Here is a 121,896-nt window from a genome sequence, read left to right on the forward strand (position 1 = left end):
ACTCCGTCAAAATTTACAAAAACTAGAAGACAGTCGAAGTTACAGGGAAAGACTTTTAAAACCAATAGGAGGAAATATTTTTTTCACTCAGAGAATAGTTAAGCTCTGGAACGCGTTGCCAGAGGTTGTGGTAAGAGCAGTTAACACAGCTGGTTTTAAGAAAGGTTTGGACAATTTCCTGGAGGAAAAGTCCATAGTCTGTTATTGAGACAGACATAGGGGAAGCCACTGCATGCCCTGGATCGGTAACATGGAATGTTGCTTTTGAGTTTTTTTGTGAAGTACTAGTAACCTGGACTGGCCACCATGAGGATAGGCTACTGGACTAGATGGACCATTGGTCTGACCCAGTAAGGCTATTCTTATGTTCTTGTGTCTATTCCTTTTATTTTTCTCAACAGACTCCTCCAGGTTTCAGCAACCTGCAACACTAAGCACTTTGAAGGTTAGTACTAATCACTTAAACCTTGCTCACTCTTGAATTGGCAGCCAATACATTTTGCCAGGGCAGGATGACAGTGTCTCTCCTCCCAGTGCTCATGATAAACATACTATATCTAGGATTGTCAGGGATAAGTGGAAAAAAAAGCCAGTAAGCAAGCAAACTACTTATAAAGAAATGGGAAAAAAGGACTTTCAAAAGCTATATATATCAATGTTAATAGTATGGGAAATAAAAGCTGACTTGGCTTTATGGCAGGCATGGAAAGGTGGTACACAGAGACTCATAACTAGGATATGGTCATATCAGCAAGGACATGCTAGGAAGAGGAGTAGCATTATGGTGTATATATATATAAAAATAATATGAAAGCAACAGGTAAAGTTGAGGAAGGAAAGAATGGAACATCTGTTTACATTGGTGTGATACATCAACCTCCCTGGCAGGTAGAAAAGAGATTAAAGATATTCACAATATTGCTAAGAAGGAGAAGATGCTATTGATTTTTACTGATATCAATTTGAAGTGAAGAAGGCGATAGGTGACAAGAAGAAATCTTTCCGAAAATGGAAAAAGGACCAAACCGAGGAAAACCGGAAGGAACATAAAACATACCAGAAAAACTGTCACCGAGTGATTAGGAAAGCAAAAAGAGAATACGAAGAGAGGCTGCCTGGGGAAGCAAAAAACTTCAAAACGTTCTTCAGATACGTTAAAGGGAGGCAACCGGCGAGGGAGGAAGTAGGACCGTTGGATGATGGAGACAGAAAGGGAGTGGTAAAGGAGGAAAAAGAGGTAGCTGACAGGTTGAACAAATTCTTCTCGTCGGTCTTCACAAGCGAGGACACATCCTATATACCAGAACCCGAAGAGACCATAAGTGGAGATCGAGAAGAAGAAAAACTGGCGCAAATAGAGATAAGCCATGAGGATGTCCTCCAGCAGATAGATAGACTGAAAAGCGACAAATCGCCGGGCCCAGATGGAATCCACCCAAGGGTTCTAAAAGAGCTAAGAAACGAAATAGCGGAAACACTCCGACAAATTTTTGACCTATCCTTGAAAACGGGGCAGATCCCAGAGGACTGGAAAATAGCTAACGTCACACCTATTTTTAAAAAGGGATCAAGTGGTGACCCCGGGAACTACAGGCCGGTGAGCTTGACTTCAGTTCCGGGCAAGATGATGGAAGCACTGATAAAGGACAGCATCTGTGAGCACATGGAAACAAACGGACAACTGAAAGAGAGCCAACATGGCTTCTGCAGGGGAAGGTCGTGCCAAACAAACTTACTGCACTTCTTTGAAGGTATAAACAGCGAGTTGGACAAAGGGGAACCCATAGACATCATTTACCTCGACTTCCAGAAAGCCTTTGACAAGGTGCCCCATGAGCGACTGCTTAGGAAGCTGCAAAACCACGGGGTGGAAGGGGATATATACAGATGGATTAAACACTGGTTGGCAGGCAGAAAACAAAGGGTTGGGGTGAAGGGACAATACACAGGCTGGCGGAGTGTCACGAGCGGTGTTCCACAGGGGTCTGTGCTCGGACCGCTGCTGTTCAATGTGTTTATAAACGACCTGGAAACGGGGACGAAGTGTGAGGTTATAAAATTTGCAGATGACACCAAACTCTGCAGCAGGGTTAGGACCGCGGAGGAATGCGAAGACCTACAAAGGGACCTAAACAAACTGGAAGAGTGGGCAAACAAATGGCAAATGCGATTTAATACAGAGAAATGCAAGGTCATGCATATAGGGAAAAAGAACCCGATGTTCAGCTACAAATTGGGGGGATCGGTGCTAGGGGAAAGCAACCTTGAAAAGGACTTGGGTGTGCTAGTGGATACAACAATGAAATCAACGGCACAATGTGCAGCAGCCTCAAAGAAAGCAAATAGAATGTTGGGTATTATTAAGAAGGGTATCACAACCAGGACGAAGGAAGTCATCATGCCGCTGTATCGAGCGATGGTGCGCCCGCACCTGGAGTACTGTGTCCAGTATTGGTCGCCGTACCTCAAGAAGGACATGGCGATGCTTGAGAGGGTCCAGAGAAGAGCGACGAAAATGATAAAAGGCATGGAAAACCTTTCATATGCAGACAGGTTAGAAAGGCTGGGGCTCTTCTCCCTGGAAAAGCGGAGACTCAGAGGAGACATGATAGTGACTTTCAAGATCATGAGAGGTATCGAGAAGGTAGACAGAAATAGATTCTTCAGACTAATGGGGCCCACAAGTACAAGGGGGCACTCGGAGAAGCTGAAAGGGGACAGGTTTAGAACCAATGCTAGGAAGTTCTTTTTCACTCAGAGGGTAGTGGACACATGGAACACACTGCCGGAGGCTGTGATAGGACAGAGTACACTCCAGGGTTTTAAAGAAGGATTAGATAAATTCCTGAAAGATAGGGGGATTGAGGGATACAGATAGAGGTAGAGATGGGATATAGAGAGAGTTTAGATAGAGACCAAGGGGATTTAAGGGTTCAGACAATGATCACCGTACAGGTCATGGGCCTGATGGGCCACCGCAGGTGCGGACTGCTGGGCGCGATGGACCTCTGGTCTGACTCAGCAGAGGCAACTTCTTATGTTCTTATGTTCTAGCTACAGGGTTTTTAAAAGTATGGAGATTCTCTGTAGGGAGAGCTAGTCTGGTAAATGGTAAGTGAACCCACATAAGAGAGAATGCTACTTGATCTAATGCTTACAAAAGGAGAGACTGTCTGTTTCAAACATTATATTGGATGGTTATCTGGCATCCATTGATGACCAGATGGTATGGTTTAGTATTAGACCATAGGTGGAGATGATTCATTCATAAGATAGGATCTCAGACTTCAGGAAAACTAACTTTGTCAAGAAAAGGGGAATACATCAAGGAGCCATTAGCTGCATGGAAATAGCTAGATGAAGCCAAAAAACAGTGAACAAAACTGAAAGGAGATATTTTAAGGGCAATATACCTTTTTTGTTAGGACAATAGATCAAAGCAATAAAATCATATGACCGATAGATTACAAAGAATTATATGTTGATACAAGATCCTCGATATGTGTCGCATTAAGATAAAAACTTGTATTGAAAATTCTTGCACTGTAACTATGAGTAATTTAACCTATAAACTGTATATTATGGATATTGGTATTAGATCCCTAGTATGTGTTGAGTTAGGATAAAAACGTGTACCTGAAAAAACTTGTAATGTAACTATGGTAAATTGTAACCTGTTAACTGTATATTGTGTATGTTGACCTGTAACCCATTCTGGGCTCTTTGGAGAGGATGGGATAGAAAATGAAATAAATAAATAAGGGGATGGGACTTGATATACCACTTTTTCTGTGTGGGTTACACAATCAAAGTAGTTTACATATTTTAGACAGGTGCTTATTTTGTACCTGGGGAAATGAAGTGTTAAGTGATTTGCCCAGAGTCATAAGGAGCTGCAGTAGGAATTGAACTCGCAACCTCAGGGTGCTGAGACAGCTGCTCGCTAGGCCACACCTGATTTTCAAAAGTAGTAAAAGCAAGGGAAAAAAGGTTAGCTTTCATAAACTAAAAGAGATTGCAGAAAGACAAAGAACAATATCTGGAAAACTGAAAGAAGTTAGGAGAGTAGTCAAATATACAAATAGAAGATAAAATATCCAATATAGTAAACTAGGGGAGGGACAAGACTTTTTTATTTTTTTTTTAGATATGTTAGCCACAGGAAGAAGTACAGTGTGGCATTGAAGGGGAGGAATATGCAAAAGTTAATAAGGATAAAGAGAAATTGCTTATATATTTTGTTCCATCTTCATAGATGAATGGCTGGCAGTAGGACCACAAAAAAAAAAAAAAAATAGAAATAGAAATGGAAGTGAATAATTTTCAGATGACTCTGTTGACACAGCTGTGGGCAATTTTCAGATGACTCTGTTGACAAAGCTGTGAGGCAATTTTCAGATGACTCTGTTGACAAAGCTGTAAGGCAGGATGGGGTATATCTCAGGGTACTGAAGGAGTTATGAATGATTCTGGAAGCCTAAAAATGGGTAGATGTGATTTCTCTTCCAAATAGTGGAAGTAGGGAGGATCATAGGAACCAAATTTTGAAACTGATTGGGTGGTGCTCAACTCAACGCATTTCCCTTCACCCAGAAAAGAAATAAAAAGGGAAAAACAAAATACATCTGGTAGTGAATTGTAGTGATTAACAGCCTGTATTTAAACTGTGAACCGAAATAAAAAAAAAAATACAAAAATGTTTTTTTGTCATATCTTCCACAGAACTCAGTTGTGTCTTGAATGAAGTTGATGTAAAATGTTGTGGTGTGGTGGGAAATATTTACAACACTACCTTGTGAAGATTAATTGTGAATTGGACAAAATATATCAAAAAGTTTTATGGTGTATCTTTCAGAAAAATATAAAGTCAAAAAGTAATGTTTCAATTAACCAGATGTTCGAAGTGTGCTCCTTGCACAATGGACTCAACAACGCTCTGCTTCAGCTCAGCCAAAACAGAGATGAGGCTCTGTTTAAGATCTTCAACATCAGATACCACTGTTTGGTAGACACATTCCTGTATGAGCCCCCACACTCAATAGTCAACTGGGTTTAGGTCTGGTGAATTTGAAGGCCAGATGTCTGGACCAAAGAAGTTGGGGGTTTCTTGGTGTAGTAGTTCTACGGTGTCCTTTATCCAATGTGCTAGGGCATTTCCCTTTTAGAAGATAAAATAGTCCCTCAACATTCTACAGATCACTGGCAACAGCTTCTGCATCAAAAGGACATCCTGCTAGTATGAGCCATTGATCTTAATGTGACAAAAATAGGAGAAATCACCTTCTCACACCAGAGAAACCACAAAAAACAGTGAAGGTGACCTCTGGGTGCTACAGTGCTTTAATCACTCAAAAAGAGACTCAACACGTTTTTTGATTTTGTCTTATAAGAGTTAAGCTTGATGAGACAATAGTGTGCGTCATCTCTCGTTGTGACACATAATTTTAGTATTTCCTAGAGCCACATCATATTAAGGACAAGATAAGAGAGGGTGATTATTAAGTTTTAAACTTCTGTTCAGACTCCTGATGCAGGTCGCTCTGGCCAAAACACAGTCTTTTGTGGTTTCTCCATTGATTTTAAGCCCAGAATTGATGAAGAGATCTGTGAATCCGAGTTTCGAGATTGCGACAAAGACCATGACTGACTGGCTGAAGGTTGGGCGGGTCCATAGTAGGCATTTGGCATTAACCTCACACTTCAGTGTTGTTGAAGGCACATATAGGCAATCATTCTATGTGTTAATCGGTAGAGCTACTGTAAATATCTTTTCATCTGTAAACCAGATAAAGCTGACGCTGTGCTTCGGGTACTTGGTCAAAAGCTGCTTGCACCATTTCAAGCATGTGTCTTTGTTGTGTAAAGTTAACTCTTGGGCACGATACTTTTTAAGACACTTGAATTTCAGATCATCATGAATTATTCTAACCACAGTTGTCTGGCTTATTCCTGCTTCTCTTGATATTTGGCGAGTTGTTCGATGTGTTTGTGGCACTTCCTCCTGGGTCTGTACAAGATATCAATGTCAATGTGCTTGTGTGTGAATCGAGCGTGGTCTTGTGCCTGGCTTATGATCCACAATGCCTATTGCTCGGATTTTGCAAAGCAGCACATCAAGGTCATTTTTGTTTCAACCCTTCTGTGGGAACTCTTCAATAATCATCAACTGCTGTAACTTTTTAGCAGTACCAAGTTCTTTATCAGAATTTGCTCTTCTGCAGTGAAAATAATTTTCTTATCCTTCCAACAATATGTCTAAGACCAATCTCCTTAAAAGAATTATGATTTAATAATGGAGAATTTCCTCCCTCTGGACTTCAATCAATATTTTTCTTTTTTCAATAATTCTCCATTATTAAATCATCATTTTTTTGAAGGAGATTGGTCTTCTGCAGTGAAAACTATTTTCATATCAACAATTAATTTTCACAAGGTAGTGGTATGGTGTGGTGGGAAATATTTACAACATTTTACATCAACTTCATTCAGGACACGACCGAGTTCTGTGAAAGACATGACAGAAAACATTTTGATGTATTTTTATTCAGTTCACAGTGTAAATATCAAGAGCAGGGGCAGGGAATGTGGACAAATCAAAAACTAGGGTCCAGACATTCCCTCCTTCCCCTCCCAGCATCAAACTCTTTCGCTCCTTCCCACCTTCCATTGAAGCCATTTATAGCACTTTTCTCCAACCAATCTTTTTTCCTTCAGCCCTTCTGCATCATACTCATCACTTTTTTACATCACATGATGCCTCACTTCAGTTTTTAAGCGCTGGACACCCATATGTACACTCCTATTTACTTTGAACTTCGCGTTCAACTCACAGCATTTCTGACATTTCACTTTTAGCGTTTCATAACGTACCCTTGATACTTCTGAGGCTCCTTGCTTAATCCTTACTTTAGGATTAGATCAGTTATTGTGTCCCCTGAAGAAGGCAGTTGCATCTGCTGAAATGAGGATCCTTGTTGGGACTTTTTATCAATAAAATCACATTGGCTGTGCTAAGACATAGAAACATGATGGCAGATAAAGGCCAAATGGCCCATCCAATCTGCCTTGCCTTTCCTTGTTTTGTATCCATACTCTATTCCCCCAATTTTTTCATTTTTCCTAATTTCATTTTTTCCCCTCCATCTTCCTCCTCTACTTTTTAACTTTTATATTCCTGCATAGGTAAAATTTGGTGCTTTATATTTGGGGGCAGAGAATTTAATTGTTCTTGGCCTGCTTTACTCCATAAATCTTTATTTAACATGTTCTACTTTCAGTAGATCTGGATGCAATAGGGTTCATGGGGACATACATCTACTGTGCTTGCATTCTTTCTCCCTATGGTCTGAACCCAAACAAGATAAGACATCATGCTTGGATGCTGAAGCTTGCAATATTTTTCTCACAGGTTGGGCAGGACCATAAACCTGACTTGTCTGTGCCATATTTCTATGGATCTCATATGGCAAAGAAACTCATAGTAAAATCATTTTCAGGTATATTAGAAGCAGAAAGCCATTAGATCATTAATGAATAAAAGGGTCCCGAGGGAAGACATAGCCATAGCAGAGAGACTAAATTAATTCTTTGCTTCAGTTTTTGCTCAGAATGGTATTTTATGGTGATGATATGGAAGAACTGAAACAAATGTTAGTGAATCTGGAAGATGTAAAAAGCCAAATTGACAGACTAAAGAACAGTAAATCATCTGAACTAGATGGTATAAAAGTCACAGTTATTGAAAGACCTCCAAAATAAAACTGAAGATCTATTATTAGTAATCTATTATTGGAATCATCCACAATACCTGAAGAGCAGAAAATGGCCAATGAAATGCCAGTTTTTGAAGAGGGTTCTGGGGTAATCCTGGAAACGCTGTACCAGTAAGCCTAACATCAATGTCAGGCAAAATGGTAGAACCTATTATAAAGAACAAAATGAAAGAACACATATACAAACATGCTTTAATGGAACAGCATCAATATGGATTTAGCTAAGAGAAGTCTTGCCTTACCAGTTTGCTTCATTTTTTTAAGGCATTGATAAAGGTGAGACAGTTGATGTAGTGTATCAAGATTTTCAGAAAACTTTTGGCAATGAGGCCCCTGAGGAAATTAAAAAGCCATGAGATAGGAGGTAATGTTCTGTTGTGGATTGGAAGCTTGTTATAAGATAGAAAAAGAGAAGAGTTAAAGGACAATTCTCTCAAAGGATGAGGTTAAAAATGGAGTGCCACAGGGATCTATACTGGGGCTAGTAGGTTTTGAGTTTTTTTGTAACATATTTATAAATGATCTGGGAATGTTGAGTGAGGTGATCAAATTTGGAGATGGCACATTTACTTAAGGTTTTTAAATCACGTGCAGACTGAGAAATTGCAGGAGGACCTTACCAGACTGGAAATCTGGGCATCCAAATGGCAGGCAAATGAAATTTAATGTGGACTGGTACAAAGTGATGCACAGTGGAAAGAATAACCAAAATAATAGCTATATGATGCTAGGTTCCACATTAGGAATCACTACCCATTGTAGACAATACTTTGAAATCTTCTGTTCAGTATGTGATGGCAGCCAAAATAGCAAACAGAATGTTAAGAATAATTAAGAAAGGACTAGAGAATAAACAAAGAATGTTATAATGTATCTTTATTGCTTCATGGTGCACAATTCTGGTCACATCTCCTGTAGCAGAATTTGAAAAGTACAAAGAAGGGTGACCAAAAAGATTAAGCAAACCAAATGACTCTAATAAGAGGAAAGGCCATAGAGGTTAGGGATCTTCCACTTGGAGAAGAGATAACTGAGGAGTGATATGATAGAGGTCTACAGAATCCTGAGTTGAGTTGAATGGGTAAACATGAATTGATTGTTTACTCTTTCAAAAAGTACAAAGACTAGGGGTACATTCCTTGAAATTACATAGTAATACTTTTAAAACAATTTTTTTCACTCACTCACTCAATATGGTAAAAGCAGGTAGATCTGTAGAAAGCCCTGGAGGAAGGCATCATGGAATCTTGCTACTTTAGGCCAAAGTAAGAAGCAGGAAACTGGGCTATATGGCCCTTTGTTCCGACACAATATGACAATCCTTACATATTTTTAATTAAAAGGAAATTATTGGAAATCTGAATAAAATTTACATGTAAACAACAAAAACCAAATATTGTAAGAGCTGAGGCAGTGATTCTCCTACGGCAAATGCGCCAAAGCCCATAGGAATTGAATGGGCTTCGGCGCATTTGCCATGGCACAATCGCTACTGCAGCTTTTTAAAAGGGGCCCTAAAAAAGTAAACTCCTCCATGTAACACAGTAATAAAAAAACAAGACCGAGATGACTGTTGGGCACCAGAAGCACCACACATGCTACAAACTTACTGCTAGTTCTGAACTCTGGGACAGCTGTTCTGCTCTGGCAATCACTTGTGTTCCCAATTCGATCCTGTTTGTCGATGATTGAAAACTATCCTTTTTAGGTACAGAGAGTATAGGTTCCTTTTATTAAGCCGTGTTAGGGCTTTAACGCGCGGAATAGCATGCGCTAAATTGCCCCACGCACTAGACCTTAACGCCAGCATTGAGCTGGCATTAGTTCTAGCCGCGTAGTGCGTGTTTGATTTGTTCCTTTACATCTTGTTTTTTTCACTTAAGACCCCTGAGGCAGGCATCTAATCCATGCTGGACTTCTTTGAATGAAGAATGGTTCTGATGCTGGTTCTGTGTTTAAATGTTTGTATATGTTTTAATTATATGTGATTGTTTAAAGGAATAACCATGGATGATTTCTGGACAAAGTGGGGCTCATAATCAAAACTTAAATATGTCCAAAATCGGCACCCAAGTGCCGATAATCAAAACGGCTTTTTGGACATATCCAGGGATATTTTAGGCCTCTGAATGCCGCTGTGCACCCTGAGCTAAAAGGGGTGTATCTGGAGGAGTGGTTAGGACAGGATGTGGGTCGACCTAGACTTAGTTGTCCTGCAGGGATAATCGAAGGTTTGACGAGACTGCCTAGGCAAAACTTATACGTTGTGAGTTAGACCAGTGTTTTTCAACCTTTTTACACCTATGGACCGGCAGAAATAAAATAATTTTTCTGTGGACCGGCATCGGTCCGTGGACTGGCAGTTGAAGAACACTAGGCTAAGTCATGGGCCAGACCCCGCCCATCTCTACCCAATCTTAACCCCAGACCCCACCCCCATAATAGTACTAATTGCACCTTGCACGTCTCGTGCCTCATCTGGAAGCCTTCCCTCTGACGTTGCAATGCAGGACGCCTGTAGGAGCCACTGCTCGTGGCTTTGTGCACTGAATCAGTTAGGAAGAGGGAGCTGGCTCGAAGATAATGCCGCATCGATCGCACCGTGGACCGGCGGTTGAAGAACACTGTTTTGGGCCTGATGCACATGCTGGCCCTGTGGACCAGCAGGAAATTTCTGTGGACCGGCACTGGTCCATGGACCAGTGGTTGAAGAACACTGAGTTAGATAATATAAAGACAAGTATAAGTGCCAAAAGGTATCGAAAGTGACCAGGTAACCACTGCAGAGACAAAATAAAGACACACACACAGTCCCCCATGACCCCCTCACCCCCCCACCAAATTCAGAATACAAACATGCATACCTGCCTCTGGAACATCAGCACCTGGCATAGAAAAACCTAGTAGAGCTGCACAGAGGTAGCTTAAGTAGTCTTGGGGGGTGAGCTAGTAAACCATAGAGAGGACCCAGGCCCATAAGCCACTCTAACCACTACATTCATGGTGGAAAATGAAGCCACCAAAACTCCCCCAAACCCTGACATAAGGGCTATTGGCGTTGTAGAAGGTGGGTATAGTGGGTTTTGGGGTGCTCATCATAACCTATAAGGGAGTTCTGAGGAGATGTTTATGTGGCACCCTTTTTGTGAAGTTCACAGCAGTGCCCTGTAAGATGCTCCACTGCACTGTTGCCTTGTCTGGGTGGTCAGTCCATCACAATGCCGGCCCCTCCCACATCAAAAAGGACTTGTTCTGGACGTTTGGGACTTGGGATGAATTTTTGGTTGAAAATGTGGTATAAAGATAGATGTAGTAGCAGTCTGGATGATCAAACACCTGGATAAGCCCTAGGTTCCAGGATTCACTGGCAATTCTTCAAACTGGCCCACCACCACCACCATGCAGCTGAACACCTGCCGACACTCCATCCTTCCCTCTCGCCGACCAACGGACAAGGCCAAGCAGCCTGTTTAGAGTGCTGCTGGCCCGATGCTGCATTGGTTGAAGGTAGGGCTCGTTCGCGGTTGGCGGGGAGGGAAGGATGGAAGGTCAGCAGAGGTTCGGCTGTGCGGTGGGGGCAGCGGGGGTGTGCTCAAGGGTTCTGCTACACAAGGGATGTGAGGAAGCTGGGCAAGGCTGCATGAGGGATGGGAGGAAGGAAGGAAAGAAGCTGGGCAAACTTCTGCTGCACAGGGGGGTGGAGGGAGGGAGGGGAGGAAAGATGCTGCACATGTGGGGGAGAGAAAGGAAAGAGGAAGAATTGGGGTAAAGGAGAGGAAGGGAAAGATAATCATGTGCATACCCCGAAAATAAGACCTAGTGCCTTTTTTGGGCCCCAAATGAATATAAGACACTGTCTTATTTTCGGGGAAACACAGTAGATGTGCCAATGATGTGACTTGAAGAGAGCATAGCAACACTGGTAGAAGATAAGCTGTGTATATTTTTATCATAATTTATGTCACACGAAAACTTATTCAAATTCATAAATAATGAACTGTTGTGATGCAAAAGCATGTAAATTGGCTCATTCTAAATTGATGAAGTTTTTGAAAAACTGTATAGAGAAACATCTTCATCTGACACTTTCGCAAAAAATGAATTACACTTCAAGAGACAGATTTGTCTTTTTTTCAGCCATCCTGGAGCAAAGTGTTTTAGGAAAGTTTACACCTTGCTCATTTGCTTCGGTAGCAAACTTTAACACAAAGAGGCTGCTAACCTATGAAAAATCCAGTGGGTTTGTATATTAGCCTTCCAGCAAAATGGTCTTGGTGACCACAGAAAGCTGCATAAAAAATAGTAAAAAGAATAATATGCATCACAAAACTAATAACCCATCAACATAAAAAAAAATCATTAAATTTTATAAGAATTCTCATGAGAAAATCCAAGTGGTTCTTTAATATAAATTATCCAAGTTTATTATGGTGATTATTTTAGCAGCTCTATGAGTATTCTTGTTTTGAACATCTGAAAACCAATATTTAGATATCCATATTGCATGGATGTTCAAATCCCAATTTTATAAAGCCAGAATACAGACATCTAAAGCTACAGTAATTCCATATGACAAGGGGGTGTGGCCTGGACATGTTCTGAATGGGGCCAGGGAGTGGCCAAAATATGGACATCCAATTTCACTCTCAAAAGGAGAAAGCATGTCTATGTCTAAAAAGATTTATTTATTTGTAACATAGTAGATGACGGCAGATAAAGACCCGAATGGTCTTTATCTGCCCCACCTGATTCAATTTAAATTTTTTTTATTTTTTCTTCTTAGCTATTTCTAGGCAAGAATCCAAAGCTCTACCCAGTACTCTGCTTGGGTTCCAACTGCCAAAATCTCCATCAAAACCTGCTCCAGTCCATCTACACACTCCCAGCCATTGAAGTTCTCTCTAGTCCATCCTCCCTCAAACAGCCATATACAGACACAGACCATGCAAGTCTGCCCAGTACTGGCCTTAGTTCAATATTTAATATTATTTTCTGATTCTAGATCCTGTGTGTTCATCCCATGTTTCTTTGAACTCAGTCACCGTTTTCCTCTTCACCACCTCTCTCGCATTCCAGGATCCACCACTCTCTCTGTAAAGTAAAATTTCCTAACATTGCTCTTGAATCTACTACCCCTCAACCTCAAATTATGTCCTCTGGTTTTACCATTTTCCTTTCTTTGGAAAACATTTTGTTCTACGTTAATACCCTTCAAGTATTTGAAGTCTGAATCATATCTCCCCTGTCCCTCCTTTCCTCTACGATATACATATTCAGGTATTCCAGTCTCTCCTCATATGTCTTCTGGCGCAAGCCTCCTATCATTTTCATCACCCTCCACTGGATCACTTCAAGTCTTCTTATGTCCTTTGCCAGATACGGTCTCCAAAATGGAACACAATACTCCAAGTGGGGCCTTACCAATGACCTGTACAGGGGCATCAACACCTTCTTTCTTCTACTGGCTACTTTATACAGCCCAGCATCCTTCTGGCAGCAGCCACTTCCTTGTCACACTGTTTTTTAAACCTTAGATCTTCGGACACTATCACCCCAAGGTCCCTCTCCCTGTCCGTGCATATCAGCTTCTCACCTCCCAGCATATACGGTTTCTTCCGATTATTAATCCCCAAATGCATTTCTTTGCATTGAATTTTAGTTGCCAGGCATTAGACCATTCCTCTAACTTTTGCAGATACTTTTTCATATTTTCCACTCCCTCTTCGGTGTCTACTCTGTTACAAATCTTGGTATCATCTGCAAAAAGGCACACTTTTCCTTCTAACCCTTCAGCAATGCCACTCACAAACATATTGAACAGGATTGGCCCCAGCACCGAACCCTGAGGGACTCCACTACTCACCTTTCCTTCCTCTGAGCGACTTCCATTAACCACCACCCTCTGGCATCTGTCCGACAGCCAGTTTCTAACCCAGTTCACCACTTTGGGTCCTAACTTCAGCCCTTCAAGTTTGTTCAACAGCCTCCTATGAGGAACTGTATCAAAGGCTTTGCTGAAATCCAAGTAAATTACATCTAGCATATGTCCTCGATCCAGCTGTCCGGTCACCCCATCAAAAAATTCAATCAGGTTCGTTTGGCACAATTTACCTTTAGTAAAACCATGTTGCCTCGGATCCTGTAACCCATTAGATTCTAGGAAGTTCACTATTCTTTCTTTCAGCAACACTTCCATTATTTTTCCATTATTATTATTTTTCCATTATTATATATTTGGATTTATTAACTGTCTTTTCATGACGAGATTCACCCACAGTTTACAAAGCATTTTAATAGTAGTCAGGTACTGTTAAGTATTTTCTCTATCTGTCCTTGCAGGCTCACAATCTAACTGGTATCTGGTGTTTGGCATGTCCAGATTTGAGCAGCTGTGTGTCATGTCTCCTCCCTCACCCTCATTCAAATGTGAAATTGGCAAGGGATACCAGGCTATATGACCGTGTCATGAACTATAGGCATCCTGAATAGACTTCCATGCCCATCTGAGAAATAGCCTAATGGTTAGTGCGGTTGACTGAGAACCATGGGACCCAGGTTTGAATCCCCTCCAGAGACAGAAAAATACTACAATGCCTGAATGCATGACACCTGTAAACCTGAAAGCTATTGAAGTGGTGTATATTCAGGTACAGTATGTATTTTCCGTCCCTGGAGGGCTCACAATAATAATAATAATAAAAAAAATCACAAATAACTGAAGTGGGATTCAAACCTCAGTCCCCTGGTTTTTAATCCACTGCTCCCCCTGCTCTGCATGGATGTCTAAGTGGCCATTTAATAATTGTCAGTTGTTTGATCAAATTTTTGTTTTCTTCAATTTAAGTTGACATTCCAATGCTGCCACAAAGATGTCCTTGTACCTTAGTTTCCCATTCATTATTTGGATGTTTCAGTTTGTAAAATGGATGTTCCCTCTGGATATCTCCAGCACGTTGACATAATACTCCTATGTACATAGAAAATGAAGGTTCATTGACTATTGTTGGTGGCACAACCTTAGAGTAAGCTAGAATGTTACTGGATTCTCAGTTTCCTTGATCATTGTCTGTTTTGCCCTCGTTTTAATAATTATCATTGGTAAGATGGACAGAGTAGCTTCTGCATTTCATAAAGGAGAACTTTAATACTTGGAAAAAAGATAAATGAAACTATTCTTACATGTCTAGACAGATTCACACAGTGGTTCTTCCATAGGGCTATTATTGCCAATCACAAATGATAGGTTTTGGAAGATTTTCTGCTGGATTTATTCAGGGGAAGTTGCATCATAGTAGACAAATTATAAGAACATGTTGAGGCAGAATGCCACACCCTCTGTGGGAGTGAGGCATCCTGCCAATTAACTATTATCTAGTGAATCCGCCCAAGTAAAGAGGAGGAATGCCTAAAATGCATCAGCAATGGTGAAGGAAAATTTTCTAAAATCTCCCCAAGGAAGATGAAAATGCAAAAACAAGCAATGATTAAGCTTTTCATTGTACCGCAGAACCAGGAATCAAAGAATTCCTTTATATACTTAGCAAAATATATTAAGAGTCCTTGGCCAAGAAAATCTGAAATGTTCCTACATAGCAAGAATAGCACACTCCATTCATCAAAGCCTACATACTGGTATGAAAATAAATTTAATGTATGCAAATTAGTAGTGAATATTTGTTACAGGAATCCTGAAAACAATAAACCAGTCTGTGATTCTAATTGATCATCCATAGTAATAAATCCTGAACACAACAGGGTAACAAAGCAAGGCAAGCAGGGCAACTGTCCAAGGCACAACCTAAGAGCGAGCACAGACTGAGAGCCTGATTCTGTATAGGACACCCGGTTTCAGCAGCCGCCTAAGCGGCTTTTGAGAATCGCACATGGGCATCCTATACAGAATCACATCTAATGGGCAGAATCACATCTAATGCCCTAATGGGCAGACGCCTGACCCCACCTAACCATTCCAATTCTCTAACCAGCATCCATATCACAGGCGCCATTTAGAAAATCGCATTTCCACTGAGCTGAGGGAATCTCCTTGCCATGATCAGCTGTGCGGCAGCGAACCCCCGAACGTCGCAAGTTGGCCAGCAGGAGGGATGCCCACTCCCTCCCACCACCACCCTTGAACCCCTTCACACTGTCTGCGGCAGGAAGGATGCCCATTCCCTCCTGTTGGAACCCTCCCAACATCCCTGGTGGGGATGCACCAGGGAGGGGCCTAAGGCTCTGATTGGGCCAGGCATCTAAGGCCCCTCCTATAGGAGGGGATTTTGGCACCTGAGCCATTCAGAGTCTTAGGCCTCCTTCCCAATGCATTCTGGGATGCACTGGGAGTGGCCTAAGACTCCAAGTGGCCAGATCCCTAAGGCCACTAAGGCTAATCGCAGCAGGGAGATTTCCTTGCCATGATTAGTTTAGCAGCCGCGTCTAAATGCTGACCTATATTTCAGGCGCCTAACGTGGCCCTAGGGAGACAGCTAGGGTCGCTAAAGCTTGCCTAAGGCCACTTCCGGGCGAAACCACACCCAGCTTTGGGCGAGCTTAAGCATCTCTAGGCGCTTCCCTGCACCCGTGGCAGATGCCTACAATGTATTTTTGTTGTATTTTTAAGAAAACGTGCATCCCGATTGGCTGATTAGACAGTGGTGGGACACTTTTTATAGAATTTGGTCCTGAGTATCCTATATAATAAAATTCTAGAGCGTGCATGCGCTCTTGAAAAATCATGATCCCTGGCGCCGTGTTTTCTGATCCGTGGCCGCGTTCCATTTTAGAACGCGGCCAGGGATCACTCTGGCCACTCCCCTCCTCACTCACCAATCCGAAGCAAGCTCCTCACCAACTGGAAGCAAGCACCTCACCTCCCGCCCTCACTCACCGCTGCTGCTGCCGCTGATCCTTCTCTTCTGGGCAGCTGCGATCGTGGCCGGCTTTGGCGGGCCTCGTGGGCCGCTTTCCAGCCTCGGTGGCATGTTCCCTCTGATGCACGGGATCGCGTCGGGAGGGAGCGTGCTTCCGGGTTGGGGAGCGGCCTGTGAGGTTCGCTGGGGCCGGCCACCACGACCGCGGCCTGGAGCAGGCCAGAAGACGCCGGGATGCAGGGAGGGTAAGCAGGGGAATCAATACAGGGGGCCAGAGGGAGAGGGAAAGGTGGCTGCTTTGGGGGAGGGGTGCGCTGAGGGGAGACAGAAGGGGCCATGGAGAGACAGGGAGAGGGAAAGGGGGCTGCTATTGGGGAGGGGTGTGCTGGGGGGAGACAGAAGGGGCCATGGAGAGATAGGGAGAGGGAAAAGGGGGTTGCTTTGGGGGGGAGGTGTGCTGGGGACAGACAGGTTTGCTCTGGGTGGAACACAGAAGGGACTATGGAGAGGGAAAGGGGGCTACTTTGGGGGAGGGGTGTGCTGGGGACAGACAGTTTTGCACTGGGGGAAGACAGAAGGGGCCATGGAGAGACAATTAGGGAGAAGGAAAGGGGGCTGCTTTTGAGGGTAGAGGTGTGCTTAGGGCAAACAGCTTTGCTCTGGGGGGGGGGAAGACAGAAGAGGGCCATGGAGAGACAGTTTGGGAGAGGGAAAGGGGGCTGCTTTGGGGGGAAGGGTGTGCTGGAGGCAGACAGCTTTGCTCGGGGGAGGGGGAGACAGAAGGACACAGACAGCGGCCAAGGAGAGAGAGATAAAGAAACACAGACAGACAGACACACATATATTCTAGCACCCGTTAATGTAACAGGCTTAACGACTAGTCCATTATATAACTGATAATTTTAACATCAGTAGCAGTAGCAATGTTATTAGAATTTATATTCAAATATTATTTTTACAATGGCTTATAAGGCATACAATCCTTATAACAGAAAACATGGTGGTGCCAAAAGAAAAGAAAGCAATCATAATATCAAACAGGCAATCCCCCTCTTCCAAGCCCCCTGCCCCCTAAAAGAGAAAGAATCCAACAGAAAACAAACAGTAATTCTTCATAATATGGAAAAAGCAAGCCTAGAAATTCCTAGTCAGACTCCATTATATGACCCTTTAAATCTTCTCCACAGAAGTCATAAATAACCTTGCTGCTCCTTTCACAGGAGACAACTTTCTACTCAGGAAATCATTCAAATATGTGGGTTCAGAAAAATTATAACATTCATTTTTTTGCAAGATGTTTCAGAAAAAAATCACCCCCAACTTGAGACAAAACTTCTAAACAGAGACGTAGGAAGAGTTTTCTCTTCCTCTGTATCTCCATACAAAAGTCTAGAAAACACCACACATTGCCCAAAATACTCAACTGATTGATTATGGAAAAACAAATGCGTAATCAATTTTTATGTTTTGAATACCAAGAAAACCAGTAGGTAGTCCATTGAGACTCTAGTGATGATGAATCAACCAAACTAACACATCCAACATATCCATCCCATTCCGTTCATGCACATCAACTCACTCATTATTAAGTCTTTTTCTTCCTGGATCATGGAATGTTGCTACTCTTTGGGTTTTAGCCAGGTACTAGTGACCTGGATTGGCCACCATGAGAACGGGCTACTGGGCTTGATAGACCTTTGGTCTGATCCAGTAAGGCTATTATGTTCTTATATGGCATATATTATAAAGTTATAATGTCTATTTTGAGATTTTCAAAATCTTCATTAAATATTTCTTTAAAAGATCCTTGGGGCCAATAGCTGCAAATAAGTTGATAACTCCAAAAGCAGTGGCATACAGTCAGGGTCTTTGGTGAATACCCAGCCCTACAGCTATGCTTTTTTTGTTTGTTTACTTTTTGCTTAATGCAACTTGATTGGTTGAACAGTCAATCAAACTGCATCAGCAAAAAGTAAACAACAAAAAAACCCCCAAACATTGCTTGGTGGGGATTGTCCCAGCCCCTTGAAGGCACTGATGGCACTACTCTGAATCTGATTGGCTGACTAGGCAGCTTCCCCTGCTGTCTGCTCAACCAATTAAATTACATGAAGCAAAAGTGGCCCACCCTCAGGGGATTCAAGGAGAAACTCTGAATCCTCTGAAAGCTTTGACTGCACTGTTCTGACTGGAGCAGAGAGGGTTGAGTTCAACTTTCCTCCCATCAATCAAACCTTAGATTACTCCTGAGTCTATCACCTCTTTTTTTTTTTATGAACTTTAAATTACAAATGAACAGACCCCCCACTGGCTCTCCAAGATATATGCCTTGCTGGTATCGGTGGCAAGGCTTACAGCTGAGGTACCTCTACAGTAAAAATTTTGGGGAGGTGGGGGAAATGGGGGAAGGGACTCGACCCGAGTGTGGTACCACCCCCTCCCCCCCCCCCAAGGTCAGACGGACATGGTGTAGTTGGTACTGAAGAGACTGAAAGAGGCTGGAGATGGCAAGCTTGCTGGCAATGCTCGGCTTTAATTGCTAGTACTGCCAAAAGGTTATAAAAGATTGGTTAGAAATAGGGAAGGGATTATAGTGGACTGCAGTGGCTGGCAGTGGTATGGTGGAGTGCCCTGGGTGCCAACTTGTTGGGTTGCTAGCATCTCTCCATCCCCCCATGCCATGCTCATGCCCTCCCTTCCCCTTGTTCCTCTTTAAATCATCGCCAGTGTGAGCAACTTCTCCGGCCTCCTGCTCACGCCAGCCTGGCTCCCCTCTGAAATCACTTCCTGGTCGCAAGCAGGCTATTATGCCTTGATTTTGTCCAATTCAATTTCATATGTGTATGAGTTTAACATATATGTATTTAGCTATTATTACTGCCACTGGCATAGCAAGGGTGGGTGGCGCCCCCTCGTCCTCTTCCATTACCTTCCCCACGTGAGCAGCATCTCCAACTTGCTGCCTAGCCTCAGCTCTCTCTGGCATCACTTTCTAGTCATGGGACCCGGAAGTAACGTCAGAGGAGAGCATCAAGGCTGGTGCAAGCAACAGGTTGGGGCTGCGAAGAGCTAGAGGTACAGTGTTGGGGGGGGGGGGGGAAGAGTGAAGTCGCACACGCAGCAGGGGAGGAGTGAAAAGGAGCGGGAAGAGGAGAAGTGCTGGCGCTCCCATCAAGATGGCGCCTTGGACTGTTTGCCTTCCGTCCCCCGTACTATGCCACTGGTTGCAGCTATGTTGTTTTTTTTTTAGTAACAAACTAATGCATTCTGTACTCAAGATTTTGAAAAAAAAAAACAGACTCTATTTCAAATCACTTTACTTTAAGTCACTTCATTTGAATTATGCTTCTGAACTTTAATTATGCTTTTGCATAATCCAATAAGCTCATTATGACATCTTGTTAGCTATTGTATGTTATCATTGTCCTCATGCAGTCTTCTCTAGTTTAGTGTACAGCTGTTGGACTTGGTTTAAATTGATCTTGTCCCCATTTGGGGTGCTGGATTGTTACATCAGTCATTCCAGTATAACAGGATAATGCCACCTGCTGCCACCCGCAACCTGCCGCTGCCACCGCCCGCCTTAGTCTACTATATTCCCTCATTCCCTCTAACTAACCTTTTATAGCCTGCCAGCAGTGCTAGCAATTAAAGTACAGTATTTCCGGCAGGCTTGCCAGCTCCAGCCTCTTGCAGGATCTTCAGTCCCTGCTACACCTGAACAGGAAATTACATCAGCTGTTCCAGCATAGCAGGGATTGAAGAGATCATGAGAGGCTGTGAAGCCTACTTTAATCGCTAGTATTGTTGGCAGGCTATAAAAGATTAGAGGGAGGGAGAGAAAGAAAGAGAGCAACCAACCCAATACATTGTTGTTGTTAGGTGTAATTGACTTATGCTTGAGTCCTAGTGACTTATGAATTGCAGATCTAAAAATAAATCAGTTTTGTACTAGTCCAGAAAGGTCCTCCAGTGTCATCCCCATGGTTGTTTTCAATGTGTCCAGCCATCTGATTGCAGGTTTCCCTCTTTGCCTGGGTCCTTCAATCTTCCCAAACATGATGTCCTTCTCCAATGATCTCTTTCTTCTGATAGTGTGACCAAAATAAGTTTATTAAGTTTCAAGTTTATTAAAAATTTGTTTGACCGCTTAATCCAACTTCTAAGCGGTTAACATATTAAAATTACATAAAAACAAATTAAACATATTAAAAAAGGGAAGACAAATAAGAGTTATAACTTCATCATTTGGGCTTTGAGTGACATAGCCAGTTTGATCTCTTCCAGAATTGATTTGTTAATTCTTCTGGCGGTCCACGGCACACCTAAAATCCTTCTCCAGCACCAAAGCTCAAATGAGTCAATCTTCTTTCTGTCTTATTTCCTTAGTGTCCAGCTTTCGCATCTGTAGCTGACCACCTTGCTTTTGAATACCTGACATCATCAGAGACATGGCAGCAGAAGGCCCCAAAGCAGCATGTGTAGTGCTGCAGACGCTGCTGGAGTTGGCAGGTTTGGAGTCGGGACTGCGGGAAGGGAAGGGGGGGGGGGTAAGGGACTACGTGATACGGTCAGATGTCAGGAAGGGAGGGTCAGAGCGTGAAGAACTTACTTGATGAGTGAGTGGGGAGCCGGCAAAGCAGCTGGAAACTTTTTGTCAGCGCTTCTCTTCCTGGGCCGCTATTTAGTTCAGCTGCCAGAGCTGTTTGGATCCGCGATTCACTTTGGGTTCTGCTGCCGCGAGTGTGGGGTTGTTTTAAGCGTGTATATGCACTCTTGCCTGCCACGGACATACGGATCAGGGAACACGCGGTAAGAGTGCGCATGCATGCTTAGCGTTTTATTATATTAGATAAAAAACATTTTAAATTAAATACAAATCATTCTTTCACACATCATTCATAGCACATATCATTTATTTCATTCATATTTAATACAAGAAAGCTTTTCTTTTACACCCCACATTGGGATACGAAATCAAATATGCTCCTCCTAACCAGCTCAAGCACATCTGTTATCAATTAGGCCATGAGGCTCAAGGCGGGAAAACTGCACAAAGATACAGAGAGAACACAGAGAGACAGAAAACAAGATGGAGTCATTAATCCCTCTAGAAGTATGTTACGCATTACCTGATTCCCTCTATGGTCTGGCCTAATAGCAGAATACATAAAGAGAATATTATTATACTTTTTCTTAATAGTAATCTGTAGTGTGTTTTTCTGGCCTTGGCTACATCCATATTCAGATTTTCATGCACCCACTTTTCCATACACTTCTATAGGGCATGGCCTTAACTAACACATGTACTTCTAACTAGTTTTACCCAGAACCATGCAAAAAGCAGGTGTTGCATGTAGAAAAAACTCCACAAAATACTGCACCATGTCCTGCACACTATCCATTCCATTAACACATTATAGCTCCCCCTACAGCCCACGAGTGCCACCTCACATCCGGATCCCCCAAATCATGAGCAGGCAGATCAACAGGCAGAGGCAAGAACATGTACGAAGGCACCATGCCACCCAAAAACGCCCGGGGAAGGAAAGGAAACTGCTCAGAAGAACATGCTTTTTGTTTTTTAAACTCTGAGTTACAAAACCTCATGATTTTAGAAAAGGTATCCGGCTCCTGGAGCAGTCACCCTTAGATGACTTAAATACGCAAGTCTTAGGTTGCAGAGTCAACAGCCATGCTGACCATAGAACCCGCCGTGCCGAGCACCGAAAGTAAAGGAGGCTGCCCCACCAGGCTGGCTGAGCATCTGATCACCTGCTTCTGTGGGGGAAAGCTAAACCAGTCACTACAGCTGCGCCACGTGGCGCAAGAACTATCTAAAAGTGCTAAATTTGTGTAATCCTGGCATGAATTCACATGAGGAAACCCTAAGGACTCCATCCCAGCAGTTTTCCAGGCAAAATTAGATGTTTTGAAGAAGCAGGGAGAAGAAAAAAAGATAGCTAAAAATCCAAGATAGCTGCTGACACCAAATTCACACCAAAAGCGCAATATATCTCACACTTCCCAAAGTCTAAAAACAGTGATTTTAGGATTTTTCAGGAAGGGGGAACACAAGGGAACATGCAGAAACTCAGAAAACCCCACTTTTTAAACTTTCCCTGACATCTCTCACAAGCTGTCAGCTCCTTGTACTCACTGTGACTTGAGACACTGGACTCCACCTGCTCACAGCTCTTTCTCTGTAGCTGTACAAGAATTCACTGCTACTGCTGGGAATGCTCTCCCAAAGCTGATCTTCGGGCTGTCGGTCAGCCTCCACTGTCTGACTATGCCTTCACCCCAGCAGACCACCAGATACGCAACAGATGGGCGTAAGTGCGAAAATATAGCCAGCATACTGTGGAACACCGCTGAGCCCCCTAAGCATGCCTAACAGTATGCGCTTGACCCCTGTTTAACAGGTGAGACTACTTCAGGGACAGCCCTGAGCTCCAAGGAAAGACTATACAGACTAGCTAACAGGTACCCAAAAGGTATTGGCCTGTCAGCTACAGACCAAAGTCTGTGAATTCTCAAGCAGGCAGAGCTCCAAATTTGCTTCAAATGTAAAAATATCCAAAGGGGATGAAACTACATCGAGTTTAAAACAATAAACTCGGGAGAGCAGAACACACACAACTGCAGACATGCTTGTAGAAGGAAAGACTGTAGAGGGCACTAGACCAATTAGTGAAGTACTACAGAAGATGAGTGAAAAATCCTGAGTGGATTCCTTCTGCAGAGCATGTGAGTATGGGGAAATAACCCTATTGTCTAGAATGTCTCAACTATTGCACTGGAAATGACAGTTTCTTCGCCATTTTCTCTGGGGGCCAACAGCATTATAATGTTGTAACAAGGTCAGTTGCTTCCTCAGTATCTACCGCTTCCACTCAATTGATGAAAGAACACCTAAAGGAAAGAAACAAGGTTCCTCAACATGAACAATTCTCAAGTCACAAGGCAAATAGCTTTTTACTAGAAAGCTTTTCTCAGGCTTTGGTTGCACACAAATCTATCTAAGAAGACTCCTAGCCAGTTAGGTTTTCAGACTATATGCTGGAAATAAATTGACATGCCTTAGATAATGCAAATTGCTCTCATTGTTATTCACTGCAAATATCCTGAAAATCCAACTGACTGGTGAGAGAGGGGGAGTATTGGGAACTATTGACATATATCACTATACTGTATACTCTTAATACAATAACTGATCAAGCTGAAATGATTCTCCGTAAGTACAACTATGCAATCATCATAGATTTTCAAGGATTTTTTTGGATGGGGGAGACGGTTTTACCCACAGATACAAACAGAACAAATCCCATTAGAGAAAAATGACTATAGGCCCCTTTTATCAAGCTGCGGTAGAACATTTTAGCGTAGGCTGATGAGGTAAATGTTCTGACGCTCATTCAATACCTATGAGCGTCAGAGCATTTACCTTGCTTGACCACGCTACCATGGCTTGATAAAAGGGGGCCTATATGAAATTCCATGGGAAAAAATAGCTGTTTATATTTACTCAAAATTAGAATTACATTCATGCTTTCTTTCATCACTTCTACCATCCTTCCCAAAGAAACAATTATACAGATTACTGTTTTAGAGATTCATCTACTGATCAGTGGCACCCTTGGCTGCTGTGCTTCCTAGGGCAGCAGATTATAGATCTGGATCTTTAAATGACTTATATGTTACTCTGAAAAATAAGTGGGTATTTGGATGTCACATTCCTATATGCTGCCTCAGCTAACAAACTCAGCAGAAACAAGGTCTGGGAGCAAATAAGAAACCCATTTACCGTATTTTTCATTCCATTAGACGCACATTTCCCCACCCCCCCCCAAAAAAAAAAAAAAGTGGGTGGAAATTAGGGTGCATCTTATGAAGCAAATACCCAAAGCGCCCCCCCCCTTTTACATTTTAATGCTGCTGCTGCTGCTGCTGCCGCCCTCCCTCCATGAGAGCAGTGCCTGGTTCCCGCCGCTTCCTCTGAGAACTGCTGGTTGATGCAGCTGCCTCCTCTTCTGTTCACTCGCGGCATAGCGGTGCACCAGGCTGCCTGCCTGGTCCCGCACCGCTTCCCGTGAGAACTGAGTTATTGGGGTGGGCAGACTTGATGGGCCGTGGCCTTTATCTGCCGTCTGTTTCTATGTCTGGTGCTTAAGATGGACAGCTTAGGAGGTACAATGGGTCCAGGTGCACAGATAATGTCAGAGGCATACTGGAAATTACATTTGACTCCAGTCTAGCACACCATCACCTACCTGGTCAGTGAAACTAACCATTGTTTCAGACAGTTTACAAAGGATGGGGATGCTTAACTTCAATAGATTCTATATTTAGAATAAGATTCCAAGCTATAAAAGGCTCCTCTCTGCAACACCCCCCTCTCTTGCTCTATCTCTGGAACCTGAAGCTTGGAACATCACCCCCCACCCCCCTTTTTCTCTCTACTTCTCTGTCCTCACAGCACCTATTCTCTCTTTCACAAAAGCACAGAAGCAGTCTCTGTAATTGTAAAACTTATATCTCTCATTAATTGTAATGCTTAATTGTAACTGTTTTGAATCTTGCTTTCTCTGCACAATATATCTATTCTTTATGCAAACACTGTTAGTGGTCTTTGTGAGTGATTTTACTTCCTGGTGAATCTTCTGTGAGGAACTGAGCCTGGGACCGCGGATTGTAAGGCCGCTTCAACCATAAGTAGAATTCAATTTTTTTTTTTTCTTGTATGCACTGTGCAATAGGATTATTGGCTGCAGAAGACAAGGTGAGAGATGGTATTTTCCACTCAAAAGGCCTTGTGCAGTTTTGATTGATAGACAGAGTGAGATAGAAATCGAAAGACCTTCTGGAACCTTTAAATTGTTTTAGATTGGATGACACATTTGTGAAAAGTTTCAGTAATATTTTGGGTTTTATATTTGGTGAGATTTTACTATCGAAAGTCTTTGTAGTTTTACCTGTTTGCATTTTATGATTTGCTATTATAGGCTTGCTAGAATGTGTTGCATGTAAGAACACTGAAGAAAAGCATGGTCTGAAGTTAAAACAGTCACTCCATTAAGACACGTCACATCTGTACTAATAACTTTTACTTTTTTTTTTTCTTTTGTGCTTTTAATTCTATTTCTTGTCAGTCTTTGCCCTGGTGAAAGGCCCAGTGCACACTGGACTGGAACTGGCAGCTGACACCTCTGCTCTTCTATATTTTATCCTGCTAAACTTCTGCCTGTAAATTTCAGGTAGTAACCAGCATGGGAAGGTGTGGGCATAAGTGTATTCTTTATGTCGGTGACTCTTGCCTAACATGCTTTACCTCATTTTTTTCTACCTATTAACTAAAGTCTCTCCCTTCATAAGTGGGAGCATTTCAATCTCAAAGGCTACACACAGACAGGGACATTTAGAAGGCCATATAAATATATGAGCAAGGCCCATGAACCAAGGCAGACTTCTGCAGCCTCAAACATGAACCCTTTTGATTTTCAAGAACTCACAGATATTGTACAGAAATATTTTGACAAGAACACACATGGTACAATATTCGGAAACAAATGGTTAATCATTCTCAGGAGTTTAGAAAGAAAACAAATAAACGAAAGTGCCTTTTCATTCAAGGCCTATTTAGGGGAATTATTAGTATCAGACAAGAAAATACAGTGGTGCCTCACACAACGAACTTAATCCGTTCCAGGAGCAAGTTTGTTATGTGAAACGTTCGTTGTGTGAAACGCGTTTTCCCATAAGAATACATGTAAAAGAAAATAATTCGTTCTGCAGCCCTACATTTCCCTCCCTCCACCTCACCTTATATGCAGAGTTTGCCAGCTTTCTTTTTCACCCAGCCGCACGCTTTCAAAAAGCTGTGCACGCGCAGCTGCTGAAGTTGATCAATGTTCTCTTCTCCTGCAACTTCCGGTTTCCGGTTGCGTCAGAGGAGAAGATTGAACAACAGAGCATGCGCGCATGTGCTGCTCTTTGAAAGTGTGTGGCTGGCCGAAAAAGAAAGCCGGAAAACTCGGCATCTAAGGTAAGGTGGAGGGAGATGATGGAACACTGCATTCAGACAGGAGGGTGCTGCTGTTCCCGGCTTCGGCGAGAGTAGTTCCGCCCCCCCCCCGGGCCCCTCGGGCGACTTCGTTGTGTGAAACGAAGTTCGTTATAGGGAGCAAGACAAAAAGTTCGTTATGCGCAGCGTTCGCTGTGCGAGGCGTCCGTTATGCGAGGCACCACTGTACTGACTTGAACACTCAGTGCCATCAGTTGTCCAAAGACTTATATGAGGCACAAATTAATATATCCATGCTAAGAACCCAAATTGTTCAAGCTACAAATTCCTTTTTAGCTGTAAATGAACAATTAGAAGAGGCTAAGGCAGAATTAAAGTATTTAAAATCAAAATGTGCCTCACAGGGACAGGTTAATGCTGTCTCCTCACAGATTTTGCCTTCAGCACCAGTGCCACCTTCACCTTATAATCCCTGTAGTCAGTTTATACAGAAACAGAACACAGTTTTTGTAGGCCAGCAAAAAGGTAAACTAGCTACAGACGTAGAACAGGAGAAAGAACAGACAAATGAAAGTGAGGAAAATTCATTACCATGCCAGAGCAATACCCATAGTGCCCCTTACAACTGACACAGCACCAGTAACAGCAGTGCTGCAGGGACATATGAAAGACAGTGATATTGAAAGAATAGTGGAGAAAGTGAGCCCTATGCCTTTTAACATAATTGAATGGTGCATAGGTTACTGACATACTGGTCCACTGGGGTCTAGGGAAATACAAAAGGAACAATGCAGATTTTGATAAGCTTATGCACCTAGCCCTGGGTCCACATTATTATAAATTTGGATCTCTTGTTCACCCATACCAGTTTGTAAAGATGGGCACCGAACAACTATTTCGCTGCACCTCCTTGCAAGTACTTAGAACTCTTTCACCCCTGCCATCCAATACACTAGAGCAGTTTGCCTATACGGTGTGGGTAATAAACGCTGTACTTAAAGAGTATGAACACTGGCCCAGTTCAGCAGATTATGGTCAGAGAGAGCATAAAGAATTTCTATTAGAATTATTATCCCCGAGATTACTAAACACCTTCTGTTATTTTCGGAGGACCCTACAGCTACCTCTTTTGACACTTTACTACTCAGGATTGGGTCTGTATGGAAGACCCAGCGAGCACAAATTATCTGTCTCAGAAGCTAGGAGGTGGCATGCTGAAGGATCGCCCCAATACAAAGAAACCACACACACAGGAAACAGAGGGCATGGTAGAGGTACTTACAGAAATTCCTCCACTTATATTCTTTTCCATGAGCTCAGAGCAGAGACAGAAAAATTAGAAAAAGAGAAAATTAAATGGGAACAGGATAGACATACAATGCAGTTAGAATTGGACAGAGTAAAAAGTGATTTAACAGCCAGGAAAAACTGTGTTAGTGCATAGACATGTCCTGACTCTCTGTGTCTGAATACCAAGGTGACTCAAACCTTCACATCCATGCCGGACTCCTATCACTTACCTGTGGACTCACTTTTGGAGACGCAGGATATGGGAAAGAAGTCAGACTCAGAATTCAGCTTGAGGTATGTGACACCTTTGATATTGGACACTTGCGGCCGCCCCAATGTTAATTCTACCATAGAAGGTCAGGATAAATTAACTTTGATTGATATAGGGGCCAGAATCAATTTTAAAGAGAGCGCCTCCTACTGGAGATCAGAAAAATGTGGAAATTTGTGAAATTCAGGGTATAAATGACACAGCTTCAAAGTGTGTGTCTATCCCACGAAAAGAACAAATTAAAGACATTGTAGAAACTACTGCCAGCACGAATGAGAATACAGGCAAAGAAATAGTTGAGGTAGCTGGTCTTGCATTGGGTACAAGAATTCCAAATGCTTCTAAAACTTTAATTCATGAGGTTATTCCTGTGCAGTTAGCCACGAAGTGTTGCCTGCCAGTGCAGCAACAGGATCATAGTGCAACTCACTCAGAGGCTGCAGATGTTTCAGTTTGGGGGATTGTGGGAAAAGGTACACAGAAATTTTGTTTGAGGCCAAAGATCCTCAACCACAAACACAGCACCCAGTACTTCCTCCAGCAACAGAACTGGTGCCTAAGATGAGGGGTCTGAGTGGACCTATCTCTTCAGCATATGGCTCTCCAGCTTGGTCAGATGCTTTACCAGAGGGCTCCAGTAGTCTCACTATAGACTCTCAGGCCCTAAGATTTCAAAGCCTGTAGCACCAGTGGCAGCCTCTTACTCTGACATTACTGTGAATTTTAACCCTAAATGTGTATTTTTCTCTGTCCTAGACATGATTAATGATTTTTGGAATTTGCCCCTTGCCTCTGAATGCCAGGACACAACAGTGCAGACAAAAGAAGACAAATCTAGCTTGCACCTGACTTCTACACCGCAGTGCCCACTCCTCAAAGTGCAGTGGGACCCAGGTGGCAGACATATGGTCCAGGTCGGCCTGAATGGAACATGGAGGAAGTTTGCTCTAAGTGACCTTGAGGATGCTGCTAATTTAAAATGGGGTTGTTGTTTTTTCCTTTTCCTTAGCAGCAGTTCGAATATATACATAGCCATCCCACACCAGTTTTGGTACAGAGATATTTCTAATGTATTACAAGGATCTTCTTTATCACTGCAGAGATAAAGATGCTCCCAAGTCATTAGCTTTATGCCTTTTCTGAATATGAAATGGTTATGATATGCATTATTTGTACATATACCTTACTCGTGTGTTCATCTTTGTTTTGTTTTCTACAACAATGTGTTTATTTGCAGAGTTAAGTTCAGCCCTGAACACTTGACAGATGGAAGAATAGTTTCAAGCCTATAACTTTGTGTTTACTGTTTTGTCTGTGCCATGTGGTCTGTGTTTTGTCTATTTGTTTTAGTTTAGGGGGTACCCCAGGAAAATATAACATTGGCCATTTCTAGAGCTCTTTTCCTACTTTTTAATAGCCCAATTGTATAATGTTCTTTTTACTTATAGCTTTCATATTCTAAATGTAGCTTAGTTAGGGGTTATATATATATATATATATATATATATTTTAAAAGGTTTTATACTGTGTTTATTCTAGGGTGCTCACTAGATTTAGTACAAATTTCTGACATAATTTTTTAAAATACAATCAGTACAGAATTATGGTCTCTCTGAAGTGCCATAATAGTTATATACAGTACACAAAAACATATCTTTTTGGAATGTCCGATTAAGAACCTTAAGTACCTGAATATTGTCTCTCTTTTGCCATACCTATACTAAGTAAATGCATTAATATTATCACGTTGCCACATTCAGTACAGGCAACCTGGTCTCTCTCTTTCTACATTCAGTATAGGCAACATGGTTTCTCTCTCTTTTTCTATCTCTTATTTGGATCACACTGGAGTACAGCTGCTGAATGATATCTGGACTCCTTTCAAGCCAGTGTATCCCTCCCTGTATACCCAGACATCGTTTCATCCCAAGGGTGAACTTTACCAGTTTAAAGAGACTGACAGATCCTGTGCAGACATAATTTCATCCCAAGTATCAGTTTAAAGAGACTGTCAGCTCCTACTGGACTAATTCTTCTTCCTGCACCCTGACTGCAAAGACTTCTCTACCTTCTCACACATGCTGTACAAAATGTTTCCTGTTCGTTGGATCCACGGATTCATGACAGCCACCTTCCTAAGAACGCTTTGCTGTACGGTTCAACCTATTTACTGAACAATACAACCTACTCCACACCTCTGGTAACTAATGATTCTATGGACATTCCAGACTTAATTTCATATGCTGTGCATCCACTACCTCTTGGAATGGGGAACGAGACATTTCAAAAGCTGCTGAATTTTATAGAACTCCATGACTACATTGAACAACTTAAGAAAACCTCCAAAGAAGTAAATCATACCGTCACTTTTGAAAATGGACAGATTGCACAAACTATTGAAAATTTGCTACGAGATGCTCATGTTTCAGTTTGGGAACTTTTCTTTGGGTATTCGCCCACTGCAAACCACGTACTGTGACATTTCCATCCTTAGAAATGATCCTATCAGGGTTAAACCAGTTCTCCGAGGCAGGAAACCAGTTAAAGATAATCCCCTTGGAGGCTGCTGAGGACAGGGCTGCTTATCCTGAGGAGCATGAACCTAACCCTGAGCTGGAACCCATGCTAGAGCCAGAGCCTGTGAGGAGAGTAAGTTCCCTTAGAAAGTTCAATCAGTTCCCCAACAGCAATATTCCCAGTGAACTGAGAGGGAGCCAAAGAGCACTCAAACCTGTGCTCCAGCCACGTAAGCTAAGGAGTGGCTTGAACACCTTAAAAAAAGCTCTCAAAGACTGTAAAGCAGGCAACACAAGAAGACCTGGCAGATAGGGCTCTTCTGGCCAGGCAAAGGCAAGGCACAAGCTAGGAGCCCATGGAATGGGAAGGCTCTGCATCCCAGGAGATTACAGAGCTGGAGGCTCCAGAAGAATGTATGGACATAGCTGAGTTTGGAGTGCCTGAAGCTGAATCAGTGGAACCGATGGACATGAGTTTGACAGTTTCTTGCTAGTAACTTATTTTGCTCTTTTTGGATTTTTGTTGGGGACAATTTACTAAAGGAAGTAGCTTCCAAGGAACTGTTGGTTTTTGAGAAGTTTTTTTTCCTTTGCACAGCAGTGGGGGCTGGGCAGATATGGTGCTTGAGCTGTGTAAAGCCTTAATTAAGTTGCTGCACACCAGCTGGGAAGCTGGTGTGGTTTTCTTTTTGTGTTTCTGTTTGCTGCATCAAGAGATAGTGACTTACAGAATTAGGGGAGGGTTCCCAGAAGACCTAGGGTTGGGATTTTTGTGGGTTGCTTGTAAAAGCCAGTAGTAAAAGGTGGACACAGCAATTCTGTTCCCAGTCTCCAGAGACTGGAGAGTTGCTCCAACCTAAAGAGGCAAAGTTTACAAACCGCATTGCTCTGAAGTTTCATTTTGTGATTCATTATACAGGAGCCTGGTGAAGAGCAGGACTGAGTTAGTTGAAGCCCAGGTCTCTAAGAAGAGGAGTAAAAGTATTTTTCTTTTTCTTTGTTTGGAGCTGTATGAAGCTGCCCAGGACATTATTAGGAACTTGAGGTTACTTTCCTGGGAGAAGTACTTGAATGTGTTTTGGGAAGACAAACTGGCTATTATGAACTGTGTGTTTGTTGAGTGAAAGCCAGTATAATTATTTTTTTGGGGAGGTTTATTATTAAACTTATGGCAATGGTCTGAGAGCTTTTTGGTTTATTATTATTGCACCAGAGAACTATACTACTGTTTAGGGTCTCCCCCTTTGGGAGCCGCACCAGGGTCATGCTGCCACCAATCGGCGGTCCCCCGCAGTTTCCTCGTGGGCCCGGCTGGTGACAGTATTTAGTGTTTTAATTCATCCTATCGTTATCTTAATTATTGTACAAATCTTGCTATGTATTGTTATGATTTTCCTTTGCTGTAACATGAAACACATGTACATTTCTTTACAATGCATATAAACACAAATTTCCTCTTAGCTTTTAAGAAAGTTATACATGAATTTCCAGTATCTTCTCTGACACTTGCTAATTTGGTTAATTTGGCATGGCCTATTGCATTGCATACCAGGGTCAGACATAATATATGATCTCATATCTCATGCTACTCATGGCATCCTTAATACCTTTATGCCTGAACCTCCTGAGAAAGCTTCCTGCATCCCTTATGCACAGTTCATTCGCTCAACAACGGGTAAGATATAGCATAATGGGTTTCCCTGCCCAGATGACTGTACAACCTAAGACAGAGGTTTGAACTCATAATGGGAACTGTTTATCTTCATAGCTTGGAGATTCTGCAGGACAAAGGGAGAGACATTTGCGAAAGGCAGAGGCTGTTTAAAAATAAAAATAAAAAAGTATGGGAGATGTCAGCCTAGCATTGCTAGCAATCAGCATTTTTGGTTGCCCTAACCAATGTCAGCAAAGGCCTATGGGAGATCATATCATTCATGTCTGATCTTAGGGAATGTCATTGCAGACAGCCTTAATTAAATCAATGCTTTAAAGGTAACAAACGAACTTGCAGCTAAGAGGTGCGAAAAGGTGATAAGAAGATGTGTTAATGTCTGGTGCTTAAGATGGACAGCTTAGGAGGTACAATGGATCCAGTTGCACAGATATTGTCAGAGGCATACTGGAAATTACATTTGACTCTCTTTTCTTCTCCAGTCTAGTACACCTCAATCACCTTCCTGGTCAATGAAACTAACCATTATTTCATACCATTTACAAAGGATGGTGATGCTTAACTTCAATAGATTCTATATTTAGAATAAGATTCCAAGCATTAAAAGGTTCCTCTGCAACACCTCCTCTCTTGCTCTATCTCTGGAACCTGAAACTTGGAATATCACCCCCCACCCCACTTTTTCTCTCTACATCTCACAGCACCTATTCTCTCTCATTCACAAGAGCACAGAAGCAGTCTTATAATTGTAAAACTTATATCTCTCAGTAACTGTAATGCTTAATTGTAACTTTTATATATCTTGTTTTCTCTGCACAATATATCTATTCTTTATGCAAACACTGTTAGTGGTCTTTGAGTGATTTTACTTCCTGGTGAATCTTCTGTGAGGAATTGAACCCGAGACCGTGGATGGTAAGGCCGCTTCAACCTTACATTTTGGGGGAGTCCAACCTTACAGTAACTCCTTTCTTCATTCACATAGCTAGAGCTAAATAAGTAGACAAGCTTTGTGTGAATAACTTGAGCCACTTACACTATCACATACATTACAGCAGTAAATGGCTGCATGCTCAAAGTTTGGGTTTGTATTTCAATGCCTTTAATTTTTTGTGGGCATTATTCCAAACCTCTATGATCTACCGGATAATTGACCAGCATCCACCAATCATTCTTTGTCAAATAATTTGTTCAGTATATGGCAAAAATGTGCTTTGCAGATTACAACTGGGACCAGCACAAATACTGCATGATTTTTCTGTACAAGATAACATATCCTTTTCTTTATGTGATCTATAAAGCTCACATACCTCTTCCCTACAACATCTCTGACTAATTTGTATATGGCCTCATAAAAGATATCACAACCTGACAACCTGAAAGAAATCCAGTCTCCAGTAAAATCAATATCCATGAAAGGCTTCATATTCAGCAAGTCTCTTATGACTCCCTTGGACATATAAATGAGAGGAACATGTCTATTTGATTCTCGATAATGATTGGTTCTGGGTGTAACAAATGTGGCAAGTAATGAGCCAGGGACATCTCCCAGGCATCTACAAACTGAACACCGACACCTGAAAACATCTTCCTCATGATTACATCCAGTTGCACTGAAAACCAGTCACTGTTGTAGAGGCTGATCTCTGGCCCTAATTCCTGCACATTGGCTGTCCTTATGACAACAAGGGTACTGGGGCTCCGTTCTAGCAGGCGAAGAACAGCCTTGCGAATGTTTCTCAGTCTCCGCATATATACCTCTAAGGGAAATGTGCTGAAGTGTGACCAAATGGTCAGGGCCACCACAGTGTTCCTTCCTCCCGCGATGCCATCCAGCTCATTAGCAATGTAACGCAGTTGGCTGATGGACACTGTTGAGAAGCGAATTGGAGGGCCATGGCAACGGAACTTTACCATGATGTTATGTTCTGTGTCCACTGATATGAAAGGGCCCACATTCTTAGGGCTGCCAAGGTTAAATTCCTTGAGATCTGGAAATACACAAAAAAAAGAAATAGGTTTTCTGTTCTTTCTTATGAGCAAGATAAAACAGAAATATGAAACAGTATATTTCTACTTTGTTTCTCCAAAACAATCCAGACATTCTTGGCAAGGTTGATCTAAGCTGGACAGATTAAGCTCCAATATCCTACCTATGATTCAAACCTACCCTACTTTCCTATAAATTATTGTAGTTTTTCCCTTCTTCCCCAACTGTCATGTTTAGAAGTAGCACACTACTCTCTCCCTCTCTTTAATATAGACTGTGAGCTGTTTAGATGTTTTTACAATAAGCAGGATAACAAATTCTAAATAAATCTGAAAACTTAAGTTTATTCTCCACCAGCAGCTGGAAATGGAGAACTATTGGTTTGATGACTCCACCTTGTATAGGGTCCTATGCAGCCCACTTGCCAGACAATATTTCTCAGACCCCAGTAGACTGGAGGTGTACAGTATGGATCTGGCCTGAGGAGCTTAATTTTAGGGTGTCATGTTAGCGGTTGACCTTTGGGGCTGGAATTAAGAAACAAACAAAATCAGCTAGACTTGGCTAAGACCAGTCTACAAAGCCAAGGAGTTGGGGGTGAGCCAGCTGAACAAAAAAGAGATTAGGTTCTTAACTTGCTAATATATTTTCTAGTAGATACAGTAGGTGTGTCATTCTGGATGGTAGGGTATTCTCCCCATGCTTGGGGGCTATGCAGAAGGAATCCACTCCAGTTTTTCAACACCTCCTCCTTCACTAGAAGGTTCTGCTGCCCCTTTCAGTTTGTACCAAACCAGGCAATAGTCCTGCTGTGATCTTAGACTCAGAAGAATCTCTGAAAATTGAGTATTGTTATCAATTCTTCACTTACATTTAAGGACCAACTGAACTCGCTTATTAAAAAGTATTTTTTCAGCCTCTGTGCTCTGGGAAGAGTGAGAGCATTCTTTCACCAACAACACTTTTCTGTGTTGGTTCAATCAATCATTTTGTCAAGGTTGGATTACTGCAATTCAGTGTATTTGGGTCTTTCAAAGGTCAGTCTGCAGAGACTTCAATTAATACAGAACACTACAGCTAAACTTATTTTCGGTAAGAGTAAATTCGATCACGTAACCCCTCTGCTCAAGGAATTACATTGGCTTCCAGTGTATCTCAGAATTCAATTTAAGTGCATTTGTATTGCATTTAAGATTCTATTTGGCATTTTTACTACTTTGATTCCTTTAGACTAGAATGTTCATAGATCTCAACTTGCCAGAAGTTCTTAAAAATTAAAACTTACATTTCCCCCTCTCAGTGGTAAAAACAAAACCTTTAAGAGATTTAGTCATTCTTTTGCTTTTAAATTAATCGAATTCTGGAATGCTTTACTGCTTACATTAAGAAGTTTCCAGAACTCGCTCATCCAATCACACAGAAATCCACCACCCTGATGGCCAAAGACAAAGTATGCAGTCTGGGGATGATTCTTGATGGTGACCACATCTCCCAAGTAGTATCTGCCTAGTTCTACTACCTCCGACAGCTACAAAAAATCAGATGATACTTCTCGGAACCAGACTTCTCTCAATTACCCTATTACTTCATCCTCTCCTGTATGGACTAGAGGTCTGCACGGGAACGGGGATCGCGGGAATCCCCCCTCTGGCCCACGGGACTCCCCTCTAGCCAACGGGACTCCCACGGGGATGGAAGGCTTTGGAAGCAGGGTTCGTCCATATAATATAATGGACACATCAGCCTTAGTAAAAGAGGGGGTTTATAAGTTAATTACCTGAACAGAAAACAAAAAAAGGGTTCCACCAAAGAGATTCCACAAGGAAAACAGCAGCGCAAACACAAAAGAAACTGTGGAATTGATGGTCCTGTCAGAAGTAATTACTGCTTTTTATGGGGACAGGTAGGGATGGAGGTAATTCCTTGCGGGGATGGGTGAGGACGGAAAGGATCCTGACGGGGACGGGTGGGGACAGAGAGGATCCTGGCGGGGATGGATGGGATTTCTGTCCCCGTGCAACTCTCTAGTATGGACTACTGCCAACATGCTCCTAAATGGACTTACTGCAAAAAACTTCCTTCAACTGCAATGAGTACAAAATGCCACCATCTGACTACTGAAGAATCTCCACATAAGAGGCTCAATCACCCCACTGGCTGCCGATCGACAAACGATGTATATTCAAAGGCTTAGTAATCACCTACAAACTCTTCTTCCATGACATGGTACTAGCTTATCAAGCCTATAAACTTCCATTCTATGCCCCAAATCAACCGCTTTGCTCACAAGAAGAAAAACGACTACATGCGCCCTCAGGATGCGCCATCCGCCTTGAGAGTGCCTGAAAAAGATCTTACTCGCACTCCCTACTGCGCCTCTGGAACAAACTACCTACCAGCAAAAGATCATTAGAAGGCCTACTAAACTTCAGGAAAGCTATAAAAACATATCTTCCCCATGATCTTGTGCCCCAAATGCTCCACTACCTTGAGTCTCACAAGCTGATGAGCTCTGTCCTATGTCTGACTATACCACATTCTATCATACAATGTTCTACCACACTACATCAGACTGTTCATCACTGTCCTCCTATGCCATACTATTTGCCAGTGTTTTTTAACCTGCGGTACGCGTACCCTAGGGGGCATGCGGGTTGCCTGTTGGGGGTATGCAGGCTAACCGCCAATTCCTCCCTGCCACACCCCATCTATTTTTCTATAGTTGTTTCTGAGGTGACATTACATATTTTAAAATCATCTGCCTTGATCTCTTTGAAACCCCCCCAAATATAAATGATAATTAACATTTTCTCTGCGTGGTGTGCTTAGTGTTTTTATAATTTTGTGGTTACCATTATGTATTAATAAGATTATATTGTGTGTATATGAAAAATGGATGGGGGTGGGGTCAGGGGTGGAGTTTGGGCAGGTCAGGGGCAGGTCTGGGGCAGAGTTTGGATGGTGCTGGGGCTTGTGCAGGGTACTCGGTTGGTATTTGTTAGGCTTAGCGGGTACTTTGCTTGAAAAGGTTGAGAAGCACTGATCTAGAATACATAAGGCTTTTCACCTTGCTATATTTTGTTACAGGGAATGAGTAGCATCTCCTTACAGAAGCATCAATGAGAACACAATACTGTATTTCAATCCTTAAAACAGAACATTACTACTTGAATATAACAAGCTTTCAATATATGATTGCTGTGATGCTTCCAAGCCTTGTAATTCTTGAGATACATGACAAGGCTAATGTAGCAAGCTGGGAACCTGGAGACTTTAATTTGATTCCCTTCTCAAATGCTTAATCTGCGACCCTGAGAAAGTCGCATTATCTCCATGTGAATCATATAAAGTTGAGGATGGTTTGATTCAGGGATGTTAAAGCCATATAGAGCCATGAACACTGACAGCACCATTTAAACAATACAATTATTTCATTCAAGAATCACATTAACTGCAGTTATTTGCTGTTAAGAAAAATAATCTTCTCCCCTGTACATATCCAACAGAAGATTAAGTTCTTACCTTGATAACCTTCTTTCTGGTAGATATGTCTAGCAGTCCTGACTACAGGTAATATCACCCAAATCATGAGTTGTGTTGCAGAAAGATGAAATTTACATTCTTCAATACCTCCTCCTTCTCCAGTGGGTATAGTGTCCCCTTCAGTTTGTACCAAAGCAATCAATCACTACTACAACACAAGAAATAGAAAGGAGGGGTACGGGGAACATCCCCGATAATACATTTCTGTCCTGCTGTATAAGACAAAATTAAACCAAGTTAATCAACTCATAAGATAAACTAAGGTGGAATGCACAACCCAGCAGTCAAAGTTCAACCAGCACCAATACTTATGTGAGAGACTTGCCTTTTTTTTTTTTATATTCGTATTTTACTCTTCATATCAGACTTGCAGGAGAAGATCTCCAGCTCTGAACATACACTCTGTCTGAGGCAGTAAAGCAGGCGAATTCTGACAGGGCAGGACTTCGACAAATCTACCAGAAATAAGATTGAAATAAGAACCTAATCTTTCATTCTGATGCAATATGTCTAGGAGTACTGACTATAGGTAACTTACTTAAACAGACTCCTGAGTGTAGGGTGAGAGAGATGAGTCTGCCCTATCCACTCTGTAAATCTTTGTAAATGTATGGAGAGTTGACATAACTGCCCTACAAATCTCCTCAGGTGGATTAGCCTGAGACTCCGCCTATGAAGAAGCCACACTTCAAGTGGAGTGTGCTCTCAAGGAAAATAGGCGGCTGTTTCCCACATCGAGGAGATCGCCATACAAATCCATCTGGAAATTATCTAGAGCCTAGCAGCATTGGTGAGGCAAAAAGATGATTTGAGAGATGAAATGTATTTGTCACTGCAAGATAACAGAGAACTCTCTGCACATCTAGCAATTCCAACACTGTACCTCTCTTCTTAGAACCTGTAGAATGGAACACAGGTAACCTGACCTTCTGATTGATACGCACTACAGCTGAGGCGCACCAGGTTTGCATGACATGGCAGACATGGCCAATCCAGTGCCACCAGGATTCCAAACTCTGGATGGTTCGCTATCCACCGTATAATCCAGCCTATCATGGACCACGAAGGAAACACATACAGCAGCCCTTGTTCAGGCCACGGTTGAACTAAGGCATTGAAGCCGGTTCTTCCCGGCTCAAACCTGTGGCTGAAGAACCGATCCACTTTCTTATTTTCTGTCAGGAGGTCAAGCACCGTCCAACCCCATCAATGCACTATGCAGTTGAATGCTTTGTGGGACAGAGACCACTCCCCTGAGTCCAAGGTGCACATTGTCTACTCCTGCTAAATGACCTGCCGAGAATGCCTGCAGATGGGATTCTGCCAAATGAAACAACAATTTGGCTTCTGGGTGAAGTTGAGTACCTTGGTGCCTCCCTGTCGATTGACATAAGCCCCTGCTCTGGTATTATCTAAGAAAACCCTGATTGCTTTGCCTTCCAAGGATTTTTTCAGCGTTTGCAGGGTGAGCTGAACGGCTCGCAGCTCCAGTCAGTTTATGGACCACTTCCTTGGAAACGGTGTCCATTGACCCTCAACTGGGTGACCAAGGCAATACCCCCCCCCCCCAGAATCACCAAGATGAAATGTGCAGTGGCATGCTTTTCTCTGACAACTCTGGTTGAAACTACCAACGCAAGCTCTGACACATTTCCTCCGTCCAGGCTAGTGGTTTCTAGAGTGAATCCATCTGTGGGAACCATTGGGACAACAGAGTGTCCTAGAGAGGACGCGTATCAGCCTTTGCCCAAGGGATTAGTTCAATGGATGCTGTCATGGATCCTAGTAAGTGGAGATAGTACCACCGTAGGAATTGCCATCTTCAGGATGTCTGAAATCTGCTTTGTAAACTTCTGTTTGCATGGCTCGGGAAGAAAGACACGACTCTCAGCTGTGTTGAAACAAATTCCCAAATACTCCAGGGTTCTGGGTTAGCTCCAGGTGACTCTTTCAGAAGTTGACAATCCAGCCCAGATCACGCAACAGCTGGACCACCTGGAACACTGCTCGCTCTCTCTCTCTCTCTCTCTCTTTCCATCATGGATGAGACTGATCAACCAGTCCTTCAAGTTAGGATGTACCTGAATTCCCTCCTTTCTGAGGTGAGCATCCACCACTATAAACATCTTAGGGATTAGGACTTGTATACCACCTTCTTGTAGTTTTATAACCACATTCAAAGCGGTTTACATACAGGTACTTCAAGCATTTTTCCCTATCTGTCCTGGTGGACTCACTCTATCTAATGTACCTAGGGCAGTGGAGGATTGTTAAGGTCATTGCCAGACTGAAGGGAAGTGCAGAGAACTGAAAATGTCTCTCTAGCACATAAAACCTTAAGAACTTTCTGTGCTCCAGAAATATGGGAATATGGAAATAAGCCTCTGTCAAATCTAGGAGGCCAGGAATTCCCCTGGTGCAACCGCCTCAATGACTGAAATCTTCATGTGGAACTGTGGCACTTTTATTGCTGCACTGACTGACTTCAGATCCAGGATTGGTCTCCAATCTCCGTCTTTCTTGGGAAAAATGAAGTATATTGAGTATCTTCCCAAGCCCGATTCTGAGAGAGATACGGGCTCGATGGCTCAAATGTCTAAGAGCCTTTGTACTGTTGCTCAGCTTCTGATCACCTTCTCCAACCAAAGAGTCTACAAAAGTAATCCGCTAGGGGGTAGCTGAATTTGAGTTTGTATCCGAGTCGTATTATCTTCCAGCAGCCCGAGCTGATCCATGCCCATGCCTCCCAATAGGCCGTTAACCTCCTTCTTATCTGTGGAGGCACAGATACTGACCTGGCATCATTGAGACTTTTTGGAGGCTGCAGGGGTGCACAGTCCACAGAACTATGCCTTGAGTTTCCATACTTCTGCCAAGAATCATGATATGTTCTCTGGGTAGCAGTTCCTCCAGAGTACTGGTGAAAGTGCCTTGAGCCACCAAAATTACCTCAACTAGACCCTCTAGGAGCAGAAGGTCTGCTGTCTGGAAGGTTGACAGTCTGCCACACTGCCCATGAGATCATCCAATCCTTTACCGAAGAGCATCTGTCCCTTAAAGGGGAGCCTAGAGTAGCTTTCAAAGACAGATCTTCTGCCCACTGCCTGATCCAAACCATTCTGTAGGTGGAGACAGAGTAAGCAGACACCTTGCTCAAGACATTACATTAGTGATTTCTATTCCGCTAATACCTTGCGGTTCAAGGCGGATTACAAAAGAAGTTATCTGGCCATTTCCAGAGGAATTGAAGAGTAGGGCGATTTGCTACAGAGAATTAGGATTAGTCTTGCGCTGTTAGTTTGTCTTCAAGGATGTCTTGAATAGGATGGTTTTTATTTCTTTTCTAAACGATTTGTAGTCTGTAGTCATTATCAGTAAATTGGAGAGTTGGTAGTCTAGTTTTGCTGCTTGAGTTGCTAGCAGGCCGTCGTACAGTTTTTTTTGTTTGATGTTTTTTCGTTTTCATCTCAGATATTATTAAATAATATCCCCCTTCAACATGTAGATAAAACAAAAATATTGGGAGTAACCTTGGACCAAGAACTAAATTATCATAATCAAATCAGTACAGTTGTCAAAAACTGTTTCAATAAACTGTGACTTATTAGATCAATTGCAAAAGTTCTCAAACCAGAAGCACTTAATATTCTCATCCACTCTCTGATCATTTCTAGGCTAGATTATTGTAACTCTTTATACTGTGGAATAACTCATAAAGAAATAAGAAGATTACAAATAATACAAAATACAGCCATTAAAATTATAACAAACTCAAAGAAATATGACCATGTTACTCCGCTTTTACAAGATGCACACTGGTTACCAATTATACATAGAATTACATTTAAAATTGCATTACTAACATTTAAAATCCAACAAGTACACACGCCATTATTTCTAGATAGACTATTAATCCCTTATTCTTCGTTAAGGACGCTAAGATCAACACAACAAAATTTACTAACTATCCCTTCATTAAAAATAATTGGGACAAGAAGAACAACTATATTTTCAGTGCAAGCACCTCAACTGTGGAATAATCTACCTATTTATTTACGTAACGAAACATCACTAGACAAATTTAAACATGGTTTGAAAAGCATTCTTTATAGAGATGCATTCAATACATAAATAGATAATGATAATAAACACAATATTTATCCTTTAGGAAACAAATATGCAGAACATCAAAGGAATCAAATATATAGAACATCAACATAGAAATTATAAGAGTTCTTTTAATCTTACATTTCTTTCTTTTCTATCAGAACATCTTTTTTTTTTTTCTTTCTCTCTTTCTTTCCTTCATTACTTTTCTCACCTACCCTACCCTTATGTATAAACCTTAATTGTTAAAAAAATTTTTTATTTTTTTTTTTAAATTGTAATTCCATTTTTTCTTTACCCACTTGTTTCAGTTTGTATTAATAATACATAATGATTAGTTTGTTTAATTTTGTCTTATTTGTATTTGTCACCCTAGTTTTTTTTATTGTACATTTCAATTATGTAATACGCATTGAAATATTTGATATTGCGTAAAATCAAAATTTAATAAACTTGAAACTTGATGTCTCTGATTGGGGAATGAGTGAATGGTTTGTGCATTCTCCTGTGTCTGGTTGAGGTAGTTTGGATTAGGCGGTTACTTAGGTAGGCTGGGCTGTCTCCGTTTATGGTTTTAAATAGTAGGCAGTAGAATTTGAATTGTACTCTTGCTTATATTGGGAGCCAGTGTGAATCTAGGTAAGCCACTGTGATGTGGTCGTGTTTCCTCAGTGAATAGATAAGTCTTAGTGCTGTGTTTTGAACAGTTTGTAGTTGTTTTATCATGGTTGTGGGGCAGGGGAGATAGAATATGTTGCAGAAGTCTAGAAGACCCAGGAATAGGGACTGGACCAAGAGCTGGAATTGTGTTCCGTTGAAGAATTTTCGAACTTGCCTTAAGTTTCTCATGACTGTAAATTATTTTTGTATTGTTTTGTTGATTTGTGGTTGCATGGTACAGCATCTGTCTATTGTCATTCCTAGAAGTTTTAAAGTGGGTTGTATAGGGTATGTGATTGAGTTTATTAGTAGTTGGGGTTTTATTATTTTCGAGGAGAATGAATTTTGTCTTGTCTGGGTTCAGTTTCAGTTTGTGATTATTCATCCATGTTGCAACTGTTTCAAATGTCCTGTGTAGTGTGTCTGTCATGGAGGATGTTGGTTGGTCAAAAGGAAGGAGAATGATGTTGTCATCTGCATAGCTATAGGAGGTTAAGCCTAATTTGTCCAGGCAGGTGCCGAGGGATACAATGTAGAGATTGAAGAGTTGGGGATAGTGGAGATCCTTGGGGTACGCCGCAGGGGTTGGACCATGGTTCTGATTTTTCTTTGTTCAACTTGACTCTGTAGGTTCTGGATTGTAAGAAGCCTTGAAACCATGCGTGAACCTTGTCTGTGATTCCTATTGTTTCTAGTATTTGTAGTAGGATGTTGTGGTCCACCAGGTCAAATGCCGCGGTGAGACCCAGCTGTATAATCAGCATTTTTCTGCCTATGTTGAGGTGTTGTCTAGCTGTGTCCAGAAGGGAACCTAGTAGTGTCTCTGTGCTGTAGTTGGTTCTGAAACCCAATTGTGTAGGATGGAGTATGTTGTGGTCTTCTAGGTGAGGAGTTTGGCTACCAGGCCTTCCATTAGTTTGACATAGAGTGACATTCCATAGTTTGACATTGAGGCTATGGGTCTGTAGTTGGATGGTTGGTCTGTTGCTCCTTTAGGGTCTTTTAGGATTGGGGTAACAACGATTTTGCTGAGGTCTTGCGGGAAAAGGCCATCTGTGAGCATGGTTTGTATCCATTGTAAGAGGAGAGCGCGGAATTTGGTAATGGAGGATTTTAATAGGTATGGAGGGCAGTGGTTGAGATCGCAGCTTGAATGGCTGTATTTTTTGTAGAGTTTGTTAAGGTCAGACCATTGTATTGTGGGGAAGTGGGACCCGGTTCTGTCTGCCGCTGCTGAATCTTTTTCTGTGGGGGGCATTGTGATCTCTTCTGTAGAGGGTAGTCCTGGCAGTTGTGATTTTGTTTTTAAGTATTCGGCTAAAAGTGTAGCTGAAGGGGGAGGGTTCCATTATTGGCCAGATAGGGCTTGGTGTCTGTGAGTTCTTTTAGTATTAGGAATAATTTTTTGTGTCTTGGGTTTCCTTTGCCTATTAGGTTGGAGTAGTGTGTTTTTTTCTTTTAGTTTCAGTTTGTATTGTTGGTTTAGTTTTTTTCCATGCTGTTTTCGTGGGTTCTTGGTTATTCTTTCTCCATTTTCTTTCTAGTTGCCTGCATTGTCTTGAGTAGGAGTAATTCGCTATCGAACCATTTGTCTGATCATCTGCTAATTCTGATTTTTGTTTGTATTGGGGCTAGCTCGTCTAGGGTAGCTGTGCTTAGGTTGCACCATTGTGAGACGAAGTCCTTGGGGTTGCATTCTTGGATTGCTGCATTTGTTTTAGTCCAGAATTTGGAGGGGTCGATGTATTTACGAGAGTTGTAGGTTGATCTTTGGGGTTTTGGTTTGGTATTGTCTTTGGCCCAGTTGAGGTTGAAGGAGTATGTGTAGTGGTCTGACCAGAGGGATCTAGACCACTTTCCATTTGATGTTTGAATCTCTGGCAGTAAGGGCTGTTGGGTCATGAAGGCTGCTATGTCTAGTTGGTGACCTTTTTCATGTATGATTTGTGGATCTAAAATCTTGTATGTTAGGGCTTTGAGGAATGACAGTAGGTTTTCTACTTGTTTGGAGGATTGGTCTTCAAGATGGAGGTTTAGGTCTCCTAGGATTAGGTTGTAAGTTGCTCTTAGTGAATTTTGGTATATAAAATCTTCAAATTCAGGTCTTACTGTGTTCCAATTCCCTGGTGTTATGTAGCAGAGCATGCAAGTATGGATTCTTTTAGTGCGGTGCATGAGAGTTGGCAGGCTAGTAGATCCATGTAAGGGGTGGAAGTTTTGGCTAGTATATTCAGATTTAGGGAGTTTCTGACTATGATGGCTAGACCTCCTCCCCTTTTTTTTTTCTGCAGACCATTGTTATTTTGTATCCATTGGGGCAGACTTCTGTTATCCTGGGATCTGAGTCTAATGTAAGCCAGGTTTCTGTGAGGAAGAGGCAGTCCAGATTCTCGTTTTCTATCTAGTCTTGGTATATAAAATCTTCAAATTCAGGTCTGTCTTAGGGCCTAGAGCTCTGATGTTTATGTAGGCACATGTAAGTGTTGTGTATTCTGTTTGTGCACTGTTTATTGTTTTTGGATAGATGAGTGGTCTTTGGTGAGGATGTGGTTTGGTCATGGAGGGATTTGTTGGTCTTCTTCCCCATGTTGGTGTGATGGTGTGCTATGCATAGGTCTGGTAATTTATGTGCCTGTCCATTGTGGTTCTCCTGGTTGAGTTGTGAATTCTGTTAGTAGTTGTAATAATTGGAATTTACAATTTACAATTATTTAATGAGCGATCTAGACTCTATAAAATAAAAATAAACCAAGCAAAAATGAAATACTATTCTGATAAAATATTTAAAGCCAAAAATTCATCAGCACTTTATACAATACTAAACACAATAACAATCTGAAACTACAAAGAAAAACCTGATGCAATTGGTAATACTCTCACCGCTCAAGAACTTGCGGATCATTTCATTGAGAAAATTAATAACATCAGGAAAACTTTCATAGTAAACCAACAAGTAACAAATGATCACGAACAAACCAATTCAGAATCATTAATTTCAAGGTGTTCTAGATTTAAACTACCTAGTTTAAAAGAAATTGAGTCCATTTTTAAATCTATCAATATTAAGGGCTCTAAAGCTGATCTAATCCCACCTTTCATTCTAAAGCATTACTTTCATATTTTTGGACCGTTCATTCATACCTTAATTACTGAGAGTCTGAGTCAAAACACGGTACCAATGTCATGGAAAAAAATCAATCATTCGTCCTATCATCAAAGATAAAAATGTTAGTTCTAAATACCCATCTAATTATAGACCAATAGCCAATATTCCTTTTCTGGCAAAACTAACGGAAAAGATAGTTTTCAATCAAATTTCAGATTTTGTGGAAAAAACTAATGTTCTTCATCCCAACCAAACTGGTTTTAGACATCACCATAGTACTAAACTTTCATTGATTGGTATGACCACCTCTATTCAATACTTTTTAGATCACCACCAATCGACTTTGTTAATCTCACTTGATCTCTCTGTGGCTTTCGATACGATCGATCATCAACTTCTTCTTGAAAGACTTCAATCCATTGGTGTCACAGACCAAGTTCTTTCATGGTTTATATCTTATTTAACAGACCGCACTTCCACCGTTTTCTTTAAAGACTCAACATCTAAATCGTCATCAACTACTTATGGGGTTCCTCAAGGGTCTATTCTTTCTCCGTTATTATTTAATATTTTTCTCGCTCCACTAATTACCTTATGTCAATCCGTGGGTTTTCAAGTTTTTGCATATGCAGATGATATCCAGCTCCTGCATCCAATGGATACCAACAAAATATCTGATATCCAAGAGATCAGTGAGAAACTTGACCTAGTTCATCATTGGCTGAATACAAACAAACTGGTACTTAACATCAAAAAAACTAATGTGATGCTCTTCCCATGGAAAGAAAATTTTACTCTCATTGCTCCCATTACTATAAAAAATGTCCCCTTACAAATAGTTAATAATATAAAAATCTTATGGGTGACATTTGACACCAAATTGAATTTTCATGATCATTTCAGTAATATTGTTAAACCACCTTTTATAGATTACGCAGGATTCGATCTATTTCAAAATTTTTATGTCCAAAATCATTAAATATTCTTATTCACTCTTTAGTGATTTCTAAGTTAGACTATTGTAATGCTCTCTTTAAGGGAATATCACTAAACGAACTTAAACGCCTTCAAATTATTCAAAATGTTTCCATTAAACTCATCACTAAATCTAGAAAATTTGATCATGTTACACCTCTTTTAAAAAATGCACATTGGCTTCCAGTTATCCATCGGATAACATAAACTTTGTTTGCTCACCTTTAAGTCTCTTTTCAATAAGACTCCAGCATTTATATATAAACTATTAATACCATATCATCCAAGCAGAACTTTAAGATCCAATGAACAAAATTTATTGACCATTCCTTCACTTAAGATTATCAATACTAGACGGCAGTTTATCTTTTCGGTAACTGCTCCACAGACTTGGAACGTCCTTCCAATCTATTTACGAAAGGAGCAGGATTTAGGAAAATTTAAAAGTAATCTAAAAACATTTCTTTTTAAAGATGCTTTTGATATTTAATTTAACAATTCTAAGGCCAGTGATTTTATCATATTATATTATGCTTTTATTTGTTTTCCTATTGTATTTTTCCTTTGTTTTGCTATTCTTTACTGAATTGTATTTCAAACCCCTATTTTACCTTGTGTTTTGTGAATGATGTATTAGTCTTTAACCCAATGTTATTATTTAAAGTTTGTATTGTATTGTCTTTCATTGAATGTATTTTAAATTGTTCATCGCTTAGAATTTGATTAAGCGATTAATCAAGAGAAATATTAAATTTGAAACTTGAGATGTTGTTTGCTGTTGCTTTCCAGTTGGTTAAGAGTAAGATGATCACTAGGATAGTTTGCGTTTGTTTTTGTGTTGTAGGCTTCATTGTGCACGATAGGAGGTAGGAGTTGTAGAACGTGCGGTTGTAGGTGGTTCTTTTTTAAGAGAAGAAAAGGGAACGTTGCAGGGCTGTTGGGGGTGGAGTTGGTCTCCCATACCCGACCAACTCCTTCCCTTGCGGTTGCTGAGGTCCGGTCGGGCTGGGGCAGCTCCCGATTCAAACAGAGCTGCCCTGAAGAGGTGAAACTTTTTTAGAAAGAGAGCACCGCAAGGGCCATTGGGGGTGGAGTTGGCCTCCCACACCCGACCAACTCCTTCCCTTCCAGCTGCTGAGGTCCGGTCGGGTTGGGGCAGCTCCCGAGTCAAGCAGAGCTGCCCTGAAGTGAAGAAATTTTTAGGTAGGGAGAGGCGCCGCAAGGTCCATTGGGGGTGGTGTTGGCCCTCCAACACCCGACCAACTCCTACCCTTTCGGCTGCTGAGGTCCGGTCGGGTTGGGGCAGCTCTCGAGTCAAACGGAGCTGCCCTGAACAGGTGAAAGTTTTTTTTAGAAAGAGAGCACCACAAGGGTCATCATATAGGGCATCCACTACATAATCATAGGAGGTCAAATTCAAAAATCACTCTTAAGAAATCTGGCGACGTCTGGAACAAGAGAACCCAGTGACTTGGACTTGAAGCGAAGTAACGGTGACACCATTGTCAAGGCCCATGTGAAGAATGGCCAATAATACTAAAACCGAGAATGACTCCACACGTTCTTGTGCACACCAATGCTGGGAAGTCCTCCATGCCTTAGAATAGGCAGAGACTGTAGTTTCCTTCTTAGACTTGAGAAGGGTGGCAACAGCTGAATATCCTTTGCGATCTAACGCTTCACGTTCAATAGCCATACCGTAAGAGCATAGTCATCCGGATCTGCCATGCATACCGGACCCTGAGAAAGCAGGTCTGGATGCACCTGCAAATTCAGGCCATGGCCTGAGAGAAGACGCAGCCGATCTGCAGGCCACAGCCTGCAAGTCCAATCTGGAGCCACCAGAATGACTCTTCCTTGATGAGCCACAATTCGTCAAATGACTTGGCCTATCATGAGTCAGGAAGGAAAGACATACAACAGGTCTTGTGGCCACAGCTTGACTACAACGTATAGACTTTCGCTTCCGGGCTCAAACCTTTAACTGAAGAAACAAACTGCCTTCTTGTTTCTTGCCATCACCCTGTACAATGGTCTGAAATACTGTTGGAGACAGCATCCACTCGCCCGGAGCCAAGGTCTATTGGTTGAGAAAATCTGCTTGAACATTGCCCACTCCTACAACATGTGCCGCTGAAAGCGCATGAAGATGACACTTTGCCCAGTGGAGAAGTAGGCAGGCTTACAGACCTAGAGATGCACTTGAAGCTTTCCAGGAGAATGTCATATGCCACCGCTGTGGCCTTGTTGGAGAAGACTCTGACTGCTTGTCCTTCTGCAACCTTGTCCTTGCTACAACCACAGCAGAGCCAAACCCTTGGCCCATAGTTCCAGCCGGTTTTTCAACTATTTCCTCTGCGAGGGCGTCCAAAACCCTTGAATTGGACGGCAGCTGCAATGGGCTCCCCAGCCCTGGAGACCGGCATCTGTCTTCTACAGAGGCAGGCTCTTGGAGAAAGACTGAGGAAGAAGCCACCACTACATACTGGCTCGAGTCTCCAGCATCCAAGGTAGACCTGTCTGTAACGCGTCCATCTGTGGAGATCAGCATGAGAGCAATGCATGTTGGAGAGGATGCATGTGAGCTCTTGCCCAAGGCACCACAACTATTGTTGCAACCATGGATCCCAGAACTTGAAGATAGCCTGTCGATGGAGCAGACCTATGCAGTAGACAAGGAATCTGGAGCATAATTTTTGTATGTGTGCCTTTGAAGATAGACTTGGCCAACAGCTGTGTTGAACAAGGCTCCCAGGTACTCCAGGGATGGATGTGACATCAAATTGCTCTTTTGGTAAATTACCATCCAACCCAGATCCTCCAGGACACAGATCACCTGATCCACTATATATTGCCCCAGAGAATGAGGAGCTATAAAAAGCTAGTCAACCAGATAGGGATGCACTCGCAGACTCCTCTAGTAGAAGTGAGCCGCTACCACAACCATCACTTAGGTGAAGGCCAAATGGCAGAGCTGAGAATTGATGATTTTACAGAACATGAAATCTGAGAAACTTCCTGTGCCCTGGGAAATAGGAATATGCACGTAGGCCTCTGTCAGATCCAGAGAGGCTAGGGACTTTCCCAGAGCCGCCGCTGCTTACAGGGCAAACCGTCTCCATGCGAAAGCTCAGAATTTTGAGTTCTGCATTTACGTGAGTAAGGTCCAGGATGGGTCTCCAATCGTCGGCGTGTGTCTTTGGCATGAAAAAAGATATGGCATGTCTGCCTGAACCCGCGTGTTTTGATAGCACCAGCTCAATGGCCCGAATATCAAGCAACTTTCTCACAGTGGCCAGAACCCGGGCTGCCTTCTCCAGGTACCCTACTAGAAAGTCCACAAATCAATTCACCAGAGGTCAGGCAAATTCCTGCTTGTATCTGGATCAAATGATGTCCAGAATCTACCGGTTAGACAAAATCTGAACCCAGGCCTGCAGAGAGCCTGTCCTTGATATGTAAAGGGAGATCTCCCGGCTTGGCACCATTGTGACTTCTTGGTAGAAAGAGGAGCTTGGGAAGCGAAGACTGGTTACGTCTGGATCCCAAAACCTTTGCCTGTATCTATGGTATAATCTCTGCAACTTGGAACTGGAATACAGGCGAGAGGCACCTGGAGCCACGAAAATTAGAGCACCCTGAGTATCTAAAGATTCTGGGTTTACTATCAGGCAGGGTCTGGGGGTGATGGTCCACCACAGAGTTCATGAGATCAGCCAGGTCTTTAGCAAATAATAATTGCCCCAGAAAAGATAGTCTGGCAAGAGCAGCTTTAGAGTTGGAATCACCAACCTATTATTTTCTGATCCAGAACATTCTATGAGCAGAAATGGAATAAGCTGAAGCTTTACCCAGGACACGAAGAATGTCATACAGGGCGCCAACCACAAAGTCCAAAAACCAGAAATTCAGACCTCCCCTGATTCACTTGCCAAACTGCATCAGCCTTATTCACGGTGACCTGTGCTGAACATGTGCTGCAACCTGCCTCAGCTCTCTTAAAGCAGCTGAAAATGAGATAAATCACTGCCTCAAACTGGGAATGCCTCTCCAACATTGATTTTCGAGCTGCCAGACAGACATGGAGCCTGACCGCACCTCCACCCCCCCCCCTGTAAACCAACAGGTGCGCTTACAGAAAGCAGGAGGCAAAAAAATGTAGCCACAGCCTGCGAGACACTGCTGAGCCTCCTAAGGGTGCCTAACAGCCTGCTCTCAAACCCCTGCTAAGCAGTAGGTGAAGAATAAATGCAGGAACGGCCCTGAGCTCCAAAAATATTTGTGCAGGCTGGCTAACACGTACCATCAGGGATTGGCCTGTCAGCTGCAGACTAGAGTCTGCTTCTTCTCTTTGCAGGAAGAGCTGAAACCAAGGTGAAAGCTCCAAAGAAAGGTTTAAAAAAAAAACCCCCACTGAATAAAATAAGAAAAAGAGAAAGCAGAACAGACACACTCCTTCTGGCTTGTGTGCAGAAGGGAAAAACTGCATGGAAAGTAGGAGGGACACAGAAAAAATGCAGAGTGGATTCCTTCTGTAGATGGTTTGCGGTTATAGGGAGATAGCCTGCTTGTCTAGAATGATTCACCTATTGCAATGGAATTTGCATTATTACTCTGGACAGTAAAATATTCTTAAGGTTATCTTGTGATTATAAGGCAACAGAGTTGCTACGATTTCAAATTTTACACAGTTGAAAACATTTGGCTTGAAAAACAATAGAAGTGTGAAAGACAGAGGAGTTCTGGAATTTGTATAAATTAAAATTAAGAAAAAATAGTCTTAAGTACTGTGTCTTTTCATGGCAGTCAAGATACTAAAGGGGAAGATTCTGCTAAGGAAAAAGAAGGCGGCAGAGTGGCGATGCAGAGAAGAAACTAGAATCTTTAATCTTGCTCTCTCTCTTCCCACTCTTGCACCAAATTCTTCAAAAGGAATTCCCTAGTCTGAGTCACTAGCAATCTGAAATATGTTATGTGGCCCTTCATGTACAAAGTTTGGGACCCCAGCTAGCAGATACTTAAGGACCACCTGACAGCCACTGCTCTAATCAGAGTGCAAACAGTAACATAAGAACCTGGAACAAATGTGGTCAGATACTCAAACCACTGCCGTATGGTGGAATCCCCAAAGAGATAAAGTATTTTGCCCTGCAAACACATTGTAACATCCAAGGAGCTGTTGAACCGATAGATACTGTGTCCCCGTGGCTGCCACCGATCTTCATAGTAATAACCTGAGGGAATGGATTCTGGACGCCACAGTTTTGTCTGATTAGCCACATCTGAAAAGAGATAAAAAACATACATCTTTCTTCAAAGAAACGGTCTGATGCATTGTCACAGTGCTAGCTACTGCATACTTCTCATTGATATTTATAGTGCTTGGCACTTTCCAAAGATGGGATATGTGTGGTCCCAACAGAAACTCTGCCACATCTTCTCTTTAAATTATCCAAAGAGTCTGGTAATTGTGTGATTATCCATTTGCTTCTTTTAGCCTCGTGTCAGTCCAATACATAAAAAAATTCATGAAAACACCATTCAATGGAACTGAATCCCCAATTTTTAAAAAAAGAAAAGAAAACTTTTAAGTTAATTATTGGAAAGCCAATAAAGAACCAAAGAAGCACTTTGCATAATTAAAAATCTGTATATGCAATGAAGTCATATGCTTAGGAGTTACACTGTTGGTAAATAAAACATTTAGAAACAATAAACTGAGTTGTATCAAAAATGGCCACAGAAAACCGTCAGCATACTGTTACTAGTTAAAAATCAATCTTTCTCCAAATAATTTTGGCAATTTGTTTTGTTCAGAGTTCTAGCAGCTATAGAAATTAGATTCTCTTCAAGTTATGATACCTTTAAATTGATCAACAGGTTGGTGTAGATGAGCTTCTGAAACCACACACAGTGAATGTCATGTTGAAAGTCTTCACATACCTTTTCACATTCTTCTGTATAAAAGATCTAAACATATAGTGCTCCCCCGATATTCGTAGGGGTTCCGTTCCAGGAACCCCCGCGAATCTTGAAAAACCACAAATACGTTTTTTCGTGGGGGAGACTGGAGAGGGCAGCTGGAGAGGCAGGAGAGAGCAGCCGGAGCGCCGGCTAATGAAGGAAATCACTGGCTGTATGCTCTGATTGCCTCTTCCTGCACTAAAGTCAGGCCTTATCAATCAGGAGCTGCGTGTGCCTCTCGGGGCGGGCAAATAGGGAGGCATGGCAGGGGGTGCCCACTCCTATACAGGTGGACATACTCCAACTGTGGCTTCGATGGTACGGTAATGCCAGGGCCCCTTTATTCACATTATTCCAGTCTATTGGTTTTACCGCTTTTGCATGATATTCAGATCACCCATCCAATTAACACATCCAATCCCAATGACATTACTCTCGTTAATAATAATAATTTATTTCTTGTATACCGCCAAACCAGTAAAAAGTTCTAGGCGGTTCACAGCAAGATAAGGCTGAACATGCAGCTGATTTACAATACAAGAAAAGCTATTTCTAGAAGATACATAATGCCTATAGATTAAAAGAATTAACATTAGAACACTTAAGTTACAAATTTATCAAATAGTTGCGTTTTTAATAATTTTCTAAAATTATAGTAAGATGGAACTTCTAGCATAATTTTACCAAACCAGGTATTCAATTTAGCTACCTGAAAAGTGAGAGTTCTCTCTAAAAATATCTTAAAATGACATAATTTGACAGGAGGGTATGTAAATAACTGGACTTTACATGTAGGTTTGTTTGAGTAATTTAAGGAGAAATGGGAAACAAGGTAACCTGGAGACATACCGAAAACTGATTTGAAGCAGATACATGAAAATTTGGATAAAACTCTATCGGTAACCAATGTAATTTTTGGTAATAGGGAGTAACATGTTCCCATTTTTTCAAACCAAAAATCAATTGAACAGCAGTGTTTTGAATCACTTTTAGTTTTTTGAAAATTTTCTTATAGGCACCCAAGTAAATTATATTGCAATAGTCAAGGATACTCAATATTGATGACTGAACCAACAGATGAAAGGAAACTATATCAAAATATTTCTTAATTGTTCGTAGTTTCCACAGAGTTGAGAAACATTTCCTGAATAACAAATCTGTATGCTGTTCTAAAGTAAGATGTCGATCTATCTAAAGTCACTCATCTCCAAAACCAATTGACTTCTCTTTCCACGGAAAGAAAATATTTACCTTACTTCTCCCATTACCATCAATGGCACACCGATTACTTCAGTTATTTCAGTCAAAATCCTTGGTGTAATAATAGATAGTAAATTGTCCTATCGTCTTCATATTAGCGCAGTAATTAAGAACAGTTTCTTCAAGCTCAAAATGATCATATCATTAGCAAGCATTCTTGACCCTCAGTCTCTCAATATCCTAATTCACTCCCTTATTATAACCAAGCTTGATTACTGTAATTCATTGTACAAAGGGATCTGTCATAAAGACATCCGACATCTACAATTAATACAAAACACAGCCATAAAAATTATCACGAATAAGAAAAAATTTGATCACGTTACCCTATTGTTAAAGAGTGTCCATTGGTTACCCATTCCACATCTAATAACATATAAAATAGCTCTATTTTTCTTCAAAACCCAAAATAGCAATGAACCTGCCTTCATTCACAAGCTCCTCATCCCCCATGATCTTTTGAGAACCTTAAGATAATAATAATAATAATAATTTATTTATATACCGCCCTTCTGCAAAGTTCTAGGTGGTTCACATACATTAATAATTTTATACAAACAATGAATAAAAATACAGTACTCTAAATCACTGTTCTTCAACCGCCGTACCGGTCCGCAGAAAATTTCTGCCGGTCCACGCAGGGCCGGCAAGATTAAGATGACCATAGATCCGTCTTCAGACCTCCTGTCCCGTTGTCCCTACACACAGCTTCGGGACAGCGGGACAGGCGATCATTTCCTGTCCCTCCCTCCTTCCTTTCCCCGGGTCCCCTTCTCTTACCGCCCTGCCGCTGCTGCTAAAGCTGACAGGAAGTCTTCTTTCCGACGTCAATCGCTGCCTGGCTGGCCCAGAACATCCTCTACGACGTTAGCAGCAGCAGCAGGGCGGTAAGAGCAGGGAAAAGGAAGGAGGGAGGCTTTTTTTTTTACGCGACAAGGAGGTAGGCTGGCTTTGGCCAGGGAGGGAGGGAGAGAGGTAGACAGGCAGGCAGGCTGGCTTTGGGGGTGGGACAAAGTGTGGAAGGCAGTGAGAGGGACATAGGAAGGAGGCACTGGGGGCACTAAAGAGATATGAAGGAGGCACTGGGGGCACTAAAGGCAGGAAGGGGCACTAAGGACATGGGAAGTAGGCCCTGGGGGCACTAAAGACAGGAAGGGACACTAAAGACATGGGAAGGAGGCATTGGGGGCACTAAAAATATGGGAAGGAGGCACTGGGGACAATAAAGACAGGAAGGGGCACTAAAGACATGGGAAAGAGGCACTAAAGACATGGGAAGGAAGCACTGGGGGCACTAAGGACATGGGAAGGAGGCACTGGGGGCACTAAGGACATGGGAAGGAGGCACCGGGGGCACTAATGACATGGGAAGGAGGCACCGGGGGCACTAAAGACAAGGGAAGGAGGCACCGGGGGCACTAAGGACATAGGAAGGAAAGAGGGAGGGAATAGAAAGGGACAATTCTTGGGCCTGAGTGCAGAAAGAAAGAAATGAAAGAAAGGATACACAGACAGAAGGAAACGCAGAGACTTATGAAATCACCAGACAGCAAAGGTAGGAAAAATGATTTTATTTTCAATTTAGTGATCAAAACGTTGTCAGTTTGAGAATTTATATCTGCTGTCTATATTTTGCACTATATTTGTCTATTTTTCTATAGTTACTGAGGTGACCGAGCTCGCGGAGATGGGGCAGAAACAGGGTTTTTAAATTTTAGTCCTAGTAGTTTGCTGGTCCACAAAATAATTCTTTTATTTCTGCCGGTCCACAGGTGTAAAAAGGTTGAAAAACACTGCTCTAAATTGTACTAAAATTATACAATAAAGATACTAAAATTATACCATAAAAATTCTAAAATTATGCAGTAAAAGAAGAATAAGATACAATTTGCTAAAATACAATGAAAGTCCTCAAGAACCTTCTGGCTATAAGATCAATATACTGTTTGCCTATCATTCTGGAACATCAGTTTACAAATTTATCGAATAGATCCATTTTTAGTAATTTCCTAAAGGACATATAAGAGTAGGCCTGGGAGATAGTAGTGCTTAGCCATTGGTCCATTTTACCTGCCTGAAAACCGAGCATTTTATAAAAAAATCTCTTGTATCGACAAGGTTTGATGGTTGGAATAACAAATAAATATTGCCCTCGAGTAATTCCGTTAGGTTTATAACATTCAAAGTATAGAGACAAGTAAGCAGGTGCCATGCCAAACAACACTTTGAAACAAGTACAACCAAATTTAAATAATATTCTTGCCTCAAAGGCAAACAATCCAACTGTCTATAAGATGGAGTTATGTGGTCATACTTTTTTAACCCGAAAATTAGATGGACTGAAGTGTTCTGTATGAGTCTCAATCTCTTTTGCAGCTTTTTATGAGATCCCAGATATATTATCCTATATAATAAAACCCTACCCGCGCATGCACACTCCTACCTGCGTGCTTCCATGATCTGTAGGTCTGTGGCGACAGGAGTGCGCATGCGCGAGTCCCCAGCCTTCTTCCCAGTACCTACCTTGGCCACCAGCAGCGGCGGCTCCTCTCACGAGCCCCCAGCGCTGCTTTCAGCTCCTGCTACACGGGGCCCATGCCGAGCCATCCGACAGTACCAGCAGCCTCATGCAGGGCACGTTAGACGGCGCGGGGACCCAGTGAGAGCAGGCCAGCATCAGCAGACCAGATCTTCACTACCCAAAGCCCTACGCCCGCTGCTATGCCCCTAAACTCCCATGCAGCATTGGAATCGCTTTTAAAATCTACAGGCGCGAGCAGCGAATTGCCGCACACGCCCCAATGCCAAGCGCCTTTTTAAAATCTTCAAACGCGAGCAGCGGCTTACTGCACGCACCCCGACCTCCAGACGCCGAGCGGCGGCTTGCTGCACGCGCCCTGACCTCCAAACCCCCCTGCCGCCATCTATTTTTCCCCCTCCTCCCTCTCGCCTGCTCACAGCGTTTAACTGAAAAGCGCTGCGCTGTGCTGCCACTGGCCTCACTATCTTCTCTCCACTGCGGCCCGCCCTCTCACAACTTCCTGTTTCCGCTAGGGTTGGCCGCAGTGTAAAGAAGACACCGAGGCCAGCAACAGCGCGATGCAGCGCTTTTCTTTAAGGCAAGTAGATTCCTTGCGTATGCACAAGGAAAGGAATGCTGATGGACGGGGGAGGGAAAAGAAATGGAACAGGGGGAGCAGGCAAGGGGTGGGTGCACAGGGAAGGGGGGGAATGCTGCTGTTACAAAAGGAAAGGGGGGAATGCTGCTGCTGTACAGGGAAGTGTGGGGGAATGCTGCTGCACAGGGAAGGGGGGAATGCTGTTGCTGCTACACAGAGAAGGAAGGGAATGCTGCTGTTGCTGCACAGGGAAGTCAGGGAGGGGGGAAAGGGGGCCAGGGATCAATCTTGGTTTGCTTTGGGGGGGAGACAAAAGGGGGCCAGGCAGGCAGCGCACGAGAATGAAAGACAGCAGGCAGGGAGAGAGACAGAAAGAAAGAAACAAACACAGACAGACAAAGGGGGCGAGGGAGAGAGACAGACAAAAAGAAACAAACACAGAAAGACAAAGGGGGCCAGGGAGAGAGACAGACAAAAAGAAAGACAGACAGTGGGAGGGAGAGAGACAAAGAAAGGAAGAGACAGGGGCAGAGAAAGACATAGAAAGAAAGAAAGACAGATAGACATATTCTAACACCCATTAATGTAACGGGCTTAATGACTAGTATTACAATAATCCAGTATGGACAGAACGGATGATTGTACCAGCAATCTAAATGATGCATTATCAAAAAATTTTCTTATCGTCCGAAGTTTCCACAAGATTATGTAACTTTTTTTTACTAGAGAATTTGTTTGATCTTCCAGTGTTAAACAGTGGTCCAATATAATGCCTAACATTTTTATTTAAGCAGATATTTAAAAAGTTTGGCCATTCAGATGTAATTTGTTTTCTTTTATATTGTCTGAAGGACTAGCCAGAAAAAAATTTGATTTTTCCGGATTCAATTTGAGTTTTATCCTCTTTGTCCATTGTTCAATATGCGTTAGTACTGAGGAAATTTGGTTTATTACCTCCCCTTTGTGGGATTATTATAGTAATATCATCTGCATAGATGAAAAATTTGACTCCCAAACTTTGCAGCAATCTTCCCAATGGGGCTAGATAGATATTAAATAGAATAGGTAATAGCGGAGAGCCCTGGGGTACTCCGCAAGAGTTACTCCAGGAAAAAGAATAACTTTATTCACTAAACACTTGATAGCGTCTTGTTCTTAGGAAGCCCTCAAACCAGTTCCAAACTTTCCCTGAGATGCCTATTGAATCTAAACAGTCCAATAATATCTTGATCTTCTCATGTGCCGTGCATTCTCCAGGCAGTTGGCGACGGCTACCTCCAGTGTCTGTAACAAGAGGTACAACGTTCAGATTTCAGCAGGTATCCGGGCCAATCTATGTATGTGGGTGTGTTTTCTCTGGGACTTTGATGGTATGCTGCCGTTGCAAGCACTGGATGCGTCCAAGTTTGAGTTGGAATTTATTTTCAGATGCTACTGGGGGTACGGGCTTCGGGTTGTATTACCAAGGCAAATGGTGTGTGGCATGGTGGCCAGAGATGTGGAGACAGCAGGGTATCACGAGAAATATTACATTGTTGGAGCTGTTTCCACTTGTGGATACATGTGAACTATGGCCCGAGTGGTTGCGTGATAAATAGATTGATTTTTGGTGTGACAACCTGTGGGTAGTCGAGATGGAGAATTGTCAGGTGGCCAAGTCCTTATCAATAAATGCGCTGATGCAGGAGTTGGCGTTGCGCTGCCTGGGATTTAATTTGTTTATTTGGGGTACGGAATAATATTGCTGATGCCTTGTCCCATTTTCAATTTCCACAGTTTCATCAGCTGGAGCTGGGGGCATGAGCAGAAAGTTCTCTGATGCCAGAGCATTTATGGCACCTGGTCCTGTAGGGATCTGGGAGATGCTTCGAATGTCACGTGGCTGCCACGTGGGTGCACTATTGCGCTTGCTTTAGGAACATTGCGGCCTTCCTCAATGGGAAGGGTTGGAAGCCTGGATTGGTCTCGGAGTCCTTGTTAGCGGATTAGGTGTTAAAGAGTCGTATCGTGTAGGGGAAGCAGTAACAGGTCACCTGAACGGATTTGCCTTCTTCAGCAAGGTGCTAGGTTGGGATTGCCCGTCTTCTGGTTTCTTGGTGTGGAGAATGTTTGTGGTGATGGGGAACTTGTGCCGAAGAGGCCAGACTCCTGATTGCTGATCATTCATGAGTTTCTTGTCCGCTTGACGCTACATTGCATCAGGTGGTATGATTGGTGTTTGAGGGGCAGTTATTTCAGGCCACTTTTTCTTTGGCACTTTTTGGTACATCCAGCCAACAAAGCAGGGGTCTGAGGGCTACTTATTCAACACATAAGGTTGAATGAGTGCTCCATGTAATTTTAGCATGATCTAAAATAGCCCAGAGTGGGAAAGGGCACTGCCTCCTGTCCAGTGGCTCTGATGCGGGCCTTTCTGGGGGTCTGTTTGGAAGGAAGTCCTGTCCTGCTGATTCATGAGGACTGTTCCTCCCGACTAGATATCAGCTGATGGCAGTTCTGTAGAAGGCCCTCAAACAGTGTGGAGAAGAGCCATCCTGTTTCGGTACGCACTCATTTAGGACTGGTGCGGTGATGAGTTCAAATGGTGCGGGCATGCCCATAGAGGGCATCGGACAAATGGGGTGCTGGTCGTCTGGAGCCTACAAGGGTTATATGAGGCCGGGTGGAACGGGGCCTGTTCCAGGGGCAGGCCCTCAAGATTAGATGATCAGTGGTAGCAGGGATGAGAGGGGCAGGGGGGGTGTGGGTATTGTATAGCGGATCTGGGGACAATCAGGCCTGTCCAGCTCCCGCTAGACACACACTAGCGAGTTTATAGCTAAGACTGGGGAAAATGCTGACTGTTCCAAGATTACTTCATAAGCATAGCCTCTATGGGAGGCTAACAAGGAAAAAAAGTGCCACCAATAAAGAATGGAGGAGGTAGCCTTAAGGTTAGAGCTGCTGCCTCAGCACCCTGAGGTTGATCCCAAACTGCTCCTTGTGACTCTGGGCAAGTCATTTAATCCCTCCATTGCCCCAGGTACCTTTCAGGACAGATAAAGAGAGTGCCTGATTACTATTCAATGAATCGTAAACTGGTCTCTTCATGAAAAAGTAATTAATAAATGTAAGTAATTAAAGCCACATAGGTCCATATTCTATAAACGGTGCCAATAGAAGCCCTACTGGTGCTTAACTTAAGCTGAAAATGCTGTTTAAAAAAAGAAAAACACACATTTAAAAGGAAAAATATAGGCACCTACTGCAGCCTGCAGTACCTACAGAGGTACTTTACAATGTCTAATGCCATTGTAGGCATGGCTAACGCCAGAACTGGCATTAGGCATCAAAGCGCCTCCATAGGCACGATTGACGTAAAAGCTAGGCATCGGAAATATAGGCCTTGAAAACTCTTTTCCAATGCCGCAATTCTCACTGGCAGCGTTTTACAAACCTGCGGCTTGCCTCCTCAAGAAAGGTTTTCTCGTGCCTAAGCTCCTGAAGAAGGGTGTTTTACCTGAAACTGGACCAGTTGAGCTACTAACTTGGCGGTTTTGCCTCGTTTGGAAATAGCAAAATCATTTTGAGAGTTTGAGAATGTCAGATATGAACCGGACTGGCAGTCACTGCAGATAAGTTACCAATTTCCGCTGGTTTTGAGTCCTAACTTTGAAACATTGACAGCACTGCATTCTTATTAGCTTGTTTATTTCTTATTTATATATTCATTATTGCACTTGCATTTTAATATTCACTATAAGTTGTGCTCCGGTGGGGCCTGTGATGGTACACAGCGCGGCTTGAGAAAGAGCCCTGCTTTTAAATGGTAAGCCAGGAGCACTGGTAATCAGTGCACCATAGCTTTTACTATAGCATTGAGGCCTCACCTTTATATATTTATAGTTATACTGCCCTTATTTAGGGTTGTGGCTTGTTTGCATGCAGTGCTGCCTACCTTTCTTAGTTTATATCTGGGGATTTTAGTTTTTCCACTGTTTTAATATTCCCCCTTTGAGTTTTTTGATATTATGTGCAATTCTATAAATGGCGCCTTTGCGTGATTTGACACATGATCGGTGGACTTTTTTTTTTTCCCAAATACATTTTATTGAACAAAAGCAAAATCATACATAGGCGAAAAGCCAACAGTAAATGCAACTACAAAGACCCAAAAAATAATCCCAACCCCTCCCCTATTCATGTCACCAAGTGAGCAAAGAATCAGAAAAGGGTAAATAAAATGCACGCAAGCAGAAAATACAAGAAGCAGCCCCTTAGGGAGAGGAAAAACCTCTACAGGTCCCATACAGAAGCCAGATCTGACGGAAAGTGGCACAATTATCCTGCTGAAGAGTAGTCAACTGGGACATCAAATAAATATGATCTACCTTTAAGAGGAGGTTGTTTCTAGAAGGTAAAACACTCTTTTTCCAAAAGGATGCCAAGCACAGTCTAGCTGCAGTGGCCACCAAAGAAACAAAAGAAAGCTGTTCCTTCACAAGTCCCACAGCAGGCTTATTAAGCAAAAAGACATCCATAAGCAATGGTACATCACATCGCAATATAGGGAATAATAGGGTTTAAACCATTTTCCAAAATACAACTGCTTTTGGATATTCCCACCATACATGTTGAAAAGTACCCTCTGCCCCACAAGCTCTCCAACATTTACCATCCCCACAGGAGAACAGCCTATACAACTTCACCGGGGTATAGATATATCATCTTATAACCCTGTTCAATCAAAGGAGTAGCCAAAGAAATATGAAGTAAGGCTGGGTACAATTGCTCCCAATGACTATAATCAATCGGGAACCCCAAACAGATGGCCATTGACAATGGTGCCATTTACAGAATCTGGCCCATAGTATTTGCTAAGCAATAAGGAATTCTATGGATACAGGAGAAATTATTGTGGTCTGATTTTAGTCTCAATGCTAAGTGGTACAGTGTAAACCAAAACATATCACCCTGCTAATACCATCTCTACATTAAAGCATTATATTGCAGGATGTTTTGCAAGTAGCATGGTCAGGGAGTCTTGTGATGATCAAGGGAAAGATGAATAGGGCAAAGTACAGACCAGGGGTCCCCAAAGTCCCTCCTTGAGGACCGAATCCAGTCGGGTTTTTTAGGATTTCCCCAATGAATATGCATTGAAAGCAGTGCATGCACATAGATCTCATGCATATTCATTGGGGAAATCCTGAAAACCCGACTGGATTCAGCCCTCAAGGAGGGACTTTGGGGACCCCTGGTACAGATAGATCCTAGAGAAAAATATGCTCCAGTCTGTCACAGACTAGAACTGAGGAAAGATTCACCTTCTAAAAGAATAGTAAGCAAAAGCAACAATGAGGTGTTTAAGCAAGAAGAACATAAACGGTCTTGTGTGGCCTAATTCAAAGCCAAATTTGAATACAACAGATAATCTGTGGTAAGACTGAAGACTTCAGTTCATGGACAATCTTCAACCAACCTAAAACAGCACAAACTCTTTTACAAGAAGGATAAATCCTGCCCCATATTTCTGTACAAAAGGTACAAAATTGATAGACACCATGAATGACTCATAAGAACATAAGAATAGCTTCACTGGGTCAGACCAATGGTCCATCAAGACCAGTAGCCCGTTCCCATTGTGGCCAATCAAAGTCACCAGTTCCTGGCCAAAACCCAAGATTTAGCAATATTCCATGCTATCGATACAGGGCAAGCAGTGGCCTTCCCCATGTCTTTCTCAATAACAGACTATGGACTTTTCCTCCAGCTCCTCCAGGAACTTGTCCAAACCTTTCTTAAAACCAGTTACGCTATTCGCTCTTACCACATCCTCTGGCAATGCATCCCAGAGCTTAACTATCCTCTGAGTGAAAAAAAATTTCTTCCAATTGGTTTTAAAAGTATTTCCCTGTAACTTCATCGAATGTCCCCTAGTCGATCCACTTGTACCCGTTCTACTCCATTCAGGATTTTGTAGACTTCAATCATATCTCCCCTCAAAGATCTCTTTTCCAAGCTGAAGAGCCCTAACTGTTTTAGTCTTTCCTCATATAGCAGTAAAAGGGGCATCAAGTACTGAATAAAGAGATCTGAAGATTTATACAATCAAAACTGTTTTCTAATTCTTAAATTTGCTTTTTGAATATTCTGTAATTGCTCTTTTATGTCAAAAATATGTCTAGAGTATGCTTAGCTGATCAGTGAAACATACTCCTACATTAATGCATGCTCAGCTAAATTTTTTAGAGCAGAATGTGATTATGTAAAACAGTGTAGAGAGGTATTTTTTATAAGGCACTTTAGGTCCCCTCTACAAACCATGTAGTCTTTCTTTAAATATCACAACATTCATATTTATATATCTTTTAGTCTCACCAGAATTCTCTGTCACCCTTCTCTGCATCCATTCCAGCAGCAAGCAAGAAATAAAATCTTATTTTCTAACAGAAAAGGAAATACTGGAAAGGACTTAAGCAGAAAAGCCCTGCATATAAGACAATCTTAGTTCAACTGAAGTTGCAAGTATTTGGAAAACTGTCCAGCAGAGCTTATATGCATGTCTCCTCCCTTCAGCAGAACCCAATTGCAAAGAAGTTGTATCTGAAGAAATATTTTTTTTTAATAATTACTAACTAGGCAGAGACAACTTCTTACCTGTCATGTTGAGGCTCTTTACTTTCACAAATTCAGGGCCACTGGACGATATTGGAATTTTGATGTTTATGTCACTTGAACAAACAAACAAAAAAACAACACATGACCCTTTAAATGGTTCAAATAGATCATCTACTATGAGATACGTTGAGCTCTTCTGCCTACACAGTAGGCATTGGACTCTTCCTAATTTAAGTCTAGTATGCAAAATAATTAGTGTAGTAATCGTGCAATAAACTCTTATGCCCAGAAAGAACAGTTACTTACCATAACAGGTTTTATCCTGGGACAGCAAGCAGATATTCTCACATGTGGGTGACATCATCCATGGAGCCCCGGAACGGACATCTTTAAAAGTGTTTCGCCACTTTAAGCTTTTAGAAACTTCACGATTGCCCGCACTGCACCTGCAAGAGTGCCTTCCCGCTTGATGTAGGCTCGCGGTTCCTCAGTTCCATAAGCAAGCTAAAAAGCCAACCAGGGGAGGAGGGTGGGTTGTGAGAATATCTGCCTGCTGTCCCTGGATAACACCTGTTAAGGTAAGTAACTGTGCTTTCTGGGCATAAGAGTTTATTGCTTTATCTTAGGACAAGCAGGTAGCATATTCTCACATGTGGGACTCACTAGCTTACTACAATGGGATGGAGGGAGAGTTGGCCATTAAGAAAATAAATTCTGCAATATTGCTTGGCTGAAGTGACCATCTCATCTGGAATAAGATTCCAGACAGTAGTGAAATGTGAATGTATGAACTGAGGACTAAGTAGCAGCTTTACAGATCTCATCAATAGAATTGGAATGTAAGAAAGCAACAGAAGCTGCCATAGCTCGGACTTTGTGTGCTTACACGACCCCCGAGTTGCAGCCCAGCCTCAGCATAGCACAAGGAAATACAGGCTGCCAACCATGTGGAAATACAGTAGTTCACTTGTTACAGGCCATCCCAACCTGTTAGGATTAAAGGCGATGAACAGTTGAGGAGATGTTCTATGTGGCTTAGTTTGCTGCAAGTAATAAGCCAAGGATCATTTACTGCCCAAGGTATGAAGAGCCGTTACTCCAGGGTAAGAATGAGGCTTGGGAAAGAACACTGGAAGTACAATTGATCGATTCAAATGAAATTCCGTAACTACTTTTGGATGGGTGTGAAGCACTACTTTATCATGGTGGAACACTGTAAGAGGCGGGTCTGCCTCTAGTGCTTGATGCTCACTCACTCGATGAGTACAAGTTTTGGAGATGAGAAATACCACTTCCAAGGTAAGATATTTAAGGTGAGCCGAAGACACTGGTTCAAAAGGAGGCTTCATGAGTCTAGAGAGAATAACATTAAGATCCCAAACCACTGGAGGCAGTTTGAGAGGTAGTTTGATACTGAAAAGTCCTTTCATGAATCTGGAAACAAGAGGATGAGCAGTCAGAAGTTTACCATTGACTGGTCTATGAAAAGCATTGATAGTACTAAGATGAACTCTAACTGAAGTGGTTTTAAGACCTGAGTTGAATAAATGAAAAAGATAATAAAACACTGAAGATATAGAGAAGGATGAAGCATCACGATGATGAAGAGTACACCACGCAAAAAAACATGTCCACTTCTGTTGGTAGCACTGCTGTGTAGAAGGTTTTCTGGATGCATTAAAATAAGCTGGACAGGATTGGAAAGATTGGTGTCAGCTGAAGTCATCCCGAGAGGTACTACGCTGTCAGGTGCAAGGACTGGAGATTGGGGTGTAAAAGAAATCCTTGACTCTGTGTGAGAAGAGATGGAAAGATCTACAAAAGTATTGGTTCCTTGATATTGAGCTGAAGTAAAAGGGAAAACCATGGTTGTCTGGGGCTATGAGGATCGTGGTGGCCGAATCACGTTTGAGCTTGACCAGTGTCTTGAGAATGAGAGGAAATGGTGGAAACACATAAAGGAATTTGTGCGTCCAATTCAGTAGAAAAGCATCTGCTTTTAGACGTTGCGGAGAGTATTGTCTGGAGAAGAACTGAGGCAGCTTGTGATTGTGGGGGATGCAAACAGATCTATCTGAGGAGTCCCCAAAGAGAGAATATCTGATGCAAGACTGTGGGAGTTGAGCGTCCACTCGTGTGGCTGGAGAAATCTGCTGAGTTTGTCAACAAGATAATTTTTCTCCCCTTGAATATGGACTGCTTTGAGCAATACTGTATTTTTCACTCCATAACACGCATTTTTCCCCAAAAAAGTGGGTGTGTCTTAGAGCAAATACCACCCCCCCAGTACCTGCTTTTAATCATGACAGCCCCCCCCCCCGTACATATTTTTAATCCTGGCACTTCCCTCACTGGACAGCTGCAGCAGCGAGAGGCAGAATGGCGAACAAGGCAGGCGCAAGCTTTTCGCACGCCTTTCTGGTCCCACGCCGCTGCCTGAATGGCTGCCTTCGTTCTCTTTCCTATACTCATTGTAGTTCCTCCCTTTACTTTCCTCTCATTCTCAGTAAGTCGGTATTTCTCCCAATAATTGTTTGTCCCCCTACTTTGATTGTACATTGCTTTGAAATTCTGAAAAAGCAATTTTATCAAATTTTAAATAAACTTGGAAACTTGGAGATTGATGTCCATATCCACAAACCTCAACTATGCTAGGCATCTCATTGCCCCTGACATAGCAGATGTTCTAGATGACAACTCAAAGGCATCATATGCAGTTCTTGCCAAATACTTCTTGGTTTGAGAAAAAGTGCGAAAGATATTATGAAATTCCTGAAGATGTGCGCAGGAATATATTTGTCAAAAGAAGGCAGCTTTCATACTAAATGTTTCAAATAACAGGACATGTAGAAATTGTAATTAAGGACCCTATTCGCCAACATAGAATTTTGATAAAGGCGACGTCCAAATATGTCCATAGTCTGGTCTTCTCACCCTGGTGGCACTGAGGCATAGACCTTTGAAACAAATGACTTTTTCAAGGTTGATTCCACAACTGACTGGTGTTGAAGTTGTGGTTTATCAAATCCTGGAGAAGAAATGATTCTATAAATAGAATCCAGCTTTCTTGGAGCTAATGTGATCGTTAAGGGTATTTCCCAATTCTTATGAAGAGTCTCTTTAAAAATACCATGCAATCTGAGGAGCTCTTTAGGAGGCTTATCACAATCCAAGGCTTCTAAGTATTCAGCACTGAAAACAGGGTCAGCCTCTAGTTTGACAGGCAGGTCTTTACCTAGCTGCCTCATGTATTTAGTAAAAGACAGTGTTTCTGTAGGAGATCTTGTCTTTGGAGGAGTTTTCTGAGAAGGTTCTAAATGGGCATCATAAGCCTTAGTTGCAGAAGCAGAAAGATCACCCTGATTCAGACTGTAAATCAGAGTCATAAAGAAAGTTTGGAGAAGCTTTGTGTTGAGAGGATTGATGCTTTTGATGACTTCAGTACCACTCTGAGGAAGATGATGATGAGGTTGGCAACATTGGGGAGTGGATGATGCAATTGCAGTAAACCTTGTTTCACTTTCACTTAAGAATGGCCACTGCTGAGTCAGACCAGTGGTCCATCATGCCCAGCAGTCCGCTCACGCGGCGGCCCTCTGGTCTAAGACCAGCACCCTAACTGAGACTAGCCCTACTAGCGCACGTTCTTGTTCAACAGAAACTTGTCTAACTTTGTCTTGAATCCTTGGAGGGTGTTCTCCCCTATAACAGCCTCTGGAAGGGCGTTCCAGCTTTCTACCACTCTCTGGGTGATGAAGAACTTCCTTACGTTTGTACGGAATCTATCCCCTTTCAACTTTAGAGAGTGCCCTTTTGTTCTCCCTACTTTGGAGCAGCAGGACGTGTGCTTAGGAGCTCTGTAGTCTACATAGTATGGCTGTGACAAATGTGGGAAATGGAGGCTGCAGGTGTCTTGGGTACTGTGTCTGTTGACAATCAGAGGTCGTGCATTAAGATTGAAACTCTACGTGGCAAAAACCTGACAGAAATCCACAGTGCATTACGTGAAGTTTGTGGTGAGTTAACAATGGACCGTAGTACAGTTTCTAGGTAGGCAACTCATTTTTGGAGTGGTCGTGTGAACATAGATGATGATGCAAGACCAGGAAGGCCGGAATCAACAACCAATGAACGATGTGTGAAACTCGTGGCTGATGCTCTTGAACAAGATCATTGTGCGACATGCGAGGAACTTTCTGAAACCACAGGGATTCCACCGACATCAGTATACCAAATTCTGATAAATGTTTTAAAAAAGAGAAAAATTTCTGCACGATGGGTCCCCCACTTCTTGACTGCTGAACAGCAGCAGAGATGACTAGACAATGCAACTGTGCTGAAACAAAGATTCAACGTTGAAGGTCAGGCATTCTAAATCGCATTGTTGCTATTGATGAAATGTGGATCAGAGACTTTGAGCAGGAGCTGAAATCACAGTCCAATGAGTGGAGAGCTCCATCTTCCCTATGACCAAAAAAATTTTGACGAGCTCGATCAAAAGTCAAACAAATGACGAATTTTGCTTATGATCATGAAGGCATCATCATCACAGACAAAGTTCCACTTGGAAGAAGTGTCACAGCAATATATTATCGTGATTTTTTTGCAAAAAATGCACAAAACCTGACTTCAGTTGCTCTTGGCTGGGCTACTCATTCTTCACGACAACGTTCGTCCGCACATAGGGAATGTAGTCATTGAAAAACTACGCAAATACGCCTGGGAGGTGTTACTTCATGCTCCCTACAGTCCAGACATAAATCCACCAGACTTCAACCTTTCTCCAAAGTTGAAACAACCTATGCGTGGACATTGTTTTGCATCTCTGGAAGAGCTTTTTTCCACCGTTACCCGAGCCATTTGGTGTTTTGGATGCACTAATGAAGCTTCCCGGACGTTGGGACTCGGTCATTGCAAAGCACAGAGACTATATTGAAAGATTGTAAAGAAATACTCGAAAAAAAAACCCAAACATGTAAATTTTAAAAAATAGTGTGCATTATTTATGAAATGGCCCTCGTATGTGCTAAACGTGATGAAGATCAATGCTTCCTTGACTTTGAACGTCAAATAGAACAAGAACGCCAATGCCTCAAAGTAGTGGATTGATGCCCCGATGGAGAATTTGACCATTGTCAAGGAGTAGAACATCGAGTCGCGATCGATGATGACTCAAAGATCCATGTTGATGTTTTGGAGAAGAGGTGACTGCGGTACCATGGGGCCTCATGGCAGTATATTCAGACTGGGTTAGTAACGAGGGGGGTCGATGGTGCATGGAGTTTGTAAATATCATCAATCTCCCTGTGGAAGAACTTATCGAACTTCTCCCAGAAAGAAAGCACCAGTACCTCTGGCTTATCTGCCAGTACCATCGGTGCAGCAGCTTGCCTCAGAGAGAGTGACCTTGATGAGGATGCACACCTCGAAGGAGAGATGAGCCTCAAGAGTGGATATTGCTGCTTGGTCTGCATCAAGGGACTCGATGCTGTTGCGACCTGCGACGCTGTGTCTGTGTATGGCCGTTTGGTGGAGGATGGGCAGGGGAGGGCTTCAATGGCTGGGAGGGTGTAGATGGGCTGGAGTAAGTCTTAACAGAGATTTCGGCAGTTGGAACCCAAGCATAGTACCGGGTAAAGCTTTGGATTCTCGCCCAGAAATAGCTAAGAAGAAAAAAAAATAAATAAAATTTAAAAAAAAAAATTTAAATTGAATCAGGTTGGGCAGACTGGATGGACCATTCGGGTCTTTATCTGCCGTCATCTACTATGTTACTATGTTACTATGCTGTCTGGGAAGCTGGTAGCTTCTTAGCTGTATTCCCTGATGGTGCAAAATCTCCCAATACTGATGTCGATGTAGGAGTCTTAGATGACAATGGTTGCGAGGTCTTTTCGATGTCCATGGCTGCACCAAACAATTTCTCCTGCTGAAGCAGACGGCTTTTGATACAGCACTTCTGTAAGGTGGCACACCGGGCGCACGACTCAACCCTGTGTTCAGGCCTGAGACACTATAGGCACCAACTATGAGGGTCGGTGAGGAAAATAAGCCTATGACACATACAGCACTTTTTAAAACCCATTAATGGTTTTGATATGGATGGGAAAATGGCTTAAGCAAAATTAAACTCAATTTTGCCAGAAAAAACAAGCCATGAAGGCTGAAAAAAGAATTAAACTTTCTTTTTTTACCAAAAAAAGATGAAAAAATTAAATTCTATAAAAGAATAGAGAAAATAACAGAAAAAAATATGCAACATGGGAAGGCAAGGCAAAGTGAACAGAATTCAGGTCAAAAATGACTACTTTGCTCTGCAGAAAACAAAGAACTGAGGAACCGCGAGCCTACGTCGGGCAGGAAGACACTCGCTCTAGCACGGTGCGGGCAGTCATGAAATTTCTAAAAACTTAAAAGTGGCGATACACCTTTAAAGCTATCTGTATCAGGGCTCCGTGGGTGGTGTCACCACATGTAATAAAATGCTGACTGCTTGTGCTGATATAACAGCACTTATGAACATAAGCTCCTAAGTAATTGCAACCCAGAAACCAATGATGTAATTTTAAAGTTAAATGAATACATTTCTTCTGAATTTAACTGATGCTTGCTTTGTTATGTATTTTAAATGAAATACACGTTACCAACTGGTATATGCCACTAGGTCCCTTAGGAACTGGCTAGTGGCATAAGGAAGGAAAAATTATGTTCTTACCTGTTAATTTTCTTTCCCTTAGACGCAGCAGATGAATCCAGAGACCAATGGGATAGCCCACATCTACCAGCAGGCGGAGATAGAGAAACTGATTAACAGGTGGTCCTATTGGCTGGCACTCCTCCTCTTTATCCAGTATAGCTCCTTGCCCAAGCATCCGTAACCATCAATAGGCATAGCATGTAAAAAACTTATTTCCCATAATAAATCTCAAAATGCAATAATACAGAAAACAACCCGCCAAAATAACAAACTGCGAAAGTTGCAAAAGAGAAAACCGAGAGACAATAACCAGAAAGGGTGGGGCTCTGGATTCATCTGCTGTGTCTAAGGGAAAGAAAATTAACAGGTAAGAACATAATTTTTCCTTCCCTAGCAACAGCAGCAGATGAATCCAGAGACCAATGGGATGTAGCAAAACAATCCTCAATCTGGGTGGGAAGCAAACGCCGCCTCCGCAACAACCGAAGCACAAACGTCCCTACCGCATGCGCCCCCACATCCAAGCAGAAATGTGGAGAGAAAGCACTCTTGGAAGACCAAGTAGCCGCGAGAAAAATCTCCTCCAAGGAAAAAACCTCTGGCCCGAGCCCAAGAAGTAGCCATCGCTCCGGCGGAATGGTCATGAAGTTCTTTCACCAACCGCTTCCCTGCCAGCAAGTAAGCATAAAGAATGTCCTCCCGGACCCATCGAGCGATGGAGGCTTCGGACGCTGCCATACATTTGAGGCGTCCCTTGAAGAATACAAAAAAAGGAGATATAGCCAACTAAAAGTCATTAGAAACCGAGCTCGCGGAGAACGCTATGTACGTACTAAAAAAATACAGTGAATAAAAGCACTGCTCCCAAGTTCACCTCCCAGGAAGAAGGAAGGAAAAATGAGCGCAGAAAAGAAAGGATGACACCCCCACAGAAGGAAATAGTGGTACCATCCGAACTGATACCCCATATTTCGGAAATCAGAAATAGGAATCCCCGCTGAACAAGGCCTGCAACATAGAAAACTGCAGAGCTGAAACCATGGCCACAAAAAACAACATGAGCAACGGCACAGCCCTTCAGAGTCCCAAAAGACAAGGATGAAATGAAGCCTTCGGAAAACTGAGAAGAAGTACGTGAAGAGGTGCATGAATATACCGCACTCTGTGTAGGAACTGAACCACATGAAGCTGAGAAGTAAGCGAAGAACAATATACCGAGCCCTTGTAACAAGCCAAGAACTGCACTAGAAGCCAAAGGGAATTGAACGCTAAGCCCTCGGCAATACACTCGTGCCCAAAAAGGAACTCTGGAGTGGTTCAAACGCTAAGAAGCACCCAAGAAAGGAAAAACCTCCAAAAGGAAGCAGAAGCCACAGGAGAAGACGTCCGTAGCACCTGGATAAAAGAAGAAACAACCTGCTTCTCATAACCTTTACACGTCAGCCAAGACCTTTCCAAAAAAAGCTAGGTCGTAATACTAAAGTAGTACAAATATCCATGGAGATCGGACCCTAGGCGAGCAACGCCGGAGATACCAGGAAACTTCTTAGTCCGGCTGTTGAAAGACTCATCAAATCCGCATAGTAAGGATGGCGCCGCCAATCCAGAGATTCTACAAATACAGTGCCCGGAAAGTGAGCTCGAGATGGCAAATCCAAGCTGTCATCAGCCAGCGGAAAACACTGAAAAAGAGAAGGCAGAGGCGAAAAAGGAGCCACACAGCAACCCCCTCTAACTCCCACTCCCCAGGCCCGCCGAAGAAGCTAGGAAGCTTAGAATTGAGACGAGGCCATGAGGTCTAGTTCCAGGAGATCTCACGTCCATAAAAAGAGCTAGAACGCCCAAGCCACAAATCTCAACATCCAGGATGCAGAAGATTACCCAATTACTAACATGCACACTTTCCCGAGCGCACACAGCGCCGTACACTGTAACATACAAGAAATGTGCCATGCTTAGATTCCGCGAAGATAAAGTCTATCCAAACTCACATCCTGATCCAGAAAAGGATCTGCCAACAGAAGATGAAGATGAGAGTACACCCATTGAAGCAGAACAACTTCACCTGCCAACCAAGTACAACACCTACTGCCCAAGCTGTAGAGAAATACCCCCATCCTAATACTGACCAAAAGGACCCTCAGCGGCATTCCAGAAGAATGATCTGAAGCTCCAGAAAGGTAGCCTGACCCTGTTCAAGAGCAGAAGAATGAACAAGTACTGAGTCGCCTCTGAAGACCAGACTCCTGGAGCTGAGGAAGGAAGCCATCGAGCCCCCCAACCCGACAGCCCGGAATGGTCAGTGGTCATGAGCTAGTCCAGCAAAGATCGAGGCATGCCTCAAAAAGAGAAATCTCGCTGAGCCATCAAATCACACAGAGTGATGCAGGAGGAGCATACCAAATAATTGGAGCCCTGAGATACTGGGAACCACCGGAACCAAAGTGACAGCTGTAGCATCAGAAGGGGATAGCAAGCCGAAGTTCCCAGTGGAGTCAGAAATATGGATCCTAGAACCTGTACAGAATCTCATACTCTTGGACATGGTAAGCGAAGAAGAATGCCAATCTGAGACCGAGACCCCACGCCCAAGTCTCCGGAAAGAAACACATGTCTCTCCTCTATGAATAAAAACATCATCCCGATATACCTATAAATAGTACAGGAGAAAAGAGCGCTGCAAATTCGAAGATGCACGTGTAAGGAACTGAGGAAAAGAAACCACCCTTTTCATGTCAGTCAAATGGCCCGACTGGAAGTCGTCCGAATCAAGCAGGCAGTCAAGAAGAAATTAGATGAATTGCCTGGCAGCGCCAAAATGGTACCACCGCTACACCATCTAAAACGCTTGTGAATCCTTGGGTAGGCGAAATGGCATGTGCCAAAACTGAAAGCGCTGCTCCAAGAGAGGCAGGCAAACCTAGTGCCGATTCTGAGTCCATAGAGAAAATGTAAATACACTCCCAGGTTGCCAGCAGAAATGTTTAACGCTGAGAACTAATGCAGCAGAATGGGATCCAGCCTGTCCAATGCCACCATGCATTAAGTGGTTCCCTAAGAACCGTCCTGAGGACCAGTAACACTTCCAAGAGAAACACAAAACAGAGAGACTCCATGAACAAACTGGAAACCTGAGGAGGATGCAAAGGTGCAAGCATCCTGAAAAATGTGCACAACCCCCTGACCTGACAGTATAGCGACAACTCCCTCATGAGAAAGCCTGACGAAGCCTTAGAAGAAGTCAAGATACCCTCAGAATGAAGCGCAAGAGGACAGTAAACGGCAGGATGAGCACTGCAGGAACTGGAAGAAGAAAGAAATTCTCCTAGGAAAAAAATCAAGGTTCGTAATGTAACCCATGAAAACAGTACTAACTCCATGCAACGTAAGCGAAAGACGTATGGCCTATAAAGGGAATACGTACTAGATGCAATCAAGATGCTGTACCTACCGCCCTTAGGAAAACAACAGCAACTTAACAGGCATCAGACAAAAGCGTTGTGACCTGCCCATATGACAGCTCCCTGTCCATGAGAAAGCTGAAAGAGCTGACAGTGTGTGTGCAGTTCAATGTGGCCCAGGGAAGGCAAACGATGGGACACCCCGGCCGTAGACCCTGGAACGCTATACAGAAAAAGATAGTCACGCCCGATGGAAATCGGAAATAGCCAATATGCCCCTAAAACCACTTCAAAGGGCAGGAAGCAGTTCAATAGCGCTACCAGACACAGTCAGCGCAGCATCAATGGCACCAATAGTAAGGAAACCGCCAAACTTACATAGTGTCACCCATTGGAGACCTCGAGAGAGATGAAGAGATCCCCAAAAGAAAAAAAACAAACAAACTGGGAACTCTCCTGCGACTGACCCAAGTAGTATCTTGAGACACGGCTTCTACCAACCCAGTACGGAGGGAAGCCGAAACTGGGTGGTGAAGTATAGAGCCAAACCGCATTCTAATGGGTCTGCAGAGATTCCCACAGGAGATAACGCCAGCGCGGCAAATCAATCAACTCAGGAGACCTCCACACACTAGGCCCCAATATCTCATGAAAGCAGGAGAAAACTGCAAGCAACTTCCGCCGCATCTGACCTCGAAGGCAGAGAAGCCACGGCAGAGCCCATATAAGCCAGCTACCAGAGAAACCACTGAACGCTGTGGCGCCCTCCCCCTAGTGCAGGAGCGCTAGTCTTTTGCTCACTGAAAGACCGTGGCTCTCAGCCAGAGAATCAAACACAGCCGCGGCAAGCGGGAAACTCAAGCCACGCTGTGACGCGCTCAGCCGAGCAAGAGAACAAGCCTTTGCCTGTTTCGCCGGCCCCATGCAACTGTGAGGGAAAAACAGGGAGACCGTGGAAGGCGCAGAGAGAAAGAAGCCACTGAAACAGACCACAAGAACGCCGCAGCGCGTCTGCCAGCGTCGGAGCACCATTGCGATCCACCAGCCCACGGAAAGGCACGGGCTCCACAAACAGTGTTCACCCTGAAACACCCCAACCACAGCCGCGGCACATGCCGAGCGAAGGGCAGCCTCAGCGAAACAGGCTGCAAATGCGAGGAAACCCCCCGCCCCCACAGGAAAATACCATGCGTCTCCCGCGCGCGGAAGTCAGCGGCTCCTCCAACCGAGCCCAAACTATAACGCGGAGGCTCACTCCACTCAAACATATGCAAAAAAAAAAAAAGAAAATTAGCCTCCACAAGCTGCAAAATATGTACCGTTCACCAAAGCTTAGCGGATGAGAAATAAATTAAACATCAGGCGAACCATGCGACCGCACAGCCACCGTGTCCCCCGAAGCACCAAACACAACACCAACAACCAGAAAATATAACTTGCAATTGCAAGGCAAAAAAGGCATACTCACAACCCAGCTTACAGGGCTGTCAGACGCCGGCAGGAACAGGTTGAGCACCACTGAGAGTACCCAATCATGGAAAGCAAATGCAGTCTCTCTTTTTTTTTGTCAGGGAAAGAAGAAAAATAGAGACCCAGATAGACCCTCTATCATAGGAGGGAGGGTGAGGCAGGACCTGGGGGGGCCCAGGTGTAACCTCTAAAGCCGGCACCGTTCAGCCGGACACCCCTGTCTCACTGAAGAGAAAAATCTCAACAGGAGAAATAGAATTAATTGTAAGCTCACTGAAGAGAAAATCTCAACAGGAGAGATAGAATCGTAAGCTCACTGAAGAGAAAATCTCAACAGGAGAAAATGAGTTTCCAGCCACAGCCAGAATCCAGGAGCTAGTTGAATAGTGACTTTCCCCTGCTGGGAGATAGAGCATACTGGATAAACAGGAGGAGTGCCAGCCAATAGGACCACCTGTTAATCAGTTTTTCTATTTCCGCCTGCTGGTAGATGTGGGCTATCCCATTGGTCTCTGGATTCATCTGCTGCTGTTGCTACGGAAAGATTAGGTTCTTACCTTGCTAATTTTCTTTCTTGTAAAACAGGACTGGTAGTCTTAACCATCGGGTTAAACCCCCATTAGCTGTTTGTTTGTTTTCCGGTCACTCTGAAATGAGTTCCACCCACTCAGTTGGTACCAAAGCTTCCAAGTCCTAGAGTACAAACATAACAGAGGGGTGCAGGGAAATTCCCCAAAACTATATAAGTCTGTTCTGCTCTAAATGCAGCCAAATCCAAAAGAAAAGAGCAGAGTGTGCCTGGTCTTCAAAAACCATCTTTATTAGCAACCAATAATTTTATTTATTTATTTAATTTGATTTCTAGCACGTCCTCCTCGAAGCTCAGAATGGGTTACATAAGGACATTCACAGCGCAGCCATTTTACAAAAGCGAAGGTCATGACTGGTCATAGGGTAGTGGGTACACAGGGGGGAAAATGTTGAAATTTCACAGAGACTAAGTGGCTCAAAGGAGGGATACAGAAGGGGGGCAGTCTGTCGGAGTCTGTTTAGCTGAAAAGAAGGGTCTTCACTGCTCTTTGGAATGTCATCAGTGAGTTCTGAGATCTTATCTGATCAGGCAACTGGTTCCAGAGTTGAGGGATGAAATGACTGTATGAGCATTTCCGGGCAGTTTCCATCTGGAGGTATTTTCCCTGAGGGATGCATATAGAACAATCTTGTCAATCATAAAAGCATGTGGCGAGTTGTGGACGCGACAAGGACCGTGTTTCGGCTAAAGTGCCTGCATCAGGTGTCCATGAAAATTTCCCCTACCAAACCCCCTTGCATTCTGGGGTCTGCTATCTTGCAATCCACCACACTAGCCATTAAATCATCCAGACCCTTGCAAAATAGCAACTGTCCTTGAAAGGGGAGTTTGCTCAGGGTCCCTTTGGAGGTCAAGTCTCCAAAGCATTCTGTGGGTAGATATGGCATAAGCTGAGACCTTGTTTAAGACCCTGAAAAGGTCATGCAGAGCATCCATAACATAATCACCCTCCCCCCGCCCCCCCAAGAGAAAACTGGGGGTTAGCATTGCTGTTCAGATCCAGAGCCTGGCATAACCAAGTGGCAGGCCTGGGCAGTATAAGACAATGTCACTGCCGCTTACAGATCCAGCACAGCAGAATTAAATTGTCTTTTGAAGACAAAATCTATCCTGCGGTCCTGTGCATCCTTGTGGACTCTACCCCCTTAACTAGGGAGTGAAGTGTGCCTCTTAAAGTGGATTCGCTGGTGGCACAGGTTAAGTGTAGCAAACCGCTGCTGAAACTCTGAATCTATGAGGAAGAGCTTAGCCATGAACTTAGCTACCCTTAAGGGTTCCTCAGGAATATTCCAGTAATCTGTTAACATCTTAGTAATCTCAGGATGCAAGGAAAAACAGGCAACCTGTTCTTTGGTGCTGCTCATGGGTGAGCACTGAGCCATGGAGGCTTTAGACATCCCCAACTTATCTCCTGGAGTGCCTCTGCAATCAACCTTGCAGGCTGGAGGGTTTGAATAACCTTCACATCCTCAGATTCTCTCCAAGATCTAGGGCTGCCAACTGATTGTAGACAGACCCTGCAGCTGAAATACTGAATCTCCCAGAGCTGAGGACCCTGAATAAGAAATTAAAGGCATGGACTGATCCTTCATCCTTGGAGTCCACCAGAGCTTGGGTCCCTGTGAAATCTGTATGGCTTCTTGGGGTGGACCCTGCACCTTTTGCTAAGAATCCTGGCACTACTTCCACCAAGGTCCTCGCGGGATTAGGTCAGCTTTTGAAACCTAAAAAGGCTTCATACATCATGCGTATAAATTCGGGAGCAAACTACTGCCCAGGTTGCTCAGAAGGACTTAGCAGAGTCGCCTGCGTTGGCTTCTGGTGTTTGTCCACCGGCACGTAGCTGTGCTTTGCCAGGGAAAACAAGTTCGCTTTCTCCAGCTCCTGCCGGAATTTCTGGTCCAGAAAATGCTCCAACTGAGCACCTAAGCCACCAGAGGTAGCTCCTGCCCCCCTCTCATGTGCAGCACTTGGAACAATAACCCCACTTCAGATAGGCATCCATTGCAAATCTGACATGAATCTTAAATATCTCAACCTGAGGCATCCATCTGTACTGTTTTCTGTTGATAATGAGGCAGATGACGTTTTTTTAAAATAATAAATCAGGAAATTGGCCACCGCAATAACGATTCTGGCACCTAAAATGGTCCCTGGAGAAAACAAATGCATGGAAGGGGTTTGGGGGATGGAGGTCCTGATTCCTAACCTCAGAAACCTTTAAAAACAACTTTTAAGGACCCTCCCCCCCCCAAAAAAAAAAAAAAATATATATATATCTATATCTATATCTATATATATATATCTATCTCCCCATAGGCTGCTATAGGCTTACTGTGCCATGCTGCTGTGCTGGAGCTGCATAAGGAAACCTCAGATCAGAGCTGAGAGATTTCTGTCTCAGATAAACCTGGAGTTTAACAGATGGCTTGCTTATTTGGACTGCTGTCCAGACCCCAACATGGGACTGGACCTCAAACCCCCACCAGAAATGCGCAACGTCATGAGAGGAGAAATGCAGTTGGCTCCAATCCTGGATAAACCAGCAAGGAACCTGCTCAGTCTACGCTCAAACCCACTGAGGACAGAACCTGGGGTAAGATTGCTCCCAAGGGTATGGACCCTGAGCTCAGAGAACTACTGATGAAGACTGGCCACACAGGAATCATGCAAGGAATCATGCGACTGTGGGCTACAGATCTCAGCCCTGAGAGTCTGTATCTTCTCACAGCCAGAGATAACCCAGGGTGATCGGGATCCTCTGCAGTACCAAAAGCCTCCAACCGGATAAGACCCCCAAAATAATAAAGATTAAACTCGAGCAGAACAGACAGGCTCTCTATTCCTCGCTTGTAGAGAGTAAGACTGAGTGGGTAGATAGAGTGATAGGAAGTGGAGCATAAAAATGGTGGACTCTTTACAACCCTCACAACTAATGGGGGTTTAACCTAATAGTCAAGACTACCAGTCATGTTGCTCAAGAATGTACCCTACTCTTGGTTACTGAACCAAGTAATACAAATATAAAATCCTGAAAAACTGAAATGCAATTACTACCAAATGAATCTAAGAAACATACTTAACACCTAAGTCAGGGTGGGAAACCTTGGTACTCAAGGGTTGCAACCCAGTCAGGTTTTTGTGATCTCCCCAGTGAATATGCATGAGATCTATTTGCATATAATGGAGGCAGTGCATGCAAATAGATCCCATGCATATACATTGGGAACATCCACAGGCCAATATTCAGAATGTAGCACCACTATTAGAGGCAATTACTGCTAGCGCTAGGCTGCACACATATTGAAAGGACATGAGCGCAGAGAACAGCATGAGTGCTGAAGATTAGCGCAAACTGCATGTAAATGTAGTCATATAAGCTATTTAACTATTCCCTTCCAATGCTCAGGAAAAGTGCTGTCAAAAACTGTGCCCTACAGCAGAAAACCTAATGCCAGCTTGGAGCTGGCATTAGGCATATGTCTAACCTTTGTTCAGTGTACTGGGATCTGCACTGCTCCCTGATCTCCATGGATCCTCCACCTCCTGTAATCCCCTCCACACCAGCTCACTCCCCCCCCCCCAACCCCACCATCTGGTCATGAACACAAGGGCTTTGCTAATCGTGCAGCTCTTGTGTGCATGAGTCAGGCAGGTTTCAAAAAATAACTTCCCAATGTTTAACACTAATAGCGTGCATTTGATTTGCAAGCTGAACATTAAGAAGTCATTTTTAGCACTGTTCCTGTGGTATTCTGCGCTGTACAGAACAGTGCAGGAGTTCTGAGCATCGGCTTGCAAGTTTGGCTGCCCTTGCTATAACAGAAATGAAAGTGGAGAAAAAAAGGATTTTTTTTAATTATTATTGTTTAGCAGCTAGTAGAATCATTATTGGAGGTTTTGCTAATTTTACCAATATTTCAATTGTAAAATTATAGCACCAGAGTTTTGGTTTTTTCGACATACCGTGACATATCCCACTTTCTGCTTTGTGGCATTGTGCGGTGGTTCCAGCTACACCATGCAGGCCTAACATGTCAAGAGACCTTTCCAGCTGACAATCACAATGTTTAAGTCCATACAATGCCCCTGTTTGGCACTTTCAGAAATCTAGTAAAAACTCTAATAATGATTCCATTATATAGCAATCAAGTTATGCCCAAAATATATATTTATTTTAAACAAATGGTATATAAAAATACACATGTACATAAAATACATGCCTATGAATGCATTACCACATAAGGGGTATGTGTGTGTGTGCGTGAAGTGGGGAGGGAGTATATGCAGTGAACAAAATCTAAGAAGCCTGCAGAAGGAATCAACGGGGCAGGAGGGATGAATGAAATGATGCTGAAGGAGAACACATTCAGAAATAACAGAAAAGGGAGCAACCTTTCCAGCTTTTCCTTTTCCGTTAGAAAATAAGAATGGTGTATGCATGGAACGATCTCCCAATAGAAGTGGTGAGGGCACAAACTATATTACTAGGTCTCACAACATCCATAAATTACTATCTTGATCACCACAAATCCGTTCTACTTGTCTCATTAGATCTGGCTTCAGCATTCGATACCATTGATCATTATCTTTTACTACAACGTCTTTCCTCTATAGGTATATCTGATCAAGCCCTAGAATGGTTTCAATCCTATTTTTCCAATCGAGCCGTAACAGTTCAATTTAATAACACAAAATCAAAACCTTATTATTCAAACTTTGGTATCCCTCAAGGTTCTATCTTATCCCCATTATTATTTAATATTTATTTATCTCCGCTTCTGACTCTTTGCCAATCAATCGGGTTCACAGTCTACGCTTACGCCAACGATCTCCAACTGCTACACCCAATCGAATCAACAATTCATTCGGAAATTCAGGAAATCAATAACAAACTAAGTAAAGTTCACGATTGGCTAAATTCCAATAAACTTTCACTAAGCATCTCAAAAACTAATACTCTTCTGTTCCCCGGTAAAGAGGGAGCTAAATTAATCTCCCCAATTATCATCGACAACATACCACTCATAACAACTTCAACTATAAAAATCTTAGGGGTCCTTATAGATAACAAGCTTACTTTCCGACCGCAAATAAGTGCTCTGGTTAAAAACTGTTTTTACAAACTAAGAATGATTCGATCATTGACCCCTTTTCTTGATACTAGTTCTCTCAACATTTTGATTCATTCACTCATAATTTCAAAAATAGATTATTGTAATTCGCTTTTAAAAGGTATATATCACAAAGATTTGAAACGTCTGCAACTAATTCAAAACACGGCAATCAAGATAATCTCCAGAGCAACAAAGTATGACCACGTTACTCCTCTGTTAAAAGATGCCCACTGGTTACCTATCTCACATAGGATAACTTACAAAATTGCCCTTTTGACATTTAAAACTATGCAGACTAATTCCCCAGCTTTTATTGATCGAATATTGATTCCCTATGATCCACCAAGATCTTTAAGATCCATAACCCAATCCAATCTAAATATCCCCTCCTTAAAAATAATTGGTACACGCCGAACCTCTATCTTCTCTGTAACTGCTCCTACGATTTGGAATGCTCTTCCGCTTTATCTAAAAACAGAAAATAATTTAAAAACGTTTAAAAGTAGCTTAAAATGTTTCCTTTTTAAAGATGCTTTTAATTGAAGTTGTTATTTCTTAATTTTTTTTTTCTTCTTCTCTTTCTTTTCTCTTTTCTTTCCTTCTTTTTTCTCCATTAAGTCCTGCCCTTTTGTTCTTTCCCTTAATGTCTCTCTCATTTACTATAATTATTGTATTTCCTCCCTCTTTCCTTCATGTATCTTTTGTTAGTGCGTCCTTATTTAACCTAGTACGTGTTGTAGTTCGTCTAACAGTTTTGTATTTTCATTTTTTTAAAAGTTTGTTTTAATGGTAATTCTGTTTGTTGCAATGTTATTTTATCTAGTGTTTTGTACAACGCTTTGCAGAATCGATAAAGCGTTTAATCAAGAAACTAATTAAACAATAAACAATAAACAATAAACAAATTCAAGCAAACATGGAATAAGCAAATGATTGTTAATGGTGTACCTTTGGAAAAAAAGGTTCTCCCCTCTCCTGAGAAGTCCTTTCTGGTATCTACCTTTGGCATGGTTGACACGATTGATGCAGGAGAGTTTTTTGGGCCTGTAGCAGAACCATGGCTCTCCAGTGTGTAGGTCAGTATAGTTGCACACAGGATTCTTCCCCTTCAGGCACAAATTGCACACTGTAGTTTCCGAGGTGCTACCAGATCGGAATAAGCTTTTGAAATAGACTCGGTCAGGCTTATGCTCACGTAACCTCTGAAGGACAGCTACACCTTCGCTGGGATGAACCAAGGTCACGGACACAATGATTTTCCCTGGCCACAATAAGGTGAAATAGGCTGTATAAAAGCCATTTTGGTGGTCCTCAACTCTTCCAACTGCTCCAGCTTTCTGAGGAGGAGAGTGGATCTTCACCTGTACATAATCCCCACCATACTGCTTTGGCCTATTTTGAAAATCATACATGCGGATCAAGACCTCCAATGGGTCTCCCACTTGGAAATGAAAGTTAGAGTTCAGAATCACAAAATGGCTGTGGAGAGGATCAGTGCTTTGTAAAAATGGAACATTTCTAGCTGGAGGCAGTGTCCATTCTGTAGCAGCAAGCAAGTATTTTTCTTCAGCTTGTTCTGCAGGTGAAAGATGCTGGTGTTGATAGCCACAATAGGAATTTTTGCTAGCTTTAGTCACCTGGCTTAGGAATTGTTTCTCTTCTATCTTACTGGCTCTGGCAGATATGTTGTCATTTAACTGGTAAGAAAAAAATAAGAATTTTTAAACAAATCAAAACCATACAACAGAACATTAATGTGAATGGTCATTCACAGCAACCTTTTAAGGGGCTTTTTTTGTTTTGTTTTTTTAATTCCTCATATGTTGATTTGCCAAATAAAACACAAGAAGCAGCTGCCCATCAAAACAAAACAAATACCATATTAACTCGAATATAAAAAAATGGAGGAAAAAAGGTTGACTCGAATAAAAAGGGAGGGAGGTTAATATTCAACTACCCTGTACCCAGCCCCCCTTTCTACTCCCTTTCCTACCCTGCCCGGCTCTTACATCCAACCCCCTCTCTTCCTGCCTGGCTCTGCACCCTGTCCCCCTCCCTCTCTGTCCTGCCATGTTCTGTAATCTCTTTTCACCCCACCTCTCTCCCGATGCCTTGTAGGCCTGTCATAAGATCTGGTGGTCCAGTGGTGGGTCGGGGCAGGAGGGATCCCTCCTGCCTCCTGTCTCGTCAACTCTAAAAACTTTCACCTCCCTCCAGCCACCTCAGTGTACCTTTCAAATCCCTGGTGGTTCAGCAGTGAACCGGGGCAGGAGCAATTTTTTTTTTTAAACACTTTATTTCTTTGAGTTTTCACTTCAATCCACAAGAATAATCTTGTTCCATGCAACACAGAGAAATAAACAATTTTTTTACCAATTATACAAAACTTATGCAAATACAAAGTTATCCCCTCCTTAGACCACAATATAGGGGTGTGATAATCAAATAATATTGGAGACATTAAGTTAAAAATAAATTCAAAGGAAAAAGCTTAGGGTGGCACAGCTACCATCTAATTGTAATCCATTCTTAGTCAGTCCTTAATGATTTTTTTGACTTTTAGGAATTCCTTCAAGTGGTCTGGAGACTGCAATAGCCAAATCTGAATATGGATTTGCGGCAAATGCCAGAAAAATAACATTAGAGAATAACTAGGGGTTACAAGGAGGGCTGGATAAGCCAGATCATAGGGGACATCAGGATACACAGAGGTATTAATGACTCCATTTTGTATTAATCTTCCTCCATTTTGGTTTCTGTCCTTCTATGTGCCTGTTCTTTGCTAAAAGGGTTCGCGCCAAAAGATCCTCATGGCTTAATTGATAACAGATGTTCTTGAGCTGGTTAGCTTGATTTTACATTCCAATGCTGGGTATAAAAGAAAGTGTTTATATTCTAAAGTATTGAATATATGACTGAGATAGGAATGAAGTATGAGTGTTACTTGGGTATGGATGATGGGATCCCATGAGTGATTATGTTTGTATATTAAACATAGAATGGGTTTTGATAACATATTTTATATATTTTAAACATGAAGAAATCCTGAAAGGCAACAGCTGTAGTTTGACCTCTCTGACCTTTAAGTTAGGCAGTTCTCTCTACACTGTGACATTCCAGGAGGCCTGTTGGCTGTTTCAGGGCTCCTTTAAGCCCACATTAGGAAATTCTCAGTAAGGGGGGTCTGGGTCTTTCTTTTCTTGTGTGTGTCAGTGAAGCTATCAGATTTCTCCAAAGCACGAGTTCCTGACACAGAGCTGGGTTTGGATTCAAACTTTTCCTCTAATGCATTATACATTCAGAAATTGCTGTGTATAATTTGTAAAAAACTTTTCTTTGAGCTGACAACTATGTTAAAAGGAATTTTCTTAGTTCATACCTAAGGACGGCCTCCTCTTTTGGCCGATTGGTTGACAGGTGTGATGTCATACTAGGCATTGGAAAAGTATATAAGTGAACCTGGTGGCAGGGGTTTCTCGGAGACCATGTATTGCTTCAGGAGAGGTGCAATTTTCACGCCTGACGGGTCTCCCTTGCCCAAATTGCCTAATGAAAGATGCTTAAGTCAAAGCTAATAAAAAATAACTGATTGGAAAAGATTTGTGCAATTGTTATTATTTCCAGGCAACTAAGGGCAAGGTTTGGTAAGTTACCCATTTCAGTTCTCCCTACCTTGGAGAGGGTGAACAATCTGTCTTTATCTGCTAAGTCTATTCCCTTCAGTATTTCAATGTTTCAATCATGTTCCCTCTCAGTCTTCTCTTTTCAAGGGAGAAGAGGCCCAGTTTCTCTAATCTCTCACTGTATGGCAACTGCACCAGCCCCTTAACCATTTTGGTCGCTCTTTGCTGGACTCTGTCGAGTAGTACCGTGTCCTTCTTCATGTATGGCGACCAGTGCTGAATGCAGTATTCCAGGTGAGGGCGCACCATGGCCCGGTACAGCGGATTGATAACCTTCTCCGATCTGTTCGTGATCCCTTTCTTAATCATTCCTAGCATTCTGTTTGCCCTTTTCGCCACCGCCGCACATTGTGCGGATGACTTCATCGACTTGTCAATCAGAACTCCCAAGTCTCTTTCCTGGGAGGTCTCTCCAAGTACCGCCCCGGACATCCTGTATTCGTGCATGAAATTTTTGTTACCAACATGCATCACTTTACACTTATCCATATTGATTCTCATTTGCCATGTCGATGCCCATTTCTCAAGCTTGATTATGTCACTGCAGATCTTTGCAATCCCCATGTCTTCACTACTCTGAATAACTTCGTATCATCTGCAAATTTAATCATCTCACTCATCGTACCAATGTCCAGATCATTTATAAAGATGTTGAAACACACGTGTCCAAGCACCGAGCCCTGCGGCACCCCACTGGTGACGCTCTTCCAGTCCGAGTATTGTCCATTTACCCCCACTCTCTGTTTCCTATGCTCCAGCCAGTTTTTAATCCACGTAAGCATTTCCCCCTCGATTCCATGGCTCGCAATTTTCCAAAGTAGTCGTTCATGTGGAACCTTGTTGAACGCCTTCTGAAAATCCAGATATACAATGTTGACTGGGTCGCCCTAGTCTATCTGCCTGTTTACTCCCTCGAAGAAGTGCAGCAAGTTCGTCAAACAAGATCTGCTTTTGCTGAAACCGTGCTGGCTGGTCCTCATCAGACCGTGTCTGTCATAGTGATTAATGATGCGGTCCTTTATCAGCGCCTCTGCCATCTTTCCCGGTACCGAGGTCAGACTCGCTGGTCTGTAGTTTCCCTTTTTTGAAGATCGGCGTAACATTTGTCACCTTCTAGTCTAACGGAATTTTTCCTGATCTGATCGACAGATTGGCTATTAGTTGAAGCAGTTCAGCTATAGTCCCTTTCAGTTCCTTGATGACCCTTGGATGGATGCCATCCAGTCCCGGGGTTTTATCGCTCTTAAGCCTATCAATCTGCTTGCATACCTCTTCTAGACAGTCAGTTTCCCGTCTTTGTTTCCAGCAAATAGCCTGATGGGTTCCAGTATGCTGTGTATATCCTCTTCGGTAAATACAGATGCAAAAAATGTGTTCAGTTTGTCGGTAATTTCTTTGTCCTCCTTTAGCACTTCCTTTATGCCATGGTCATCCAAAGGTCCCACCGCTTCCTTCGCAGGTTATTTCCCCTTAATATATCGAAAGAACGGCTTGAAGTTTTTCGCCTCGTAGTCTCTTTTGGCCCCTTTTACCATCTTATGTCACCTGGGTTGATGTTATTTGTGCTTATTCCATTTTTTGTCCGTGCTTGACCTTTTCCATTACTTAAACGAAGTTTTCTTGTCAGATTTGAAATGTGTATTAGAGAATGACACGGGGAAAAAATCTGTCCCCGTCACCGCCCCGTCCCCGGCCCACCATCCTCTGCACCGCCCCGTCACCGCCGTTCCCTTCACTGCCCCGTCACCGTCATCCCTTTCACCGCCCCGTCACCGCCACTGCCATCCCATTCACCGCCCCGTCATCGTCACCGCTGCATCCATATAAGCCTTAGTACTGTAATATTTAGCTTATTCCTTTCTTATAAATCAAAGTTCCTGCTGCTGAATTAGAGAAATAGATGTTCAGCTGGCAGGGCTTTGTTTATAACTTTTTATCAACACAACTAATATACTACTTTATCCTAAAGCAAAAAATAAATAAATAGAACTTTTTTTCTACCTTTGTTATCTGGTTTCTGCTTTCCACATCTTCTTTTTTTTTTTTTATAATTGAAATTTTTTATTAATTAAGAAAATGCACAAGAGAGCAAGGCAGTACACATCACAAGCGAAAACAAAGGCAAGCAATAATCAGGCTCTCAAGAACAAAATAAGAAAAACAATGATGTACAATAAAATATGCAAAAATACAGAATCAACAACGTCCCAAGCCCTTCCCCCCCCACCCCCACCCCCGGTGACAAGCCCAGACTCCCACTCCAACAGTGGACAGGAAAGGTTCAAAGAACAATAAGTAAAGAAAAAGGTACCCCGAAAGGAAAGCATAGACCAAATAGACCCACCCCCCACAGTAAATGTCCCACAGAAGTCAAGTAAGGGAGCGAAAATTCCTCCATATATGAGCAAAGCTATGGCGGAGCCCATGCTGAGCCGCTGTAAGGCGGTACAAGAGTTGCCACTGGTGCAACTTCAATTCCACCTCCTGCCATGATGGGGGTACCGGTTGCTTCCACCTAGAGGCCAAAAGCAAGCGGGCAGCAGTAAGAGCTAAAATGCAAAAGGTGGATTCTCCCCGTTCCAGGTCCAGCTCATGCCAAAACAACAAGGCATGACGCCAGTCCGCTGGAATCCTCTGCTGCAGAATGACAGAGATATGATCAAAAATTTCGATCCAATAATCCCGCACAATCCTACAGGACCACCACATATGAAGATATGAGCCCACCTCCCCACCCCCCCTCCCCATCTTGGCCAATATCAGGGGGGTATAATACCACCGGAGCAGAACCTTAAACCCATTTTCCACAATCAAAGTAGCAATACCAGAAGAAGAGATCGCCCGCCAAATTTCCACCTACACCTCCCTCGGGATAGGGGCACCCCAATCACCCTCCCAGGACGTCACATAAGGCAATACACTCACCCCCCCAGAATTCAAACACTTGTAGATCGCCGACAGAGCTCCCTTCCGAACCACAGGGCCCAATAAAAGCTCAAATCCTGTTTTACCCCCCAACATCTCAGTCAGGAAACCAGAGGATTGAACATAGTGAACCACCTGCAAATATGGGAAAATATCCCGGGGCAACAACTGGTAGCGAGGCTGGAGCTCCCCAAAAGACCTCACCCTCTTCGTTTCCAAATCGCAAAATTGTCCCAAACAAACCAAACCCTGAGCCTCCCACCTCTTAAACACCCCGGCCCCCCTTCCCGGAATAAACTCAGGATTAAAGCGCAAAGGGGCATACCAAGAATATCGCCGCCCCTGTAAGAGCACACAGCGCACCGCTCTCCACACCCGCATCGCTGTCCGGACGGAGGACATCCGACATCTACCCCCCCCACTCCCCGGGACCCACGGCAGATGTAGTAAGGGCACATCCCCCTCCAAGCCCTGTTCAAGATCCACCCAGAGTTTCGGGGCTTGAGTCTGCCACTCCAAGAGTGCTCGCAGCTGCGCCGCCTGATAATACTTCAGCACATTAGGTACCGCCAACCCACCCTCACCCTTGCCCAAATACAAGACTCGGCGACTCACCCGCAGTCTTTTTCCCGCCCAAATAAAGTGGAGAAGGCTCCGCTGTACCCCCTCTAACAGCCTCCGCGGGATCCACAAAGGTAGAGCCTGAAAGAAAAAGAGGAGGCGAGGCAGAATCATCATTTTAACTACCTCTATTCACCCCAGCCAAGAAAAATAATAACTATCCCAGCTGACCAAGTCCAAACGAATACGACGAAACAAAGGAAGATAATTAAGATCAAACAAATTCGAACCAGGAGGCCCAAAATACACCCCCAAATATCTCAAAGAGTGTTTAACCCACCGAAAAGGAAACCGTCGCTTTAACTCCCCCACCCGATCCGCCGACAAATTCACATTCAACACTTCCGATTTCCCAACATTGACCCGAAAACCTGACACCGCCCCGAACTCCTTCAATTCCTCCAACACTGCAGGCAAAGAGGTGTCCGGATCCTCCATCGTAAAAAGCATATCGTCCGCAAACAAATTCACTTTGTAGTCCCCAGAAGGAGTATGGACTCCCTGAATGCGGGCGCTGGCGCGGATCCGCTGTGCAAGGGGCTCCACCACCAACGCGAACAGGATAGGAGATAGGGGGCAACCCTGCCGGGTACCCCGAAATAAGGGGAAAGTAGCAGAGTACCCCCCATTCACTTTAACACAGGCCAGCGGATTAGTATATAAAATATGGATCCATTCCCTCAAACGGGGCCCCAACCCTACAGCCTCCAAGACCTGAAACAAAAATGACCAAGAAACCCTATCGAAAGCCTTCTCGGCATCTATAGAAAGAAACACAGTATCATCCCCCCGGGTCCGAGCCAACTCCAGCAAATCATAAACTCTCCGAACACTATCCCCAACCTGCCGTCCCACCACAAAGCCCGTCTGGTCAGGATGAATCAAACGGGGAATCCAACTCATCAGGCGATCCGCTAAGACCCGTGTAAAAATTTTTGTATCTACCCCCAACAGAGAGATTGGGCGATAAGACTCACAGCGCGCAGGATCTTTCCCCTCCTTAGCCAACACTGTAACCCCCGCCAAGCGCATGAAAAAGGGTAATTGACCACCCCCTTGCAAAGAATTAAGAAAAGTCACCAACGGGGGCAACAACAAATGTTGGAAGCGTTTATAATATCGCACCGTAAAACCGTCCAACCCAGGAGATTTACCCACATGCATAGAGCGCAAAGCCCCAGTAGCTTCCAGAACTGAAAGAGGTCTATCCAGGCGTTCCACATCAACCTCCGCTATCCAAGGCAAAGAGGCCGACTCGATATAGCGCTCCTGATCAAGGGGGGTACCCTCCGCCTCAGGGGTATACAACTTACCATAATACTCAACAAAACGTGCCCGCATTGCATCTTCCCTATGAAGAAGCTCCCCAGAAGCCGTCCGGAGAGCAAAGATATGGTTCCGAGAACGACGCACCTTCAACCGGTGAGCGACTAGACGACTAGCCTTATTGGAGAACTCAAAGTACTTTTGCTGTAATAACTGAAGGTTGAAACGCAAGCGGTCGAGTTCAAGAGCATGCAAGTCACTACGCGCCTTCTGTAACTGGCTGCTCACAGTTACATTCCAGGGCTGGCGCTTATGGATCCCCTCAAGTCTCCCAATTTTGGCCAACAGGGCATCCACTTCCTCCCGCTGGCGTTTGCGCCGGAAGGATGCCAAAGAAATCAATCGACCCCTGAGGGTAACTTTCAATCCTTCCCAGACAGATTCTGGGGAGGCCCCACACTCCAAATTATCCGTGAAATAATCCTGAATCCACCCTTCAATTTGATCCGCTACCGAAGGATCATCCAACAAGCTGTCATTGAAACGCCAGTATTTCTGCCCAACCCCACCACCCGTACCAGCTAGCTGTAACCAAACAGGCGCATGATCGGACCAAGTGGTCCGCTCAATGCCCGCCCTCTCCACTCTGCGAAGGAAACCCCGTTCAACAAAAATATAGTCAATCCTGGAGTAAGAAGCATGTACCTGCGAAAAATAAGAATAGTCTCGTACCCGAGGGTGCAACCAGCGCCACCCATCCTCCACATTAAGTTCCCGGAGTGCAGCCCGCAATAGGTTCCGATCTCGTCTACCTTTCCACATCTTCTCATTCAATTCCTTCCATCCACTGTGTGTCTTCTCTCTGCGTCTTCCATTTGCTGTTACTGTGCCTCTCCCTTCACCCCCCCCCCCATTGGTCTAGCACCCATCTTCTTCCCTACGCTCCCCCATAGTCTGGCATCTGTCTTCTTCCCACTCTGTCTTCCACATTTCCCTTCAGGGTCTGTTCCTCTCCACCCTCCTTCAATGTCTGTTCTATTCCTTTCCACCACCACCCTTCCCTCCCTCCTTTACCATCTGTTCCTTTCTACCACCCTTCAGCTCCTCTCGCGTGGCTTATCTATCTACCTTCCTCCCTCTTATTTTCATGGCACGTTACAATGTAATTTGTGCAAGCCACTGGAGCCTGCGAGCTCGGTCCCTGTCCCATCCCCACAAACCATCTCGCTTCTGTGCTCCTATTTTCCCCATTTCTAATATCTCCCCTATGTATCTGCCATTGCCCCCCCCTGTGTCCATATACCATCCCCATGGCATGTCCCTTTTATGTCTCTGTCCCTATGCCCCATGCACATAATTTCCCCTCTTTCTGTTACCTTCCTGTGTCCATATTTCCCCTATCTTCCTCTTCCATACCAGTGTGTCTCTTCTTTTCAACCCCATCTAGCTTTTTTCCCTCTTTCTTCCCCCCCCCTGCTTCTAGCATCTGGCTCACCTGCCTGTCTTTCCCTTTCTTTCCTGCTGTGGGTTTTTCTTTCCGTCTTCATCTCCTTGGCCCAGAATCCTTTTCCCTTTCACTCCCTCCTTCCAGTTTGAGCCGGGAACACGGGCGATCGCACGGTCCCCGCAGCCACCACCCACCTGCCTAATCGATCCTAGTGTTTAGCCAGCTCTCTCCCTTCTCCTTACCTTAGTTTGCAGGCTTTCTTTTTCGGCGACCTGCACGCTTTCCCAAAGAGCCGCGCAGGCGTGGCTGCTCAGTGTTCAATCTTCTGCTCTGCTGCAACTTCCTGTTTCTGGTTGCGTCAGAGCAGAAGATCGAAACTGAGCAGCAGTGGGTGCGCGGCTCTTTGATAGCGTGCGGGTCGCCGAAAAAGAAAACTTACAAACTAAGGTGAGGAGAAGGGAGAGAGCTGGCTAATCACTAGGATCGATTGGGCAGGCAGGTGTGGGCTGCGGGGACCGCGCGATCCTTCATGCCTCACTGCAGGGACAAGACCATTCACTGCTCCACGGGGTGGTGAATGGCCTTGTCCCCGTCCCCGCAGTGACTGCTAGTTTTCGTTCCCCGTTTTGGCGGGCTAAATGCGGTGGCCGCGGGTAAACCACCACCGTGTCATTCTCTAATGTGTATCCTTCCAGAACTGTTGTTAGACCATGAACGTGAGCTAGGATTTAACAGAGAGATGAAAAGTATTTTTTGTTTGTTCATTTTGTTTACACCACAGGACCAGTGCGGGTAGGAGAGAGCAAAGGGGGTGAAGAAGCTATAAAATAAACCCACCAGGATGTTTGAAAAAAATCCCACCCTGTTGAATTGATTTTTCGATTCAATTCGATTCACTGTTAATGACACAGCTTTTTAAGTTTAAACATTTTATTTAACCAAGGCAATATCATATCAAAAATTCCCAGCTTCCATCCCCAGCCCCCCAGACTCACCAGCCCCTCTGCCGATTCCCAGCTTCCATCCCCAGCCCTCCAGACTCATCAGCCCCCCTTCCAATTCTCAGCTTCCATCTCCAGTCCCCCTGCCAATTTCAGCTTCCATCCCCAGGCCCCCTGCCAATTTCAGCTTCCATTCCCAGGCCCCAAGACTCACCAGCCCCCCTGGCGATTTCAGCTTCCATCCCCAGGCCCCCTGGCGATTTCAGCTTCCATCCCCAGGGCCCCTGGCAATTTCAGCTTCCATCCCCAGGCCCCAAGACTCACCAGCCCCCCTGCCGATTTCAGCTTCCATCCCCAGGCCCCAAGACTCACTAGCCCCCCTGCCGATTTCAGCTTCCATCCCCAGCCCCCCTGCCGATTTCAGCTTCCATCCCCAACCCCCCTGCCGATTTCAGCTTCCATCCCCAGGCCCCCTGCCGATTTCAGCTTCCATCCCCAGGCCCCAAGACTCACCAGCCCCCCTGCCGATTTCAGCTTCCATCCCCAGCCCCCCTGCCTATTTCAGCTTCTATCCCCAGGCAACAAGACTCATCAGGCCCCCTGCAGATTTCAGCTTCCATCCCCAGGCCCCAAGACTCACCAGCCCCCCTGCCGATTTCAGCTTCCATTCCCAGGCTCCAAGACTCACCAGCCCCCCTGCCAATTTCAGCTTCCATCCCCAGGCCCCAAGACTCACCAGCCCCCTGCCGATTTCAGCTTCCATCCCCAGGCCCCCTGCCGATTTCAGCTTCCATTCCCAGGCTCCAAGACTCACCAGCCCCCCTGCAGATTTCAGCTTCCATCCCCAGGCCCCAAGACTCACCAGCCCCCTGCCGATTTCAGCTTCCATCCCCAGGCCCCCTGCCGATTTCAGCCTCCATCCCCAGGCCCCAAGATTCACCAGCCCCCTTGCCGGTTTCAGCTTCCATCCCCAGCCCCCCTGCCGATTCTCAGCCCCCCCTGCCGATTTCAGCTTCCATCCCCAGGCCCCAAGACTCACCAGACCCCCTGCCGATTTCAGCTTCCATCCCCAGGCCCCAAGACTCACCAGACTCCCTGCCGATTTCAGCTTCCATCCCCAGGCCCCCTGCCGATTTCAGCTTCCATCCCCAGGCCCCAAGACTCACCAGACCCCCTGCTGATTTCAGCTTCCATTCCAAGCCCCCCTGCCAATTTCAGCTTCCATCCCCAGGCCCCAAGACTCACCAGCCCCCCCTGCCGATTTCAGCTTCCATCCCCAGGCCCCAAGACTCACCAGCCCCCATTCCGATTCATTTACTTACTGGACTGGATATTAAATCGCGGGGAAGAGAGAAGAAATGCGGGGAAAGAGCCAGCCAAAAATAGTATTTGCTGCCGCCGAGGTCTGCTGCACGAGGTCTGCTCACTCGCCGATTGACTCTCCCACTCCTTTCATTTCTTCGGATGTAACTTCCAGTTTCGCAAAACCAGAAGTTACATTAGATGGGTAGAGTCCAGCGGCCGGCGGCATGAAATATCTCGAACTCATCTTGCAGCTGAATCGGTAAGTCCGCTTTTTTAACAAAAACAAACCGATTCGAATCGATTCACCTGATTTGAATCGGTGAACCGATTCGAATCGTGAATCGGGCAGCACTACTTTAGGGTATTTGAATTTATATTTCTTCAGCATTTTGTACCATGTTGATGCTTCTCCTCTTTTCATATTGAGTGCTTCACGCCAGCTAATAATAGATTCTTTGTTCAAACATGCTTGAATGTAGTGTTATAATTGAAACCATTGAAAGAACTGATTTGGTAAAAGATCATATACGGTAGATAGTGTAGCGAAATTAGTTAATATCTTATCATTCAACAATTGAAAAATCGACCATATTCCAGCCTTAATCCATGATTTCCACTCGATACGTTGCCCCTGAATTTTCACCAGTGGGTTAAGCCAAATGGAGGCAAGGGTAGTAGAATTCCATTTAGTTGGTGCTAATGCATCTAGATCTTGTATAGCCAAAGTTGTGGATTTCAAAACCGGATTTTCTCGTGTGAAATTATTTAATATAAAAGATGAAAATTTCAAAAAGTCTTTATTACATAACTTACTTTCCAGTTTTAACCAAGTGGGAATTATATGTTGAGTATTAGCTATCAACCATTTACCGTATTTTCATGTAGATAACGCGCACCTGTGTAAAACGCGCACAAGGGTATAGCGCGCGGAAAACACAAATTTATGTACAGAAATTTTTATATACCAGGCACACCCGTATACTGCGCATGCTGCCCGACTCTCCCGTCGCCGCCCGACTCTCCTTTCGCCCGCCCCGACTCTCCTCTAGCCACCCCGACTCTCCTTTCGCCCGCCCCGACTCTCCTCTCCCCCTTGAAGTCCTGTCCCCACCCTGAAAGCCTGACCGTGAGCCCAAGGCCCCGCCCCCAGGAGGGACCTAAGGCTCCCGGGCCTATTCTGATTGGCCCAGGCGCCTTATGCCCCACCAGTAGGTGGAGCTTTGGGACGGATGAGCCAATCCGGCCTCATTCTGTCGTTGGCTGCCTGCCGGACAGGCGGGTTTGGCTCCCGTCTGTCCGGCCAACTACACAAAGGTACGGGGAAGGGGGGTGGGGGTGTCGGGGGGGTCGGCAGGGGGGTCGCGGGTCGGCTGGGGGGGCGGTCGGGGGTTCTTGGGGGGGCGGGCATTGGGGGGAGGGGGGTTTGCATCGAGGGCAGGAGGGCCTGGGATCCCTCCTGCCCGTAATGTAGTGCGGGGTGGAGGTAGGGGGTCGCCGTGGCCAGGAGGGTTTGGGCTCCCTCCTGGCCCGATATTGTCGGGTAGTTGGGGAGTCGGCGGGGCAAGAGGGCTTGGGCTCCCTTTTGCCCCAATCGTGCCGGGGGGGGGGCAAGAGGGCTTGCGCTCCCTCTTGCCCCGATCGTGTCGGGGGTGCCGCGGTTGGCTGGAGCAAGAGGGCTTGAGCTCCCTCTTGCCCCGATCGTGTCGGGGAGTCGGCGGGGCAAGAGGGCTTGACGTTAGAGAAAGGGCGAACCGCCGGAAGAAGCAGCGCAGGCGCAGGGCTCACAGAAGGGCCGGGACCGCCAAGAGGAAGCAGCAGGACACCGGTAGGAGCTTCTACATGATGGGGGGGGGATCGGGAGGCTGTGGGGGTGCGAGCGGTCATTCAGGGTGGGGTTGCGGGTGGGAGTGCGTGCGGTCCTTCGGGGTGCGGGTGCGTGCGAGTGGTCCTGCAAGGGGGGGGGTGAATCGGACGTCGGGGGGGGGGAACTATGTAAAAAAAAATTTTGTACAACGCGCTCACGCGTATAACGCGCAAGGGTATGCGCGGTTTATAAAAACTACGTATAGCACGCGCGTTTTATGTGAGAAAATACGGTAGAAACATAGAAAGATGACGGCAGATAAGGGCTACAGCCCATCAAGTCTGCCCACACTATTGACCCTCCCTATTAAGTCTAATGACCCCCTTAAGTATAATTGTAATTATACTGCCACTCTACTGACCCGCTCTTTCAAGTCTATACCCTAGTGACCCTATCCCTTGGCATGACCCTCGTAGGGATCCCACATAGGTATCCCATTTATTCTTGAAGTCTGAGATGCTGCTTGCCTCGATCACCTACACTGGAAGCTTGTTCCAATGCTCAATCACTCTCTCCGTGAAGAAGTACTTCCTGGCGTCTCCACGAAACTTCCCTCCCCTGAGTTTGAGCAGATGAGCTCTTGTGGTCGAGGGTCCCATCAGAAGAAAGATATCATCTTCCACCTCGACCCGTCCCGTGATGTACTTAAAAGTCTCAATCATGTCTCCCCTCTCCCTACGCTCCTCGAGAGTGTAGAGCTGCAATTTGCTCAGTCTTTCTTCGTACGGGAGACCCATTAGCCCCGAGACCATCCTGGTGGCCATCCGCTGAACCGATTCAATTCTGAGCACATCTTTACGGTAATGTGGCCTCCAAAATTGCACACAGTATTCCAGATGAGGTCTCACCATGGCTCTGTACAATGGCATCATGACTTCAGGTTTCCTGTTGACGAAGCTTCTCTTGATACAACCCATCATCTGCCGTGCCTTAGATGAAGCCTTCTCCACTTGAGTGGCTGCTTTCATGTCAGCACTGATGATTACTCCTAAGTCTCGTTCTGCCGTAGTCCTGGTTAAAGTTTCTCCATTCAGGGTGTAAATTCTGCAAGGATTTCCGTTACCGAGATGCATGACCTTACATTTCTTGGCGTTGAAGCCCAGCTGCCAGATCGAGGACCAACTTTCTAAAGTATGCAGGTCTTGCTCCATAGCATCCTGTAGATTATAGCCATTTACTATATTGCATAGTTTGGCGTCATCAGCGAATAAGGTTACCTTGCCTTGAAGCCCTTGAGTCAGATCCCCAATGAATATGTTGAAGAGGAGTGGGCCCAGGACTGAACCCTGTGGCACTCCGCTAGTCACCTCCGACATTTTAGAGAGGGTACCGTTAACCACCACCCTCTGAAGTCTGCCACTAAGCCAATCTTTAACCCATGCAGTTAGATTCTCTCCTAATCCCATCGATTTCATCTTGTTCAGCAGCCTGCGGTGTGGGACGCTGTCAAACGCTTTGCTGAAGTCCAGGTACACGACGTCCAAGGACTCTCCTGAGTCCAGTCTTCTTGTTACCCAGTCAAAGAAGCTGATAAGATTGGACTGGCATGACCTACCCTTGGTGAATCCATGTTGACTGGGATCCCGGAGATTTCCCACATTCAGGATCGTATCTAATGTATACTTAATTAGTGTTTCCATGAGTTTACACACTATTGAGGTGAAGCTTACCGGTCTATAGTTCACAGCCTCAGCCTTACAACCCTTTTTATGTAGAAGAACGACGTTGGCTGTTTTCCAGTCCAACTGAACTTTCCCCGTACTTAGTGAGAGATTGAAGAGCACTGCCATCGGTTCCGCCAGAACATCTCTCAATTCTCTGAGCACTCTTGGGTGTAAATTTTCCGGTCCCATTGCCTTGTTTACCTTTAACCTTGCCAGTTCGTTGTAGACGTCCCAAGGTGTGAACTCAAAATTCTGAAACGGGTCATCCACATCTTGTTTTACCTTCAACTGTGGTCCGTGTCCCGGTGCTTCGCAGGTAAAGACTGAGCAGAAATATTCATTTAGTAGTTCTGCTTTTTCTGAATCCGCCACCGCGTAGTTTCCGTCCGGTTGTCTAAGGCATACTATACCGTCTGTGTTCCTTTTCCTATCACTGATATACCTAAAGAAGGATTTGTCCCATTTTTTAATGTTTTTTGCCAGAGTTTCTTCCACTCGAAGTTTGGCCTCCCTAACCGCTGTTTTGACCGCTGCAGATCTGGTCTTATATTCTTTTTTAGTTTCTCTTCTCTGCGTACGTTTGTAGGAAAGAAATGCTTTTTTCTTCTCTTTAATGAGGTGCGAGATCTCTTCAGTGAACCATTGGGGTTTGTTGTTTCTTTGCCGTTTATCTACTGATTTTATGTAGCGATTAGTTGCTTTGTGTATGGATGATTTCAGGTACGACCACATAGTTTCCAATTGCCGGTCTCTGCTTGGTCCTGCAGCGTCTGATGAACGAAATCTCCCATGCGTGCGAAGTCGGTGCCCCGGAATTTGAGCACCTTTGTTTTTGTAATTGATTTAGGGGATCCTTTCCCAAGGTTGAACCATACCATGTTATGGTCGCTGGAGGCTAGCGTATCTCCTACCGAGACTTCTGAGACGCTTTCCCCGTTGGTGAGTACCAGGTCTAGGATCGCCTGGGCCCTAGTGGGCTCCATTACCATCTGTCTGAGATGTACTCCTTTTATGGAGGTCAAAAGCCTCCTGCTGCTGCTGGTTGTTGCTGAAAATGTGTTCCAGTCTGCATCAGGCATGTTGAAGTCCCCTATCAGTACAGTGTCGCCCCGTAGAGTTATATTCTCTATGTCTTCAATTAATTCTGCGTCCATGTCTTCCGGTTGTCTTGGAGGTCTGTATACCACACCAAGATACAGGCATTTTTTGCCACCTCTTGCCAGGTTTACCCAGAGGGACTCCCCAGTATACTTGACATCAGTGATCCTGGTGGTTTTGATGTCCTCTTTAATGTATAGTGCTACCCCTCCACCTAACCTGCCCTCTCTGTCCTGACGAAGTAGATTGTACCCCGGTATAGCCATATCCCACCCATGTGCGTCCGTGAACCAAGTCTCGGATATTGCCACCACGTCCAGGTTGGCATCTCTTATTTCAGTTTCCAGTTCTAGAATTTTATTGCCTAAACTGTGTGCATTAACATACATGGCCCTCCACACTTTGTGTTTGCTGTGCCCCTGTAAGGCTATTCCTGACTGAGTCTGTGTGGCCCCTAGAAAACTGTTTGCAAATTGGGTCCTTACCTTGGAAACAGAGTGTCGACTCGTTCCATCAGGATAGTTCCTTTCCACACCAGTATATGAGTAGGTCCCCTCCCCCAACTTACCTAGTTTAAAACCTTGTCTTCCTAAAAAAGCAATATGATAGTCATACTTACTGGGAAAATTCACTCCAGCATTATGTTTGGAGCACTTTAGTTTCTTTAAAGCAATGCAAGGGACTTTGTAATTCCATAAAAAAATCTGTTAACAGAGATTCAATCTTTGTATATGTCTTAGTAGGAAGCAGAAAGGGTAACATGGAAAGAATGTAAGTGATTTTAGGGGATAAAACCATTTTAATAGAATCCGCTGGCACCGATTTATCCTCCGAGGCCATAGCAGCTCCAAAACATTTCTCTTGCTGGAGGTGTCAAGCCTGAGAGCATTTTTTCAGCATAAAACAGTGGGTTTGAGAGTCCACTCGATGCTCCAGCCCACGATACTGAATACACCAGTTGTGTGGATCAGTGAACAAGATAGGCTGTTGAGAAGAGCATTTCTTGAACCCACTGGAATGTCTCGACATCAGAGGGAAAATCTCCACGGCAAAATCAAAAAACGCAATGGTAGCAAGAGGCTAAGAGATTACTTGATGTTCAGTGCCCAAAGGCTAAACGGGCGCAAGGCCCAACTGAGGAAATGTTTGTAAATCAAAAACTCAACGAAAAAATGAACAAAAATTAAACCGTAACAGTTGTTATCCAGGGACAACAGGCAGCTATTCTCACTAATGGGTGACGTGATCCAACGGAGCCCTGATGCAGACGCCTCACAAGCATTTTTGCTTGAAGAAACTTGAAGTTTCGAGACGCCCGCACCGCGCATGCGCGAGTGCCTTTCCGCCCAGACCAGGGCGCGTCTCCTCAGTTCAGATAGCTAGCAGAGAAGCCAACCAAGGGGAGGTGGGTGGGACGTGAGAATAGCTGCCTGCTGTCCCTGGATAACAACTGTTACGGTAAGTAACATTGCTTTATCCCAGGACAAGTAGGCAGGTATTCTCACTAATGGGTGATCTCCAAGCTAAACACAACGGGATGGTGGGAGAGTTGGCAACTTAGGAGAATAAATTTTGTAATACTGTTTGGCCAAACTGTCCATCCCGTCTGGAGAAAGTATCCAGACAATAATGAAAAGTGAAGGTATGAACCGAGGACCAAGTGGCAGCCTTACAAATCTCCTCAATCGGTGTCGATCTGAGGAAGGCTACAGAAGCTGCCATTGCTCTGACCTTATGGGCTGTGACTTTACTGTGAAGGGGTAATCCCGCCTGGGCATAGCAGAAGGAGATACAAGCTGCCATCCAGTTGGAGATGGTACGCTTAGAGATGGGACGTCCCAACTTGTTCGGATCAAAGGAGATGAAAAGTTGAGGAGCAGTTCTGTGTGGCTTGGTGCATTCCAGGTAGAAAGCCAAAGCACGTTTATAGCCAGGAGTATGAAGAGCTGATTCTCCAGGATGAGAATGAAGCTTTGGGAAAAACACAGGAAGAACAATGGATTGATTCAGATGAAATTCGAAGACCACTTTGGGGAGGAATTTTGGATGAGTGCGAAGGACCACCTTGTCATGATGGAACACTGTGAAAGGTGGATCCGCAACCAATGCTTGAAGCTCACTAACTCGACGAGCAGAAGTGAGGCCAAAGAGAAATACCACTTTCCAAGTGAGATACTTCAGATGAGCCTTGTTAAGAGGTTCAAATGGAGGTTTCATAAGCTGAGAAAGAACAACATTGAGATCCCAAACCACTGGAGGCGGTTTGAGGGGAGGATTGACATGGAAAAGTCCTTTCATGAATCTGGAAACCTCCGGATGAGCAGAGAGAGGTTTCCCTTGAAGAGGCTGATGGAAAGCAGCAATTGCACTAAGATGGACTCGTATCGATGTAGACTTGAGGCCAGAATGAGAAAGGTGCAAAAGATAATCCAAAACTGAAGACAAGGAGGAGTGTTGTGGCTCATGATGATGAGAAGAACACCAAGCAGAAAATCTAGTCCACTTTTGGTGGTAGCATTGACTTGTAGCAGGCTTCCTTAAAGCTTCTAGGACATCTCTTACAGGTTGAGAAAACTGGAGAGGGGTTACGTTGAGAGGAACCAAGCTGTCAGGTGTAGAGACTGCAGGTTGGGATGAAGTAGAGATCCCTGATGCTGTGTAAGCAGCGATGGAAACACTGATAGAAGGAAGGGCTCTCTGCTGCTGAGTTGAAGTAGAAGGGAGTACCAAAGTTGTCTGGGCCACCGTGGAGCAATCAGAATTATGGTGGCATGGTCTGACTTGAGTTTGACTAGAGTCTTCTGAATGAGAGGAAATGGAGGAAACGCATATAGAAAGATTCGTCCAGTCCAGAAAAAAAGCATCTGCCTCGAGGTAGTGAGGAGTGTAGATCCTAGAGCAGAACTGAGGCAGTTTGAAGTTGTGGGGGGCTGCAAGGAGTTCGATCTGAGGTGTTCCCCACTGAGAGAAGATGTGATGGAGGGGCGTTGAGTGGAGGGTCCACTCGTGAGGTTGCAGCAGACGACTCAAGTTGTCCGCCAAGGCATTGTCCGCCCCCTGAATGTAGACAGCTTTGAGAAAGGTGTTGTGGCGAATTGCCCAATCCCAAACTTTCAGAGCTTCCTGACAGAGGGAGGCCGATCTCGTGCCCCCCTGCTTGTTGACATAATATATGGCGACTTGGTTGTCCGTGCGAATGAGGACCACGTTGTCTTGAAGAAGGTGCTGGAAAGCGTTGAGAGCATTGAAAATTGCCCTGAATTCCAGGAGATTGATGTGGCACTGGCGGTCCATGTTGGTCCAATAACCCTGAGTGCGGAGACCGTCCAGATGAGCCCCCCAAGCATAAGTGGACGAGTCGGTCGTGAGGACTTTCTGATGGGGGGGCGTTTGAAACAGCAAACTTCTGGATAGATTGGAGGATAGCATCCACCAGCGAAGAGACTGTTGCAGAGCAGGAGTGACCTGGATGTGTCGGGACAGAGGGTCAGATATCTGCGTCCACTGAGATGCCAGGGTCCACTGGGGAATCCTGAGGTGAAGTCTGGCAAAAGGAGTCACATGAACTGTAGAGGCCATGTGGCCCAGGAGAACCATCATGTGTCTCGCCAAGATGGACGGGTGAGAGGACACCAAGTGGCAAAGATGGAGGAGAGCTTACAGACGTTGGGGAAGGAGGAACGCTCCGAGTTGGGTAGTATCCAGAACAGCTCCGATGAAGGGAAGAGTCTGGGAAGGTTGTAGATGGGATTTCGGGAAGTTTATCTCGAACTCCAGATGTTGCAGTAACCAAATCGTCTTCTGGGTCGCGAGGACGACTCCCTGAGCCGTGGAATCCTTGATGAGCCAGTCGTCCAGGTAGGGGAACACCTGGAGGCCGTGGTTCCTGAGCGCTGCGGCCATCACTACCAGGCACTTGGTGAAGACTCTGGGTGACGAGCCCAGGACGAAGGGAAGCACTCGGTATTGAAGATGAAGATGTCCAACCCTGAATCTGAGGTATTGACGCGAGGCCGGATGAATGGGAATGTGAGTGTAGGCCTCCTTGAGATCCAGAGAGCATAACCAGTCGTTCTGCTCGAGGAGGGGATACAGGGATGCAAGGGTCAACATGCAAAACTTTTCTTTGACCGGAAACTTGTTGAGGGCCCTGAGATCCAAAATGGGGCGCAGATCGCCCGTCTTCTTCGGAACAAGGAAGTACCGGGAGTAAAAACCCTTGTTTTGTTGGGCCAAAGGGACTGGCTCGACCGTCCCCAGCTGTAATAGGGCCTGAGCTTCCCGAAGAAGAAGGGTGGTCTGGGTCAAGTTGGAAGGATACTCTCTTGGAGGATGTTCCGGAGGAACTTGATGGAATTGCAGGGAGTATCCCTCCTTGACGATGGAGAGGACCCAGAGGTCGGAAGTAATCGTCGTCCATCGATGGTAAAAGTGATGGAGACGACCTCCAATCGATGGTAAAATTGAGAACGGCAGAACGACAGAAGTTATGCCCTCTTTGTGACAATCAAAAGGGCTGAGGAGCGTTAGAGATAGCAGACGATTGTGGCTTCTGTTGTTGCTTTTGAGGGTGCTGCCTCTTAACAGGCTGACGGATGGGCGGAGCCTGTTTAGATGTGTAACGCCGCTGGTAGATCAACAGTGGGCATGATGGACGAGGAGGATCAGGCTTGGGCTTCGGACGGAGGATGGACTGGAAAGACTTATGGCCCGAGAGCTTCTTGGTCACCGCCTCAATGGACTCATCGAAGAGGTCGGTACCAGCACATGGGACATTGGCAAGCCTGTCCTGAAGATTGGGGTCCATGTCGATGGTTCTGAGCCACACCAGTCGGCGCATGGCCACCGAACATGCCATAGCCCGAGCCAAGAACTCAAAGGCATCGTAGGAGGACTGCATCATCTGCAAGCGGAGCTGGGATAGTGAAGCCAGAACCTCCTGGTACTCAAATTGTGCTCCAGGGTCCAGATAGGGCATGAACTTCTGGAGGACAGACAGGAAAAATTTGAAATATGTGATGAAGTTGAAGTTGTAATTCAGAACTCTGGAGGCCATCATGGAGTTCTGGTAAATTCTCCTGCCGAACCGGTCCATAGTCTTGCCCTTCCTGCCAGGTGGAACGGTGGCGTAGACCTGGGAGGGGTGAGACCGCTTCAGGGAGGACTCCACCAAGAGGGATTGGTGGGAGAGTTGGGAACCGTCGAACCCTTTGTGATGTACTGTGCGGTACCTGGCATCCAATTTGCCCGACACAGCGGGGATGGAGTAAGGTGTTTCGAGGCACCGCACAAAGGTCTGATCCAGTAGCTTGTGTAGAGGAAGCTTGAGGGATTCAGCAGGTGGTTGAGGGAGATGCATCGTCTCCAGATACTCTTTTGAAAATTTGGAACCTGTGTCCAGTTGGATGTCCATATCAGCAGCCATCTGCCGAAGGAATGAGGAAAACGATAGCTGGTCAGCCAGAGCAAGGCCTCGAGAAGGGATCGAGGACGTTGAGGCCTCAGGATCCAATGAGGATGGGGATCGTGATCGTGAGTCAGATCCCAGTGAGTCCTCAAGCTCTGGTAACGGAGGCGGAGAAGTAGCTGGTGTGGAATACTGCAGAAACAGCTGTTTTCGATGAGGCGAGGCGAGGCATGTCTGGACAAGTGTCTCGATGAATGCCTCGACCGATGATGCGAGTCGTGTCTGGACGTCGGCCTCGAAGGACGAGGCGAGTGTGTCTTTGCTGAGGCCCCCAGATAGTGGATGGGGCTGGAGGTCGTTGATCGAAGCAGGGTTGGATCGCCCTGAGGCACCCGCAGAGGCTCAAGCCCCTGCATCGGGTGGATCGGCTCCAACGGAAGCACTCGCAAAGACTCTACTCCTTGTATCGAGTGAATAAGTTCCAATGGAGGCACTCGCAAAGACTCTACTCCTTGCATCGAGTGAATTGGTTCCAATGGAGGCATGGGCAAAGACTCTGCTCCTTGCGATGCATGCACCGATGCCAGACCAGACACTCGCAGAGACTCTGCTCCCTGTAGAGAGTGTTTGTATCGCTGAGGCACTGGAGGCAGCTCGACCATGCGGGAGGCCTCCGCGTGCCCAGGCTGGATTTGGGAGAGAAGCTTTGGCCCTATTGTGGTGAAGAGCTCAATGAATTGCTTTCTCTAGCAAGGTCTGGAACGAAGCTGGCAAGGATGGATCCACATCAGCAATGGGACCCCTGCTCGGGCCTCGCGTTCTTTGGGGGTAGTGTGTGAGTGCTTGGGCTTAGAAGCTTTGGGCACTTTTAGCACTACCGGTGGGATGGGCTGCTGTGCTACCTGACCTGAAGAGACCGAGGAAGGCATCGCAGCAGGCGCTGGAGTCGGGCCGGCACGAACGATGCAGGCTTGATGAGACTCGGCGCCGCAGAGGTGGAAGGCTGGGGAACGGCGGAAGAAATAGAAGGTGAGAGGCCCTTCGATGAAGACTGTTCCGTCGAGGACTCCATGATCAGCAATTCCCACAAGATGCAACGGCGCTTGAAAGCACGTGCGGTGAGTGTGGAGCAAGGCAGGCACGATTTCGGAAGATGTTCAGGCCCGAGACACCGAACACAGCGTCGATGAGGGTCCATTAGCGAAATCGCGCGTTGGCACTTGGCACACTTTTTAAAACCGGTAATAGGCCGGGACATAGGCCGGAAAAGCTCCGCCGCAAGATCGAAGCCGCGGGGCTGCGGCCACGTGGCCTGCCCGGTCGGACGGATGGAAGAAATGTGAGGTTTTTTTAAAAAAAACAAGAAAGAACGACGAAAATCAGCGATTAAGAGAAAAATAACCCCAAAAAGCGGACTTTAGAAGGCACAAGTGAAAAATCTTCACGCAGAGAGTTGAAGACGGACTTCTTGGCTCCGCGGAAAAGTAAGAACTGAGGAGACGCGCCCTGGTCTGGGTGGGAAGGCACTCGCGAATGCGCGGTGCAAGCGACTCGAAACTTCGAGTTTCTTCAAGCAAAAATGCTTGTGAGGCATCCGCATCAGGGCTCCGTTGGATCATGTCACCCATTAGTGAGAATACCTGCCTGCTTGTCCTGGGATAAAAATAATAACGTCAAAATAAAGAAATGAGCCACCTGGTCAATGAACCCTTGGAGCTTCTCCCTGTGAAAAATATAGATCACCAAGGAATCTCCCCCTCTCTGCCATCCAACTTTCAGGCATTCCTAACTTTCCCAGGCCCAGAGGGATATCCCCAGAGTACTCCTGGTCCTCTCCAAACTCAACGTCATCTTCCATCCCACCGTCCTCCTCCCAGGACAAATACTGTTACTTGAGAGGTGGAGTCTGGGAAGCAAGTGCGGTGGAGGGGGGTCACTTACAGTCTCCCTGAACTAGGAGCAATACCTGCAGCCTGCATGCAAAAGGTTTTGTACATAGTCAAAACAAAATCTGGGGAAAACCTCAGAGGGATTTACTGCTGGAAGAGAAGTTTGGATTTGAGCTGCAGTTTGCGCCAGGCAAGGATCCTGATTCAAATCTGAAGTGCTAGAAGTCATTGCCAAAATGGCAACTGTACTCACCAAAAAGGAAAAAATGGACTACCGTGTCATTAGAGAAATCCCTGCAGCCACCTGCAATCTCGGTGGAAAAGGAATCCTCTAGGTTTGTAGTAGCCTTGGTGGCAAGGGAATCCCCCTGATTTCTATCAGCTGCGGCAAAAAGGAAATCCCAGGTACTTCCAGCGGCCATGGCGGTAAAGGAATCCCACACAAGAGTCACCGTGGATTCTAATTGCCGAACCACTTTTTGCATTGCATAAAACTTGTAAAAGCTTGACACCTCCACTTCTCGACAGGAGCAGGCTGAACACCACGGGAGCGGCTCAATGCTCATCTCAGAAGCAAAATAAAAGCACAACTGCTAGGGAGAACCAGCTCAGAAGGCCTGAAGGAAAAACTATACAGCTTTTATTTTTTTTGTAACAAGGGCTGAAACAGCAGCCACACATGCATCCTTTAATTTTATTCTTTGCCAAAGAAAAAACCAAGGGCAGACCCCACAGGCTCTCTAAGCTGCTGTCAAAGAACTAAGGCAGACAGCAAGCAGCTGAGGCACCTCTAAGGAATTGGGGAGTTGGGGGAATGAGGGGATGAACTTGGCCACCCAAGTGTAGCATCCTTAAGGCTAAAGTAGACCCATGGCAGGCCCCTGACTCAGTCCAGTCAAAGATTAAAATTAGAATGGACATAATCCTAAGTCTTTTCTTTTTTTACCAGGCCAACACAGGGACTGCACAGAATTACCACCTCCGCTTGCTGGAGACTAAGAAGAGACTGGCTTTAAGGGGACTGCACAGTCCACTTATACTTATCACTGAAGTAATTTGTTCTGAGTCTCCACCTGCTGGTAGAGGAACATAAACCCATTTGTCTGTGCCAGTCTGGAGGGACACTATAGATGATGGCCATGGAGGGGAGGGGAAGAGAAAGGATGGTGCCCATGGAGGGGAGAAGACAGTTCCCATGAATAAAGAGGAAGGGAAGAGATATGAACCAGATAGATATGAGAAAACTAGTCAGATAAAAGGAGGAAGAAAAAAAAAGGAAGGAAAGTTGAATGTGAAAAATGTATATAGGCAAAAAGTGACAAAGAGAGGAGGAAAGAAAAGAAATAGTGAGTTCAGAGGATGCCCTGAAACAGAGTTCAGATCACAGACAAAGGAGCAGAACCAGAGATAAGGAACAACATGTTTAGAAAAATAAAATCTCTCAACAAAGGTAAGTAAAATGATTTTATTTTCAGTTTAGTAACTGATTTGTGAGTTTTGAGAATTTACATTTGCTTTATATATTTTACACTGTACAGGTGGAAATGTGAGTGGGACACTTTATGCTATTAAAATTTTTTAATTGATGTGCAGTCCTAGTTCAATTAACTGTATCACATCCTGCAAAGGATCTACTTGATTCTTTAGAATCATCAAATTTCACCATAGTATGCTGTGTGAAATATCAAGGATACCAGGTCATTTATTCCAAAACAATGCACTTTACATGCAAGCCGCAATTAAAATTCCATGTTTGGATGAAAGATGCTGTTAAGTCCTAATCACTTCAAGCATTAATAAGTATAATAAATAAACTTTTGGCACACTAAGGCGCGCTAGCCAATTTAGCACGTCCATTATATTCGGCTAGCGCACCTTAGTAAAAGAGGGAGTAAATATATTTACAGTGGTTCTGAAACACCAAAACTAAATCTGAAAAAGGAAACCTGAAGAATTTAATCCCATAACTAACCAGTTATACAGTTGAATTAGCTGCTTCCAAACAAACCATTCCATGCAGTATCATAGGAAGCCACAGAACAGAACCCTGCATGCTTTAAAAAACACAACTGATGCAAGAGACTCACCTCTATCTGATGAATGTTATGGACTAACAAAACAGCAGCCAGCAATACCAGCATTAAAAAGCAAAACAGGTAAGTGCAGAGATTGGGCCACATTATCCATTCATCACTTTATCATCCACATCAGCTGGTAGGCTGTTCATCACTATGAAAAATACCAATGTAATTGCTTCTCAAGGTGGAACAAAATTTCAGAGAGTTTGGCCATCATCATTCTTTTCTCTGTACACATAAAGACAGTAACACAAGTTTATGTAACATATAATCACTATTTAACCAACTCAGTTCTCAATGTGTAGCTCTTCAAATCCTTGTTGTGGCTATTATACAATGACTCAATCTGAACCTAAAACAAGAGTTAGTATTTTTTATACAGATGATTTACTCTTGCTTTGACACCAGATGTAATTATGTCTTCAATTAGATAAGACAGCAAGATGTTAACCCAGTTCCATGTTCTCAATTGCAGTCAAAAGGCCAGGAAGGGCCCATCTATACTTCATGGCTCTGACTCTACATTTGGATCTCAAATAAAAAGCCAAGAGGTGATCTTCAAATGAGGAAATAATACATGAGGCACTTCAGCTTAAGGAGCCTCAGCTTGCTCAGAGGAGCAGAATTCAGCAGCAGTTTGGGATTGCTGCCACCAATGAACGCTATTTTAGAAGACCAGCTGGACAGTATTATGAAGGGTCATACTTCAGTATTACGAAGTATTATGAAGGGTCATACTGAAACAAGGGAAAGGAACAAAAAGTACAAAAGGTGACAAAGATGCTTCCATAGGTCTACCAAACCCTCATAACCAACATCCCTGTGCTGCGGATCCTCTCACTAAAGAAGGACCCAGTTTAGGGTCTGATCCTGGCAGTAGCAACAGCAATACCTTAGCAGAAAAGATACAGGAACCTGAAATCAGCACATACTCTTCTGCTCCAAAACATTAGAGCACCCCTTCAGGAGGAGGGCATCATTTCGGTATGGGAGACAGGGCCTGGTAGTGGAGGAATATATGAGGGGCGTTCAATAATTTATCTACCTCAGTAGGAAAAACAGTTCTCAAAAAAAAAAAAAAAAATTTGTTTTATTTTTCAATATAATCCTCTGATAGCTCCATACTCTTCATCTACTTTTCCTGCAATGGCTTTAACCCATTTGAAAATAATTCTTCTGTTTGACCTTCAAACCAGGACAACACAGCTTCCTTGACATTTTCATCACTTGAAAACCACTGTCCATGGAGAGATTTCTTCAAAACTTGGAACAGGAAATAATACGAGGGAGCCAGGTCAGGACTAGAGGGTGGAAGGTTCAGCTGCTGAAACCCCCACTCTCGGATAGCAGCCTGTGATTGTCGTAACATATGCACTGGTGCATTGTCATGAAGAAGCAGCATGCCTGCTGTCTCGTCTTTTCTTCATGATTGACTTACAGAAAGTGATCATTTGTGTTAGCGTAACTCTTCCCGGTTATGGTTGTCTTGTGTAGCATGAACTCCAAAAGCAAAAGTCCATCACCCACTCAGAAGACAGTTGCCATGACTTTGCCTGCAGATTTTTCTGTCTTGAACTTTTCTGGGGTTGGGGATGACTTGTGCTTCCACTGCATTGACTTAATTTTGGATTCAAAATCTCTCCGATAGACCCAAGTCTTATCTCCAGTCACCAAATGAAGAAAAAAAATTCACTTGGTCCTCACGGAGCATCTCTAAGTTCTCCTGACAGTACTGGAGCCTTGTGACCTTCTGACATGACGTCAGCTTCCTTGGAACCTATCTTGCACTAACCTTGAACATGCCCAACTTTTCATGAATTATTTTCCAAATTGTACCTGCCGAGATGCCCATTTCTTCAGCTGTTTGGAAAACCTTAATTCGTCTCTCTGACAAAATTAAATCCTCGACTTTCTTGCACATTTCTGTGGAAGTTGCTTCCATAGGCCATCCAGTGTGAGGGTCATCTTCAATGAACTCTCTACCCCACTTAAACTGCTTACTCTAGAATTTTACTTTGTAGGATGATGGGGCAGACTCACCATAACTGCAGTCATGCATTCATGATCTCCTTTGGCTTCTTCCTTTCTTTTGTGAGAAATCTAGCATTTTCTTACTTGATTAGTATGAGGGACTCTCCTGATATCCTGTTTCTTGGAATGTTAGACTCACACTGAGCTGCAACTGTGAATGAGTAACTTTGAGACATGTCACAACATGCACAGACTTGTTCCAACATACTTTCTATTTTCTTTCATACTCAGGTAGATAAATTATTAAAAGCCCCTCATACAATGACTCAGCTATGGGTGTCAGCATCTTTAAATTCTACTGTTACTGCCATCACTGCACCTCAAGCTAGCTCCTAGTTTATTCAGCAAAAGGACAAAAGACAAAGAGGAGAGATGTTCTTATGCTTTGCCTTTCTGTAGTCTGTTAGAAAACTAGCCAGTTTAAAGATCATGCCAGCCTTCTTGAAAAAATATCGGGGAGTTGGCAGTCTTAAAGGTAAAAGCATTGGAAATGGAAAAAAAATGAAACTGTGTCGGGGCCAAAGACTAGATTTTAAAGCTGTCATCTTAGTTTAGTTTTATTTTGATCTGACCATGGTGACACCCCCTACTTCAAAAGCTGTTCTTCAAGTTACACTTGTTTTGCCTGGTAATGCACCAATAAACTAGAGTATTTTTTTAAAGATCAGCACAAATGCAAAGGTCAGCTTAATAAACCCGCAACAGCTGAAATATTTAAGCACCTACATAGGTGGTAGAATTATACATTACAGCTGTTAAATGTGTGTCTGGGATTATTTATAATAGTGGTGGGAAACCAGTGGCCCACCATTAAATTTTATGTGGCCTGCAAAATGACAGAAGTATACACAGAAATTGTTATTAACCAGAGTTCTGGCAATTATGAAATAGTATTTAAAAATTATGAAATAAATATTTTTTAGATTAGCCACTAGTAGTTTGTTTCCATTATTTTTAGTTAAAGCTTTACTTATTTATCAAAAGTCTATAGAGCTTTGGGCATTTCTGGTTCCAAGATTATGTAAAGCTGCAGTCCACTAGGGACAGTACTGACATTCATGTGATCCTCTGCATATAAAGGTTGCCCATACCTGAAGACGGGAAGCAGACAACTACATCAACGTCACAATCGAGATAATCAAAAGGAAAATTAAACACAACCCAGGAACACACTACTGAAGTTAATATGATCAGACACTTTAGAAAAGCCCATTTTTTTGTTCAGTCTTTATTTGTAAGCTATACGATTCTACTGGCTATACTAAATTCTCTACTCAAAGTGCCCCCACCTCCAACCCCCCTTCACTTTCTCCCCAGACTATGGCTGAGTTCTTCTATAACAAGGTTCAGAAAATTCACCTTAAATTCTCAACCAGGTCACCTTCCCCCACCCCCTTCCATCTGTCTCTTCTGCCAACCTCCCCTCAATCCCTACCACCTTTTCTGAAATCACTGGAGAGAAAACTGCACATCATCTCTCCTCCTCCAAACCCACTACCTTCTTCTCTGATCCAATTCTCACTCAGCACTCTCTCTGTCACTTTCATCCCTCCTATCACTCTCCACTGTAATTGTTTCTGATGTCTTTAAAATATGCTGTAGTTACACCTCTCCTCAAAAACCCTCACTAAACCCTGCATGTCCCTCCAACTATTGCCCTAATCTCACTCCTCCCCTGCTTATCCAAGCTACTTGAACGTGCTGTTCACCGCCATTGCCTGGGCTTTCTCTCATCCCAAACAATTCTTGACCCATTACAATCAGGCTTTCGCCCACTGCATTCCACAGAAACTGCCTTTGCTAAAGTCTCCAATGACCTGTTCCTGGTCAGATTCAAAGGTCTCTACTCTATCCACATCCTTCTCGGTCTATCTACTGCTTCCGACACTGTTGATCACTATCTACTCCTCAATACGCTGTCCTCACTGGGATTCCAGGTTTTCTTCCTATCGCTCCCATCGCACTTTCAGTATATGCAATCATGAATCCTCCTCTACTGCTACCCCACTATCAATCGGTATACCACAAGGCTCTGTTTAGGGATTTCTCATTTTCTCCATCTATACCCACTTCCTTAGTGCACTGATCTCCTCTGTGCTGATGATTTACAGAACTACCTCACCACACCAGATATTTCTACAGGAATCCAGGCCTGAGTCTCAGCCTGCCTGTCTGACATTGCCATCTGGATGTCTCACTGCCATCTAAAACTAATTGTGGCTAAGACCGAACTCTTTATATTTCCACCTCCCCCCCCCCTCTATTTATATGGAGAACACTCCTCCCTTTCTTGTCAGTTCACAACCTTGGGGTCATCTTTGACTTCTCTCCCTCCTCCGTTCAGATCCAACACACTGCTAAAACCTATTGCTTCTTCCTTTATATTACCAAAATCCTACCTCTCTTTTCTGACCACACTACCACAACACTTATCCACACCCTGATCACCTCTCACTTAAGAGGTCCTTCTCGCAGGTCTTTCACTCAACCATGTCTCCCCTTCAATCCATTCAAAATTCTGTACAACTTATATTCCGTGAGAGCCGCCATACTCACATTACCCCTCTCCTCAAGTCACTTCATTGGCTCCCCTTCCATTTCTGAATACAGTTCAAACTCCTCTTACTGACTTACAAGTGCATTCATTCCGCAGCCCTTCAATCTCTCTTCTCACTTAACTCCCCCCTATGCTCCTTACCTCCCCTATGGACGGCTATGGGGAGATTTGATTGAAGTCTACAAAATCCTGAGTAGAGAAGAACGGGTACAAGTGGATCGATTTTTCACTCCATCAAAAATTACAAAGACTAGGGGACACTCGATGAAGTTACAGGGAAATACTTTTAAAACCAATAGGAGGAAATTTTTTTTCACTCAGAGAATAGTTAAGCTCTGGAACGTGTTGCCAGAGGATGTGGTAAGATAGCGTAGCTGGTTTTAAGAAAGGTTTGGACAAGTTCCTGGAGGAAAATTCCATAGTCTGTTATTGAGAAAGATACGGGGGAAGCCACTGCTTGTCCTGTATCGGTAGCATGGAATATTGCTACACCTTGGGTTTTGGCCAGGTACTAGTGACCTAGATTGGCCACCATGAGAACGGGCTACTGGACTTGATGGACCATTGGTCTGACCAAGTAAGGCTATTCTTATGTTCATTGGGCAAGTCTCTCCTATCCGTAATCTTCACCTCCACCATCAACTCCATATTCTGTCCCTTCTATCTTGCTGCATCGTATGCCTGGAACAGACTGCCTAAGCCATTAAGTCACGCTCCAACTCTAGCAGTATTCAAATCCACGCTAAAAGTCACTTTTCAAGGCTGCTTCAACTCTTAACTCCCACTCACCATAAGATACCTATGTCTGTCCTTTCATTCTCTCTGCAAGAAACTCCCCAACCCTTATATGTCCTGTCTGTCTGTCCAAATTAGATTGCAAGCTCTCTGAGCAGGGACTGTCTATTATGTACAGTGTTACGTATGCCTTTCCATGCAAAAGAAATGATAAATAGTAGTACACTGTTTCCCTGAAAATAAGCCCTAGCATGATTTTTAAAGATGCTCCTAATAGAAGCACTACCCCAAAAATAAGCCCTAGTTAAGACTGACCCCCAAAGCCCCCCTCCTGAATGTCCCCAACACTACCCGACTCCATTCCTGACACTAGTGCTACCCAATTCACTGAAAAAATCAGACTCATCAATTCAGCGATCCCCACCCTGGTGAGACCTGACATACCTCCATTCCGAGTCCTCCAAAAAGAGCTGCTGTCGCTGCTGTTTTTGGAGGCCTTGAAGCGGAGGTATGTCAGTCTCACAGTGGTAGGGGTCAGTGGAGTTCTGCTGTACAAGGGGATGGGAGGGGAGGATAGAAAGATGCTGCACAAGGAAATGGGTGACAGAGGAGAAAAGATGCTGAATGGGGAGGGGGGAAGAAAGGAGAGAGGAAGGATTGGAGTGGAGGAGAGGAAGGGAAAGATGATTGTTGTACATGAAGAAAAAAAAAAGACATCCCCCCAAATGAGCCCTAATATGTTTATGGGAACCAAAATTAATATAAGACACTCTTATTTTTGGGTAAACACGGTAGTAAGTTCTGACCTAATAGGGAGTATTAACTATTAAAAGCTATTCAAGAAATGCAGTTATTAGTGCAATTAAAACATCATTATCTTAATTTATTTTATTTGTATTTGTTAATATTTATTATGGGGGCTGGGAAAATGGTAGAGAATTTTTAAGCTACTTTCTAGTCTATCTTCCTACAATTACAAAAAAAACAAAACAAAAAAAACCCACATTTAAAATAATTGACAAAATTTGCTCTAAATAATGATTTATTTAAAAACTAGTCTTATAGCCCGTTACATTAACGGGTGCTAGAATATATGTGTGTGTGTCTGTCTTTATTTTTTTCTCTCTCTCCTTAGCCGCTTTCTGTATTTCTATCTTTTTTTTTTTTTCCTTGGCTGTCCACTACCACCCCTTGCCTGCTCCCCCTGTCCATTCTCCCTTCCTTTTACCTCCCCTGTGTCCTCCACCACCCCATCACTGCTCACCTTATCCAGCAGAAGCCCTTCTCCCTTTGTTTTACCTCCCCCTGTTCATCATCACCTCCTTCCTGTTCCCCTTGTTCCCCCTGTCTTCATTTTTCTGCCCCCTCCCTGTTAATCAGCACCTGTTCACCTTTTCTGCCCCTCCATTTCCGTGTGTTGCAGCATTTCCCTCCCACCCCACTTCCCTGTGCAGTATTTTCCTCCCCCCATACCTTCCTGCTGAATTCCATGGCCTACTTATGTTAACGGCCTGCAGCCGCCGACAGCCGCGGCGGCCGACATCCGACTCGGGCCGCCGCGGTCAACATCCGCCTGGGGGAGGGGAGGAAGAGAGAGAGAGAGCTTCGGGCGGCCAGCAGCCGCCGTGGCCAACATCCGCCTGGGGGGGGGAGGAAGAGAGAGAGAGAGCTTCGGGCGGCCAGCAGCCGCCGCGGCCGACATCAACTTGTCTTGCCTTGTGAGGCCAGACCGTAAGCCGCGCATGTGCACTTCCTATGTGTGCTACAGCTCACAGAAAACGGACGCATGCATAGGAAGTGCGCATGCGCAGCTTACCGTTTTATTATATTAGATATGTTTAATGAGAACATATGAATTTTTGTTGTAATTGGAAACTGTGTCTTAGGAGACTTGCAACTACTAAAATAACCAGAAAAATCAGCAACAGAAAGAAACAAAAGAGCAGTTTGTATATAATCAGAAATGTATGCATAGATAACTAGGATTCTCACATTACTGCATTTTATGGTGTATGCTCAGTACTAGCATTCTGCTAAGGCCTATAAGAAGATGCCTAAGGCGCACTAACTGATATAGCGCATGCTAAATGCTAAGGCGCCCATAGAATATATTGGGCGCCTTAGCATTTAGTGTGCACTAAATTGGTTAACACGCCTTAGTAAAAGGACCCCTATATTCTTCTAGCTAGCTTATGCCCTTAAATTATCATTGAACTAGCGTAAACTCAACTTACATTACATTAATTCTATGTTATGTTTTTAACTTGCGTTATCAGTTATTTTCAAAACCTCAGCGGTGCACCCTTGGAATAAATTTATTACCTAGTTAGCACACTACACCATCTTCATTGGTCTCTTTTTTTCTATTTTATAATTATTTCACTTTACTATATTTTTATCTCACTTCACAATTTGTGACTTTATACTTATGCATGTAAAGATTTTAAGATGCTGCAACTTAACTTAAATGTTGGTGGGAAATTCTTCCGACATGTTTCGCCTACAGGCTGTTTCAAGAATCTGTCCCCTTTATTAACCATACGCTCCCAAGTCTGCATAACTCTAAAGTCAAAAGGGAAAAACAAAGCACTTCTAGGGGGGGGGGGGAAGAGAAGAGAAAGACTATTTGGGCTAGCCTCACACAGAAAATAGGCCTCCATCTGCCTGCATCAGTAGCACTTTCAGCATATTAATGGGCTCTAGGGCCACTTAATTTGTAGTGGTCTGAACCTTTGCGATTCTCACAAAGGTTCTGTCTGGCTTAATCTAAGAGGGCTAGGCTCTTAAAACTTTATGGTAAAATCCGATAGGCCACTGTTGCAGCCATTATTGTAGCAATTTCAAAAAGGTGAGTTATTCTCCAAAAACATCACATGCAAATGAGGCTGGTGGAGAGTAGCAAAGATTTGCTAAATTTGCATGTGTCCATTGCTGGTGATAGCGATGGGCACATGCAGAGAATAAACGTTTAAAAACACAACAAAAAACCAAATTGAAGACCAGCAGGAGGGATGCTCACTCCCTCCCACCGCTGAAGTCAAGCGACCCCCCCTCCCCCACCCCCCACACACACGGTAGCAGGAGAGATGCTCACTCCCTCCCACTGCCAAGCAACCCCCCATGCCTCCGACGACCTCCCACCCCCTCACCTTACTTACGATGGCAGGCCAGAGGAATGTCTACTCAAAATGGTAGGCCTTCTCCTCCCCGGTGCATCTTAAGGCCCTAGGAGGGGCCTTAAACTATCTGGGCCAATCAGAACCTCAGGCCCCTCCCAGGATGCATCTGTAAGGGGAAGGTCCGCCATTTTGAAGAGGTGGGCCTGCTGGTCAAAGGGAGTAGGCATCCCTCTGACCAGCTATCTTAAGGGGGAAGATGTGGGGGGCATCGGAGGCACGGTGGGGGCTGTGTGGCAGCGGGAGTGGGCATCTCTTGCGCTGTACTGCCTGGGAAGGGGTGTCAGGGGGTGCTCCTTGGCAGCAAGAGGGAGTGAGCATCTCTCCTGCTGCCGTGGTGGGAGGGGTGTTTGACTTTGGCAGAGGGAGGAAATGGGCATCTCTCCTGCTGCCATGGGGGGAAGAAGTTCTTGACTTTGGCGGCGGGAGGGAGTGGGCATCTCTCCTGTTGCTGTGTTTCTGTGTGGTGAAGGTGTGTGCTTGACTTTGGCAGCGGGAGTGGACATCTCTCCTGCTGCCATGAGGAGGGGAGGGGGGAGTTAGCAGTGTCGGGTGATTGTGTGACATGGCAGGAAAGAGAGGGCATCTCTCCTGCCGATCTTCAATTTGGATTTTTTAAAAAATTATTATTTTAATTTGCGTGGTAGGGAGGGGGCTGAGCTGTCAAGCCTTACTTTCCTGTCAGTGCCTGAGCCAATCAGTGGTAAGGCAACGACAGCTCAGACCTGTCAGCAAATTTTGGCAACAAATAAATAAATATAAATAAATGTGGCACAACAAGGTTAGAGAATCACTTGGCGATTATAGAGAATTGCTTGAAGTGATCATTTTAATATTAATGACCTCGTTGCACTACATTTGCATGGCAGTATCAGAGACTGCTAGAAAACTAGTAAAAGACCTCGATAAGCCATTTTGACAATCTGCGACTAAAATACATGCATGCTAAACCCGCTGAAACCGGTTTAGCAAGCACATTAAAGGCAGATTTTAGTTTTTAAGAATCTGGCCGAGTGACAAAAAAGGTCACCTTCAAAGCAAAGCAGGTGCAAAGGTAACAGGACAGCATAAGCAACCTTCAGCCTTACACACACCTTCTCCACTAACTTTCAGGTTCCAAATATACAGACCCCCCCACCCCCCCTGACTTTGATAATGAAGCTCAACAATCATGGATGGCAATCACACAAACACCCTGTTAAAAAAAGACAGGTTAAAATATGTGCTAATTGTTTTTTAAATAAATGTAACCGATAGGATCAACTGTGTACTTTGGGGGCGAAGTTTCAGGAGATGGGACTGCAATCTATATATATAAAATCGGATGTATGTATGTATGTGCCGCGATCACGCAAAAACGGCTTGACCAATTTGAACGAAACTTGGTATGCAGATCCCTCACTACCCGGGATGATATGTTCTGGGGATCTCGCGGCCCACCTGCACATGTGGGCGGAGCTACAAACATAAAATCAGATTTCACCCATTCATGTCAATGGAAAAAATGTAAAACAGCTGCCAACGCAAAAACGGCTTGCCCGATTTGAACGAAACTTGGTATGCAGATCCCTCACTAACTGGGGTGATATGTTCTGGGGGTATCGCGGCCAACCTGCACACCTGGGCGGAGCTTCAAACAGAAAATCAGATTTCACCCATTCATGTCAATGGAAAAAATGTAAAAACTGCCTCCGCAAAACCGGCTTGCCCGATTTGAACGAAACTTGGTATGCGGATCCCTCACTACCTGGGGTGATATGTTCTGGGGGTCTCACGGCCCACCTGCACATGTGGGCGGAGCTACAAACATAAAATCAGATTTCACCCATTCATGTCAATGGAAAAAATGTAAAACAGCTGCCAACGCAAAAACGGCTTGCCCGATTTGAACGAAACTTGGTATGCAGATCCCTCACTACCTGGGGTGATATGTTCTGGGGGTATTGCGGCCAACCTGCACACCTGGGCGGAGCTACAAACAGAAAATCAGATTTCACCCATTCATGTCAATGGAAAAAATGTAAAAACTGCCTCCGCAAAACCAGCTTGCCCGATTTGAACGAAACTTGGTATGCGGATCCCTCACTACCCGGGATGATATGTTCTGGGGGTCTCGCGGCCCAACTGCACACGTGGGCGGAGCTACAAACATAACTTCAGATTTCACCCATTCAAGTCAATGGGAAAAATGTAAAAAGCTGTAGGACCGATTTGAACTAAACTTGGTATGCTGATCCCTCACTACCTGGGGTGATATGTTCTGGGGGTCTCGCGGCCCACCTGCACACATGGGCGGAGCTACAAACAGAAAATCAGATTTCACCCATTCATGTCAATGGAAAAAATGTAAAAAACTGCCATTCTCACAGTAATTCCAACTACCTGGGGTGATATGTTCTGGGGGTCTCGCGGCCCACCTTCACACGTGGGCGGAGCTACAAACAGAACATCAGATTTCACCCATTCATGTCAATGGAAAAAATGTAAAAAGCTGCCATTCTCACTGTGACCAATTTGGACGAAACTTGGTATTCAGATCCCTCACTACCTGGGGTGATATGTTCTGGGGGTCTCGCGGCCCTCCTGCACACGTGGGCGGAGCTACAAACAGAAAATCACATTTCACCCATTCATGTCAATGGAAAAAATGTAAAAAGCTGCCATTCTCACTGTGACCAATTTGGACGAAACTTGGTATGCAGATCCCTCACTACCTGGGGTGATATGTTCTGGGGGTCTCGCGGCCCACCTGCACACGTGGGCGGAGCTACAAACAGAAAATCAGCTTTCACCCATTCATGTCAATGGAAAAAATGGAAAAAGCTGCCATTCTCACTGTTATTCAAAAACGGCTTGACCGATTTGAACGAAACTTGGTATGCAGATCCCTCACTACCTGGGGTGATATGTTCTGGGGGGTCTCTCGGCCCACAACTCTATGTTGCTTGCTCAAGGGTGGGTAACAATTTATATGTTCTTGCTCCTGGAGGTGAAACTAAAAATGTTGTTTTAATCACGTTTTGCGTTAGTTGTATTGTATTCATTTTGTCAAATATTTCACATTATTATTTGAATATTGTACTTTTTATTAAGCTGTAAAACAATAATTTCATTCACCACTATAAAGTATCTTTATTTGAATCCATTTACAGTGTTATTGCTATAATTAAATACCCGTGCAACGCCGGGTCATCAGCTAGTATTGAATATACGCCGATATATATATATATATTTTCCAGTGAGCGATGCACCCACTGCTGAGCGATGTTTGCAACAATATATGGAAATGATTGTGGGGGATGGATGGATGAACATGATCTGAAATTAAATGTTAATAAAACAGAGGTGATGGTGGTAAAAAGTCAAAGGGATAACTTTGAATTAGAAAGTGTCAATGTGATGGGTGAGAAACTGTTAGTTAAAAAAGAGATGACAGTATTGGGAGTATGTTTGGATAGTTGTTTAACTATGGAAAAACAAATATTGAAAACGATTCGGATAGGATACATGCAATTGTTATATAGATTAAAACCTGTGCTACCAGCTTATGATTTCTGTAGTGTAGTACAAGCAGTAATACTAGGTAGAGTGGATTATTACAATTCTCTTTATTTGGGAGTTACTAAAGTGAAGATGAGGGCACTGCAGATGTCAGTTACCATATTTTTCGCTCCATAAGACGCACTTTTTTTTCCACCCAAAAGTGGGTGGACATCTCAGTGTGTCTTATCGCCTGCCCGCCACCACCGCAGGACCACCTTTTTAAAATAAACACCCCACCCATCGCCACCGTCCCTTTTTCAAGCAGCCTGGTGGTCCTGTACCTTTTTTTTTTTTAAACCCCGGAACTTTAAAAATTCTTCCTTCCTTTCCTCAACGGCTCCGTACTATTTCAGGGCAGCAGGCACACGAGTCAGGAGCGCGGAGGTCAGGACCAAGCTTTCCACGTTCCCGCTTGGGCCCGTGCCGCTTTCTGAATGGTGGCAGTTCTCACGGGATTCGCAAGAACTGCTGGCAGCCATTCAGAAAACAGCACAGGGCCAGGAGGGAACGCGGAAAGCTCGTGCCTGACCTCCGCGCCCCTGACTTGTGCGAAATAGTACGGAGCCGTCGAGGTAGGGAAGGAAGAATTTTAAAAGGTACAGGGTTTAAAAAAAAAAAAAAAAAAAAAAGGTACATGGGAGGGTATGATTTAAAAGGTACGGGGAGGGAAGTATTTAAAAGGTACAGGGGGGGGATGTTTAAATGGGGGAGGGGGGGGAAGGAGTGTTAGTTGATTTGTACTTTGCTTCCTGTTGGGTATTTCTTCACAATTGACTGTGCTTTGTATTTGCATCCTGATGGGTATTTCTTCTTAGCCGATTGTACTTTGTTGGTCGACTCAAATATTGAAAATAAAAAATTGCTTACACATAAAAGGGTCCAGGGTATGGGGGATGATTTAAGGTACTGGGGGTTACATGGGGGTATGGGACCTGCCTGTCACTAGGCCGGCCTGCCACTAGGCTTGCCCACCCTGTCCCTGCTTTCCCTATCCCGGCCTACTACTAAACCACCAGAGATGGGGACAGGGTATAGAGCTTGGCAGGGAGGAGGGACAGGGTGCAGAGCCTGGCAGGGAGAATTTGGTTCAGAATGGGCTTTTTTCCTCCTCTAAATCTAGGGTGTGTCTTATGGAGCGAAAAATATGGTAACTCTGCAGCAAGATTGATCACTGGGGTTTCAAGAATGACTCGTATAACCTCAGTGTTGAAACAACTGCACTGGTTACCTATGCAGCAGAGAGTACAGTTTAAGATTCTCTCAGTCGTACAGCAAATCTTATATCATGTTTCCCCAAGTGCACTAAAGGAGTTTTTTTGAAATCTATCAACCCAGAAAATGTTTAAGATCTGAAAATGGTATGAAGTTGAATTTGGAGGGTAAGATGTTAGTCTCTCATGTTAAAATTGGGGCAAAAATGCTGACTATAGCAGGTGCAAAGCTTTGGAATGCGCTGCCTGGTATTCTGTAATTTTGTTATGGGAGACTGAATTTTAAGAAAATGCTGAAAATACAATTATTTGTTAATGTCTTCATGTGCTAATGCTGTTTGTTGTTGAAACCTTACCGTCCTATAAATGTTTTTATGGGATTTTGTCTATCCATCTTGTAGGATGAATTTGAAAAAAGGTTTAAATAATGATGCTGTTAGTTAATGTTTTATTGCGTTTGTTCTGTCAAATGTTTTAGTATTTTTAATATGTATGCATGTAATTTTGTAAACCGCATGTTTTTTATGCAGTATATAAATTTTAAAAAACAAATAAGTACTGTTGCCCTGTGTGACAGCTTAGTCTTCCCTTCTAGATCACAGTATCAATATCCTTTTTTTTTTTTTTTTTTTTTACCAGCCCTAACACATAAACCTGATTAAAGATGCAATAAATAATAGTCGAATGAGCTGACTTTTTAAAAGCTCATGCCTTAACATATTGATTAGCTTATAAAGGGACCACCACCAGGCACTGACAGCTATATTCTGAGGTACGACGTTATATGCATTAGCTGCCTTCAGAGTACGCTTCTTAACACGCATCTAAGGAGCTGGGAACCCAATCCACTACTATTAACGTAAAGCGCTGCGTGCGCAGGGTAGCGCTATAAAAGTAGTAGTACCTGAGCATTTCTCCATCTCTCTTCCGCTCTTCCCAATCCACCATATCTCCTACAGTCCTTTCCGTCCTCTGCCCCGAGCCTCAAAACAAACAATTCACCCCCTCACTCTATCCTGCCTTAAAACTTGCTTTTTTTTTTACGTCGCAGCAATTCATATAGGTTAGCTTCGACCAGCCCCAGAACTGTCCCTCCTCTGACGCAACTTCCCTTTTCCAGTGGGCGGGGACAGGGTTGAAGGTCAATTGGCTCTTGCGGCTTGCTCTTATACTGCACGTGGAGAAGTTGACATATTATGCCACCTATGATCTCGTTAACATTTTGGTTGTCTAGGATCTGTCTTTGGTAGAGGAGGCTAAATTTCCCCCGTCTCAGCTGTGACCTAGTGGGCACGAAACAACAAATACAAACCGAACGCGGGCGTGTGTCAAGGGTTTGATACGCCGCCTTTCTGTGGCTCAACGGGTTCGCTTCTTCGAAACAAGGAAGTTACGTTAACCTTGTTCATATTTGACAGCTGCCTCGTCCTGTCCTAGAA

General features: G+C 44.0%; 1 protein-coding gene across 2 annotated transcripts; it reads right to left on the minus strand.

The window, feature by feature from the left end:
* Positions 1 to 33,500: 33,500 nt before the first annotated feature.
* Positions 33,501 to 121,575, minus strand: NXPE3 (neurexophilin and PC-esterase domain family member 3). Of its 2 annotated transcripts, XM_033940831.1 has the most exons (6): positions 121,362 to 121,572; positions 107,214 to 107,432; positions 81,965 to 82,713; positions 63,779 to 63,852; positions 51,872 to 52,078; positions 33,501 to 34,406 (listed from the first exon to the last, which is right to left on the minus strand). In XM_033940831.1, the coding sequence occupies exons 2-6, from the start codon at positions 107,304 to 107,306 to the stop codon at positions 33,856 to 33,858; spliced, it is 1,674 nt and encodes a 557-aa protein (XP_033796722.1). In that variant the 5' UTR covers positions 107,307 to 107,432; positions 121,362 to 121,572; the 3' UTR covers positions 33,501 to 33,855. The 2 variants fall into 2 exon arrangements, with proteins under 2 accessions (XP_033796722.1, XP_033796723.1); XM_033940832.1 differs by lacking the exon at positions 51,872 to 52,078 and having other exon boundaries at positions 121,362 to 121,575.
* Positions 121,576 to 121,896: the final 321 nt, after the last annotated feature.

The sequence above is a fragment of the Geotrypetes seraphini genome, chromosome 4, assembly GCF_902459505.1.
Source record: "Geotrypetes seraphini chromosome 4, aGeoSer1.1, whole genome shotgun sequence".
NCBI lineage: Eukaryota > Metazoa > Chordata > Amphibia > Gymnophiona > Dermophiidae > Geotrypetes > Geotrypetes seraphini.

Bases quoted from the DNA above. Each gene is read 5' to 3' on its own strand.
- NXPE3 (XM_033940831.1), bottom strand. From the start codon at position 107,306: ATGTGGCCCAATCTCTGCACTTACCTGTTTTGCTTTTTAATGCTGGTA. The intron at 82,714-107,213 runs GTGAGTCTCTTG...TTTTCTTACCAG, and splicing joins ATAACATTCATCAGATAGAG to TTAAATGACAACATATCTGC. The intron at 52,079-63,778 runs GTAAGAAGTTGT...ATCTCTTTTCAG, and splicing joins AAAGAGCCTCAACATGACAG to ATGTGGCTAATCAGACAAAA.